At 34.9% G+C, this 125,621-nt stretch overlaps 8 protein-coding genes and 3 pseudogenes across 8 annotated transcripts; 7 read left to right on the top strand and 4 right to left on the bottom strand.

Moving 5' to 3' along the window:
• The first annotated feature begins 3,039 nt into the window (after positions 1-3,039).
• Positions 3,040-4,392, top strand: LOC120140410 (leucine-rich repeat receptor-like serine/threonine-protein kinase BAM3). Its single transcript, XM_039155395.1, has one exon. It carries the CDS (start codon positions 3,098-3,100, stop codon positions 4,364-4,366), a length of 1,269 nt encoding a protein of 422 aa, XP_039011326.1. The 5' UTR covers positions 3,040-3,097; the 3' UTR covers positions 4,367-4,392.
• A 6,714-nt stretch (positions 4,393-11,106) lies between these two features.
• Positions 11,107-12,831, top strand: LOC120140409 (annotated as a pseudogene).
• Positions 12,832-15,521: 2,690 nt separating this feature from the next.
• LOC120140512 lies at positions 15,522-21,192 on the bottom strand (annotated as a pseudogene).
• Positions 21,193-21,885: 693 nt separating this feature from the next.
• On the top strand, positions 21,886-26,383 carry LOC120140408 (ERAD-associated E3 ubiquitin-protein ligase component HRD3A-like). Its single transcript, XM_039155394.1, has 6 exons — positions 21,886-22,565; positions 22,661-23,149; positions 23,809-24,024; positions 24,802-25,125; positions 25,244-25,486; positions 25,952-26,383. The coding sequence occupies exons 1-6, from the start codon at positions 22,008-22,010 to the stop codon at positions 26,162-26,164; spliced, it is 2,043 nt and encodes a 680-aa protein (XP_039011325.1). The 5' UTR covers positions 21,886-22,007; the 3' UTR covers positions 26,165-26,383.
• A 2,459-nt stretch (positions 26,384-28,842) lies between these two features.
• On the top strand, positions 28,843-29,551 carry LOC120140433 (probable calcium-binding protein CML27). Its single transcript, XM_039155421.1, has one exon. It carries the CDS (start codon positions 28,957-28,959, stop codon positions 29,398-29,400), a length of 444 nt encoding a protein of 147 aa, XP_039011352.1. The 5' UTR covers positions 28,843-28,956; the 3' UTR covers positions 29,401-29,551.
• Positions 29,552-31,544: 1,993 nt separating this feature from the next.
• On the bottom strand, positions 31,545-35,937 carry LOC120140538. Its single transcript, XM_039155506.1, has 10 exons — positions 35,826-35,937; positions 35,670-35,739; positions 35,370-35,437; positions 34,083-34,144; positions 33,468-33,549; positions 33,141-33,374; positions 32,638-32,769; positions 32,490-32,551; positions 32,297-32,404; positions 31,545-31,854 (listed from the first exon to the last, which is right to left on the bottom strand). Exons 1-10 carry the CDS (start codon positions 35,874-35,876, stop codon positions 31,806-31,808), a joined length of 918 nt encoding a protein of 305 aa, XP_039011437.1. The 5' UTR covers positions 35,877-35,937; the 3' UTR covers positions 31,545-31,805.
• Positions 35,938-42,950: 7,013 nt separating this feature from the next.
• LOC120140539 (mitogen-activated protein kinase 9-like) lies at positions 42,951-47,692 on the top strand. Its single transcript, XM_039155507.1, has 11 exons — positions 42,951-43,005; positions 43,156-43,564; positions 43,638-43,765; positions 43,928-43,987; positions 45,101-45,250; positions 45,392-45,547; positions 45,894-46,031; positions 46,107-46,180; positions 46,704-46,805; positions 46,978-47,152; positions 47,318-47,692. Exons 1-11 carry the CDS (start codon positions 42,988-42,990, stop codon positions 47,387-47,389), a joined length of 1,482 nt encoding a protein of 493 aa, XP_039011438.1. The 5' UTR covers positions 42,951-42,987; the 3' UTR covers positions 47,390-47,692.
• A 426-nt stretch (positions 47,693-48,118) lies between these two features.
• LOC120140537 (actin-interacting protein 1-2-like) lies at positions 48,119-53,284 on the top strand. Its single transcript, XM_039155505.1, has 6 exons — positions 48,119-48,612; positions 49,256-49,417; positions 49,752-49,938; positions 50,350-50,772; positions 51,500-51,907; positions 52,604-53,284. The coding sequence occupies exons 1-6, from the start codon at positions 48,221-48,223 to the stop codon at positions 52,859-52,861; spliced, it is 1,830 nt and encodes a 609-aa protein (XP_039011436.1). The 5' UTR covers positions 48,119-48,220; the 3' UTR covers positions 52,862-53,284.
• An 813-nt stretch (positions 53,285-54,097) lies between these two features.
• On the bottom strand, positions 54,098-56,853 carry LOC120140481 (protein DETOXIFICATION 16-like). The gene is made up of 8 exons (XM_039155468.1): positions 56,496-56,853; positions 55,432-55,976; positions 55,205-55,291; positions 55,035-55,091; positions 54,722-54,960; positions 54,515-54,633; positions 54,361-54,447; positions 54,098-54,280 (listed from the first exon to the last, which is right to left on the bottom strand). The coding sequence occupies exons 1-8, from the start codon at positions 56,787-56,789 to the stop codon at positions 54,221-54,223; spliced, it is 1,488 nt and encodes a 495-aa protein (XP_039011399.1). The 5' UTR covers positions 56,790-56,853; the 3' UTR covers positions 54,098-54,220.
• Positions 56,854-62,704: 5,851 nt separating this feature from the next.
• Positions 62,705-75,684, top strand: LOC120140482 (zinc finger protein BRUTUS-like). Its single transcript, XM_039155469.1, is given in 19 exon segments — positions 62,705-63,222; positions 64,120-64,329; positions 69,024-69,218; positions 69,299-69,639; positions 70,416-70,644; positions 70,942-71,110; positions 71,219-71,721; positions 71,723-71,821; positions 71,823-72,316; positions 72,318-72,343; positions 72,346-72,444; positions 72,525-72,584; positions 72,587-72,698; positions 72,860-73,081; positions 73,158-73,295; positions 74,207-74,441; positions 74,571-74,630; positions 74,836-74,907; positions 75,188-75,684. Coding segments are annotated over 19 exon segments (3,708 nt in total). The 5' UTR covers positions 62,705-62,934; the 3' UTR covers positions 75,344-75,684.
• A 1,235-nt stretch (positions 75,685-76,919) lies between these two features.
• Positions 76,920-119,775, bottom strand: LOC120140483 (annotated as a pseudogene).
• Positions 119,776-125,621: the final 5,846 nt, after the last annotated feature.

Below are 125,621 nucleotides of genomic sequence, written 5' to 3' on the forward strand. Positions count from 1 at the left end.
TCATCTGCCAATGTTTTCGACTTACATATGGAAATGCCATCGAGACGACAGTCTATTCACATCCCACATGATACAATGGCCTCAAGTTCAAGGGGAGGACACGCAAGCGGGAACTTATTTGACCTCAATATTGGATTATCGGAGGAACCCTCATCTCCACCAGAAGAACCTCTTCGGGAGCCAGGTGCAGATGGTGCTGAAACGGGATTATTCGTTGAACCTGACTCACCACAGTTTAACGTACATTCTGATGATGACGAGGATGACGTTCCGATAAATACAACACCAGCCGAACTTCCTGCACATATGTATGAGGCTGATTACGATGCAATGTATGAGCCTGAATTTCCAGATCTTCCTGATGTTGGCAACTATGGACTTCAATCATCAGTCAATGACGGTAATTTACATATTGGAATGGAGTTCGCATCGAAGGAGGAAGCAATGATGGCAATAAAGAGTTACAATATTCGTAACTCAGTTCAGTCCCGAGTTGATCGATCTAACACGGAGAAATATGTCTGCTACTGCGTCCAACGTCACAACGGATGTCAATGGATGGTCCGTGTATCAAAGAGGAAGAGGAAGAACAACTTATGGGAACTAACCAGATACAACGGTCCTCATACATGTTGTGCAACAGGTATAAACCAGGATCATCCCAACTTGGACTCCAATATTATTTGTCAAGCAATCATGCCCATTGTGAAGCAAAGCTCTCATATAGCTGTTGCAGTGTTGATTTCTGCTATACAGTCACAATATGGGTACACTGTCTCATATAAAAAAGCGTGGTTGGCAAAACAGAATGCCATTTGCAAACTTCATGGCGAATGGGATTCCTCTTACAACGAGCTGCCCAGTTGGTTTCATGTTGTGCAAAGACTAAATCCCGGGACAATTGTTGAGTTCGAAACTCAACATCATTACGTGAATGATCGAATGGTTCGCGATCGCTGCCAATTTTACCGAGTCTTTTGGACTTACCCTCAGTGTATTAATGCAGTCAAGTACTGTAAACCAATTGTCCAAATTGATGGTACTTTCTTGTATGGGAAATACAAGCAAGTTTTATTATTGGCTGTGGTCCAAGATGGAAACCGCAATATTCTTCCTGTTGCGTTTGCCCTCGTTCAAGGAGAAGACACTGAGTCTTGGGCTTTTTTCCTTAAAAATTTACGTTACATGTTGTCACCAGGGAACGACTATGCATTATTTCAGACCGAGGAGCCGGGATAAAAGCAGCAATGGACTCTTTGGGTACAATGTATAGACCTCCACATGTTCAACATCGTTATTGTGTCCGTCATATTGCTGCAAACTATTACGGAAAATACAAGAAGAACGATGAACGTCAGTTAGTCGTGCGGATGGGTATGTACTTTTTCCCAATTTTTCTATCAATTTCTTATTACTTATTTATACTTCATATTAACTATTACATATTCCTAATGGCTTAGGTTACGAACTCTTACCTCAAAGGTTTGAGTCGATGCTACAAGAGCTGTTTGGCAAAAATAAGAAGGGGTGCGAGTACATTATGGACATCGGCAAAGAAATGTGGACAAATGCATATGACGGGGGGTATCGCTATGGTCATATGACAACAAACTTGGCTGAAGCAATAAATTCAACCTTAAAGGGGGCGCGTCATTTACCAGTCACGGCGTTGGTCAAAACGACTTATTTTCGTTTGGGTCAACTCTTTGCAAAACTCGGTGGACAAGCTCTTACTTGGATGCAAAACGGACATATTTACCATCCAAGACTAGTAGCCGATTTACAGAAAAAAGTGGCTACATCAAATGGGATGTTAGTTACAAATTTTTCTCGCACCCGTGAATTGTTTCGTGTAACCGAAATGCCACGTCCGCTGCAAGGGATTGAAGCTAACTCTTTCAGAGTTAATCTGCAAGAGAGGTGGTGCGATTGTGGTTTCTTTCAAGCACTCAAATATCCATGCTCTCGTGTCATTGCTGCTTGCTCACATTCGCATTTGGACTACAAAAATTATGTTGATCCCGTATACCAACTTTCACAAGTTTTCAAGGTATATGAATTTGAGTTTCCGCCTATAGGAAACGAAAGAGACCCAAATGAGATTCAAACTTGGCTTACAATTGTACCAGATCCATTGCTATTGAGGGACTCAGGTCGTCCAAAATCTACTAGAATACATTGTGATATGGATATTCGGGAGAAGTCAACAGAACAAAAACGATGTGGGCATTGTAGAAACATCGGGCACAATAGAAAAAAATGCCCAGCTCTGTTATCATCATATAACCGTTAACTCTTATGTAATTAAAGTTTTTAAATGAATGTTTTTATTTCTAATAATTTAATGTTATTGCATTTATATAATTTGTCAATGTATGTACACCTAAATAAATTTTTTTAACTTTTAAATACATAAATATATTAATATAATTATTTAATATAATATTTAATATTATTAGTTATAATTTTTTCGTTATAACTTTTAAATTTATTAAATTAAATTTTCAATAAGACTAATTTTATAAAAAATGTAAGTCTTGAAGATTAAATATGTAATCATACTAATTTATTAACTTATGCATCAATATTTTCGTTAAATATTGACTAGATTGATAACATTTAAATAATTAACTGATAAAATTAATAGATCGATAATCAAAATCAAAAATACTCGAAACTTGATAATTCTTACATTATAATCGAAACATTTTACATAATATATTATTAATTTATAATAATAATAAAAATAAACTATTTATTATAAAACAAAATACGTGTCTGCTGAGTTGGCAAAGGCGCGTCCGGGGACGCGCCTTTCACACGTGGCATCCAACTCAGCGAAAAACACGGGTAAACCGCGCCCCCGGGGACGCGCCTTTGCCAACTCAGTAGAAAGGGTGTTAGTTCTGGAAATATTGATCAAACGGTGTCAGAAAAGTAAAATTAAAATCAAACGGTGTCAGTTATGTAAAAACCCCCAATTTCCCATTCACCGTAAACTTCTCTGTTCCTCTCACCCCCAAAGCTTGGATTTTTAATCTCTCTCTCTCTCTTGTCAACTATCTCATCTTCCTTCACTTGCCCTCTAAATTCTAAAATGGCTGCTTTGAAATTCTTCATATCTTCAGTTTTTGTGTTGGCTTTTGTTGTTGGCACTTGGGTTTTACCAGGAGCTGAATCCAAGACTTACTGGGGTGATATAGAGGTGTTGAAGCAGCTCAAGAATGGAGTCGATCCTAGCTCGGTGAGTCCGGGTTCTTGCTTGAGTTCTTGGGATTTCACCGTTGACCCATGTGACAGCCTCTTCAGTGAACGATTCACATGTGGTTTCAGGTGCGACCTTACGGTTTCTGGGTTAAGCCGAGTCACGGAAGTTACCCTTGACTCAGCTGGTTACGCTGGTTCTCTCTCATCCACTTCCTGGAATATCCCTTACTTGCAAATTCTCGACCTCTCCAACAATTTCTTCTCTGGGTCAATTCCGGGGTCACTCGCCAACCTGACTCGGTTAACTCGGCTGGGTCTTTCAAGGAATACATTCTCCGGTGAGATACCGTTAGCGATTGGGTCTTTCTCTAGCCTTGAAGAGCTTTACCTCGACAACAACAACCTGCAAGGGCCTATTCCTTCAAGTTTCAATAATCTCGTGAGCTTGAAAAGACTCGAAATACAATCGAACCACCTCTCTGGTGAGTTACCCGAGTTAGGCTCACTGAAAAACCTGTATTTTCTCGATGCAAGTAACAACGCCATCTCTGGGTATCTACCTACAACTCTGCCATCTTCCTTGATCCAAATCTCCATGAGGAACAACACGATTGAAGGCACAATCCCTCAGAGTCTCCAATATTTGAGCTTTCTGCAAGTACTAGACTTGAGTCACAATAAACTTACCGACTCAGTCCCTTATTTCCTGTTTACCCACCCATCACTGCAACAACTCACTCTGGCATTCAATTCCTTCACATCAGTGCAATCTCCTTCCAATTTAGGCACCCAAAGTGAGCTAATTGCCTTTGATTTGAGCAATAACGAGCTTCAAGGCTGGTTACCTCCGTTTTTGCCATTAATGCCAAAGCTGTCAGCTTTATCCTTGGAGAACAATAAGTTGTCGGGTATTATCCCTGTCCAGTACGCGTTGAAGACGGTTGTGCCCGGACCCGGGATCGCCCCGTTTGCGAGGCTTCTGCTCGGCGGAAACTACTTGTTCGGACCGATTCCGAGAGCTTTACTAGTACTCAAACCGGGCACTGCAAATGTGAGCCTTGCCGATAACTGCTTGATTAGGTGTCCTTTACGTTTCTTTTTTTGCCAAGGTGCTGATCAGAAATCTTTAACCGCATGTAAGAGCCCTGTAATTCCTTGATTTGTGTAATCAATTACTGCAATATCTGGATGTTGAAGCACTTGTGTGTTTACTGTTCAGGCTTTTACTTTCTTCTTCCTCTCTATTTTTTAATTTTTGTGTAATTATGTTTTAGTCCTTTAATCTATTCTTAATTTGATATTCTGGTTATCTTAATTAGTTAGATCTTGGTAAATAGAATATGATAATTCAATTTTCTGATTTTCATTGTATAATTGAGTGATAATAGAAAAGAATTTTATGTTGTTGATTTAACATTAATAATTAACGTATTATCAGTTTATATATATTAACAATATTACAGAAGTATAAATTCTGTGTGTGTATAGTGTACTAGATATTTTTGAACTTAATGGAGCAGTTATCATGGGAAAAAGGTTCCAAAAGCAGTACATGGTAAAATAAAACAGTGTATTTTTGGTAAATTATTTATTTGGTTAATTTTATTTTGATGACTTAATTATTATTTTAAAAAATCATATATTACATTATATTTTGATATTTGTTTAGTTATTTTTCAATGCTTACAAGTCATTAAAATGATATATTCATATTACTATTTTTTTTATGATAGATGATCACAATAGAATCAAAATGAACCAAAATGTAATATTAATTATAATTATAATAAACTAATAATTAAGTGGTTAGAATAAAAGTTAAACAATAGGTGGATGACCAAATAGTGAATTTACCCTGATTTTTGTGTGTGGTCTATTTGTGACGCGTCACGCATGCATGTTTTTCCCACGTGATCTATGTGGGCGTTGGGGCAGAGAAATTAGAATCATTGGCCCCACATGTCCTTTGAAGCTCCATCAGATAATAAACCATATTGTCCCTTCTGGCCCGGTGAATCGGTCCATTAAACAGAGAAGTACAAGTGGAGAAGGAAAAATTAAGGTAAAGTTAATTTTGTTATATTTGATAACAAACAATGAAGGAAGGTTTGAAGTTTCAAGTGAAGTTAAGACCAATCAATGTGGTTGCAAATCCAACCCTTTTAGCAATATTAATTATGACTTAGAGTATGAACCAAACGATACCAATGATTAAGGAATTATAGTTATCTTTTAAGATTATAAGTTCAAGCCGATGTCTGTATAAATATTCATAGTCAAATTGTTGAAGATCTTTCTAACTAATATTACTTTATATTCATCTCATATTAATAAAAAAAATATTATTATTTGTTTTTCTTCCTTCTTTTACTTTGCTCCTCACGTGGCATTTCCCCTTTATCATCGTACGCCAACATTTGTCACCCCTTTAAAGCTACCGTTTGATCATCAATGGAGGAAAAGGGGTTTTTACATTTGCTTTGTACGTAAAGAAAGTTGTGATGCACATGCAACAAACAATTAAAAAGAAGAATATTGAACCAAAATGCTCGGTGGAGATTAAGGTGGTGGAGATTAAAGTGGTGTTTGTTTTCACTGTGTAAGTTCTTCAAACCACTTATGTCTGCGTCGCGCAGACCACGCGCAGACATTAGGCTTCGCAGAATGTTTGTTTTTTAGAAGACAGAAGCTCTTCAAACATCTGCGCGAACTCTTCTTGGTGCAGATTTGGTTTTATGTCTTCAAAGGTCTTCAAACCTCTTCAAGAACAATTATAAAATATAATTATTTATTAAAATAATTTTAAATAATTTAATAAGGTTATTTATTTTAAAATAATTTATTTTAAAATAATTTATTATAAAATAATTTATTTTAAAATAATTTATTATAAAATAAATTATTATAAAATAATTTATTTTAAAATAAATTATTATAAAATATGGATTGATTTATTTTAAAATAATTTATTTTAAATAATTTATTAGTATGGATTGATTTATTTTAAAATATGGATTAATTTATTATAAATAATTTATTAGTATGGATTGATTTATTTTAAAATATGGATTGATTTATTTTAAGTAATTTATTAGTATGGATTGATTTATTTTAAAATATAGATTGATTTATTTTAAATAATTTATTTGTATGGATTGATTGATTTATTTTAAAATATGGATTGATTTATTATTGTAGTTTTATGGATTGATTTATTTTAAATAATTTATTTGTATGGATTGATTTATTTTAAAATATAAATTGATTTATTATTGTAGTTGTATGGATTGATTTATTTTAAATAATTTATTAGTATAGATTGATTTATTTTAAAATATGGATTGATTTATTCTAAATAATTTATTAGTATGGATTGATTTATTTTAAATAATTTATTTGTATGGATTGATTTATTTTAAAATATGGATTGATTTATTATTGTAGTTGTATGGATTGATTTATTTTAAAATATGGATTGATTTATTTTAAATAATTTATTAGTATGGATTGATTTATTTTAAATAATTTATTTGTATGGATTGATTTATTTTAAAATATGGATTGATTTATTATTGTAGTTGTATGGATTGATTTATTTTAAATAATTTATTAGTATGGATTGATTTATTTTAAATAATTTATTAGTATGGATTGATTTATTTTAAAATATGGATTGATTTATTTTAAATAATTTATTAGTATGGATTGATTTATTTTAAAATATGGATTGATTTATTATTGTAGTTGTATAAATTGATTTATTTTAAATAATTTATTAGTATAGATTGATTTATTTTAAAATATAGATTGATTTATTTTAAATAATTTATTATTGTAGTTGTATGAATTATTTAAATTTCAGTATTGTAAAATAAAATTATTTAAATCTCAGTATTGCAAAACTCTTTTAAGTTTAAAAAGTCAGTTTATTTATATTTCAGTTCATTTTAGCAGTCTGCAGACGTTAAAAAACAAACAGTCTTCTTCTTGTAGACTGCAGACTTTTGGTCCACCTCTTCTGCTGCAGATACCTGCAGATATGGTCCGTAGACTGCAGACCTTTTACCTCTGCAAAAACAAACACCACCTAATTCTTGCTTTCCCTTATCCCTTTGGCGCCACGCTGATTCACTCACTGCATATTGGCAATTTTTGTGGTTCATGTATATTTGGCTAGCTTCCACTTAATCAAGGGTGGGCGACTTTATTATGACAAATAAATTTATTCATTTCAACTATAACTAAAAACCCAATCCCAACGGCCTGTCAAGATAAAATTTGACGTGTTCCTATTGCAAATATCAATGATCGATCTTTAAAAATATATGATTGTTAAAACATTATGCAATAATTGTTTATAATCATTACACGTTTTAAAAATATATATGTACTTATATTAAGTCCTACAATTAACAAAAACAATTACAATATTGCTTTTATTTTCTAAAAAAAGAAAGAAGTAAAAACAGTCCTTACAATTTTCACCATACACAATGTTTTTTCAATATTCAGTCTTTGCAACTGATGGAATGTTTACAATTGTAGTTATAGTGATTGTCATATAGTGGTGGAACTCTCCTTGATTATGCAATTTATGCATTGGAGGGAGAGAATATAACACTTCATATCGATGATGTAACCTCCCTTCAATATGAAACAAGTGTATGCCTAATGCAAAAGTTGCTTCAATTACACACATCCTACAGATTTAGTTTAATATGTCACATTCGATATCAACATTGACATAGTACTTGAAAAAACACTCTAACATACCTTTTTTGTATAGCACTTGAAGATTTTTTTTAAAATGAAAGATTTTCGTAAAAACAAGAATTGAAAATTACCCAAATGTTCCAATGGATACAAATACAAGTGAGCGTTTGAAAAATAGACATTAACTTTGAAGGTAAACAAAATTTCAAACACGTTAAGCAAAGATGTAAGAAATCCTCGAGAGTATTCTAGCAGTGTGTCGTAAAATCTCAGACAATATATTATCGGGATAAGGAAATTTTAAATACCATTGTGATACTAGGTAATTTAAACAAGAATGAAAGAGATTGATAATAAATGTGGAGGTGAGGATCACAAACAGAGAATTTTATATAGAATTCAATTGAAGCACTACAATCAATACTAAGTACTCATGCGTTGAAGGGTCACATTACTGCCACAAAGTGAGGTGAATAGTTAAGATTATCTGGCCATTATAATTATTTCACATAATTGTACACTTTAATGGGTAAAATACAAGTTGATTGATCACTGCACCTATAGTTCAAGCCATACATTCAATACAAGTTACTCATGCGTTGGAGGGTCACCTCATTACCACAAAGTGAGGTGAACAGTTAATATTTTATAGCCACTGAAATTATTATACCAAATTTAATGTGTCAACAGTACGTGCGTTAATGTATCATTGCACTTATATCCTAAATCCTAAACTCTAAATTCTCAAACCTAAACCCTTAAATACTAAACCTTAAACCTTAAATCTTAAACTAAAAACCATAAACTCTAAACTTTATACCCTAAACTATAATTCCTAAAGGATAAACCCTACACCATAAATCTTAAACCATGATTCCTTTACCCTAAACTTTAAATATTATATATTAAGCCCTAAACATGAAACTTGAAACCCTAAACCCTATAATTTAATGTCACAACTTGACTAGAACAATAAAAATACTCTAACCATTAAAATTTTTGTACCAAAATAACTATTCCACAACAGTTGATGTATTACTACATCGATGGGTCGCCTCATTTATACAAACTAACGTGAATAATGTAGATTCTCTATAAATTATAATGATTGTATCCAAATTTATATTCACTTAAAACAATTCGAATTCTTTTTTAGTGACAATTCTATATACCAGATCAAACCCTAAACATCAATCCCTTTAAGTCTATTTCCTTTTACTTATCCTTTCACTACACCTACAGCATAATTTTTGCATACACATCTCTTTAATTTTTACAATTCTCTTTACAAGTTTTTTGCTACGTCAGAGTGATAGGTTTTCAAACTTCTCACTATTTTTTTGTTAAAGAGCTTTTAACTTCTCCTATATTTGATGATCTTCTACAACTTCATTAGATAATTAAAAATATTTTTTCACTTCCTCCAATTTTTAAAAATCTTCGTCAAGTTTCTTTGATTCTTGAAGATCTTCATCAACTTCCTCCAACTTTCTTTCCAATTGAAGCTTTATGATAATTGAGCCGTAGATCGACTCATCATTTAAAGATGAGCTTTAATCGTCCGAGTTATTGAAGTCTTCAAATCCATATAAACCATTACTAAGATTAATCACAATTTTTTTTCATAAATTCATTTCTTAAATCTCAAGATTATATCTAATAATTACTTCTATTCTCATATAAACCTAAACTAACAACGCATATTTATACACACAAAAATTAAAAAAATAATTTAATAGGACTGTTAGAACTCGTCAATTCAAAATGATGAGTTTTAATTTTTAAATACACATTTTTAGAAAAATAACCCAATGATCAAGTTAATAAATGGTCTTTAATTTCAAATTCAAAAGAAATAATCATTCTGATATGATGAGTTTCTTAATTTAAAAAAATGGAAAAATATAAAAAATAATATAATACTATCAATGATAAAAATACATTTTAAATATAATTATGAATTTGTCAAGTGAAAATGACAAGTTTCATTTTTTTTAAAAAAAAAACTTTTTATTATGCGCCATGAAACTTATCTAAGTCCACATAATGAGGTCTACTAAAGAATTATTTTTGATAAAACTCGTTAAGAGAAATTAACGAATTTTAATAACATAATAACACTAATCGTAAATCCCAAATTAATTTTTAAGATATTTTATTTTCAAAAATAATTATCATACCTGAACTATTTGTCTAATTTTACCAGAGAAAATTGAAAGAAAAACTATTTATTTAATCTCCATTCCCAATAAAAGTGTGAAAGTAATGAACGGGTAGGAGAAATTAATTTATTTTATCAGAGAAATTAAATTTTAAGATATTTTATTTTCTTAATCATTATCTTTACGGATGATATACTCAAACTCGAAACTTTAAAGATAATAATAATTCTTTCACCACTAAAATCATTTGGTTCATACAATAATCTCATTCTTAAGTAAGTTAACGTGAATTATAAAATAACACTTAACTTTACTTGTGTGCTTTTTTTAACTTGTAGGATTTTATAAGAGTGTAATTTTTTGTTATTACTGTTTTTTTATATGGAGATAATGACATTACAAAAATGAAATTTATTTTACCATAAATTTTGATAAGGTCTCCATTTAAATATGAAATCAGAATCTAACAGGGGAAACATCATATTATTGAAGGATAAAAATTTATTAAATGATTTTAGTGATTAAAGAGAGTATTATTTTTTTTTTCTAAAAGTTTTGAATTCAAAGAGTTGTGTATGTAGGGTGTGTGTGCGCGTTATCAATGACTAAATTTTTTTGAACAAATAATACCTTATAATCCACTCCAAACTACTTAAATTTGTCCTTAGTGATTAAAAGACAATGAATATGGGATGAATACACGGTAGTATCTGTTTAAAAACTTTCAATCATTTGTCAGTAAATGCTCATACCCCTGAATGTGATCCTCAAACCCGATGTCTTGAAGAATAACAATAAATCCCTTAACACTGAGGTCGTTTGATTTGCGTAATATATTTTTATTAAAAATAATTTATTGGAAGCAAAAATAAATATTTAATAGTGCTAGCCAAGAAACAAGATGTGTAGGCGCTCTCACATATATAAAATATTCCAATAGGAAGTAGCCCAAAAACCTGTATAAAAAGCCCCATAAAAACTGGCAGCATTAGAAGAGTTCCAAGTTCTGTGAACCACTCTGGTGTCTCTAAAACAAGCCATGGATTTTTCTTTCCTACAAACCATGGCTCTTCTTTCCCTTACACCTTTCCTTCTCTTCGGTCTTATATCTCGTCTCTGTAGAAAACCATTTCCTCCGGGACCCAAATGGTTGCCGATCATCGGCAACATGATGATGATGGACGAGTTAACTCACCGTGGACTCGCCAAACTAGCTCACTGATACGGCGGCATATTTCACCTCAAGATGGGGTTCTTACACATGGTCGCTATTTCCCATCCCAAAATGGCTCGCCAAGTCCTTCAGGTTCAAGACAACATTTTCTCCAACAGGCCAGCCATCATCGTCATCAGTTATCTAACCTACGATAGAGCCGATATGGCTTTCGCTTATTACGGTCCTTTCTGGAGACATATGCGAAAGCTTAACGTGATGAAGCTTTTCAGTAGGAAAAGAACCGAGTCATGGGAGTCGATTCGAGATGAAGTGGACTCACTTGTGAAAGCTGTTGCATCCAATACAGGGAAAGCTATAAATATGGGTGAGCTGATCTTTAATCTTACCAAGAACATTATTTATAGGGCTTCATTAGGATCTTGCAAGAGTTCTCCAAGCTTTTCGGTGCTTTCAATATCGCGGATTTTATTCCTTGGCTCGGATGGGTTGATCCTCAAGGACTCAACACCAGGCTTGAAAAAGCTCGCAGTGCTTTAGACAAGTTCATTGACACCATCATCGAAGACCACATCGAGAAGAAGAAATGGAATAACGGCGGCTTCGATGACGGTGACACTGACATGGTTGATGATTTACACATTTTTTACACCGAAGAAGCCAAAACAAACGAATTAGAGGATCTACAAAATTCAATCAAATTAACCAGAGACAACATCAAAGCCATTATTATGGTACGATTCCCTTCTCCCCACGTAAAAAATAGCGCACACGTAAATTTGAGAATATGCATGAAATTATATTGACTGTTTTACATAATATGGAAGAATTGTTGAACTTCGACATAAATATTTTTTTCTTTAATTTTCAGGAGGTGATATTCGGTGGGACCGAGACGGTGGCTTCGGCGATTGAGTGGGCCTTGGCGGAGCTACTGAGAAACCCAAAAGAAATGAAGAGAGTCCAGCAGGTGACGGAAGTGGTGGGGCTTGAACGCAATGTCGAAGAATCTGATTTCGATAAACTAACGTCCCTAAAGTGAATCCTCAAGGAAACCCTCAGGCTCCACCCGCCAACCCCCCTCTTGCTCCACGAGACCGCGGAGGATGCCGTGGCGCGTGATGATCAATGCTTGGGCCATTGGCAGAGATAAGAATTCATGGGAAGACCCTGATAGTTTCAGGCCATCCAGGTTCTTGAGGGAAGGCGTCCCAGACTTCAAAGGTAACAACTTCGAGTTCATCCCATTCGGGTCCGGTCGGAGGTCATGTCCAGGTATGCAACTCGGGTTGTATGCTCTTGATATGGCGGTGGCTCATTTGCTTCACTGTTTTACGTGGGAATTGCCTGATGGGATGAAGCCGAGTGAACTCGACATGAGCGATATTTTTGGACTCACAGCACCTCGGGCGACTCGACTCTATGCGGTGCCAAAGAAACGCCAGGTTTGCCCACTCTTTTAATGGAAAACTTGAAATAAAAACAACTCATTTGAGTCTTAAAAATTGCAATTTATACAAAGAAAATCCGGGGAATCACGAAGAAGAAGAAGAAGGTGACAAAAGTGGCTTTTACAAGTGGAATTTTTGTATTTTCTTTTATTATCATCATAATTAAATGATCAAATAGTATAGTTATTTCTGTTACTATTATATGGGTAAAATGCTAGATTTCAATCAAATAAAAAAATGGAGAATTTGGATACTCTCTTTGGCTGTGGGTATACTTCAATAAAACATTGTGAGACTCCTTTCATTTGAATTGTGTCTAAAATTGTATATATGTTTCCTTTTTGCAAGATTTAATAAAACATTGTGAGAGTCAGATATCAATTGATATCAGCTCTTGAATTCATAAATCGGACATCTCCTATTTTCCTTAGGTCATGGGCTCAATATCCATTAAGTGAAAATTTTCCCTTCCCCCTCCCCTTTCTTAGGTTGAAATTATTGAAAAAAATCATTTTATTTTATTCAAATTAACATTTATTCAAATTAACAGTAAAAGAATGCAAATAATAATAATAATAATAATAATAATGTTTCCGTGCCCTATGCAAATGCAATGGACCAGCGTTAATTAATATTGTTTTCTATTTGTTTGTGCTGTTTTATCTTCCCATGGCAAAAATTTTCTGCCTTTTTCTTATTTTTAACTGTTATATATGTTTAACCCTTTTAAGTAAGGTGAAGAATAAAGGATTTAAGTGTTATGCAGACAAATATTTTCACCACCTTTTTACTTTAGACATTTTCATAATCTATTCAATTTCATCTTTTTCTTAACCTTTTTTCAATATTTTTCAACAATTATTGATTTCTTTCATTTTTCTTCATCAAGCATGGTAAGAAAACAATTTTTTATTAATATTTTAATTATTTCCCCCCTTTAAAAAAGATTTCATCCTTTATATCAAGGAATTTGAATTTTTTTTGAGTTTTTCAAAGTTTTAATGGTAGATTTTGTAAATTCGTGTTACATTAGGATATTTAATTCACTTTTGACTAATTTTGAAGTGGTTAAGAGGTTTCTTAACTTATTTTAACAAATCTAAAATCAGAGTAATTGTTATGAAATAAGAAAGAACGAAACAATAAGAATAGATATAAGAATAAGGAGAGAGAACTATATTATTATTATTATCTCAATATGAATTGTATACAATGCTTTCTCTAACCTCTATATTTATAGCCATAAGTAGTTGATGTGATAAACAACTCTAATGCTAATGGATATTAGAGATCTAATAATAATGTATATCAAAATCATGTCTTATAGATAAAAATAGACATCCACATGAATAAATATTCATAACATAAATGAAATTAATGATTTTTTTATCGTAACTTTAAATTTGATTTTCCAAAAAAATTGTGATTAGTTGTTTTATATGATGTTGAAGGTTTAGGTCACCCAAATATTATTATTAGAGATGGCTTAAATCAAATTTAGGCAATAGATTTAAGATTTGATAGTTAGATAAAGTTTTCTCCAAAATTTTGAGAAAATTTCAATTTTAAAGGATGAAGAATGGGATTGGAGGTTGTGGTTGATATTCTAATTATATTAAATGTGTTAGTAACCCTTGTCATGTGTAAATCTAAAAATATTATGCAATACAACAACAACAACAAAACCCTATTCCCATATGTAATGGGATAAGGGGAGGTAGGGTAGTAGGCTGCCCCCAACGCCAGTTTGAGAGCAGCTTCCGTGGAAGACCTCCGACAGTCAGAAAATTAAAAATAGAGATAAAATGCAATGCATGTATAAATAAATAAATAAATAAATAATTGAACAGTCTTCATATGCATTTTTCATATGCGTATATATAATGGGAAGTAATCCATGCAAATAAATTCATGCGTTAAAAATCTCTAAGTTTTGATGAAACTATTAGATATAGATGATATGTCATGAGATTTGAATACTCACATTTACGATATATTTGATAGTATATGTAATTTGGAACAAAAAAGGCCTAGGGTCGAAGGGGTGAAAGGGATCGTAGAGCCTCAAGCTCTACTCATAGGTAGCTAATAGGCAACATTGGGTGATAAGGGAATGTAGAGCCTTGAAGTCCATTTAAAGAGACTATTATAATCTGATAATTGATGAAATAAGATATATTTACCCGATGAAATATGATCACATGTTTGTATAATTGGTTAACAAGTTGTCAATATGACTAAAATAATTTTAGTATCAAATTTGAAAAAGATGCATGTATGATATTTTTGAACAATATGAGATGATCTGTTGCAAATATATAAAATATGTATGTTTTAAATGAAGGTTAAGAATAATATAAACAATAAAATAAGTAAATAAATAATATACATAGATTATTTTGTACAATATTTGAGATCTCAAGTAAAAGAAAAGTGTTTTTAGACTAAATATTAAACAAAATAATAATGCAATAAAAAATTGAGATAAAAGTTACAAATTGTTAAGGAGATAAAGAGGTTACTAGATAGAAAAGATTTGATAATAAGTTCCCAAATATTATATACAAAAATGCTCAAAGCATTGCAACACGTCTCATAAGGTTCTCTCTGTTACAGAACATGAAAGTGCAAATTAAGACTACTTCAAAGCAACTAGGAATAAAGCATTATTAAACATTTTAAATTTTCTCTCAAAAGTTTAAACAAACAACTTCAATGTGTGTATATATATATATACATACATTTGTACAAGATGAGAGGTTTAACACCTGGACTCAAACCCTAACCATCCAAATCAATTGAGCTAATTATAAGCCAAAGTGGCAGAAGCAATAGCTTCAGAAGAAAAAAATGAGTTGTTTTATGGTTAAAAATAATAAAAACAGCTATTCCTTTCCTCTTTTGAGGTCATGTTGACATTGGATGTTTAAATAACAACACGAACTACAGCAAGACCAACAGCAGACAAGGAAACAAGTGTACCTATGCAGTACTTTATCAAGTCATATTTTGCAGCTTCCAAATGAGCCTTCAACTCGTGAATTTCCTGAAAATTGTATGATATGATATGAAAAATAACAAAGGTCAGGCATTTTAATCAACCAAAGCAAGCCATTTATCGTTCACTTGTAATACTAACCCGATCGAGTTTGTTAGTGAGGCTAGCTGTTCCAGCATGCTGATTTGAGAGTTCATCTCTAATTCTCCTGCAAATTATCATAAATCATATATATTACACTGTTTTAGGGGGATTTGCCAGGAACATAAACATACAGTGCAAAACAAGAAATAAGAAATGGCATATTTCAGTTTCTTACCCTCTTTCAAGATTCAAATCCAGCCGTTGCCCTGCATTGACTTTGTCGATTTCATGTCTGCATCATAACGAACATCCTTAAGAGTGGGAGATCATAATAGAAAATATAGATATAAAGATGAATGATAACTCAGAAGACAGACCATAATTCGCTGCGCATCTTCTCTATATCCTTTTGAAGTTTCTCATTCTCATGTTGCAGCAAAGAATAATGTAGCTCCTGCATTACTAATTGTTCAGAAAGATAACCCATTTGACTAGTACTGATGATACTTTTTTTATTAGCATGGATGATTTACGAGGCAGTATCTATTTAAAAATTTCTTAATTAATTGACAATGAACATACACACTGCAGAGAGATCTACTTAAACCCAGAATCTTTAAGGAAAATAACTCTCTTTTACCACTGGGGTGATACTTGAATCAATAAATTCACAAACTCCATTTACATTAGTGCGGAAAGGTAAATACCTGAGAGCTATGAACTTCTGATTTGAGCTTTGACAGATTGGATTCTTGAGTCATTTCACCCTACCAAGTCAAAAGGTTAAGAACGCATTTTCAAGAGTTAATACGGATGAATAAAATTTCGCAATAGAAACTAAACAGACTATCTTTAATTCAAATAAACAAAATTACATTGCAAACGAAGAATGAAAATTCCATTTTAATAAAAAATATGAAAGCATTAAAGAAAAAAGAGCTTACTTTCTGCATCTCAGGCTTGGAAACAACTGAAACAGACACATTTTCTAAACTGTCATTCAAAACTTCGGTCACGGCTGCTGTTATTGCCTCGGCTTGTTTCGATGGCAGACCTTCCGCTTCTAAGCTCCTAACCTATATATAATACACCCTTTCATTTTCTCAAAAAACAGGAAACATTCCAATCTCATTTTATTCAAAAATCTTAAAAAGATAAAAAAAAACACAGAGCAAAAAGAAGAAATCTTTGTAATTACCAAATCTAACGTGTCGATGAGAAACAGTCGCTTTCCATTAGAATTAACGAGCTGATTAGAACTCTGTCTCCACTGTGAAAACAGTACAGGAGAAGCTAAGGGAGGAATCGTGGGATTACCAATATGGGACACAAGTCCTTCAAATCTGGAAACTCCAAATTTCCAGGAATATGATCTGGGTCTGATTTGACCCACACGTTTAAAAGCTGCCATCAGGGCCATTGAATACAAAAATTTGATTGAAAAACATTATTCAAATCGAAATCCCAAAAGAACCAACCAATCTTCTACAAATCTGAAGAGAAAGCAACGAGAGGAAATGGAAAATATTGACTAGTCTGAAGAACATTGGATTGTGAATGACGCAGTGCTATGTTTCACATATAAATGAGAGAAAAAAAGAGAGAAGGTTAAATTGATGCAATGGATGAATGGGGAAGGCATTGGCAGCCGCCCTTCTCTCGGGAAATGGAGGAGAATTTTCTCGCTTGCTCCCCCGCTGTTAATTTTAAGGAAAGGAAATCTTTGACTTTCCACGACAAATTTAGTAACAACTAAACCGAACATAATATTTGTTTGGGTAAACTACCCGAAAATTACATTTATTTTCGGTTTTTTCCCCAAAATTAATGAATTATTGATGTTAAAAATTGAGATCTCACACTCGTTTTCGCTCCGTTATCCTAATGTAACATCACCAACCCAATATACCCAATACACACGTCTGAGTTGGGTAAGGGGTTACATTCATTGCCTCGTTAATGAGACTGATAGGTCTTGGATTCCTAGAGTTTTTGAAACGTTTGGACACATGCTCATATTGAATGAAAACATTGTACATAAAACTTACAATTTCTGATTGGGACCCTGTTTAATTATTTTTTTTCGAATTTTCAATATATATCAAGGAAAATAAAGTGTAGGAGCTAATATAGTTATAGACGTGGTTTTATTCCTGAATATGCATGTTCAGTGTTGGTGGAGACCTAGATCATGAGATGGGATGCAGTGATTATGTATCGAAGTTCAAAAAAAGGTTGTTCACAGTGCATTATGAACTTCATAAACGTAACATTCCTCGGTGTAATATTGCACTTCAACTCGAAAATGAATATCAGTTGACAGTAAAATGTTTAAGGAATGAACGAAATCAAACAATTGTACCCGTACTGAAATCGTTATGTTTCTGGAGAATATCCAGAAAATCATCTCACGGAACTTTGCTCATATTCTCTAATCATTCTTTGTTCGTATTCGATGAGGCTTCATATTCAAATCTATCATTTTAGTATCCATTTCAAGGTGGCCATCAGCTCCAGCATCTATTGTGCAAGAGAGGCCTTGTCATTTTGTTGGTTCTCTCCCGCTGTCAGTTTAGCAGCCTGATTTTGGATTCGTTGATTTTAAGAAGAAGAATAGTCAAACGATCGGTCAAAGGGTGCCATGTATGTCAGCATTCCATTATTGCAGTAACTGATGTGAAATTGTGAATTGCGAGTGACCGATTTGTTATAAACTGATTAAGTTAGTGACCAAGTTGTTGATTTTGAAACTTCAGTGAGAAAAACAAAAACTTACTCAAACATTAGTAGCACCTCCAACAGGGAGTTGAACGAAAATGAATCTTGCATACCTTGAACCTGCAAATGCATTTCAATGGGCAATGGCAACAACAACAATATTGTTTTAGGCCAATATCAGTCCTTCTGGGTATAAAAAGACTTTACCAGAGGAGATGGTGTAAGGTACATAAGGTAAGTGATATCACAAGGATATGGGCAATCAATCTCTTTGGTTACTCTTATGTCAAAGTACCAATCACCAACTGCTTCTGCTATGGTATGTGGTTATTAAAAAAAATTCTCAAGTTTTCCCATGTATGATGTATGTAAAGGGAACATATTTATAGATTAGGTGAGTTACCTTATTGTGTATTCTTGGAGAATCAACAGCAAACCATGTGTCCTGTGACTCACTTTGGCAATTAGAAAAGCATGAATTTATAAACATACCCCCTCTTGTCGGATTTTTGTAGAATGATATAAGAGCTGTAAGCATATCCTGAAAAGAAAGAGGTAGATTTCGATATCAGTTCATATAATTTCAGAGTAATTAGGATATAATGATTTGTTTATCTTGGATTTTGATACCAATTCATACATGAAAGACGAACCTTGCAATACGTTGATCTGATTTGCATTGCATACTGCTGGGTTAAGCTTGCAACTATTCCAATGGCCATGCAAATCAGCAGAAGGTGGAACCAAACTATGCTTGGTAACATCTTTTTCAAGTTACCTTGATTGCACTTGCCAACCTTTCTACTGAAACTTACCTTACCTGGATTGCACTTGCCAACCTTTTGGGTAGAAGATCATGGATAATTGCTTCCCAAATTTTCTGCCGTCTGAAATAAAGCAATGATGTGTGTGCATTTCAGAGGCATACACACATAAAGGAATCAATTAGACCAATTCCAGTGCATCTCTAAAGTAGAGAAAATCTCCACTTTGAAGATTAATTTCAATTCTAGTCCATTTATAGAGTAGAGTTTGAAATGTGGAGATGCTACAGTGATACTCTACATCTGGCGCAACACTATAGTTGTGCTACATAATATATATATTTTTCTGATTTTTGGTTTTTGTTATTTTTTTACTTTCTTTTGTTATTTTATTTTTCTTTTCCTTTTCTTTGTTACATTATTTTCTCTTATTCTATCTTTTATGTTTTTTTATTGTAATTTCTACACAATAAAATAAAAATTAAATATAATATAATAAATTAAAGTAGATTAAATTGCAAGATAAAAAAATACATTGAAATTAGATAAATATACATACTAATAGTTAAATATTATGAATAAAGTAGAGTTGGTGGTAATGTAGAGATAATGTTGGAGATGAATTACTATTTCAACTTTAGAGTAAGGATAGAGATACTGTAGAGTATAGATGAGGGTTAGAGATGACCAAAGAAACCAGTTCAAATGACACTTTTGAGTTACGGAGCTTAAAGTATAATTGTTTTTATATTAAAAAACGGCACACTTCATGGAACAAAACTAAGGTGGTGTTTGTTTTTACTGTGCAACCTCTTCAAACCTCTTATGCCTGCGCCGCACAAACTACGCGCAGACATTAGGCTTCACATACCGTTTGTTTTTTAGAAAACAGAAGCTCTTCAAACGTCTGCGCGAGCTCTTCTTGGTACAGACATAGTTTTATATCTTCAAAGTCTGCGGGAAAAATTAAAATCATTTAAATCTATTTTAAAATTTATTTTAAAATATATAAAAAATTATTTTAAAATATGAATTGATTTATTTTAAAATATGGAAAAATTTGTTTTAAAATATGGATTGATTTATTTTAAAATATAAAAAATTTATTTTAAAATATGAATTGATTTATTTTAAAATATGGAAAATTTTATTTTAAAATATGAATTGATTTATTTTAAAATATGGAAAATTTTATTTTAAAATATGGATTGATTTATTTTAAAATATGGATTGATTTATTTTAAAATATGAATTTATTTATTTTAAAATATGAATTTATTTATTTTAAAATATGGAAAAATTTATTTTAAAATATGGATTGATTTATTTTAAAATATGGATTGATTTATTTTAAAATATTGATTGATTTATTTTAAAAAATGAAAAAAAATTATTTTAAAATATAGATTGATTTGTTTTAAAATATGGAAAATTTTATTTTAAAATATGGATTGATTTATTTTAAAATATGGATTGATTTATTTTAAAATATGAATTGATTTATTTTAAAATATGGATTGAGTTATTTTAAAATATAGATTGATTTATTTTAAAATATGAAAAAAGTTATTTTAAAATATGGATTGATTTATTTTAAAATATGGATTGATTTATTTTAAAATATGGATTGATTTATTTTAAAATATGAATTGATTTATTTGTAGTTGTATGAATTATTTAAATTTCATTATTATAAAAATAAAATTATTTAAATTTTAGTATTGCAAAACTCTTTTAAGTTTAAAAAATCAATTTATTTTAGCAGTCTGCAGACTTTAAAAAACAAACAATCTTCTTCTTACAAACTGCAGACTTTTGGTCCACCTCTTCTACTACAGATGTCTGCAAATGTGGTCTGCAGACTGCAGAACTTTTATCTCTTTAAAAACAAACATCACCTAAGATGAGATAGTTACCCCATTGTCGAACTTGCTATCTCCTGAAAATGAGGCTCCGTTACAATATCGAAGCTTCACACGTCCCAGTTGAAGAAATCTGATTGTAAAGGGAAATTAATTATACTACCAACTACACCCATAAACATATCAAACGAACATGAATAGGAGTATGTTTATTTTCATTCGTTTAATTTTGAACGAAAGAACGAACTCGAATAATTAAATAAATAAATTTTTTTATTCATGTTTGTTCTTTAAGGAATATAATTTGTTTATATTCGTTTGTTAAAATGATAAACGAACGAACGTAAACAAACAGAAACGAACGAATGTAAACAAACCTAAACGAAAGTTTACATTTGAGATTTTTTTTTCTTTTCAAATAATTTTAAGATTTATATTTTAAATTTTTCGAGAATTCGTTATCTATAAAAAATGATTTCTTGATAATGTATATAGTATGTATATAAAAGTTTACATTAAATAAACAGCTTGACCATGTAAATGTTTATACGGTCAATTCTTATGATATTATAGGACTATTTTAGTGAATAAAAACCATCTTTTAATTAATTAATTAAATTAAGAAATAGAAAAAAATAATTGATTAAACTTGATACAGGCTGAGATGTCAAAAAGTGATTGGATGAAGGGACCAAAGTAAACGTGGTGAAATGAATGAAACATCGTTCTACTTCTCTCTCTCTGTGTCTCACGCTCGCTCTGGATTTCCCGTCTTCTGATCTCCAAATCTATTTCCTTTCCTCCCAACAAATCCCGACAGAGACTGGAATTCACTCCGACAAATTCTCACTGTTTCCGATAAAAACAGATACTGATGTATTCTCCTCCTTCTAGGTCAAGCTGCCATCTCTTCATCTTTCTCCTACTTCTCTCTTTTTTCCCCTTTTCCCTCCTCGCCCGCCCTTTCGTTCTCGTCCTCTCCCAGGACGACCTCAAGGATGTCCAAAACGACGATGCTTCCTCCCTCGAATCCGACCCTTCTTGGGACGACGACGACTTCGGCGGCACTCACGTTAAGCCTGACAACGAGCTCGATCCCGGTTCATGGCGCCGCCTCTTCGAGCCCTCTACCATCACCGTCTCCTCCTCCCAAGACACCTCACTCGAATCCTACTACACTGCCGTTGATAAAATGATCTCCGCCTCCACCTTCGGTGACACCAGGTTGATGTCGGAAGCCGCGGCGGAGATTGAGACGGCTGCTAATACGGAGGGTGATCCGCACGCACGTTCGGTGCTAGGTTTTTTGTACGGGATGGGGATGATGCGTGAGAGAAACAAAGCCAAAGCTTTTCTGAATCATTATTTCGCTGCCGAAGCTGGCAATGCCCAGTCCAAGATGGCTTTGGCTTACACATACTCTCGACAAGATGTAAACTTTTCCTTTATTTTTTTATTTGTTTTTGGAAATCTGATATCCCCGTTTGTGTTTATTTTAAACTTTCCTTAACATTTGATTTTTTTCAGATGCATGAAAAGGCTGTTAGACTATATGCTGAATTGGCAGAAATAGCGGTTAACAGTTTCTTGATATCCAAAGATTCACCGGTAATCGAACCTATTAGGATACACAATGGGTTAGAGGAGAACAAGGAAGCTTTGAAGAAGTCAAGAGGAGAAGACGATGAAGATTTTCAGATATTGGAATATCAAGCACAGAAAGGGAATGCTGGTGCTATGTACAAAATGGGTCTTTTTTACTATTTTGGGTTGAGAGGGTTGCGCCGTGATCATGCCAAGGCTTTGATGTGGTTTTTGAAAGCTGTGGAAAAAGGGGAGCCCAGGTCTCTTGAACTTCTTGGTGAGATGTATGCTAGAGGAGCTGGAGTGGAAAGGAATTACACCAAGGCTCTTGAGTGGCTTTCACTTGCATCTGATCATGGCCTTCATTCAGCTTACAATGGGATGGGTTATTTATATGTTAAAGGCTACGGTGTGGAGAAGAACTACACCAAAGTATGTTTATTTTCTCTCGAATTCCACTAATTTTCCATTTGTCTTGTTATCTTGTATGTGCGATATCACCTTGCTTTGTCTTTTTACTTGTTCTGGTGCTTTGATATAGGCATTGCTTTCAGATTACAGGTTCTTGACCTATGTTTCAACAGCATTCTTCACATTGCTTGAAAATTTTAGTTCAATAGAATATCTTTCTACTCAAAGCTGTTTAGCTCTATGGTGGCTCTGTTTTTTAGTTTTTCACTTTATTAAATGTTTTGAAGTTTTTCATTTTATCTTTCTACTCAATGCTTTCTATTTTATGTTGCACTTTCGTCTATTAGTAATCTGGAGGTATCATGATGTGTTGGTTAAAAGTTGCATGCTTCAGGTTTTTTAGTTGTAACTAAGAATCTAAGATTGGAGATAGTTATTCATGGATTGGATATACATGATTTTGAATGTAAGACCAATTTGTCATTTCCATGGCTGCTGCTAGGTGTTGTCTATTCTTTTAGTAAGATTAAGGTTACTGGCAATTTAATGGATTTAGTTTTTTTCCTTCTTAAAAGAAAAAAAAAAACCTTTAAGACACCAAAAAAACTCTATCTGGATGGCGTATGGTTTGTATGTTAAGTGCAGAGTTGTTTCAGAAACTGATTCTTTCCTTTGTGCAGGCGAAAGAGTACTTTGAGAAGGCTGCTGATAATGATGATGCTGGTGGGCACTATAACTTGGGAGTAATGTACCTTAAAGGGATTGGAGTGAAGAAGGATGTGAAGATTGCTTGTAAATGTTTTATTGTGGCAGCTAATGCAGGTCAACCAAAGGCATTTTATCAGTTGGCTAAGATGTTTCATACTGGTGTTGGGCTTAAAAAAAATCTTCCCATGGTAAATATTATGGTTTATACTTATAGTTCCTTATTTTTAGTTTTTCACCTTCCTATGAGCTATATATCTGTATGAATGACATACATAAACTCCATTTTACTTGCGCTTTAAGTTCCATTTTCTATTCAAAATTTTCACCCTGCCAATACAGTGTGCATGATTTTTCACAAATTTTCCTAATTTCCATTGGATGCAAGAGTTTATCATTCTATTAAGAAAAAAAATTGTTTCGACTTTTCAAGGTCCTTTTAGAACTTAGCTACCTGAAAGAGTTTGTTCATTCTCTTAGAAGAACTTTGTTTTTGCTGCCTATCATGTAGTTACCTGTCATGCCAAGAAATGTCATACATAGCAGACAAAATTATTAATCGCTTAAGCTGGAAACTGCTACCTTTGTCCTGTAATAGGTGACATTAATTTTTGCGTTCCATCAGCTAGATTGACTGCTGTTGACTTGTATTCTGCTTGAATCCATACACACAGAATTGGATCTTGATAACTTCTAAACCACTTAATGAAAAAATCGGACTTCTTTTATTTCTACCCATGCTCTTCTTTTCTCAGTCCTAAAGGGGAAAAAGAAAACAGATCTCTGACCACTGTAGAAAATTTCTGAAATTATAATTTTGTTTAGAAAATAAGTTGCAATAATTATAACTCGCCTTTGCTTATGTTTATTCTGTGAATTGTTATGTCAATCACTCTGTAATCATGAATGATACTGATGTCTAGAGAGGTAAATCAGTGTGCATAATTAAAAATTTTCCCCTTCTCTAGGCTACTGCATTATACAAACTAGTTGCCGAACGTGGACCGTGGAGTTCCCTCTCTAGGTGGGCACTTGAATCATACCTAAAAGGCAACATGGGCAAAGCATTCCTCTTGTACTCTAGAATGGCTGAGTTAGGCTACGAGATAGCACAGAGTAATGCTGCATGGATCCTTGACAAATTTGGTGAGCGCATCATGTGCATGGGTGAATCTGGGCTTTGCACTGATGCAGAAAGGCATCACTGTGCTCATTCTTTGTGGTGGCAAGCTTCCGAGCAGGGTAACGAACATGCTGCATTACTTATTGGGGATGCATATTATTATGGCCGAGTATGTATCTTTAGTCTCAATAGAGAAGGCTGTGTCTAGTTTTGGCATAATCTTTCTTGATTATATTGCTTTCATATTACATGCTGAGGTTTTCTGTAATTATTACTTTTTCTCTCAGGGAACTGTGAGGGATTATGAGCGTGCAGCTGAAGCGTACATACATGCAAAATCCCAATCAAATGCTCAAGCCATGTTCAACCTGGGATACATGCATGAGCATGGCCAAGGACTTCCATTTGACCTCCATCTTGCCAAGCGGTACTATGATCAGGCACTAGAGCTAGAACCAGCAGCAAAGTTGCCTGTCACCCTGGCACTCGCTAGTTTGTGGATACGAAAGAATTATGCTGAAAGTTTCCTGGTGAGTTTCTCTTTGTGGTATATTTCCCTCTTCTTGCCCCTCCTTGCTCGAGCATATCTTTAAGATCAAACTCTGTTCAATCTTTAATGCAATTGTGTCTCATTCCTTTGCCCAATGCTTACACTTAAACACAAATCAGAAGTTTTGGTTCACTGTTCCCCATCAATTGTTGTCTGCACCATCTTGCATTCCAGTTTTACAAATGCAATAAGCAGTCCTCGTTCCTTTTACCACATGAATCTTTAGTTGTATAAACAGAGTTTAGCTTAACATCTTCAAACCCTATGAAAGCAGCTTGGCAGTGTATAGATACGCATAATTAATGTAACGTCATTGGCTCTTGATTTGCTCCTTGAGACAGTGATCAGAAATGTCTGCCAAGTGCATAGATCTCCAAGTTACTTTTGCACCAGTCACTTTAGTCATGCCATCTGACTTTTTACTTTTTGTTGTTGTTTTGGTTAGGTCCGTGTAATCGATTCCCTGCCCGAAGTTTATCCTAGAGTGGAAGCATGGGTTGAGAATGTGATCATGGAGGAAGGAAATGCAACAATATTGACTCTATTTGTTTGTTTACTCACTGTTCTTTATCTTCGTGAGCGTCAACGCAGGCATGCTGTTGCTGCTGCAGGGGCTCATGAGCCTAATGAGCATGCTGTACCTGCTGCTGCACTCTAATTGCCAGTTCTGGTAATTCAGATTAGATGTATTAAGTCATCTTAAATGCAGGTTAAAATCTCCATAGAAAAATGTATAGATAGGCTTCTTCGGCTTTGTTCTAGAGAGCACTTACATTGTACCATAGAGAATATTTCAGTTAAAAATTAAAACAAATTGGAAAATGGTATTTGCCTCGCATATCAAAAACATGTATTTTATGCTAATTTCAGTTGAGTTCGTTTTGAATTAATTAATGTCTACGTGCATCATTCAGAGTTTTTTTTTACCTCTTATCCATCCTCCTATCAATCCTGTTTTTGTAAACGAATGCTCATTCGCCTATTATATCATATAATTGTTTTCTTTGTATTATTGTATCATATGATCAAATTCTCAGTCAGCTGAAAGTATATATGCATGCCTTAGGCTTTGCTTAATATTCTTCATAATAACCTTAATGGAAGGCCCGACAAATTACATCACATACAAGCTTCATAATCTTCTCTATATATAAACATCCAAAACTGGGGTTTTCTTAAATAGGATGAAAAGAAAATAGTAAATTAGAAATTAAGAGCGTAGAAAAATAAAATGACGGAAAATATACTTTTATTGTTGTGGGACGCAACACCAAGAGGCTCAAGCTTTAATCACACTGATTTCTAGGACTGGGGGACGCAACTCAAATTTCAGTGCTGCAGACGTTTACGGTTTGTTTGCCTCTCGTGGACCAACTCCCTGGCATTCCAACTATGATGCCAAGGTTCCATTACCAGGTACCGGGTGGTGGCTGGCGCTGCTGCTCATTACCCGGTTCCTAACCCTGGTATGTTTTCGCCGACTGGGCATAAAACTCTCGGTGCTAATGCAAATAAGACTAACGATCATCCCCAGCAAAAGTCTGAAGATGGTGGTAGGAATCTTCCAGTGTTTTTTGGAGTCGGAGTGCTTCTATATCCGATGTCTTTGGTGGCCATCATGATTATGGCGCTATTGACCATAAAGAAGTTAGATTGGCCGTTTCCCAAGGGAAAGGTATATCTTTTGCTTCAGTTTTATATTATGTATACGATATATAAAAGAATAATAGTTTTGTGGTGCTACTTTGGGTTTTGTTGAGCTGAAGGGCACATGGAGAATCTCGAGGAGTGCATGGAGAGAGAGAAGACTTGAGCTTTGCAAAGGGAGGATCAAACAATGACGATGGTGAAAAAGTAATGGGCGATGGCAAGCCCAAAACAATGCCTCCAACAAGGCTGATACTGATCATGGTTTGGAGAAAGCTTATAAGAAACCCCAACACCTATTCAAGCTTGATAGGACTCACTTGGTCTAATCCCATTCATCTACACGCTTCTCTTTCTGCTCAAACCAAACCCACGTTGCATAGAATGTGGAAATGCCTGCGATTATAAAGTCCATCAATTCTGTCATATGCATGGCCATGTTTGGTCTTGGTCAGGAAGTTACACAAGCATTTTTTTTCCTCTACTTTCAAACGACTGAAACTCTGGTCTTTCCGACACTCCCCCATATCTTTACTGTGTTGTAACAAAGCAATGGAAGTAAGAAAAACTGTGGTGATGATAACGTCTTCTACTATTTTGCTTAGTTTGTGTCTTGGATTTGATATGTCAATAGAACTGATGGCGGAAGCCCTTCATCTTTCAGATTTTTCTTTTATTTCATAGTAGAAAGAGAAATGTTTGGTTTTTAATGTTCTTGGCGTTGCAACCAAAGATCATAGCATGTGGGAATTCCGTTGCAGCTTTTGCAATGGCCGTGACAGGACCAATTGTCATGGCAGCCGCTTCCATTGCCGTTGGCCTTCTCTTACGCCTTGCCGTTGTCCAGATCACTCACTTGGCTTCATCCCGACACCCACAATATAAACACTGCATGCACCATTTTATCAAGTTTGTGTTATGTTATTAAAATAACATTACATTAAGTAGTTGTAAAAATGTGACCAATTAATGGGGCTTTTCAGTAATGAAATAGATTTATCTTTTTGGTTTGCAACATTAACAAGCACATATCAGGAGGCACATAGACATGTTTATACAAGGAAAGAGGACAATGCTTTACTTTTAAGAGGACGAAGGAGGTGGTGCTACAAGTAATTATGAAATTGGAGTTCTACAATATCTTATATAATAAGTATTATTAAAAATAGGTCAAGTCCATGACTTGATTTAGTGATTAAATAATATATATATATATATATATATATATATTAACTTTGTGTCTTGGTGTTTAAATTATCTAAAGTTTATTTTTTATTTTAAACAAATTAAATAATTTTATGTGATTATTATAATTAATTTAAAAATATTTTTCTATTGACGAGTCATTATAACACGTCAATACCTTTATATATTATGTAGATTTGTCACATTATCTCTTGAAATTAAATGTTGATTAATTAATAATTTTTATTTTTTAAAAAATTAATATAAAATTAGATGTTAAAAATTAAAATACATAAAATATAAAATTATAAATAATTCACTCTAAATTTATAAAAAAAAATTAAATGAATCATGCGTGTATGGTCTAAATTTGGAAGCGTATTTCCAATGACGTCCGTAAATAATAGAAACAAAACAACAGCACGTGGGGAGGTTTGAATGAAAGAGGAGGATTGCAAGGACAGAAATGTAATAGTACTTGATCTGTTTGTTTTCCTGCCAAGCCTCCTTTTTCGCTCCCGTCAAATTGGGCACTAAAATTAGTCACTCAATCCCCCGGTTCGTTCCTTTAACCATTCCCAAAATCAAAACAACCATGTCCATAACTCAAACACCGCCATGGATGAGCAGCTCCAAAGAGTGTTCAACCAATTCGACAAGAACAAGGACGGCAAGATCTCCGTAACGGAGCTCAACGATGTCTTGATAGCGCTAGGGTGCTCCTCCCCCGAGCAGGAACTCAAACGCGTCATGGAGGAAATCGACATCGACAAAGATGGCTTCATCAACCTTTCCGAATTCCTCATCCTCTGCCGATCGAATTTTGACAATTCCAACGCCGAGGCGGAGCTGCGTGAGGCCTTTGATTTGTACGATCAGGATAAGAACGGCCTCATCTCGGCGGAGGAGTTGCATCTGGTTTTGAATAAGTTGGGGATGGAGTGCTCGGTTGAGAAATGCGTCAAGATGATCACTTCAGTTGATGCAGATGAGGATGGGAATGTTAATTTCAAGGAGTTCCGGAAGCTGATGAATAATCCGGCCAAGAGTAAAGACGAGTAATCTAAATCGGAGGATTTTGATTGGATTCAGACGATGTGAATCAAAAGGTATCGTATATAAGTTATTTCCATGTACTGAATGCGAGTCTTTCCTACTTTTATTCTTACTTGAGTAAAATATATGGAATTTGCAACACTTGTTGGATTCTCAAGTCTCATGGAATGAAATTTAAAATTGGATAGCTTACGCTTACTGTATTGGCATCACTAAATAACCTTATTATCTCTCAGAAAATTCTCTAATATAGACTTGTGTACGTTAAAAATAGTTTTAAATCTTAATTTATTGATTATAATTTGTATCATTTAATTCAAATTCCGACCTATATGTTTAAAATCGAATTAATCAATTTGATAATTATTATAACTTTTAATAGAGAATAGTCGAGTGACCATTTTGTAATTTTTAATAGTCGGGAGACTCAATAAAGTAATGTCCTATAGTCGATAGATTATTTTGTAACTTTTAATAGTTGAGAACTCAACAAAACAATCATCTATAGTTAAGGGATCATTCATGTACTTTACCTTTAAAATAAATATAGTTTCCATTTGTCTTTTTTTATTAGGGGTGTTATGATAATTTTCCATCCGAGGCAAATCTAAGAGGGTCCAACAGAGGTAGGGATAGGTATAGATCGAGTTTCCGACCATACTCGAATATTTTATATCCTCCACTCAAAATCTAACCCAACTTGAATTTAGAGTAATTTCATCGTACTCCAAATTCATCCTACTCGAATATAGAAATAATATAAAATTATTAATTTTATTCAATAAAATAAGACTTAATTGAAAATAAATAATATAAAAAGGGGTATTATAGCAATTATTCCTAAATATATAAAATATAATTATATTATTTTTTTGGATCGAGTCGGGTCAAGTATTTTTCACCATAACCCGAACCCGACTTGACCTATTCTCTAAAAAATCTGATTTGATCTGATCCGAAGCCGACTTGACCTTATCCTCTAAAAAATTGACCTGGCCTAATTCAAACCCCTTTTTTTAAAAAAATATCAATCCAATCGGGTTGGATTGAGGCAAACCCTCTCGGGCTCGAATCCCGTGCCCATCACTAAAGAGGCCCGAGTCATGATCCCCTAAATTTGGTAAAACTTCATTTGAATCCCTCAAAAGTTTTTTTACATTTCATTAGAACCCTTATAATTAATACTTAGATAATATGGTGATTTATACTTGTCCCCAAAATGTTCTAAAGCTATTTAATTTGATATCTTATAAAATTCACAACTTAATATGATATTTTTTGTTACATTTCTAGTTTGATATGGTAAACTAGTATCTGAATGTTAAATTTTATTAAATTTTAAAAATAATTATAGTATTGAGCATTTAAAATTTTCAGAATATCCATTTAAGTGATAAAAGGCGATCTCAAATTTAAAAATATCTTATCTAAAAATATAGATTATATTTACAAGCTCATCTATGTATAAGTATGACATATGACACATCATATAACTTCAAAATTTGTGAATCCCACACATGAATATCACCCAAATCCATTTATACATAATTTTTGTGCCTTAATGTCAATCCCACACATGAATATCATCCAAATTTGTTTATATATAAATTTTGTGCCTTGATGACAATTTTATTCAAAAGAAAAACAAATTTTCCATTTGATTATCAAAAAAGTGATAAATAAAATTATAAACAAAAATTTTGACAAATCTTCAATCGTTCTCCACGATAAATTTTGATAATCCTAAATCTCCCATAATTTCAGATTTAACAAATTATTTCTTATTCTAAAATATTTTAATTACTTCATTTTAGAAAGTAATACAAATGGTCTATCTTTTGAAACAGACCTGCATACCTAATTTAGACATATTTACATAATATCTCGGTCCTATCAACTATTATAGCTACCAGCTCAATCAATGGAAATATTATTATATAACCTTTTATCCAAAAGAAAGAAAAAAAAAGTTATTATCATATAAACTCATAAGCTACTTTTCTATTTTAATATTTGAAATAGTATGTAGTTGAAAGATTAAAAGCAATGAATTTGCCTAGAATGTAATGTCTAACATTGTAAAATATAAACATGATGAAAACAAAATATAATTGCCATGGAAATCACATCCAAGGGATAATAACACCATATGTTCCATATGCAGAACAAATTTCATACGGCATGAAGAAATCCCACGGAAGATGTTGGTAACAGTTTATTCAACACACGAAACACTCAAAAGTCCTAAAATACATCCATGAAATAGAGCTGTCATAAAGATAAGGTCACAACACACAAAGTTAAAAGGCAATACCACAGCTGCATCACCTTAAGATCCTATTACCCTTCATCCGAAACATGCCACTAAAGTTTTTGGGACGACCTGGTAAAAACCCGAAGATCCGGAAGCACTAACCCAGCTTCTGTTCATCCCTGCTTCCTTCTTGGCTGTTGCTGCGCCTGGAAAAAATGAAAAACTAGATGAAAACCCACTTCAACCAGTAACATTTGAAACAGGGTAGCACTAAAACATTACCGGTATCTTTCGATTGAACAATCCAGGAAACTGAAATGAAGTTTCGAGATGTGAAACAAGCTAAGATGGCACTCGTAATCTTTGAATTCCGTTTTTATTCTTAGAGCTAAAACTTTTACTCACATTCAGAGCAAAGCACATAAAAGTTCTTTCGAGTCATAAGGTCTATATGTGCACTGCATCGGTTAAGTACACTATGCTCTTCCATTTCTGTCCCTAAGAGGTTCAAATTTTGAATTTTTAAATTCCATCCCACAAATGACATGATGGAGATGGACAACAATCAAACTTACTACTGGAAATGATTTAAGATCGTATAACATCCCAAAAGTGACAATTAACAGAAAAGAATAGATGCAGACTCACCGGTTTTTATGTAAATAACGGCTGTAGATAGGAAATTCAAAGAGAAAAACAGCTTTGAACCAATGAGGCAGGTTCCCATATACTGCATGCGGCAGTGGAATAAGAGGGCTGAAATCAGATGTTAACTCTCAGCAACTTTGGCCTCCACTTACATATTTCAAGAGATTAAACAATGGAAGAAGTGATGACTAACCTAGTTCTTTTTTTGTAAATCCTATATGCATCCACATTACCGAACTTCTTGTCTGCCGATGCCTGTGTCCATAGATGTAAGATAACATCAGTATACTGCACTATTTAAAAATAAAATAAATAAATAAACTGAAGCAAGGAATACAAACCTCAAGAGCTGGCAGGCCGCTAACAAAGAGGAGCAACAATGTCACAAAGATTGGCCCAATGAGTACGACATACCATTCAGAACCTTCAAGTATGGGAATAGAGGCCACAAAGTATCCACTAGCGAGTAAAATCTGGCCAAATTATTTAGAAAATTATTAAAGAAAGGCAAAGTGTCAAAGCCTCAACCCTATTTTCGCTTTGACCAAAATGAATACTATGCCATGTCAATCAAATGAAGCAAAGAGATACATTCCTTATTATTATATCAATCTAACCTCAAACCCCACATTTCTCAGTTACTTCAATCCTAAGTTACCTATTGAACGAGGTTCTACTAACCATGTATATTATAAGCACCAGGAAAAATAGTGGAGAGTACTTAAATAAAACAAGTACTATTAGCTAGATTCATCAAAGCAATCATGCAACCAATGCATAAGAAAAGAACTTTTTCAAATTTTCTTTGTTGTTTACTGATGCACTGCAAAATTCTGATACTCACGTCACCAAAATAGTTTGGATGGCGAGAGTATTTCCATGGTCCAAGGTCGCACCACTTTCCTTTGCTTTCTGGAGAATTCTTGAAGGAAAATTTATATATATCAGCTAAAAGTTCAACAGAGGCACCCACAAACCACATGATCCACCCTATAATGTCTGCAGCCTGAATGTTTGGATCTTTGTCACTCGCATTAACCACTGTTATAGGTAAAGTCACAGCCCAGGCCCAAAAACCCTGAAATTCACGCAAAGATTGGGATACATTAAAGTTTTTAAAATTTAATCCCCATAAACAACAAAGAAATAGCTTTAATCGGGTGAAGAGAACCTGAACTATAAAGTAAACTGCTATGTTTGCCACACTGTTGCGCATCTTATCATGACGCCTATCCTCCCCCCATCTCAGAATTCTGATCACCATTGTGTCACACACACACACACACCAAAAATTATGCATTCATTAGACAATATATGGACAAATTCCACAAGAGCCACAAACAGTGAGATATGAAGATGATATGGAACATTTGGTAGTTAAAAAGTAGCATGCCAACTAACAGCCCAATATTCGCCTTATGTTTCTGAAAACCAAAGGGACCCTTCCAAAGCTTGAAGCATCATGTTAACCCTATCACAAACCTAAGTAATGCTGGTCACCAGATTGTATGGCCCATCAAAATGGAAATAATTACAACAGTAATATAATTACCTACAAAGAGAAATTTTTTTACATGAATCATACAAAATGATACATCATGCATAGATAAAGAAAATTTAATAGAACCAATTATCAACAAACTATCATCGTTAAGGATTAAATATGGGGTGCTAAAATCTTGGCCAGAATGACAAGGAAGGCCGGAAACTTTTGATATAGTCAAAAGCCTGATATTACATGACAATATGTCCCGAAATAAGCCCATAGATCTTCATGGTATCATACCTAATAAGGAGATATATTGCCAATCGTGAGCTCCATATTACCATCATCGAAGTGAGGACAACCTGAAAAAGTAGAGCTGCAAAATCAGTACGAGAAGATATATCCACAGAACATTATTCAGGGCTGATATTCACACAGAAGCGTCACGTCATCCACAAAAAAAAAAAGGCAAATGTGACAAAATCTCTACAACATCATAAGAATTATGATTTGCTTAGTTTCAGTTTCTTATGATATTGAGATTTCATGGCATTTTCCTTTCCACCTGTGTTTGCAGATACACACGAGCCAACCAAATCAATCTATAAAAGACAGCCCGTAGCTTATCAGTGAAACTGGTAGGGTGAAAAAAGAAAAACTATCTTAAAATAAGATGTACAGCCCCCAGAACAAAATCTTATCAGTTTAAGCCTTATAAAAGAGGAGTTGTTAATTATGATCATTACTAACACTTTTAGAAGAGCTAGAGAGAGCCAAGTATTAACAAAAATCAAAAGAACTTAGAACTGAACTAAATTAACAGATCAAGAGCATTTAATAGTGCTTCTACCAGACCAACTAAACTAATAACGTTTGAGTTAAATTCATATCAAAGCATCTAAGTATTGACAAAAAATCAACTGAACTAAATTAATAAATCAAGAGCGTTTCAAAAAGCTAGTAAATGGATCAACTAAGGCCCCGTTCGGTGGAGGTTTTAAAAGAGCTTTTGGCTCCAAAATCACTTATTGGCAATAGAAGCAATGCCAAACAATGTATCTTTTCTTGTTATCAAAATGCGTTTAGAACTAGGTTTTTAACCTAACTGGAAAAGCTGAATATTCCAACAGTAGCGGTGAGAAAGCTCGTTTAGAATAAAAGGACAAATTTAACCTCATGCTTGTTATTGTAATATTAATTTTGCTTTAGTATGTTTGTGCCTTCTCCTTTTTTTTTGCTGTCCTTAAGACAAATTTTAATTTAATTATTTTTAAAAAAAATTGTTAATTTATTAATTTAAAATTATTTTATCGGTTTTATTAAAAAATTTAAAAAAAGTTAAGTTACTGAAATGAACATTTTATCATTTTAAAAGTATTTTCTGACAGCAATACCATACACTAAAATTTTAAACTCAAATTCTCAAAATCATTTTTAAAATAACTTTTTCACAATAGTTCTCAGCAATTTTCAAAAACAATGTCAAATTGACCCTAAACCAACAATATTTGAGTTGAATTCATATCAGAATCATAACCCTAGCAGAGATTAAGTACATATATCCCATGTAGATTTTTCCTCAATTACCTGGCGCAGATGCCATGTCCCTTTCTGTATCAGAGTCAACAGAGCAATGACGGTGAAATTCGAGCTTCCTGGTGAAAATCCAAAAGTGATCTATTTAAATAACTTAAAATTGTACAAAAAACATTAACTCTCGCTTATTGTCACCAATCAATGAATCATAAAAACCAAGCTTTCATTTTGCAGAATCCTATGAATAGCTTACTGCACGGTTTTTACCAAAAGATTTAAAATTTCCCAATCTCAGATCTAAAATAATAGTCGAGTAAACACCAAAATTAGATAAACATGTGGTTTATGTACCTGCAAAATCAATCACTTTATCGAACTTCAAAACCACAGCGATTATAAAGAAAAAAAACTGATACCCCACCTGCAGAAAACATCAAAACAACCCAGATAATCAATTCTATGAAAATTAAAAAGAAGAAGAAAAATAAGAGGAAAATAAAATCATACAGTGACAACAGCAGTTAGATATAAGAACTCCTTGTCTGCATCCGTCAACATCTTGCTCGATGAATCTAAAGCTAGATGGATTTTGCTTAAATGTCTCAAAGGCAAGTTCGTGTAAGGATTGATATTTATGTTTATATGTAATAATTGAGATCAGTACAGCCAACGACCTAGAAAGTATCGAAAGTTGTGCGAAAGACAAAACCATATGGGTTGGGTTTGGATCTATTGGGTCTTTGATTAAAGTACTATTAGATGGGATCCATATGCCGAATTTTGTGCACGTTGCTTTATTTTCCCCTCTTGATTTATTTTTTTAATGCATTCTTTAATAATAACAATTTTTAGAATAAATGATTAAAAAATCTTAGTTGATATTTTTTTATTTTTTAGATTGTGGATTCATTCTTATATATATAGAAACTATTTAAAAATTAGAAATGTTTAACTTATTTAATGTAAAATTATTGTTAAGGATACGATGTTTAAAATATATTATTGTTTAGTATATTATTATTCATATTATTTTATTTTTATGTAAATAAAAGTCGTTAATTTTATGAAAAAAGAAATATCCAAAATTATAACGAATGTTTAAATATATAATTAACATATTTCCTATAAGCACTGATAAAAGAAACTACTCACTTATAATCATACATGGATCATACAAGAAATAAATTAAAAATCTATAATAAAAAACTCAAAAAAATATATAGATATGAACATATCTGATTGTATCAATAAGTGAATTACAACTGGGTATCAAACTACTGAAAGATCACTGACAATCGTAAATCAAAATTGAGCTTCATAAGAAAATTATCTCTAAATGCAAACCGTGTTTCCAAATTGAATATAAGGGTTCAAAGCAAGAAAGATCAGTATCATAACAAATAAGTGTAATCTTGATCAGTCGAGTCGATGTTAAGTTCAATCCTTAAAGATTAAACAAATATAACGACTAAAATGATTAATAACAATTATTGAAATTATGCCAAAAGATAAATAAAAAAATGTCATAAACACATAATTATTAAAAATTAAAAAAATTAAGACGTAATATAAAAAAAAATAATGAATATTAACTGTCGGTGACTAACATTAAAATTAGTATCGTCGCTGATCAATAAAGATGAAAAAAAAAGACTAACTGTAAGAAAAAAAAAAGAAAAAATATGACTATTTATTTTATTTTATTTATTTTAAAAGAATGTAAAATTATTTTATATCATTATATAATATAAATTTGTTTGAGTATATATTTTATTAAATTATTTACATGATGTATATTCTTTAATAATTTAAATTTGTAATAATAAATTAAAAATGTGTGTATGAAATTTATAAAGCTATTTTATTATACAAATTTAAAGTTGATAAAACATTTATATTTAATATGTTATTAATAAATTAATACATTAAATATTGTTTAAAAATAATACCAATTTTTATATTTTATGTTCCTTTTAAAATAAAGGTGATATTATATATAAATTATTGATTTAAATCTTTTATCTTATTTTTCAAAAATAATTTTTAATAATATATGTTATTTTTTGTTATTTATATTTTTATAAAACAATCTCTTATAAAATTACTATTAAAATAATTTAATATATCTTGCTCTCCTAGAATAGCGTGAGTGCATTTCTTTATTATTATCCTTTTTGTTTTCTTTTTAAAGTTGTCTTCCCGATAAACGTTCACCTATGTGCTTCATTATTATTATTTGATTTGATTTGATTCTTGTCGTATTTTGAAAATTCACAAGTGGGGATTCTCCATGGAAATTGGGTTCCAGCTGTCAGTTAATTTTATATCGTCAATAATGAGCAGTCATATGATAAATAATCTTGTTAAATAGTAGTATTAATTTTATATAAAACATTAAGAATAAACTACACTAATAACTACTTTTATTTTTAGGACAGCTTATTTTAATTACCAATTTTAAAATAATTACAATCGTTTATATTATTGATTTATTATATCATTAATTTTATTAATTTCATGATGTGATATGTTAGTAAAAATATAAATATGAATTTGTGCATGTGCCTCACTGTCGATAAATACAGACCATCGGAATTTATATCAAAGTGATAAAAAAATATTAAGAATTTTTATTCTTAAAGTATTTTTATAGTACATAAAATACTAAACAATAAAGATAAAATTGTATGTATATAATTTATTAAAATTTATATAAATTAAATTTTTATTATTATTATAATAGGAATGTATTACGATATAAATTTTATTTTTTTAGTTTTTTTAAATATAATAATAAATTTATTTTTGAAGAAATTTGAAATGTTTTAGACCAGGTTTATGGAGTGCATGGTATTTTTGGTGAAACGAATATTAGACTCAAGTTCAAGAGGTCAAAAAAGAGTAAACTAAAAATTTTAGAATCTAACATCCATCGACAAACAACAATTGATGAAAATATCACGTGTGATAGCTTTAATATACGGTTAAAAAAATATACTATTGGTTTTGTTATTATTTAAATAATAATATCGTAAAAAATTACTAAAAACATTATTATTTCTACCAGTTTTGTTATTTTTTCTACCGATTTTGTTATTGTTTGTCACTTTACCGAAAATATTAAAAAAACATTGATGTTTTAGGTATAAATAATAATATTAATTTTATTATTTAAATAATAACAAAACCGATAATATCTTTTTTTAATTGTATATTAAAGATACAACAACAACAATAAAACCCAATTCCCATATGCAATGGGGTAAGGGGGAGGTAGGGTAGTAGGCTGCCCCCAACGCCAGGTTGAGAGTAGCTTTCGTGGAAGACCTCCGGCAGTCAGAAAAATTAAAATATAGATAAAATGCAACATGTATAACTAAATACATAAATACATAATTGAACAGTATTCATATGCAATCATTAATAACGTATGCGCGTCTGTAATTGGAAGTAATCCCTGCAAATAAATCCCTGCGAAAAGATCTATGCATATAGATAGAAAAGTAAGACCCGACTAAATTTAAAAGTGAAGAGAATGATACACAGAAGTCAACGGTAGCAAGCCCAGTTCTAAGCCTTCATAAATATCAATAACAGAAACGTATAAAAAGTAGAAGTCATGGAAATTACTACAAAGGTAATATAAGAAGACAGAGATGTTACACCCTAAAGATGTGACCCACACTACTCGACTACTCTAGTCTTAAGTCTCCATACTTTCCTATCAGAGGTCATGTCCTCGGAAAGGGCTAAATCCATCATATCAGATCTCAAGCAGTCTTCCCACTTCCGCCTTGGTCGTCCTCTCCTTCTAACACCGTCGACTGTAATCGACTCTACCCTCCTGACCGCATCCGACGGTAGTCGCCTAAGGACATGCCCAAACCACCGTAGTCTTCCCTCCCTCAATTTTTCGAAAACAGGCACCACCCCCAAGGACATCCTAATTGCAGAGTTTGTTGTCATATCCCACAAAGTCCTACCGCATGTCCATCGAAGCATTCTCATTTCTGTGGCCTCTATCCTCCTTACGTGATCATTCTTAGTTGCCCAACATTCTGATCCATACAACAGCGCTGGTCTTATTGTCATTCTATAAAATTTTCCCTTAAGTTTTAGAGGCACCTTCTTGTCACACAAAACTCCAGTTGCGGACCAACAATGATATTGAGTGGTGGCCATCAATAGGAACTTTGATTGAATTCAATAGTTAAATTGATATTTTATATAAAATTTATAGGTTAAATTAGTATTTTATTTAAAATTTAAAGTCAAATTACTATTACATCCAAAAACCAGGAATCAAGTAAAAATTTGATTATTTTTACTAACGTACCACATTAACAAAATAACGAAAGTTAATGAACTAGTTGTCAAAATAAGAGATTGAAAATAAAAGTGACCATAATGTATTTCTTTCAAAATTGATGACTAAAATAAGACAAACCAAAAGGAAAAGGGGTTAATAGTGTAGTTTATCCGAAGATTAAAATAAATTTCACATCATTTTATAAAGCATGCCATATATATGAAAAGTAATCCACACGCTAATCTATAAAGCCATACCGTAATTGCATCTTTACTCCCTCAACTTCTCTTAGTATTATTTGCTTTATCTTTTTTTAAAAAAAAAAATTGGATTGAATATAATACAATACTTGATCAAATACTCTTGTTTATATTCTTGTATATGTGTGTTAGAAATCGAAATTTTAAGGGGATAATAACAAATCATTTAATCATTAAAACCACTTAATTTGTGCATATTTGATTTATCTTTGATTGTTACATATGAAGATTTCTGTCGTATATCATATATTATTTAATTTTAAATTTCTAGAATTTTAAATTACTAAAATTGTGATTCATATTTTAATTTGGATTTCTAATCGAATATATGGATATCCAAATTCAAACATAAAATTTAATTTGACAAATTTCATATTTAAATTTTATATTTTGTAACTTTATAAAACATCCTTTATACATCTACTCTTATAAATATATATATATATATATATACACAATGAATAATTAAACATACTAATTTTTATTGGTCAGAGTCTTAGTGGTTAGCGGGTTACTCACTTATTAGGCTAAAAGTTGTCTAAATTCTAAAGACCCATTTTTTATTGGGTTTTTGGATGATTTAGAACTAGAATTTAGACTATTCGTATATGATCTAATTATCTATTTTTTTTTCAAATATCCAATCTAAATTATCTGAAAAATTAGTAAATGAATTAAATCAAAATATCAAATTGATCTAAACACAGAATCAGATCATTTTTATTATGAAATAGTATAAAAAGTTCATACATTTAAAAATATTGTCACATGTCTCGTTAAAAATTCCTCTAAATCTAGACGGAAGAAAATAGTAGATATAAAAATCCACACAACAACCAAAGGAATAATAAAACAACAAACTCAAACCAGCAAGCAGAAACAAAGTCAAACCAAAAGGAACCAACAGACAACATCAGCTCCTTGCGAAATCAGCATGCAAAATAGAGGCAAAACTATCACTATTTATTATTTGAAGTGAAAACTTCGGAAAATGACTTACGAAAAATCAGAACGTAAGACATTTTTCATAAAACACAAATGAAATTTTATTGATCAGTAAAATGTTTTACGTTGACCAACCAGTTTTCCTCTAACCAAACATTGAATTTTTTTTCTCGAAAAACGAATTACGTAAAACAAACACGGGAAAACATTTTTCAAAAAACGAATTATGTAAAATAAACACGAGATTTCGGAGAAAACCAATTCCATAATTGGTTTTCCCCAAACAAACAAACTCTTAGTTAGTTTGTTAGCATATTATTAAGAGCCTATTAAAGTGTTAGGCTAAGACTAAGCTTTTGTAATCATTTTTCTCTAATTTAGTAAAAAAACTATTTGCCTTTTTGTTGTTCTCTCCACTAACTATAATTATTGGTTCCTCTATCACCTCCAACTTCCGCCGTTCAACCGTCTCCGGCCACCATGCCGGAGTTATAATATTTTCACATGAAGTCTTATAAAAGTTGAGAATTATATGGTCAGGTTCTGCAATTTGTAATATTTGGAAACATGGTATACTGCAATATTACCGAGACATTTTTATACAAAATTATAGACAACACATTATATATTTACATTGTTATTTTTTTTAACATATTAATATGTTTAAAGATAATATTTATATTTATTTTCAAAATTAATAAACTTATACATACTTACCAATAAAATTATTTAAATTTGGATTATCTAAAAGAATATATTCTTTTATCTGAATTAATCTTGTGATTTAAACACTTAAGTTACAGAATAAAGTTCTACTCATCATGAAATCAAATAAGATATTCTACTAATATATTTTGATTAACAAATAAGAAAAAATGAAATAAAATTTGGAGAACTTTCAACTTCTAAAACTTCATATTCGTTCATTTTTAATACATATACAAGTTAACAAATTAGAGGATAGATGTTCCTAAAACTTAAAGCCTTTAATTACATTTAGATTGTAATGTCAAGAGTAAGGACAAAACTATGTAGACTTTAGAAATAGGTCTTTAACTTTTTTGGCGTTTAATTAAATTTTATCTATTTTAATATTAAATTAGATAATGTTTTCATTTTAAAATTTAAATTTAAATTTAATGTTTAAAGTTGAATTTATTATAACCTCTTTTATTTAGTCATCTTATTAATGTACATCTACAATTTGTCGGTAGAGGGCAAAAAATAACTGTCTTTTTTAAAGTGAGGATAATTTCTGGAGGTAAAGTTTTTGTATTAAGATTTATTATTGGCATGTTACATCCTTGATAGTTTGAAGTGAAGGTGGTTTATGCATGGCATATAGATTCTTTTGTGCCAGGTTCATTGAAATCCGAGATTTCCACACCTGCTTTCAAAGTGCATACTGTTTTCTTCTTCATATAGAATGGTTGTCGATAAATAAATTATTTGACTTTCCGAATTGGACACATCCAGGGCTGTCTCGTCTGAGGATAGCACTCACTTGTTCAAGCTCCTATGCTGGAGTATAATGTATCACCAGTCGGGATGTACAAATCGTGACTCGTATTATTGAGTGTAATGGTTGGCACAGCGCTATTTGTGATCAACTGATCATGCTCATGTGTTTTGGAGATGAAGCACTTTCTTCAGTGGACTTAATCTTAAAATATGGCAGGAAAAAGGTGTGTTTTGGGAGATATGTACGTAAAAGAAATCCCCAGTATGTCTCTCTCTGCGCTTCACTTACTAAATATAGAGGAGTTTGTATTTTTACTTTGTTTCTCCGGGTGGATCGGGCAAAACATGGGAGAAAGAAGGTAAAATCTATTTATAAAAAATATAAACAAGAGAGAGATAATACAAGGGGAGGAGAAGGAAATGCGGAATGGGAAGCGGGAGTTGATTGGCTGAGGACCCAAGGAAAGAGTTGATAGGGGCAAGTGGCACTCTCCTCGACGTTCTTCTGTGCCTGGTTTCAATGTCGCCATTTCACCATCTCTTCTTCTGCCTCTAATAATAATACTCAAAACATCAACAATAATAATATTGTCTTGGATCATTCAACTTGTACGCTAACTCCATCGCTAGCAACAGCCAGTACTAGATTTCGATTATTCTTCCCTCAATCTCATCAAACCTCCTTTTTCCTCCCATGGCTTCTCAGAAAAAGGTATTTTCTTGATTTCTGATTTCATTTAAGAAACAAAATATTGGACTTGCATTGCCTTTTGTTGTTGTGATGAATCATTAATTGACTATTCAACACATGCATGCGGCGCTCCATTTTTGTTCCTTGTTTGTAAACAATGGTGCTATGCAGGGTGAGCCTGAAGCAGATTTTTTCACTGAATATGGAGAGGGAAGCCGATATCAAATTCAGGAGATCATCGGGAAAGGAAGTTATGGGATTGTTGCTTCTGCAATTGACAACCACACGGGTGAAAAGGTTGCAATAAAAAAGATTAATGATGTCTTTGAGCATGTTTCTGACGCGACACGGATTTTGAGAGAAATCAAGTTGCTGCGGTTGCTGCGGCATCCTGATATCGTAGAAATAAAACATATAATGCTCCCTCCATCCCGGCGGGAATTCAGAGATATTTATGTTGTTTTTGAGTTGATGGAATCTGATCTTCACCAAGTAATTAAGGCCAATGATGACTTAACTCCCGAGCATCATCAGTTTTTCTTATACCAGCTTCTTCGCAGTCTCAAGTATATACACTCAGGTCAGTGCATTTCAGAATGCTTCCCTGACCCTGTCTCTTCCTTGTATAATTTTTTCGCTTCCATTTGCTGCAGCAAATGTATTCCATCGAGATTTAAAACCAAAGAACATCCTTGCTAATGCTGACTGTAAGTTGAAGATATGCGATTTTGGCCTTGCTCGAGTGTCATTTAACGATGCCCCATCTGCCATTTTTTGGACTGTATGTTGTTCTTGCATGAAATCTTCAAGCTTCCGCATTCATCTTTCCTTAGTATTTCTCAAAGGCTTAATTTACTTTTAAATTCCCCCCACCCTGCCAATTACACTAGGCAAACCTCCAAAAAGGTGGTGCTAACTAATCTAACTTATTTAATCCATCTAGGACTATGTAGCGACCCGCTGGTATCGTGCTCCTGAACTCTGTGGATCATTTTTCTCCAAAGTAAGTTCTTTTAGTCTTCTATATATTAGGCTCTTCATCTTTACATTCTTATTTCCAGTTGCTGAGATTGCTAAAGGAGACGGAGATAAATTTTTTGTTTCGGTAAGGTAGTCATATATATATATATATATATTGATTTGATTTCTCAAAATATTTTCATTCCCCTGTTCTTCCCCTTCTACTTTATATGGAACAGTTATTGTTGGTATTTATCCAGAGAAATTTGTTTGGACTGTTGCTCCCGAGTTATTCTATTTGAACTTTGATTTCAATTTTACTTGGCAGTAAAACCACAGTAGGCATTTTTGTTTACTTTTTGATAGATATGAATTTCATTTGACATCCTTTTTGCATATACATCATTCTTCACTTTAATTTGATGTTGTCGGTAGCATGTTTGAGTAAAGTTCTTGGAATGGTTTAATTCTAAGTATTGATCTTTGAAGTAGTCAATATCGGATTGCTTTGCACTTGTAAGTTAATAGTTTTTCTTATGTGGAATTTAAGTTTGCTGCGTTATCTTTAACTTAGCTGTCAGCCATTTCTGTAATCATCATTTATTGTTTTTTTTCCTACATCATCTTCTAGGGGAAATTTTTTAAGCTAATCTTGCAGCTTTAAGAATTTGTATTGTTGTTACTGCAATCTGGAATAATAAAGTTAATACCTGTAAGTTGTTAAAGGTACTGTTTAATGTGATGTTAGAGAGGCCATGTAATCAATAGGTTTATTCTCTGTGTGCTCAAATCAAATCTCTTCTAAATTAAGCTAACGACATTGATCATATTAGCAAAGGCTAGGAGCTAAAGAAAAATACTGTGCTCTTTTCTTTAGTTCATCTGTATTCAGATGGCATGCTCCGTTATCTTGAATATTTTAGCCACTTTTAGTGTTATTGGTGCTCACCTATCATTGTCTCCATCGACCTTTTTGTTAATCAATTGTTTTTATATATCTTCTGAAAACTAGAAGTGCAGCATCTGAAATTTCATTTGATTTTTGATGTATAATAATTGTATTAAATATTCAATAGATCGGATACAGGTGGTTAAAACCAAAAATATGTTTTCTTAGGCTATAATTGTAATTTCCGAGTTTTTAATTCTATTGTAGTACACTCCTGCAATTGATATATGGAGCATAGGATGCATATTTGCTGATATACTTAAAGGAAAACCAATATTTCCTGGAAAAAATGTGGTGCACCAATTGGATCTCATGACTGATATGCTTGGCACTCCCCCTCCTGAATCCATATCAAGGGTTAGTTATCTTGTGTTCCTATATTCAACTTGAAATGCATTCACTTCAACCTGACACTGATTTCAAGCTTTGTTACTGAGTTTCAATTCGAGAGATTAAATACTGACCACTCATTTTGCTTAATTTATCATGAACTGGCAGATTAGAAATGAAAAGGCAAGGAGGTACCTTAGTAGCATGCGTAAAAAACCACCCGTTCCTTTCTCACAGAAGTTCCCTAATGTGGATCCTATGGCTCTTCGCCTACTTGAGCGCTTACTTGCATTTGATCCAAAAGATCGTCCCACGGCTGAAGAAGTAAGATTGAGCAATCTTAGGATTTTAATTTTTTTAAAAGCACTAAAAGAGAAACGAAGTATGCATACAAGAGATGACCCTGAAATTTACAGAAAAAGGGGTTTCTCAATAACATTTTTTATATTCAGAAAACATAAAGGCTATAATTACTATAGAATTGAAATCCATGAAGGTATGGACTTGAATTCAACTTCTTTTGATCTGATGTTTTGTCAGCGTCACTTCATCCTTATATGATAATTCTTCTCACCCTTGACATTAAATCAACTATAAATGATAAATCTGCCAGTTAGATCATGACTCACAAGCTTCTGATGTCCCTAACGTTGATGTTCTATGTTGGCAGGCTTTAGCTGATCGATATTTTTATGGTTTGGCAAGTGTGGATCGTGAACCATCCACTCAGCCCATTTCGAAACTAGAATTCGAGTTCGAAAGAAGGAAATTGGCAAAAGACGATGTCAGAGAACTGATTTATCGAGAGGTACTCCACATTCGGTGCTTTGGTAGCATATGGTTTCTATTTATCGTATTGCTTAACCAATTTGTGGCTTAACAGATATTAGAGTATCATCCCCAGATGCAGCAGGAGTATCTCCGCGGCGGGGATCAGACCAACTTTATGTACCCAAGGTTAGAAAACATTTAATTTTTCAAGTTACATTAACTTCACTCATATGGTCATCCTCTTTTGATATGTGCATAACGATATTGAATTCTGGTTTAATGATTTTTTTCATGAGTTTCTTGAACATGTAAATGGTCTTTCTTTTCCCCCATCGTCTTTGAAATGGTTACCTATTTAAAACCGCGTGATTTATTTTTCTTAGGATCTGTAAGCATGATAACATATTTTGTAAATCCGAACATACATGAGTACCCTTGTTTGGTCTGCAAAAATTATTGACGTCCGTCAATGTCTCCCTCAGTATCATGAGCCTTCTACTTTATCAGCATTGTATACCTCACAAATCTTTCGAGCCCTTAACTTTTGTTGCTTAATATGATGTCCAAGATTGTCCTCGTACAATTTATATCCAGTTTACCGAAGTGGAATATAAGGGGATAAAAAAGGTCCAAAATTCAAAATTCTAGTTGAAAACATTTGCTTCTAGCATTGCAATTAACGTTTTTCTTTTTGTTTTCAATCACATAGTGGTGTTGATCGATTCAAACGACAATTTGCACATTTGGAGGAACATTATGGTAAAGGTGAAAGAAGTACTCCACTTCTAAGACATCATGCTTCTTTGCCTAGGTATGCTTCGTAAGTTTTAGGGATCATGTCGCTGATGTAATTCCCCCCCCCCCCAAACTGTAAAACCAGGGTAGATCCTGTCATACTTTAGATGGTGGAACATACATATAGTTTGTCTAGTTCATGTGTCATATTTCAATTTGCTTGAATAACTTTGATATCTTCTTTTCAGAGAGCGAGTTCCTGAACCCAAGGACAAGAATGATCATCAAGATGGCAGTGAGAATAATGCAGCTTCAATATCACAAGATGGTTCAGAAAACTCTAGTGCTCGTAGCCTCCTATTGAAAAGTGCTAGCATCAGTGCCTCCAAGTGCGTTGTTGTGAAAGAAAAAGATGACGCCGAGGTTGACATCTCTTCACTAAAACCTGTCTGACAAACTAAAACCAACTTGGCATAAAAACAAAACCATTAACGTTAACTCTCCAACAGCCAACTGACAAGCCATTATTCAAGCTAGAACAAAATGGATGTTATGTAGTAGCTCTCTTATTTATTTTCCGTGCTGCAGGTTAATGCTGATGAAATCACTGATGAGACAGTTACTGGCTTGTCTGAGAAGGTTGCAACTCTTAATGTTTGATCAAACCGCTTTTGAGGGATGTAGTTGGCTTGGTGTGTTACCTGTTTTTGCCCCAAGGCTAATTCACAGTGATTTGCTCCAAACCATTTTCTTTTCCCCCCTCTTCGGAAAGAAGCTAACAGTAGGATTATGACAACGTTCACAGTTCAGATAAGGCTTCACCTGTGATGTTGCTCTATTTACATTTGAAGAAAGCAAGAGATGTATTTGTTCTTTTGTGAGCTTCAGAAATGTCTAGTAAGGTAGTAAGAATTTTGATTTTAAAGAAAAAGAAAACTCTGTATACTATTTTTATTTGAATCACTGTTGCGCTTTTGGCGTAATTTCCAGTAAAAAATGTGCTATAACTCGTATTCGGATTGATTTATGAAGAAATTGAGCCCAGTTGTGTTGTCCAGTGTTCATACATAAGTCTCGAAGCAGGAGAATTCATCCCTGCTGTAATGGTTAAGGCTAGCACTGTGATAATGTTGCGATTTCGATGACTTAATCGGAACATCCTTCCGAGGTTCACGAGGATAGAATTCGAGATTGAAATCGGAAGTTTTCAGTTTACTAATTTAAATTTCTAAGTCTAGAGTTGGTCTTTTCTGCAGGTTTGAGAGAGCCCAGCACAAGTCTAATTATGATACCTGAAATTTAACTCTTTTGAGCTGTACAGCTTATCTGATACTGTTATTTTATAACTACGTGCAAATATAATTACTATATAAAATTATTAATAATAAAGAATCCTCATTATTCTTCCCTTCCTTTGATCCTCAATTAAATTCCACACCCTTAGCTTTCCCTTTCAGTTATCCTTTTTTCCCCCAATCAAATCAAAACCCAATGCCTGAGCTCGCGGAAACTTACGCTTGCGTGCCCTCAACAGAGCGGGGCCGTGGAATCCTGATCTCGGGTGACCCGAAATCCAACAAGGTTCTTTACACGAATGGGCGATCCGTCATCATTCTCGACCTTAACAATCCACTCAACGTCTCCGTTTACGGGGAGCATGCGTACCCGGCCACGGTGGCACGGTTCTCGCCGAACGGGGAGTGGATCGCCTCGGCTGACGTGTACGGCACCGTTAGGATCTGGGGGGCCCACAACGATCACGTCTTGAAGAAAGAGTTCAAGGTTCTGTCGGGTCGGATTGATGATCTCCAATGGTCTCCTGATGGGTTGCGGATCGTCGCCTCCGGTGATGGCAAAGGGAAGTCTCTCGTTCGCGCTTTTATGTGAGTTTTCCTTTCCCTTCCTTTATTAGTTGTTTTTTAGTTCAATTTTGGTATACTGTAAGTGGAGGTCTTATGTAGCTGACAAAGAAGCTGGCATTTTTATTTGAATTTATGTTATATAGATTCATTTCAAGGTGAAGAGGGTTTGTTTTATGAATTTTCAATGAACAATATGATGCTGTCCTAGGATTTCTTTGTATCAAATACTTGCAGTAATCAAGGTTGCATTTATTTTTTAATACTAAAAAGGTTCAAGCTTAGTTTTGGTGAAATAAGAATTGTATCAAATCTAATGCTCAAATGACGCATCACACATAAATCCCAAATTGCTAAAGTATATGTCAGACATGGTGCTTACCATAATTTCCACAGCCATTTGCTTCTTCAACTCAAATTGATTGCATTTACCTACTCAAACATGTTTGAAAATAGGAGTGCTTAACACATGGTATGGAAACAAAAGTAGCAAAGGATCCTGACTTTTAATGTTAGAGTTGCATGGATGCTCGGATGCGTTATTCATGATTGACCTTTGATTTTGGATATATTATGAAAGAAAAGAAAGAAACTTAATGGTGTTCTTTATCCAGTACAAGTTCTCATGTTGTTATTATTAATATTTGATGAGCATTATCTTGCATAGGTGGGATTCAGGTACTAATGTGGGTGAGTTTGATGGTCATTCAAGACGAGTTATGAGTTGTGCTTTTAAGCCAACAAGACCATTCCGCATTGTGACTTGTGGAGAGGACTTTTTGGTGAATTTCTACGAAGGCCCACCCTTTAAATTCAAGCAATCTCACAGGTTTGGTATAACAAATCTGTTTCCTTTAACACGTTTGGCTGATAAGATCTCTTTTACTTCTAGTTACAGATATAATAAAAAACGGACTTTTTTTTGGACTTACTAAGAAACTTAGTTTGGAGACGTGCACACATACACAAGCATGTGTGCATGCTCAGAGACATGCACACTCGACTCATATTTTGCTCCATGTTTGGAGACATCAAATAACCTGACTTTCAAGAAAAAAATCTAGTCTCTTCGATATTTGGAGGTTATGACAATGCAATCTTTAGTATGTTTTTCATTTCTGGTATTAATTCATAGGCTGAAACGCTTCAATTTTTATTTGCAGAGATCATTCCAATTTTGTAAATTGTGTAAGATTTTCTCCAGATGGAAACAAATTCATCACTGTAAGCTCTGATAAAAAAGGTATTATATTTGAAGGAAAAAGTGGTGAGAAGACTGGAGAGTTGTCGTCTGAAGATCCCCACAAAGGTAGCATTTATGCTGTCAGCTGGAGTCCTGATGGTAAACAGGTGAGCATCTGACAACTTTTATTGCTTGGAAATTGAAATTCCAGTGTATATGTTATATACACCTATTCCATTATTCCAAAATGCAATCTGATATTTGTGATTATTGTTGTCGTGGAACATAAAGAATAAGCAGGCACCAAAACTGTATTATCAAGTTGAAATCCCTAAAATAGGTTTACCTTTTCTTTTCGTCTATGTTTTGTTCATCTGATGTGTAGTTATTATTTTTCCTAGATGCACGATGTATTTGCTTAGAAAAGGCATGGTTTTAACTTTGAAGTATGAAACAATCTTTACAAGATAGTTAAATAGATCAGTGTTTTCTTTCATTATGTCCCCTCCTTTAGTGCAATTTAACTACTTACCATACTATGTGTATATGCTTTTTAAGATTTATTAATATTTTTTCAGGTGCTGACAGTATCTGCTGATAAGACAGCAAAAGTATGGGATATCTCTGAGGATGGTAACGGGAAGTTGAAGAAAACGTTGACATGTTCTGGCTCAGGTGGAGTTGATGACATGCTTGTTGGATGTCTTTGGCAGAATGATCATCTTGTAACTGTCTCTCTAGGTGGCACAATTACTTTGTTTTCCGCTAGTAATCTTGAAAAGTCCCCACTTCAATTATCCGGACACATGAAGAATATCATTTCATTAGCTTCCCTAAAAAGTGACCCAAAATATATACTGTCTAGTAGTTATGATGGGCTAATAGTTAAATGGGTTCAAGGTTTAGGATATAGTGGTAAATTACAGAGGAAAGAGAATTCTCAGATTAAATGTTTTGCTGCTTCTGAAGAAGAGATTGTTACTTCTGGATTTGACAATAAGGTACTCATTTTTTTATTTCTAGTCTGATGAAACGTTCATTTAAGATGTTCTTCTTTTTTTCTTATTGGAGGTGGATGAAAACATGCTTCTTATGTGGCATTGACTTATAGTTTCACATTAGGTTTTGAAGCAGTAGGTTTGTCATGCATCATCTTACTTATTAACAGAATGTACCACTCAGATATAGGTACATGTTCAACACGAATGTAAGCTTTACTATAGACTATATGGAAAAGGTCACATCCTCACATAAGTATCTTCTTTTAAACGTCGTATTTATATTTGACATTAGTATGTTACAAAAAAAAGAGTAGAATATCCATTTACGAATTACGATGTGAAGATCATGGTTTAAAATTGACCCGAAACTTTTAGGTGATAATTATTTGGGTATAATATCTCAAGTTATGCCAGAAGGAAAATCATAATTGAACCTATGAGGTGCAGAAGGATAAAGTTAAGCGCTAAACTTGTAATAGAGGAAATATCTTTTTATGTTACAGAATTTTAGTGTAAAATAAGCAGCAGGTATAGCTTCTAGTAATTGTATAACGTTAACAGTCATTTTCTTTTTTCTCTTTTCCTCGTGTCCATGAATATGGGATCTGATTTCTGTTTAGTAAAATATTTATGTATCATACTCCACACCTCATCATTATCTTTTTCTCTTGGATGTGTAGGTTCTATTGTTTCTTATATTTTCCTTTTAATGGTACTTCTATTCCAGATATGGAGAATTTCTTTTCATGGGGATCAGTTTGGGGATGGAGATTCAATTGATATTGGCAGTCAACCAAAGGACTTGAGCCTTGCCTTTCTCTCTCCTGAACTTGCTTTGGTTACAACTGACTCAGGAGTTGTTATGTTGCGTGGTACAAAAGTGGCATCAACCATTAACCTTGGTTTTGCTGTGACAGCATCAGTGGTTGCACCAGATGGAAGTGAAGCTATTGTTGGCGGGCAGGATGGAAAATTGCATATATTTTGTATCACGGGTGATACCCTTAAGCAAGAGGCAGTGCTTGAGAAACACCGAGGTGCAATTACTGTCATTCGTTACTCACCAGATTTCTCAATGTTTGCATCTGGAGATGCAAATCGAGAAGCTATAGTCTGGGACCGTGTCTGTCGAGAGGTATTTTCATTAGCATTTCAATATTTGTATGTTCTTTTAGCGTTTGAATGCCATATGATTTTTACAGTAAATGTGGCAAATGTGCAACATGCTATTAGCTGCCTGTCTCTTTCTGTTTCTTTATCATTGTATATTTATTCTTATACACTCCAAAAAGTGGAGAGAGAGACATGAACACGGTTACTGCAGTGCCTACATGATGTAAGTTTGTCTTTTATTTTGCACTAATGAATATCGTTTAACATTATGTCATGGGCTTTCTAGCATGTATGTTCCCTTGTTCCAGATAACTTAAGCAGACTGAACCTTACAATGACCTTCCTATGTATTTTATGAGGGAATGTTAGTGACTGGCCGTTGATTTAGAATTAAACATTGATCTGGACATAAATTAGCTCAGTTCGGGATATTGATAAGAGTTTTTTAGTTTCATGGGAAATTTTGGGCAATTTGGTTTCTTTATCAAACTTAACAGTGGTGGAACAGACATATATGACAAAGGGAAATGGGTGGTTCATGATATGTGATTTCAGTCCATTTTCTCTTCTTCTTTTCTTCTCTTGAGTACTGTATGTTTTGTCGTCTATAATGCTTGACGTTGTTAACTACCACTCTTTTGAATTGCTCTCTTTAGCATTTGAGCTGTAGAACACGTAAAAAACATCTGACTTATTTTTCACAAATACTCTTGAGCAGGTAAAGCTCAAAAACATGTTGTACCACACTGCTCGGATAAACTGTCTTGCTTGGTCTCTCAATAGCAGTATGGTTGCTACTGGATCACTCGACACATGTGTAATAATTTACGAGGTTGACAAGCCTGCATCCAGTCGTATGACCATAAAGGGAGCTCATTTAGGCGGAGTTTATGGATTAGTCTTTACTGACGAATACAGTGTAGTGAGCTCTGGTGAGGATGCATGTGTTCGAGTGTGGAAATTGACCCCCCAATGATGAAGGGGGAATGGAGAGATGCCTTGATTGGACGTTGACTGTTGGTTAATGTGATGTATTCTGAGATTTCTTTTGGTGAGTTTGATCAGCATCAGGTATGCAAACTGTGATCTAGAAGTAGGAGTTGGGTGATTTTGTGATATGAACAGCCTTTCTAGTGTGTTGCATCTGCAAGCAAGTTTTCGATCTCCAGACCCTTTTGCTGCTTAGACTGTGGGCATTGGTCCACCATGCAAACAAGATGTTGTCGCATCACGGGGTTTTGCATTTAAATGATATCGTGACAGGGTCGCATACTTGATTCCTTTGTTATCCAGTTTGCGCATGTTAAATTATAGTGAGTGCTTGTTGTACTGAATTCTCGTGCTTTCTGTATCTCCTGCATTGCATTTTAAAGTTAAATGGACTGCTCAAAGTTTTCTACTTTTTGATATTCTATTCTTTGACATGCTTCATACATTAAATAATACTATTAAATACAATATTTTTATATGATAAAATTAGATAATCTTTGACTTATTTTATAGAATTATCGTAAAAAAATTAATAATGTTAATGAAATCAATTGTATAGATTCAAACGAGATTATGCAAAATGGAAATATATATACACATTTTCATCTATGCATTTGATACGAGATGGCCGTATAGTATTGTTGACCGGTGAATTAGACAACCGTAGATGGTGGTTGAAGGGTTTTCCTGATTGTGTGGTGGTTGAAGGGTTTTCCTGATTGTGTGGGTCTGGTCTTTCTGAGTCGAAGTATTTAAGTGTCTTTGCTTTATGTTGCATGATTATTTATAGTATCCTGGACAAGCGTCGACTAGAAGATGTCGTGGCGTTGGTGTTGATGGGACGTCTTAGGATGTGATGGTTTAGACTTGGTCATCAAAAAAGACCATATGTATCAATATGTGGTCGTTGGAGATCATACGTGGGAGATGTTCACGGGCAATAGGTGACATGTGGTCGTCGTTGAGAGTTCGTATGACTTATATTCACGTCCTTGGAGGTTCGCACGAGTCGTATGTTCACAAGTATGGAGGTTCGCGGGATTGAAGGCTCACAGATGGCAAAAGTACAGTGCGGTACGGTATAAAAATGTCTATGAGCCGATTGTCTATTCGAGTGGCTGGTGGTGTTTATATTAGTAATATCAAAGTTTATTCGTAGACTGTCCTCTCCTTGTTGCTTTGGATTCAATTGGCCTTGCTACTTATTTCGAGGACGTGCTTCTGAAAATTTGTTTGATTTAGAACGGTTCATACATTATTAATGAAGGCTTATATTATACATCATGTTTTCAATAATAAAACACCACTATGTATCAAGTCAAATGGCATGTGTAGAATTGGAACTTCATGACTCTACTTGGGCCGGAATTGCATAATCGTGTACTCTCTCCGTAGCTTTTTTGGCCTAAGAAAACAATGTGCAAGAATTATGAGAAAATCACTAGGGATGGCTATATTATATTTACAGAGATGGAACATCTTTACCTCTTGCTCCCAGTTTGTTCGAATGGTAACGATGCCAAGACAAGTTACTTGAACAGCAAGTGCACATATGATTCCCAGCCATAGCCCCTGATTATATAAATTGCCAATTAAATGTAGCATTGGGTCACAATCAAAGAAAAGATCTGGGTCTTACCTTTCCACCAACATGGAGTACAAAAGCGAACAGAATTGCACATGGAATCCCAACTATATAATAAGATCCCAGATTGATAAATGCTCCAATCTTCTGCCATCCACATCCTCTAGCATTGCCTGAAATTTGCAATCCAAATCTATGGACGTCATATCTTTTAAGTGCAGCCATCTGACATGATGGGGGGGGGGTGGATGTATATAAAACCTGAGAGAACACACTGAAGCGAATCTAGAAAGTTGGAAGTGGCTACTATTGGCAACATGGCTGCTACATATTCAACCACTTGTGCTTCATTGCTATAAGCATGGCCCCAAACGTTTCGAATCAATATCAAGACAGATCCCACCAAAATCCCCTCAAATATGGCCATGAATACAACCACATTTACAGCTAAACGAGCTGCTTCCGGATTCCCTGCTCCTAGTTCATTTGAGACCCGAGTGCTGTACAAAAATTGTTGGAACTCGCTAAGTACAGTGTTTGAAAAACAAGGAAATCTCTTCTTAGCATCACTCACCTTACTGCACCACTCAGTCCAAAGGGTATCATCCAAACCGTGGAAGCAGTGTTAAGGCTAGAAAAGGAAATGTTCATCAAGTTTGGCAATTTGCATTGTTAAGAATCATTTTAAATGCTCCAACAAAACTGTTGGTTGAAAATAGCTATTTTGATGTTAAAAAACATAACCAAATAGAGAGCACCGAAGTTTCTAACTGTGGGTTAGGAAGAAGACCTGATAGCAGAACCATCATCTCAAATGACCACATCTCTAAGCTGTTCACAGTCATGCCAAACAAAACTTAAAAATTATGAGCAAAGGTCTTGCTTAAGGTCAATTGAACTCCGACTCAATATACATTAATACTTAGTACGGGCTTTAAAAGAGATAATGAAGAATGGAGAGAGGTATTTACCAGACCATAGTAGCAGAAGGAATAGCAAGGCGAAGAAAAGTGAAAATATTGAGAAAGGCCTCCCTTGAAAACCCTGACCAAGTCTTGGCACAAGAAGGAGACAGCTTAACATAAAAAAACAACAACAATACATTGATCCAGTTGGAGACTGAGGCTGCCAATGCAGCTCCTCTAAACCCAAGGTCAGATTTGAAAACCATGACCCAACAGATAAGGATGTGAAACAAAGTTGTGATCCCAGAGCATATCATCATCGGGAACACGATGTTTTGAGTCTGCAAGAACTTGACCAGACACTGAAGGAGACCGTATGCAAATACACTGGGGACCATGAAACCAGCATACTCTCCGGCCGCCATGGATATGTCGTGATCTTGGCCTAGAAAAAGTAGGATGGGTCCAGTGTTTATCCATATAATGGAAAGGGGTATGCTGACCATTACCATAATAACCATTGCTCTTTGCATGTGGATTCCCATCATCCAATATTGTTTTGCCCCGTATGACTGTCCACAAAGGGTATCCAGAGCAGTTGACATACCCAGCTATGCAAAACAACATCTTAATCCGGGATTGGACAATATAAACAAATACATTGGGGAAAGAAGAATTTGTTTAGGTATCCTTTGAGTCATATGTTCTAATTATATTTTTATATACACGTAGTAGTAGTATTAATATAAAATTCGACAAAAGCCCAATCATAAAAGGGAAGATATGGGTAAAAAAAATTAAAGAGCATGAACTAAGCTTTCGGCCGAAACAAGACAAAATGAACAATGCATATTCATGAATGTACACAAGTTTTACTGATTGGAGCTACTAGATATTAAAAGATTTTTAATGAAAAAAAATATTTTTATAAACGTGGCCAAATTTGAAAACTTATCGTCAAAACACGACCATAGACAGAATGTACGCATAAAGACATACATTGACGTAGACGTTCACAGTTCAGACCATGCACACAACACAATGTTCTTTCATCATCTCAAAGAAAACAGCAGCAGCAACAACCAGAAGTGAAGAAAGGGTTATCTAAAACTTTAAAAAACAACAGTTACCAGCAAGCTGAAACCAGTAACAGATGCAAAGGAAGTAGCCATAGAGGCAGCAGAGAGAGGTAGCTCGCCGAGATGTCCAACCAGCATCACTGATATCATCTGTATACAGTACTGGAACAGGCTGACCCCTATTAAAGGACCTGCTAGCCATACTTGTTTCTTCACTTCATCCAATATTACTCCATTACCGTTGTCTCTGCAGCTGCTGCTCACTGCCACCGTAAAATCATCGTTTTCTGGGGGTGTCTGAATCAAAGCCCAAGTTATAGACGAGCTCTTCCCTTCTCTCTCCATCGTGTGTGAATATGTGAAAGTATAAGATGTTGGGTTGTCGGCACAGAGCACTTGATGTCTGCCTTTAATAGCCCCAGGTATTCCTTGCCCATCTTGTGTGGACTTTGAATGTCCTTTTTAAACAGTTAAAAGTCAGCCTAAAGGGAATGACTATTGAGGGTGTCACAAGTAATTTCATCTGGATTTGTATGGTGGAAATTAAGCTCCTTCTGAACAAAGTTACGTGAGCATTAACAACAGGGAGGGGACCGATATCAATTTTTATTTTTTGTGGTTGTCTCAATCTATCTTCAAATTTATAAATTTTCATTTGATTTTGACTTGATTTAAATTTTAATGTAGAACACTGAAGGGAACCAAAGAAGTAGGAAGTAGGATAGGTCTAGTCTCTATTAGTGCAAGAACATGACCATACAATGAATGCCACACACCAATTTATTTTGCCCTGCTCTCTTAATGCCAACCCTCCTTTCATCCACTACTCTTTTCATGGTGAATTTTAATTTAAGTACATTTGAAGATGAATACGTCGAAATGTAAATCTAATAAAATACCAAAAGATTAATGATAGTGGAAGCAAGGATGAAGTCAATATTGAATTACGAGGGATAAGTTATTTAACTTTGAAATAAATAGGGTCTAAAAAGTAATTAAATCATAAAAATTAAGAGATTAGGATTTTAATTTCATAAATTTTAAAATTTAATGCTCTTAAAAGGTAATTAAACAAGATAAATTTAAGATCAAAGTTTAATTTCTTTAATTTTAAAACTCAGTGTCTTAAAAAAGAATTATACCATAAAATGATGAGAGGGACAAAGGTTTAATTGTAATAGTTTCAAAGGTAACTATACCATCATCAAAGTTGGTGGTCATTGCCTCTCCCACCTATAACATCTTATCGTCCTTGAGTGGAAGGGATTTTTATAGGGATACATACGGGACCTGAATCTGTCAGGTTCCGACGGATCGATCCTATTGGGCCAGCTTTTTAAAAGAAAATAGGTTTAGATTGAAATTTTTATAGGATAAATTCGGGTTATGGTCGGATTTAGGATAGAAAACACCCGACCTAATCTGACCGGAGTAATAATATAAATTATACCTTATATACAAGGATGTGCATGGGTCGGGTCAGATTGATTAAAATCCGATTCAATCCGACCCGAATTTAGAGTAACTTCACCCAAATCAAAACCCAACCTGACTTTTGAGATAAAATATGACTTCTCTCCGACCCGACCCGACCCGACCCAAAACAATATAAAATTATTAATTTCATTTAATAAAATAGAGACTTAATTGAAAAAATAATATAAAGAGGGGTATTATTGTAATTATATCTCAATATATAAGGTATAATTATATTATTTTTGAGTCAGGTATTTTTATCCTAAACTCAAACTCGAATTAAAAAAATGACCCAATAAGGTCGGGTTGGAACTTGTCAAGTTCAGGTCATGTGTTCATCCCTACTTATATATTTAGAGATAATTACAATAATACCCCCTCTTTATATTTTTTCAATTAAGTCCCTATTTTTATTGAATAAAATCAATTATTTTATATTATTTTATGTCGAAGTCGGGTTTTATCTCAAAAGTTTAGTCAGATTTCGAGTCAGATAAAATTACCCTAAACCCAAATCAAATCAAATTTCAAGTGAATGATATAAAATTTTCAGTTCAAAACGGATCGACTAAAAGCCGACTCAACCCAATCCATATCCATCGCAATTTTTTTTCTCCTCCTCCTAATGAATGCTAGTATTATCTAATTAATTATTATATGTACAAAAGGTGGACACATTATCTTTCTCCAAGAGTTTTGGTCCTCCCAAACAAATCATTTAAAAAAACTTTACACTTTTCTTCTTTATTCAAATATTCAGCTATACAACATGCCAGCACTTGCCTACTTTTGTTCTAGCAATGGATTTGCTGAACACATATAGATCAAATGTAATATAAAATAGGATAAAATACACAAATGGTTCCTCAACTATAGAACATTGTTTTGTTGAGTCTATTAACTATTAAAAATTATAAAATGATCCTTTAATTATATGGTGTTACTTTGTTGAGTCCCTTAACTATTAAAAGTTATAAAATGATCATCTGACTATTCATATATTCCAAACTCGTCATTTTCTATTAAAAATTTGACGAAATTCTGAGTTGGATATTAACCTATTGATTGGATATGATAAAATATGATCTCAAAATCTCAAATGACTATACAGTTGAAACGGTTTTGAGATTGGATTTTATCATATCCCATGTAGTAGATTAACGTCTAGCTTAGACGACTACCAAACAGAAAATGACGAGTTTATAACATAGATTAGTCGAGTGATCATTTTATAACTTTTAATAGTCAGGGGACTCAACAAAGTAATATCATATAGTCGGGGGACCATTTTTGTAATTTACCCTATAATATAATGGTATTAAACTATCCTCTTATATAATATAATTAATATCATATTAATATAAAATACATATGGGTTATCATGTCCAGTCTGTTTATCATATTAAACAATAATAATTTTATTGTTTTCAATTATTGTAGGTGTTTATATAATATATGCAATTTTATATTTCTTACTCAAATTTGGATTACAAAATATAAATATGCATTTGCCGCATACTTACGAATAGTATTAAAAAAAGAGAAAATAATTTCAGTTATCGAAAATTATTTATAATATATGATTTTAATTAATTTTTTTTGGATTTGTAAAAATAATCAACAAATTCGTAACGCGAACTCCTATTTTGTAACACAGTTTCTAAATTCGCAACTCGAACATAAAAAATTCCGCAACGTTAATTACCAATATAAGTAAACACAACTATTCGCAACTCAGTTTTCAAATTGGCGAACTCGGATTTTTGACCGGATTTTTTTTAACGTGTTTATCTATATCGATAAATGATTTGCGAAATTGACGAATTCGATTTGCGAAATTCGCGTTGCGAATAATTATGTTTACCTATATCGGTAATTCGCGTTACGAAAACAAAATTCGCGTTGTGAATCACTCAACTAAACCTATACCTGTAAATGAATTGAACAAACACGAACGAATATATGTTCATGTTCGTTCGTTCGTTTAACTTTAACCAAACAAACGAACTGTCGAAATGAGTTTTTCTTTAAGAGGTGAGATTTTACATTTCGCAACACGAATTTACCAAATTCGCAACTCAGTTTTCAAATTAGCGAATTCGGATTTTTGACCAGATTTTTTCTACATTGTTTACCTATATCGATAATTGAGTTACGAAATTAGCGAATTCGATTTGCGAAATTTGCGTTGCAAATAATTGTGTTTACCTATATCAGTAATTAGCGTTGTAAAAATTTTCATGTTCGAGTTGCGAATTTAAAAACTGTGTTGTGAAATAAGAGTTCGCGTTACGAATTTATTGATTATTTTTACAAATTCAAAAAAAAATGATTAAAATCATATATTATAAGATATTTTCAGTCATTGAAGTTATTTTCTCTAAAAAAAAATATAGGTTTCAGTTCAAAATTTTCGGTGGAAGCTTGAATTAGAATTAGTTGATATTTGGAGAAATAAAATCCAACATATGGTCAAAGCAAGCCATATTTAGATTTTAAAAGTCTCGTACACATGGGTGTGTACCTGTTATTGACTGGGTCATGGTGGCTAGTGCCAATATAAACGTAACAAGACGACTACGTATATAAAAAATATGATAAATTACACAAAATGGTTCATCGATTATATGGTATTGTTTTGTTGAGTCTCATAATTATTAAAAATTATAAAATCACCCTTGATTATAAGATACTATTTTGTTAAGTCCCTCATCTATTAAAAGTTACAACATTATCACTAGAATATTCATATGTTTCAAACTCGTCATTTTCCGTTAAAATTTTATGGTTGTTTGAGTTTGACGTTAATATGTTGATTGTATATGATAAAATCATATTTTAATAATATATATACTGACACTACCATTGCTTTCAAGTACTAGCTCAATAACAAAATATTTGAAGCACTAGCTCAACGTCATAATGTAAACACAGTTTCTATTCACAAAATACAACTCAAATAGTTTTGGGATATAATTTTATCATATCTTGGTAAGGAGGTTAATATCTAGTTAAGACGGTCACAAATTTTTTAACGAAAAATGACGAGTTTGAAACATATGAATAGTCGAATAATCATTTTGTAACTTTTAATAGTTAGGGACTCAACAAATGAACATCCTATAGTTGAGGGACCATCTTATAATTTTTAATAGTCGAAGGACTCAATAAAACAAAATTTCTATAATCATTAGATCATTTGTGTTTTTACCTTAAAAATATTAAACACAAATATAAAATAAATTTTATATTTTGTTTATTTTTCATTTTACTGTACCAAAATATATAAAACGATGAGAACATTACATCAACAAAGTTTGATCTTTAAAATATTAATAGTAAATTTCATTCATAGTTTTTTATCATCAATATATCACCTTTAAAAATTTAAAAATGTTTTAATAGAAAACAATAAAATAAGGCTTAATACAAAAACAAGTATCCAAACCTTATCTTAAGTTAACTTTAGGTGTTGTATAAAGAATTTTTCGTTAAAATAGGTATCTAATATTTTTTTCATTACATTTTTAGGCGTCTAACATTTTCTCTGTTATATTTTTAGGTACCTACACAGTAACAGTCATTAAAAAAACTTGTTAAGTGACATATGTTATATTTATATTTTGGTTTAATTCAAAAATAAGTATTTAAACTATACCCTAAGTTAACTTTAGGTGCCTAAATAATTTTTCATTAAAAAATGAGTGGATAATGTTTCCAACGTTATACTTTTATGTTTCTACGTAGTAACGATCGTTAAAAATTTGTTAAGTGATGTGTGTCATGTTTATATTTTTTTATTTTTTTTGAAAATAACTTAATAATATTATTAATTTTAAAAACAAAATTTTCTAAAATTATTTTTTTTTAAAAACTTGCAACCTAAAAATATCTCATTTTAATCTCATTATTAGTTATTGTCGGCAATCACCTATCATCTTCGGTATTTTCAAACGACCACTCACCTGTCGTCGGACCTCCACTATTGAACATCTCTCTTATTATCATCCCAATCCTCCATAAATCCAAACTTAAATCCCTAAATATACTACCCAAATCTCTAACTCTAATCTTAAATTTATCATTCTCACTTTAAGTTAACTTCAGGGATTTATGGGGACGCTGGAGATTTCGAGGGAAATTTTTGTGCGTGCGGGAGGGAGAAATTTTTTTCTTAAACGTGACATGTTTCAGATATTGTTATAGCCTAGACATATATTCTTTAGATACCAAAAATTAACTTAAGGTGTAGTTTAGGTACTTATTTTTGCATTAAGTCAAAATATAAACATTTCATGTATTAATTAACGAATTTTTTTAATGATCGTTTTATATAGACGCTTAAAAATGTTACAGATAAAACGTTATACACTTAAAAGTGTAATGGAGAAAATATTTAAACAAATAATTTTAATAAAAAAAATATAATCACCTAAAATTACTTTATAGTTTAATTTTTTCCCATTAAGCCTAGAAATAAAATGGTAAGGATTTAAAGAGAGAACGACCCTCGTGTAACCAAAAACACACATTTATATATTGGAATTACTTTTTCTTTTATCATTTTCAATCACCTTATCCTTAGGTGGTGTCATAACAAGAAGATAAAACCTTTCTTATATTTTCTAAAAATAAAAATAAAGAATCCTCTAGGCTTAAACATTGGCCTCTCATATCATTCCACGTGGAAAACTCACGTGACCCAGGAAAGACTTATACAAGCGTCCAGCGTGGATATTAACGCCACGCGGCAACAACGAGGGTATAAAGTCCCCCACATTCCCTCCACATTCTTATCACACCCCGGTCTCAAACATGTAACAGCCTGCCTCGAGCCTTCCTTCCCTCCATCTGCCGTTGAAAATCTCAACCAAAGTACCAAACAAAACAAAACCGATACTATATATTATACAAACAGGACAAATATAAATACAAAGAAGGGAATTGAAAGCGACGAGAATTTTAGTTTAACGGAGAAGAAACGGGAAAAGTCAAAGGAGCCGGCTGTTTTGAAATGGCGATTCCTTTACCGGAATTGCAGCGTAGGGAGGAGGCGGTGGTGGTTTCTACGAGCACGATGAAACCGAGTACGCCGTTCGGGGGCTTTTCTGAGGAGAGTGAAGAGAAGTCTCCGATTATGATATTCTTGTTGTTCCATAAGGCGGTGCGGAATGAGCTGGATGCGCTTCACCAATTGGCTTTGGCGTTTGCTACTGGAAACAGTGTCGATATTCAATCGCTGTTTAAGCGGTACGGTTTCTTCAGATCGATTTATAAGCAACACTCTGTTGCCGAAGATGAGGTACCTTTTTTTCGCTTTATTTTTTTTACAATTTTCGAATGCTATGTTTTTTTCGCTGAGAGTTTTAAAAATTTTGAACAATTAAATTTTCTTTTATTATGAATAGTGGTTCCAATTCTTCGAATTTAAGTCTCTATACGCCTAAGTATGCATGTGGTTGACTGCCTGTTTATATACAGTTTTATTTTAAGCTCTTAATTTCAGTATCTCTTGAGTTAATTTTTTTTTCTTTGCTTGGTTAGTGGAAATTACGAAGGAATTGATCATTTTAATTATAAATATTTTTTTTCCTTTGCTTAGAATTGGAGTGCATTGATGGCATGGCATTTCAGTCTTTTTTTGAAATGAAAAAGGAAAAGATTATATTTCGATTTATATCAGCTAGGTTTTTTTTATGCATTTTGACTGTCTGTTGGAGGTTGTTTATGCAAAGTCAGTTTTCTTATGGAATTTTCATGTTTTTTAAGTTCTAATTTTAATGTATGTTTCCGTTACTTCATAACAAGTGCTTCTGCTTCTATTCAGAAGAGCGTACTTGTAGACAAATTAATGGGGGAAAAACCTTAGTAGAATACTTTTTAACTCGTCTATGAAATGATGCAACATATATATATATATATGTTGTTTTGGTTTAGATTTTAATAACGTGGGTAAAAAATGTTGAAACTGAAAGTTCTGGCTACCCCTGCTTGCTTTTTTTGTTTTTGAGAGAAGTAGCAAGATGCTCTCCAGATGTTATCAGGCAATATGCGTGAACACAATTGCTTGATACAATCGATCGTCCGCTGATTTTCTAAGATTTCAATTTTGATTCCTGGCAGTTGCATATCTTTGTTACCAAACCTTATTCTTTCTACTGTACCTGAATTTTTGACAACATCATGACTTGAAATGCAGGTTATTTTTCCAGCCCTAGATATGCGTGTGAAAAATGTGGCAAAAACCTACTCCCTTGAACACAAGGGAGAGAGTAATCTTTTCGATCATCTGTTTGAGCTTTTAAATTCTTATATGGAAGATGATGAGAGTTTTCCAAAGGAGTTAGCTTCTCGTACAGGGGCCATTCGAACCTCAATTAGTCAGCATATGGCCAAAGAAGAGGAGCAGGTATGAGCTTATTTAGTGTTGCTTTCCTATTTCAGAATTTATTCAATGTATCGATCAAATTCTTTGTTAAGTGTATCCTATATATAACTAAGATAAAAGATCCAGACCTAGGTTAAGCATAGTTGTTTTTAACCCATAAAGTCAGCATCATTTAATGTCAGCGAGAACAGAGTGCCCAATAAAAGATTTTCCGTTTGTTCTAACATTCCATCTGTTTCCAATGAACTGACACAGTTTACGTTCGAGATTTCTTTTCATTGTGTCTGAATTCTCTTTTATTATAAACAATACTGGACTTTCTCTCAATTTTTTTTTACTTGGTAGCTTATTTTATTTAATTATTTCTGATTCTTGTTTTCCATGTTTTACTGATGGATTTTAAATTATTAGCAATTTGAGGCATGACTTGGCAAGCTTATTCAAAAATTCATTTCTTTTATATGTAAAGAATCCACTTAGTAGAATAAATTGTTTTATTTCTCTCTCGCGAGTGCTGGATCTATTACATATATATCAACAGATATCCAATAATGTTGTGCCATTTGGTTTTGCTGTATTGATTTTTTGTGTTGTGAGTTGCTAGTCCTTTTAGGATCATAGATGGCCACATGTGTTGAGAAATTAAACGAGTAATTTTCCAATAACCAGATTAGTGAGAATGCAAAAATAAAACGGAAAAATAATACCAGAAATTGATAACGGAGTTTGGCCAATTATGTCACGTCTCCAGACTACAACAAATCTTTTACTAAGAGAGAAAATTTACAGGTATTTACAAAACACTCGCAACTCACAAGAAAACTCTCTAAACTCTTTAGTATTGGGAGAAAGAAATGATTTGGGATAATTTTGAAGCTAAATGTGTTAGGCTATTTATAGTTGAAGCTTAAGGACTAATCTTGTAAATACCCTAAAGTACATGGACTTAATTTGGTAATTTTCCCTTACCAATTTTCCACCATTTCAGCTGTCAACTTTTAACCACCAAATTCACGGTGGCTACAGCAAAATATGATCATTGAAAGCTGCAAATTATTGGCTTTTCAATAATCTCCTACTTGAAGATTAATTTTAATCTGTCTTCACACCTCAATCAATGCAGCAACATTTCTAGTATTGTTACTCTAACATGCCAACTGAAGCAGAACATAACTTCGGTTTGTCCGTAGTCACTGCCTTTGTTGACATAAGCGAGTCCATCTCATCTTTCATGGAAGACTCCCACTTGACTAAATCCTCCACCTGCATTGTTTCATTATAGCACTCTGGTTCACCATTGTCAGTCAGCAACAAGTAGTGCAAAGAAGACGAATAACGCTGGGTTGGTTTAGGAATTCTAGAGGAGAGTCTCAACTCTGGTGTGTCTGGTTCTTCTTGAACTGCTTCAGGGCTGATTTGAACATCATTTCCAGAAATCTCTTCAAACTCAACAAATTCCTTTGTTTCAGCTTTGGTATTGGAGCTACTTAATTCTATGACTGACCTGACTTTGTGCATCACATTCTCATTGAAAATGACATCTCTGCTTCTGATGATCTTTCGATTTTCATAATCCCAAAAACGGTAACCAAACTCATCACCACCATAACCAACAAAGACACATTTGTTGGACTTAACATCAAGTTTACTTCTTTCAGCAGAATTTATGTGTACATAAGAAATACAACCAAACACTTTTAAGTGTGAAAGGTTTATTTCTTTTCTGCTCCAAACTTCCTCTGGTATTCAAGGGAAGTGAGGGCCCACGATTGATCAGGTAAGTTACAGTGTTGATAGCTTCAGCCCATAGCATTTTGGGCAAACCGTCATGTATCCTCATGCTTCTGGCACGTTCATTCAAAGTTATGTTCATGCGCTCTGCTATGCCATTCTACTGCGGTGTCATGAGAACTGCTGTCTACATATTCCTTTGGTGTCATAGGTTTGATTTTCCATCAGCATCTGCTACTGCAATGATATTCTCCAAGTTTGATGTTACATAGAGAGTACCAGTCTTCTTACCATGAGCAATGACGAGTGTTCCTTTGGTAATCTTCCATTCACAGTCTGAAAAAGTTGTACAATATCCTTTTCCATCAAGTTTGTCCTACAGAAATCATATTTATTTTGAGGCTAGGAATATGTCTCACTCTCTTAGCTTCCAGGTGGTCTGGTTTGATAACTTTAATCGGATGTCTCCTTTTCCGACGATCTTCAAGGTTTCATCATCAGCTAGATGAACCTTCCCAAAATCACCATTGACATAGTTCTCCATGATTTCTTGACATGGGGTGGAGTGGAAAAATGCCCTTGAATCCAAGATCCATGATTCAATCGGACTATTGACGTTTAGAATCATGGCATCACATGTTTCCTCTGTTACGTTGGCAGATTCCTATGCGTTGGTATCTTTCTTCGGTACTCGACAATCTCTTTTAAAGTGATTCTTCTTGCCGTAATTATAACGGTTAAAAGCTTTCTTTCCCGTTCTTGATTTTCCCGTTCTAGATTTCGATCTGTCACGATTTGGATTTCTTTCTGAAGTTCTCCCTCTAGACTCTGTGTGCAAGGCTGAGGAGCTTGATGCTTCACCCGATTCTCTCCGTCAAATTTCTTCACTCAATACCAAATCCCGAACATCGTCAAATTTCAATTTACTGTTTCCCGACGAGCTGCTGACTGTTGTAACAGTAGCATTCCAACTATCTAAGTAGAGATGATAAGAGAATTAAAGCTTGAATTTCATCATCGAATTCAATTTTCACGGAACTCAACTGGGTTGTGATTGTTTTGAGTTCATTTAGGTGTTGAGCCACTGATTCCCCTTCCGCCATCTGCAAATTGAATAATCGCCTCATCAAGTGAATTTTGTTTGAGGCCAATGACTTCTCATACATACTGGAGAGAACCGCTATAAGACCCGCCGTGGTCTTTTCCTTTGCTATGTTGAAAGCAACATTGCGGGATAACGTCAGTCGGATAACTACGAGAGCTTGTCTGTCGAGAAGAGCCTAGTCTTCATCCTTCATACCCTCTGGTTGCTTTCCTGAAAGAGGTTGATATAGATTTATCTGGTACAGAAAATCTTCAATCTGCATATTCCAAAAGCCAAAGTCTGTATCATCGAACTTCTCAATTTTCACATTCCCTTCGTCTGCAGCCATCGCTCCCACTCGAATCTGGCTTCTTTTTTGGATCGTTTCTGACAATTTTGCGAACGACTGTGTATTAGAACACCTCCGTCGACAAACTCGAATCGCCGACCAAATTTTACTATTCACAAAATTCACTATTCACGTGAATAGTAACATCGCAGAAAACCCGAAAAAATTCACCACCAAAAGCTCTTGATATCAATTGTTGGGAAATTGAACGAGTAATTTCCCTATAACCAGATTAGTGAGAATGCGAAAAATAAAGTGGAAAAATAATACCCAAAATTGATAACGGAGTTCGGCCAATTATGCCTACGTCTCTAGACTGCTGCAGATATTTTACTAAGAGAGAAAATTTACAGGTGTTTACAAAACACTTACAACTCACAAGAAAACTCTCTAAACTCTTTAGTATTTAGTATTAGGAGAAAGAAATGATTTGGGATAATTTTGAACCTAAATGGGTCAGGGTATTTATAGTTGAAGTTTAAGGACTAATCTTATAAATACCCTAAAGTACATGGACTTAATTTAGTAATTTTCCCTTACCAATTTTCCACCATTTCAGCTGCCAACTTTCAACCAACTTGCTGCCAACTTTTAACCACCAAATTCACGGTGGTTGCAGCAAAATATGACCATTGAAAGCTGCAAATTATTGACTTTTCAACAACATGTGCATGGTAAACTATATTGAAAAAGGAAAAAAAAAAAATGAGACCTATGTTGTTTAAACTTGGGTACAAATTTTGGTTACGGATGTTTCTACTACACATATGTTTGATCTTTCATAAGTTTTTCCTTGTAATCGGAAAGTTGCAGCCTAATACATGCCAGGCTATTTGTGATGCCTCTATGTCTGACAAGGTTGCACCATGGAAAAGTAAATAGCTGGAGCAGGGACATTTTATCTCTTTGAAGATTAGGAAAACTTTGCCTTTGTCACCATTCTTTTGATGTGTTGGGAGAAAAATGTAAAATATCCAAGGAGTTTACTGATAATGGATTTGTGAAAGATGGTTTTCACTGAAGATACTGCTCCAAATACCTACAAAATTCCAATGTGAGACACAGATAATATGATCTTCAAGGAATGAGAGAAACATGGTTTCTTTAATTGATCAAAAACATGCTTGAATTCACTAAAGGAATCAGGGGATTTGATTGGAGAAAGAGGGAAGTAGAAGAAAGGAAAAACCATATAAGATCTATATTTTACTCTTGAGGATTATTCAGCATCATGCTTTTAATGTATCCATCTTCAATTTTCCAGGACCTTACTACATTTACAGCTGCACTATTGTTTTTAACATATTAAATTTCCCAAGCTATGTGAAGAAGATGCCAATTTGATAGTATAAATATTTTTTCTTTGAAAAATATCTATTTTAAACAAATTCAAGACAATACCAATAGCTATTTTCTTTATCATCTAAAACTACTGTTAACATGATTTAGCGGTCTTCTCTTGTTGTTGCTTTAATCATCAATTCACAAGATGACATGTGCTAGACCAAGGCTGTATTTTCAGATTACATGGTATTCTCTTTGAATTGACAGGTTTTTCCCTTGGTTATTGAAAAGTTCTCTCTTGAAGAGCAAGCATCTCTAGTTTGGCAGTTTTTATGCAGCATTCCTGTGAATATGGTGGCAGAGTTCCTTCCATGGCTTTCATCTTTTCTTTCACCTGATGAATATCAGGACATGCAGAAATGCTTAAGCAAAATAGTTCCAGAAGAAAAGCTTCTGCAGCAGGCAAGATTTCTATTTTCAATAGCCCTCTATTTATTTTGGACAATTTTTTTGTGAGCTTATTAATTCTTTTACTTCTAAAGGTTATATTCACTTGGATGGAAGGGAGAAATGGTGCTGACTTATTAGGAAAGTGTCAGCTAGATTCTGCTGATGGCATAACCCAGTCATTGGACAGTAGAACCTGTCCTTGTGAGTTGTTCAAGACAGGGAAAAGAAAATGTTTGGAGCCCGACAGTAATTATTCAGAGATGGATGGCACACATCCAATTAATGAAATATTGCTTTGGCATAATGCTATTAAAAGAGAGTTGAATGAGATAGCTGAGGGGGCTAGGAAGATTCAACTCTTTGGGGATTTCAATAATCTTTCAGTCTTTAATGAACGATTGCAATTTATTGCTGAGGTTTGCATCTTTCACAGGTATTTGTCTCTTTTTGTTTTATACTTTTCCCTTTACCATAATAACAAATTCTACCTTAATAATCCACTGAGTCTGACTTTCTACCACAGAGAAGTTATCACAAGCATCCAGCCCATCATGCCTTTAAAATTAGGTTTCCTTTAATTTATCATTTATTTCTTTGTAAACTCATTTATCATTTTATTAAAAATGACATTAAATACAAATCCTATTATCAAAATGATTTCTCACTTTAACATAAAAATATTCTATAGTATAAGTTTAAATACCAATTGTATATGTTCCCAGGTCAGGATAATCTTAGGCTGTTCCCTCTGCTGTTTCTTTCTTGTTGTTGTAAAAACCCTCCCCTCCTTTCTTCAGCTCCCATCTCAAAAGGATAAGTTAAAAGGAGAAAAAATACTTCCAGGGCAGGTGGAACTGGTTACGGTTCTTTTTCTTTGTGTGGAAACAATCTTGAAAGAGAAACCTAAAAGCAATGGTACCATTCATACCAGCTCTGATCTCTAGTTTGTCAATTTTTTTCTCTTTTTCTCAGTCTTCTTCAAGTTATATGAATAAGAATGGACCAAAGAAACAAAAATTGATATCCATCCCTAGTGCTTTTACTGAATTATGGCTATTAATTACAGAAGAAGCTTATGAATTTTAAAATATTCCGACGTATATGTTTTGATATCATGACCTGATTCTGTAAAGACCCTAGTTTTGCTGTATATTTGTTTGCATATATTTTAAGCAGGAAATTGATGATTGGGTTGCTACTATTATGAAGTATTGCAGAGGACAAGGTAATATTCCCTGCAGTTGATGAAGAGTTGTCTTTCACCCAGGAGCATGCTGAAGAAGAAAGCCAATTCAATGACTTTAGGTGTTTGATTGAAAGTATTCAAAATGCGGGAGCAACTTCTAGTTCTTCTGCTGAATTTTATTCCAAGTTATGTGAGCATGCTGATCAAATAATGGAAACTATACTGACCCATTTCCAAAATGAGGAAGTTCAGGTGATTTTCTTTTTTGGGTTGTTTGGTGGGTGCTCTGATTAAACCGTTGCCTTTTCCTTTCTCCTTTTTCTATAATGACCCACATCAGCAGGGAAGGAGAAAGTGTTGTTTAGTTATGATATTAATAAATGCTTAATATTTTATAGTCCATTTATGCTCTAAGTTTGGAACTAAAGCTCTATGTTTTCGTGAGCTGTGATTTATTATATTAAATAATGTTGTGCATGTGTAGAATCCTATGCTACTGAAACAAGCCTTCAATGTAAATGTTTCTAATATATTCGTGTTGATTTCTAGGTTCTTCCAATTGCACGAAAGAACTTTAGTTTCAAAAGGCAGCGTGAACTTTTGTATCAAAGCTTGTGTGTAATGCCTTTGAGAATGATTGAGCGTGTCTTGCCATGGCTGGTTGGGTCATTAACAGACAATGAAGCTCGGAATTTCCTGAAGAACATTCAGTTTGCAGGTCTCATACCCATTCCCTATACAGTCATTTAGTCAATTTATGTAATAGAGGTAAATCTTTCACCACTCCATGACTCCTGTCTAACACACTGATATTTTCTTGCTTCAGCTCCAGCAACAGATACTGCTCTGATGACACTTTTTTCTGGTTGGGCTTGCAAGGGCCGTAACCAAGGCATGTGTTTGTCTCCAAGTGGCAACAGTTGCTGTGTGAAAAGGTTCACTGACATTGAAGAAGACTTTGTTCAGTCATGTTGTGCATGCACTTCTTCCTTGTGCATGAATGAGACCTGTTCATCAATTCATGGAGATGAAGTCAAGAGACCAGTCAAAAGAAACGTTTCTGATTCATGCAGAACTGATGGTGCCTCTGACCGGTCAGTTAGTCTCAATGCCCATGAGCAATCTTGCAATGAAAGGGCATGCTGTGTTCCTGGTTTAGGAGTAAATTCTAATAACCTGGGGATAAGTTCTCTTTTAACAGCCAAGTCTCTGAGATCTTTGTCTTTTAGCTCCTCCGCTCCATCTCTTAATTCCAGTCTTTTTGTCTGGGAAACAGATAATAACTTGTCCAGCATTGGCTCAGAAGAACGACCAATTGATACTATTTTCAAAATTTCATAAAGCCATCAGCAAAGACTTGGAATATCTGGATGTTGAATCTGGAAAGCTCGGTGATCGTGATGAGACATTCCTTAGGCAATTTATTGGAAAGATTTCATCTATTGTGGGGTTTATACAGAGCTCATAGTAATGCTGAGGATGATATTGTTTTCCCAGCATTGGAGTCTAAAGAGACGCTTCATAATGTTAGTCACTCCTATACACTAGATCATAAGCAGGAGGAAACATTGTTTGAAGACATTAACAATGTTCTTTCTGAACTTTCACACCTTCTTGAAAGCTCTACCAGAGGTCATGTGGCCACTGATACCAACATTGAACTTTCTGATGCCTGCGATGGAGATTGTCTGAGAAAATATAATGAGCTGGCTACTAAGCTTCAGGGGATGTGCAAATCCATCAGAGTTACCTTGGATCATCATATTTTCCGGGAGGAACTTGAACTTTGGCCATTATTTGGTAAACATTTTTCTGTGGAGGAGCAAGACAAACTAGTTGGGCGCATAATTGGAACCACAGGCGCTGAAGTGCTTCAGTCAATGCTGCCATGGGTAACTTCAGCCCTTACTCAGGAGGAGCAAATAAATGATGGACACATGGAAGCAAGCAACCAAAATACCATGTTCAATGAGTGGCTTAACGAATGTTGGAAAAAACCTTCTGAATCGTTCTTGCAGAATGAAATGTCAGAAACTGGCATTTCTCTAAAAGGTATTTGGTAATTATATGCATTTGGTTTGAACATTGTTGGGTGAAACATGTTAATTTATTTCTCTAATATTCTGCTCCAGATAATGATTTTCAAGACAGCTTGGAACAATGTGATCAAATGTTTAAGCCTGGGTGGAAAGATTTTTCCGGATGAATCAAAATGAGCTCGAGTCCGAGATCAGAAAGGTTTATCGGGACTCAACTCTTGATCCTAGGAGAAAAGCATATCTTGTTCAGAATCTTTAACTAGGTTTGTTCCATGACAGTAATCTGCGTTGTCAGTATTTGATTCCTAATGATATTGGCATTATAATGTCTTCTAGCTTTCTGTTTCTTTTTTTGTGTTTCAACAACGGTTCATTTTCAATTTTTCACATGATTGCTTAATAATCATTAACTTAATTGTTTGTTTTAGTCGTTGGATAGCTGCTCAGCAAAAGTTGCCCCAAGAAGCATCTACTGAAGCATTTAAAGGTGAAGATGTGTTGGGATGTTCTCCATCATTTCGTGATCCAGATAAGCAAATATTTGGTTGTGAGCACTATAAAAGAAACTGCAAACTCCGTGCTGCTTGCTGTGGGAAGTTGTTTACTTGCAGATTTTGCCATGATAATGTGAGCGATCACTCTATGGATAGGTAAGCTTGAATAAATCCTCTAATCTGAGGTTGGATTTCTGTGCATATTGATTTTTTGTTTTTGCTCACATTTCAGGAAAGCAACCTTGGAGATGATGTGCATGAGTTGCCTCAAGATTCAACCTGTTGGGCCAATATGTGTTGCACCTTCTTGCAATGGACTTTCAATGGCAAAGTATTATTGTAGTATTTGCAAGTTTTTTGATGATGAAAGGTAATGCTCTTCTTGGCAACTTACTACTTGCAGCAACATCTTTGCTCATCTGAATTTCATTTTTACTGTGCTCGTCATCTCAGATATTTAACCTCTAGAGCCTTCGATTACCATTTTAAGTTGTTGTAAACCACAATTATCCTTGTGAATAAGCAGACTATTTTCTAACCCCTTCTTGTTGAAGCTCTTAGAAATTCCCTTTTTTGTGTTTATGACATCTTTATTACCCCTTTTGATGACCAATAACCAGCTTGTACTAATGTCAGTTCCTTTTTATATGAAATCATGGGCTTTGACACCTGTTTGTCCAATGACTGATAACTTTATGATAACCTAGAATTGTAGGTAATGTTATAGTGGCATACAACCTTAAACACTGTTATAGCGCCTGAGGCAATTTAAGGATTTATTTCTTTAGTCTGGAAAGATGTAAGATTCTTCTTGTTTTCCTCTTCATTTTCTTTTCAGCAAATTCGTAAATTGTTTTGTATTACTTATTTTTCTGTCCAGCTGTGTTCCTCTGTCTCTTTATTTTGGCTTGAAGTATGTGTATCCAGAAGTCGCATCTGGCAAATCTTTAGATATGAGTGTATGTATGATCCTCTAAGGATCCTCCAAATACCTAGAAAAACTTTTTAAAAAAATTGAACATGCCAGTGGCTGTTTCTGATACCTGTACCTCAGTAGTAATATAGTTGTCCACCATTTTCTCCTTTCCTTTCCCTTTGTACACCTGCATTCTGATAGTGGAAGAATATAGGAGAGAAGTAAAACTGGTTCTTTTGTTTCTCGAGTGTAATCAGAATGATGATTGGAAATAATAAAGAATGACCGGTTGGTTTAGGTTTTCAATGGAAGAGATGGTGCTTATCCTGATCTTGATTTATATCCTAATCATTTTTCTGCTGCAGGAATGTGTATCATTGTCCATTTTGCAATCTGTGTCGTGTTGGGAAAGGACTTGGCATTGATTTTTTTCATTGCATGACATGCAATTGTTGCCTCGGGACAAAGTTAGTGAATCACAAGTGCCTGGAGAAAAGTTTAGAAACCAACTGCCCTATCTGTTGTGATTTTTTGTTCACGTCAAGTGCAACAGTCAGAGCTCTACCTTGTGGCCACTACATGCATTCAGCTTGTTTTCAGGTTCTTGGCTTTCCTTTCCTCATATTCCCAATACGCATCTTCATTTGTTTCTTCATGTATAATTATTCTGTGAATGAATACTGGAGAATTGGTTTATAAGCTAACCTCACATCTTTTTTTTCCTGTTAGGCATACACTTGCAGTCATTACACTTGTCCACTTTGCAGTAAATCCTTGGGAGATATGGCGGTAAAAGAACTTTCTTGCACTCTAGACTTTTTACGACTTTATAAAAAGCTATCTTTTCATACCCATGTGCTCATTTTTTTTCCTATGCTCCTTTATCTACTTGAAGATTCAAAATGCATCCCTAATACCGCTTTTCCCTTTTTCCTCATTATATTGATTCCAGGACATAATTATGCGATCATTTTTTGTTTCGGTCATCTTTCAGGTTTACTTTGGCATGCTTGATGCATTGTTGGCTGCTGAAGAGCTTCCTGAAGAATATAGGGATCGATATCAGGTACATTTGTTTCTTACCTTAGAAAACCAACATTTTCGGATTTGGTGGGACAGAGCAGGGGTTCATTACATAATTTCATGTTTAATAGATCAATTGCTGGTTAAGAATATGAAAAAAAGTTATAGATATTTAAGATTCAAATTTTAGACTTGATGGAGGTTACTTTTTAAAAATTAAAACTATAGAATGACTTAAATGGACTTAAGTTACAGATTTTATCTCAAGCAATATCTTTGTACAACATTAATTTGCTCACATCAAGGGCATATGCAATCCACAGGATATACTGTGCAACGATTGCGACCGAAAGGGCATGGCTCGGTTCCATTGGTTGTATCACAAGTGTGAATATTGTGGATCATACAACACCCGGGTGATCAAGACTCAGGCTCAGACCCAGACGCTAGCATCAGACTGCGCTTCCGCTCAACAATGAGAGGCTTCTCTTTTCCCGAAGACTTACAGACGTTAGTTTGTAAATAACTTTGTATAGGCAGTTATTCCCAATTATGACTAGTTTCCTTCCTCCTTTGCTAAGGATAATACACACGGAATGAGCCCTTTTACCCCCCCCCCCCTTCTCCCTTGTTTTTTCGGCTTTTGGGTTCAGCAAAAATCATCCAGACATTAAAAAGTTTAGATATGTTTAAAACTTTTCCTACAAGGGAAAGGATTAATTCCTACCTAAACTTTAAACTAATTGACTGTTCGGTACCGTATCAGTACAGGTAGTACTGATCAGTACATAGTTATAAAGTAAAAAGGAAACGACATTGACATCGTATAGTTTCATCTTAAAAATTAGTTGGGATTGACGAGTGCCATGAGTTGCTGAGAAGGGCCGGGAATGGGTTGGATGTTGAGTTGAGAAGATAGGGGTTTTAATTTTCCTTCTCATGTAAAGGATATTCTTTTATATATGTATTTACATGGAAGGATGGTTTGTAAGAGCAACTGGGAGCGAACGGATGCGTATATACATTATCAAATACAATGTTAGATAGACTTTTTTTCATTTCTATAAAGGAGGGTTGAAATGGTGACAAATGTTCCGTTTATCTACTCTTTTTTCATTAATCAAATTGATCGACGTTAGATTTTTATTTTATTTCTATTTTTTCACAATGTAAAAATAAGTTTTCCGGACTTAAATTGAATGAAAATAATATCAAAAGATATTGTATAAAAATCGATTTTTATTTCATTTATTAGAAATTAGTTACCCATACATATTTGATTTCTACTTCTTCTTTTTGAATAGTTGATACCTACTTTATTTTATAACTAAAGCACAATTAAACTTAATTGCAGTACTAGATCACCATTAAATAAAATATATAAAATTAATTTTAAAAGAAAATATTTTAGACATCAAAAAATTATTATTTTTTTGTTAACGTATCATTTTATCACATCAATATCTTAATATATTATATATATAACCTTGTTTTATTAACATGCAATGTCATGTAAATCTGTCACATCATCTCAAGATGTTTACTATAAATTAACTAATGATTTTTATCTAAAGAAAACGTACTATACTTTAAAATGACACATTAGTTAAAGTACTTCAAATAAAAAAAAAAAGAATATGGCTTAGAGTAACTATTTTTGCCAATTGTGAAGGTATCAGTCAATATATTAAAAAAATTAACATATTTCCTTTGAAACATGTTTTATCTACTAAAAAATTAACAATTACCGATAATCTTAATATCTTTATTTAAAATTTGAGTATTTTATTAAATATATTTTATAACTACTTAAATATATATACCGCATATTTGTAATTAGAATAAAATTGCATGCCTATATGATGTATATTTTATTAATTGCAAGTAGAAAAACACTGACTTTAGAATTTCATGCTCAAAATCATACTTTGAGATTTCTGTTTTACTTTCTTAAGACTTAAATCCGATCTCTGTCCAATTAACTCACCGGAGCTAGTACAAGTGAAATTTGCAGTTTTCTTAAATCCAAATATTGGTATACAGTGTCTCTCAATTGTCTCGTTTCCTTTTAGACGCGCATTCTTTTTTTACACTTACTGCAACCCTAATTGCAAATTTGGTAATGACAGAAATCAGCCATTGCACGTATGCTATGACTGATCATCGAAGGTCGATGACCTCAAAGTTCAAATTGGGATTCATATACACATTTGTACAAGTATTGTAAAGGGGGCCACCATCAGGAGGTTGGACATGAGGGTGAAAGCCGCGTTTCTGGCACTGTCTGATGACAAACATACCGCCCGGAGTTGTCAAACGAAAAATTCCATGTTTTCTGCATTCGGATTCATGAAAAGATAACAATGACTCAACATATAGTACAAAAGAAAAAAAATGGATTAATCATATAGTAGTATGCTTCTCACCTCAAAGAATCTCTTGGAGCCATTACTATTGCTACAAATTCCGGCAACATAATCTGGATAATCATCATTTCAGAACGTATAAAAGACAATAAGAAAACACATATATTGGCTTCTCACTCAGCTATTAAGGAGTAAAAGAGTTTAGGGATGAGGAGGCAAAATACAAGAGAAAGAAAATTCTATCACGGAAAGAAGAGATGTAAAGGAGAAAAAACTTGAACATGCCTCACCAACATCATATATTCATGCTCCGACATGATTTCATTAGAGATTAACGGTTGAGTGGCCATAAAAACTTGAATGTTACCAACTAAAATGCTGAATTTCCTAATCGGTTGACCAAATTAAAATGTCATCCAAAGTTGGGTAACAAGTGTATTTTAGCCTTCAAATTAAAGCCAAAATGACATTAGCAGTGACCTGTATGAAATAACTGACAAAACATTTACAAATGACTTGAATTGTAACAGGCACTAATTTTATACTGATACGAAAAGGCACATACCTGGTATGAGTAGTGAGTGTGGAGATCAATTGACGACATGAAACATGATTGTGTAGGATGTGTCTGTGGATTCAAACATAATTATTAGCTACTCATGATAAAGATTGTAAACCCACCCCCTCAAACATAAAAATATTTCATTGAAAAATATGACATGCAAAACGATCAATTAAGAAAATGGAACAGATTTGACAACTGTCTTGTAATATATATGATGTTCTATACTCATATCTAGGACATAAGATCTTGATCAAACGAGCATGGAAACAAAGACAGATTTCATCTGTTTACCATAGACATGGTAATGACAAACAGAGTTCCATTTATATTTAGAAACCTTGTTTCAGTTGGGCTTGGTTGACTAGGAATCATCATGAGTGTCGACACCGTTTTTCGCCCGGGCGGGGAAAGACCGATACCGACTCGGGGTTTTCTTTTTGAAAATCGTTTCAAAATGTGAGGAGTCGCCACCAATCATTTAAGGTGAGATTGGAACACCGTAAAAACTGGGTGATTTTAATAAAATATTTTATTTTAATAAAATATCGAGTTTTGGGGTCTGCAAAAATCCAGAAATCAGGTTCGGGAGTCAGTTACGCGTGGGGAAGGATTAGCACCCCCACAAGCGCCCAAAAATTGGTACCTAGTTGATTACCCTATATTTAAAATCGGAAACTTTGAGTTCGATCTTTATTTAATTTAAAAATCATTAAGGATGCAAAGTTTGAAAAGGGTATTCGTTTATTGAGACCGATAGCATTCTCCCCCGAGCGTAAATGCGGGAGATCAGCTATTGTGCCTAATAACCGAATATTGCCTTATTTTTAGAAAACATGATGTAGTTTTGAAAAGGATGTTGACTTATTCAGGGAATTACCAGTAGTCACCCCCTGAGCACGATCGCGGAGGATATACTATTAACTCCTTAATAAGTGAACAGTGCCTTAAAGTTTAAAATAAAATGCACTCGGACAAAATCTTATTCAATCCTAATTAATCTAAGATAAAATTAAGGCCTTTTCTAACTTAAGGTATCAAATTATGATAATTAAGGAACCTAGGGGCTTAAACCTAAAAATATAGGTTCTAATATTAATCATATTTGATTTTAAAAAAATATTAAATCAAATAACCGAGATGGTCCCTCGAGCGTTTACGCGAGGGCCAACTCGAATTATCCCCTAAATTAAAGACTAGTTTGAAATCTAACCTAAAATGGAGGCTCTATTTAACATATTTAATTATGTCAAATATTAAATGTGTAAACATAGTTTGGGGAATAAACATGTCAAAGAATTAAAATAACGGACCTAAAAGATTTAAAAGTCTAAGGTTATTTTCAAACAGAATAAAATATGATACATTGATATATTTAAAAAATAAATACACACATTAAGGTTAATTTTAACTTTGTTTTACTTTATAAATATACATATTTTCTAAATATGATATTAAACGTATGACATAATATTTATTCTAAAATATATGAAAATATAAAATAATATTTATCGTGCTCTACATATAATATTATGTATATAATAAAGTAATATATAATAATATAAGTAAAATAAATACTTAAAACATAAAACATACTTTAATGGTACAAATAAACAATATACATATATATTCATTAATATCTTAGTGACAAAAATGAGTGAAAAATAATTTTAAAATTATAAACATTAATAAAAATAAATATCATGGCATGAAACAAGAAAATCACATAACATGAGCACTAGAATCGTAATAAAATAATAAATATAGGACTAAAATAGAATAGCATAAACATCAGTAACCCATTTCGAACACAAATAATACATACAATAGTGGACTAAATTAAAATAATACAAAACAAAGTAGCCAATTCGCAAATCATGTAAAGTAAAAGAAAATGGTGACCAAAACACAAAAAACGCTAAACTTGAAGGGACCTAAGGCACAATTAACCCTAAAAATGACTAAAGACGCATATCACATTAAACTTAAAGGACCAATAAAGTGATTTAACCTAAAACTAGTGATCTAAATGCAAAACACGCTAAAACTATGATGACCTAGTATGCTATTTACCCTAACACTTAAACTAAACATGAAACATATTAAAAATGGATGACTTGACATGTGATTAGCCCAAAACCCAAATAACTTTACTTTTTTCTCTCCCCAGAATCATTTCTGCGCATGGTTTTTCATTTCCTCTCCTCTTCTCTTTATTATTTCTCTCAACTTTCTTCCTCTTTTTCTATTTCATTTTTATTTCGTGGAATAAACGATCGTTGGCCATGAACCACCATGGCCACCACTGCGAACCGTCCCGATCTAAGGTAATAATCTACTCACTCTTTTTCCTTCTTATTTTACATACAAAGTTTCAAAAAAAATATTAGATTCAAAACTAAAAAAAATATTCAAAATACCTTGGAATAATCTGATTTTTATTTCTTTTCTCTCTGATTCTAAATTATTTTAGTATTTTCTCGTAATAGCATAGAGTAAAAAAAATTAGTATTTGAATACGAAAATAAAAAATTTACCCTTAAATGCTTGTATTTCTCTAGAAAAATCGGAGAGAAAATCCTCCCTTTTTTGATTACATGCATTTGGCTTTTATAGCCAATTTTACAATGATTTTTCAGTTGATTATGCCTTGATTTTCGCAGGGAACAAGGAGTGATGGGGTTGGTGTTGAAAAAAATGGGATGATTGGTGTTGGTGTTGAAAAAATGGGGTGGTAGGTGTTGGTGTTGAAAAAATGGTGTTTACAGCTGCCCCTCTTTGCTCATTGATGTGGAACGGGAATGGAGCAAAGATATAAAGCACCATTTTTCGGCTTAAGCAATGTTCTTCGAGTGAAAAGTTCTTTTCATTAGGAACTTTTTTGTTGGGGATGTCAATCCACTGCCTTTTGTAATGAATTAAATTGTCGATCCAACTCTTCCTGTGATAGAATCGAGCAAAAAGGTGACGCTGATCCAACTCCTTCTCTTTCTGTGATAGAATCGAGCAAAAAGTTGACTCTGATCCAATTCCTTCTCCTTCTGTGATAGAATCGAGCAAAAAGTTGACGCTGATCCAACTCCCTCTGTGATGGATTTGAGCGAAGATAAAAATGTCGATCCACCTCCTTTTGTGATGGAATCGAACGAGATGTCGATGCCGATCTACCTCATTCTGTGATAGAATCAAGCAAAAAGTTGACGCTGATCCAACTCTTTCTGCGATGGATTTGAGCGAAGATAAAAATGTCGATCCACCTCCTTTTGTGATGGAATCGAACGAGATGTCGATGCTGATCTACCTCCTTCTGTGATAGAATCGAGCAAAAAGTTGACGCTGATCCAACTCCTTCTGCGATGGATTTGAGCGAAGATAAAATGTCGATCCACCTCCTTCTGTGATGGAATCGAACGAGATGTCGATGCCGGTCTACCTCCTTCTGTGATAGAATCAAGCAAAAAGTTGACGCTGATCCAACTCCTTCTGCGATGGATTTGAGCGAAGATAAAAATGTCGATCCACCTCCTTTTGTGATGGAATCGAACGAGATGTCGATGCTGATCTACCTCATTCTGTGATAGAATCGAGCAAAAAGTTGACGCTGATCCAACTCTTTCTACGATGGATTTGAGCGAAATAAAAATGTCAATCCACCTCCTTTTGTGATGGAATCGAACGAGATGTCGATGCCGGTCTACCTCCTTCTGTGATAGAATCAAGCAAAAAGTTGACGCTGATCCAACTCCTTCTGCGATGGATTTGAGCGAAGATAAAAATGTCGATCTACCTCATTTTCTGATGGAATCGAACGAGATGTCGATGCCGGTCTACCTCCTTCTGTGATAGAATCAAGGAAAATTGACGCTGATCCAACTCTTTCTGCGATGGATTTGAGCAAAGATAAAAATATCGATCTACCTCTTTTTGTGATGGAATCGAACGAGATGTCGATGCCGGTCTACTTCCTTCTCCTTTTGTGATGGAATCGAACGAGATATCGATGCTGATCTACCTCCTTTTGTGATAGAATCGAACGAGATGTCGATGCTGATCTACCTCCTTCTGTGATAGAATCGAGCTAAAAGTTGAACAATCTCTTCATTACGAATTCTTTACTGAAAATATTTATCTTCTCTTCAAGGTTTTTGAATTGACAGCGGTCCATGAAAGATATGGACTGATTCTCTACGTAAGTTGTGAAATGAATCTTTCGTTGATTCTCTTAATTCCTGTCATGTTTTCAAAACTTTATGTAAATGTTTGCATATGCTCTTATTCAATGAATGCATGAGTATACATTATGTGTTCTTTGGGTTTTTAGGGTTTCGTAAGCCTTTGTTTTCCCATTTTATCCCTGTCGAATCCATGTCTTTGTCGACTCTGTGTTTTTCGGGTTGTTGTCATTTCTTGTTTCGCCCTTTCATCAATCCTTTGCTTTAATTAGTGCAAATATCGACCCAAATAGACGACCTTGGATTCCCATTATTTTACAGGTCAATTAAAAGTAATACCGAGAAATTTCTGGAATTTGTATTATGCTCAGTTACTTGTGGCATACATAAATAATGAGTTGAAGATTGAAATAACACTCATGAAATTTATTGACAAAAGAGAAGTTTTATACAGAGTCATGGAAATCGGAAAAAAAAAAAACTCTGGAAACAAATTAGCATATATCCTAATGAATTCTAGCACCATTGTTCCTGTACCATTTGATTTGACACCCCGAGGTGGTCCTCTGTGAAGTCCTTCATGAACTACTACTATCTCAAGGGATTTACTTGTCAGATGCCTTCATATCAAAATGTATTTGAGCCGCCCTTTTCGGGTTTTCGACTCAAATCCTCCTTTGGTTTCAAAGTGCCCTTTACGGGTTTTCACCTCGAACCTCTCATTTTCTTTTTTCTTTTTTCTCTGTAGATGCTTAATTTGTCTGGGCCTATATCATGGGCAAATGAAAGTAGTTTTTGGGAGTTAAAAACCAGAAAAAAACGTGGGGGAGGACACGATCAGATAACAGAAAAAGGAGACAAAGAAGGGACAGGAGGTTTTTTTACATAGTTAGAAAAAAACAGAGGGGGGGAACCGGAGACCATTTACTACTATTTTTTTTTACACAACAAGGGGGGAATTAGAAAATAGGGTGTAGAATATTTCTTCATCCCAGATTCAAAGATCAAACAGTGTGTAAAAGGAATTCATGTAATTTATCCTTTTGATAGCAATACAAACAGATGAGATTTCAGAGCAGTTTTTTTTATTAGCAACACAAAGCTTTTCTTCTTCAGAAATACAAAGCAGTAGAAACAAAACATCATAACGATTCTGTTTTTTTTTTAAACAACGTTTTTCTATTCAAAGGAGGTGCTCGAACCAAAAAAAAAAGGGGAAAAGAGAGAGATCCGTTTACCTGGTTCTGTTTCGGGTCTTCGCCGGAAATTGGGAAGTTCTGAGCATCACTGGAAGCAAGAAGAGGAGGAGCTTCGCCGGAGTCATTATCGGGGTGAGTATTCGAAATATCTTATAGCCCTTAGGTCTTTGCATGTCCATTTTTAGGGTTAGATAGTGTCGTTAGGTTTACTCAACTCTAAGTGCTCACTGGTGAATGGTAATAGAATGGTGGCTAGGGTCTTACGCTCGAGGAGAGTTGAAGAAGTTGGATGGGAAATGGGTAGAGAGATCGGCGCAGAGAGAGGAGAAGAAGAGAGCATTGCGGCTGTGTGTGTTTAGTTTAGAGTTAGGTTAGGTTTGTTATTTAGGTTATATGTTAAAATTTTAAGGTTAATTAGCTTTTAGCCACCGAGTCCTTAGAATTTCGTTTAATCCCTATAGTTCTTGTGTTTGTTTTCATTTTGGTCCCCAAACCGAATGTTTTCCTGTTTCCAATTTTGCATCTTTATTTTATGCGTTTTAATTTTCAGTCCCAAATGTTATGTTATTTAGTTTTTGTTATTTTAGACATTTAACTTCTGAATGGTTGCATGTTCGTTTTAGTCCATAAATCAACATTTGCATGTTTATAGTTTTGTCTCTTTATTTTACCCGCATCTAATTTTAGCCCTAAGTATTCTTGTATTTAATCTTTGCTGTTTTAAACATTAAATTGTTAATTTTTGCATGTTACATTTTAGTCCCTAGGTAGAAATTTGCATGTATCTAATTATGTCTATTTATTTTATGTTCATTTAATTTTCGTCCTAAATATTGATTTGTTTAATTTACGTTGTTTAAATATTAGACTTTAAGGTTTTTGCATGTCACATTTTAGTCATGTGGGTATTTTATTTTAAGTTTATGTGATGTTGCATATTTGGCACAACATTTTCTCGGTTTTCATTTTATTTTTACAAGTGGTCTCTGTTTTATGTTGATCTTGGTATATGTAATGCATTGATAGTTTTTTTTGTGGTCTTTGTTTAATAGTAATTTTAGCTTTAGATTTATTTACTCATTTATTTTAATCGCATGTTTAATTAATTTTTACATGACATCATTTTTGCATAATTTGCATGATAGCTTCACTTGCATAACTCGACATATTCATAATTGGATTAAGGGTAATATACTTTTAATTTAAAATTGTTTCAAGGGGACTGTCATAACTGATTTGAAGTCCGCTTCTAATGATTTTAAATTAAAAGTGTATCCCGAAAGTGAAACCAAAAAATTGATTCGTCACCTAAAATTTGGAAACGAGAGAAAAAGAAATGTTCGTTTATTTAAATATATCGAGAAAAGGTTGTTATATCTTTAAGATCTGGTCTCGATATTTGTAAATAATCGAACATTCTTTATCTTTCTAAAACGACTCGGTAATTTTAATTTAATTTATTTGAGTGCTTTTGAATGTTTTTAAATTTACATCATTGTTTTATGAGATCAAAAATTAAATTAAATTTGAATTTGTAAAATTCATTGCAAAGACGTTAATTAATCGGCTAGGTACCGATTTAGGGCGTTGTGGGGGTGCTAATCCTTCCCCGCACGTAACCGACTCCCGAACTTGGATTTTGGTAACGCAGACCTCAATTTGTTGTTTTAATTAAAGTTAATTTTTATTTAAAATGACAAAGCATTTTTGGGTGCCCAATCACACCCTAATCAAAGATTGGTGGCGACTCTTCGAACCGTATTTATCGATCGTAAAGGAAATTCAAATTTTTTCGAAACAAGAGGTCTTTTAAATCGCATATGTTTTTAAAATGAAAAGAGACAATTAAGAATTAATGCGGTTTTCAAAATCTCACGTTTTTTCACCTTTTAAGAAAAAATCGTTTCTACAGCTTGGCGACTCTGCTGGGGACTTTTTTTTAGAGAGTCAAGCCGATAGTCGATTAATTAATTGTCTTTGCAATTGAAAATTACAAATTCGTTTTAATTTGATTTGTGATCCTTTGTTTGGTTTGTAATAAGTTTTGTTTGTATTTCGATTTTTTTTCGATTAACAATTAAATAATTGTATTAATTTGTTTGCTAATGATTTCAGATTAATTGTGTGAATTTAGGAGATGAGTGTTTTTATTGTGTTTTTTCGCTTTTCCTCACACACTGCACAACTGCATTATCATAACATGAGCTAAAATCCCGCTCCGTCCTATTTAAGTAGGAGTGAGAGACTATGCCCTCGTGTGGTTTTCACCTCCGCATGGGATAGTGGATCGCTCCTGGAGCTCACGCCTTATGGTCCTCGTGATGGTAATCACCTCCGCATGGACATAAGGAGGTGTGTTCCCTCGAAATTGAACTCGATCCCCTAAAGCCTGTGATGGGCCAGGATTGAGGGTTCGGCAGCCCAAGGGGGCACTGGCAAGGACAATTCGAGAACCTATTGCTTTAGAACCTAACCCGGCATATAGTGAACGTAGAGCCTGAACTTAGGTTGAGCCAAACCCGAACCTTAAGAATCCAGTGAGGAGGGTACACAAGGAAAAGTTTTTTTGAGTCATTTATTTTCATTTTTTCGAATAAATGCATGCGAACTAGATATCATGCGGTTAGGTTTATTTTATTGAATAAGCATGCGAATTAGATATCATGCGGTTAGGATTTCTTTTTGTGGATAACAAAGCATGGGGGTAGATATCATGTTGGGTAGGATCTGATAAAGCATGATGGGGTAGTCAGCATATGTGGGTAGGATTTTTGAACAAACTATTATCCTGAATTAATTGCTTCATGTTTACTAACCGATCTTTTGTTGTTTTTGCCTTGTTTATTTTCTGTTTTGCATTGCATTGTCCATTACATGGTGTTGATTTGGGGTCGATGTCCATATAGAAGGCCAGTAATATGGAACGAACGATTCGGAAAGAGGTTGAGGACAATGCAGATGTTCTGAGGTGGTCGGAACAGTCCCAATTGACCAATGGAGACAGCGTGATGCCTGGATATGTGTCAGAGTTATTTGGTTACGCTCACATCAACGTGCGTCAGAATGATCTAAGTGAGCTAAAGGAGATATGGGGAAGATGGACAGTAGCCGATAAGAAGATGTTTTATCAGTTGTACGACGATATTCCTTATCTTCTGGATGTTTCTATTGACCGAAATCTGTTTAGAGCATTGGCACAGTTCTGGAACCCGGCTTATAGCTGTTTCACATTTGGTAGAGTGGATCTAACACCAACAATAGAGGAGTACAAAGCTTTGGTCCGTTGTTCGAGGTCACAGATGGATAGAGTATATACCAAGCTGCCAGTCACTCATTCGTTTAAGAAGAAATTACTATTGATGACCGGAATGAGTGAAGATTGGGTAATCAGAAACATTAAGAAGGGAGACAGTGAGTGCATCTCTTGGGCTGCTCTGAAAGAAGTAATTGCTCATCATCCTGATAATAGAAAGAAGCTTGACTTGTTTGCTTTAGGGATTTATGGGCTCGTTATTTTTCCAAAAGTGCTAGGATAAGTAGACGTATCAGTTGTTGACCTGTTTGAAAGATTAGACAAGCGCATGGATCCTGTTCCAGCTATTCTAGCTGAGACGTTACGGTCTTTGAGTTCTTGTAGGCGCGAGGGAGAAGGACGCTTTATAGGATGTGCGCCTTTGCTGCTAGTGTGGATTCTGAGTCATTTCAAACATGTTGAAAGGGCACCAGGACGAGTATATTTAGACGGTTTCCCACCTTTGAAGGATTTTCTTTCTAAAGAGTGGCATGGGGGCTTTACTGAAGAAAAATAGATGGTCATCTTCAAGGATATTAAAGATGGTGATATCTTGTGGCGAGCTTTGTGGAATACCTCTTCGGATATACTTTACCGATGTGGAGAGCGAGATTGGGTTCCTTTGCCAGGTATATGGGGTTCTGTTGGGTATGCACCGCTACTAGTTTCCAGACAGTATGGATCGAGGCAGTTCATCCCAGCCACGTGGGACTTGGTAGGATCGGATTTTGCATTCAAAGGAGATCAGTATAAGGTTAAAGTTAAAGGGGTTGCTGAGGCTTGGAAGCAAACTCGTCGTGTGAATCTGTTCACTTATGATATCGAGTTATCTCAAGAGTACGAGCAGTGGAGAAGCGGTCGAGTAAACGACAACATCCCGATAGTGAATCTTGAAAATATTCAGCCGGTGGAGGAACAGTTAAGAGTGGTGCCATCTTCATTAGAGTTAGCCAAGCGTGATTTCGAAGCAGAACGGAGACAATGGAGAATGACTTTACAGAAGCTAGAAGATGAAATGTATCAAAAGGGATTGGAGATTGACATTCAGAAGAGTAGAGCAGATCGAATTGAAAAAGTAGAGAAACAACTTCGGCTAGACTTTGATGATCTTCGGTCAACTTATCAGCGAATGGTAAAAGCTCAGGCAGGTTATAGCTCGAGTAAGTCTGTCGAATTGAGGCAAGAGGTGACGAGCCTCAAAAGAGTAGCCGGAGAGAGTCAAGAAGAGCTTAAGCAAAGCAGGCACCAAGTGAAGATTTTATCGAAAGAAAATGATTCTTTAGAGCAGCGGTTACAAAAGAGTCAAGCCCAGAATGAAAAGTTGAAGGAGGAAATTTCAAGTTTAAAGACTGCATTACGACGATACCGAAGCGGGGAAGGTAGCTCGAGCCGTGGGGAGGTAGAAAGTTTGAAGAGACAAGTGAGCGAGCTTGAAGCCATGGTTCAAGAGTTTCAGAGGCAAGCAAGTGAGCTATCGATAGTTCCCTATGAGGGGGATATACAGTGGCGTTTTCGATAGGAGCGAGCTCAGGCGAGAGTCAAGCAAAGAGATGACTTTATTGCTTGTTACCTAGAACACTCGCGGGGAATAGCTCAATATTTGGTCATTTTATCCGAGGAAGCTGCTGATGTGACTGAAGAACTGGATTCTGAGGCTGAAGAAAACCAGAAGATTGTAGAGTTACTAGCACACGTACAAGAAATAAGAGAGATGGTGCAGATTTATTTGTAATATGTTTCAACTTTGTAATTGAACGTCGTTCTAATATAAAGAGTTGTTCTAAGGAGTCGTTCCAGGATCAACACCTTGCATTTTGCATATGCATTTTTAATACATTTAAATTTTTGCATCGCATTTTATTCATTCATAATCATATATTTCATATTCATTAATAAATATCAGTGATAACAAAATGACTCTATGACAGAGTAATACTGGAAAATCCCAAGCATATCTACAGAACCAGGAAGAAAGTTATGGAAGACAAACTTGCCCAAATTGAGAAGGCTCAGTTGGAGTTACAAGATAATATCAAGAAAATGCAAGAAGATATGATTAATGCCCAAAAGGAGATGTTTGCTAAGTTTGAAGGTATGTTGGAAGGAAGAAATCCAGAACATGGGAAAAGCCCTATGCCAGAAGGTGTAACTGAGGACCTACTTCATCATCCAGGGTTAACCCTAGAACAATCTCAAAATGTTCAAGTGACCCCTGTTCATGTCGGGAAGGTGCACATTAATCCAGTCGGTACTTCTGTTAACGTACAGCCTGGATCTAGTTCATATCAGGAAGAACATCAATATCATCAAGTTCCGGACCTTGATGAAGAAGCCAAGAAGGACCAAAACAATCTGCTGGAAGAGAAATGGAAGCAGTTAGAAAGAGAGGTCAGAGCCATGAAGGAAGATACCAGTGTCTATGGATTTGACACAAAGGAGTTAAGTCTAGTTCCTGATCTGGTCTTGCCTCCAAAGTTTAAAGTTCATGACTTTGAAAAGTTTGATGGTACTAGGTGTCCCTCTGCGCATATCACGATGTTTTGTAGGAAGATGACCGGATACATAGGGGACGATCAATTGTTGATACACTGCTTTCAGGAAAGCTTAACTGGTTCGACAATCCGATGGTATAACCAGTTGAGTAGAGCTAATATTAAATCGTGGAAAGACTTGGCTAAGTCTTTTCTTGAGCAATACAAACATGTGAAGGATGTTAGGCCCAACAGGATGATGTTGCAAGGAATGGAAAATAAGTCTAACGAGAGTTTTAGACAATATGCTCAAAGATGGAGAGATGTAGCAGTGCAAGTCCACCCGCCATTGGAAGAGGAGGAAACAAATATGCTTTTTGTCAACACCTTAAAGGCTCTTTTTTTCTCACATCTTATCGGTAATCCTTATCGAAGTTTTGCTGATGTGGTTACGGCGGGAGAAATGATTGAAATGGCTGTTAAAAGTGGGAAGCTCGAAGGAGGAGAGTCTAGTAAGAGGCCACCAACGAGGAAAAAGGAAAACGATGTCAGTAATGTGAGGCAGTACGATTCTAATAACATCACTGTTTCCCGTCCTCAAGGAGCAGGGTCGTCAACACAAAATGATAATAGACAAGGGGCAAGGGACCAGAGGAGAGGGAGGCCTCAATTTGACCCCATCCCGATGACTTATAAGGAATTGTTTCAGATTTTGTATGATCGACAAGTGGTTTCGCCGTATCACGTGACACCAATGCAACCTCCTTTTCCCAAATGGTATGATGCTAGTGCACAGTGTGAGTACCATGCAGGGAAACCTGGGCATTCCATTGAGAATTGTACTGCTTTTAAGAAGGTTGTCCAAGCTTTGAGAACGAGGAATGTCATCAACTTTGGTGACAGTGAGCAGCCAAATATAGCTCAGAATCCGTTGCCAAGCCATGCAGGGGCAGGAGTTAATGCGATTACTGAAGAGAAAGGAAAGAGAATTGTAAGGAATGTTGGTGAGGTGGTATCACCCATGAGTTGGGTGTGGTGCCAGATGGTTAAGGTAGGATTGTTGAAGCCCAGTTTGATGGGTGAACAGTTTAACAGTGGAGAGGTATGTCTGTATCATAACAGTGAAGGACACAATATTCAGCAATGTCCTGATTTCCTATCTTTGGTACAAGACATGATGAACAGTAAAGAAATTGAGTTCTTTAGAGAGATTGCTGAAGAAGAGGAAGCGGAAGTTTGCGCTTCAGAAGGATCGTCTAAAGGGGTATACAATGCCAGTTGTCCCCTAATTATTATACCAAAAAATCGAGTTGCTGAGAAGGTAGCCCCGAAAGTGGTTATTACACCTCCATCTCCATTCCCATATCGGGATAATAAACAAGTGCCTTGGAGATATGATTGCCAGATGGGAGATGTAACAAAAGAGAATGAAGAAGTAGATGAGGTGGGACGCTTTACTAGAAGCGGTAGGTGTTATTCTCTTAATCCACCTAAAGAGTATGAGAAGAAGGTTGCAGTTGATAAGGGGAAAAAGGTTGATGTGCAGATAGAAGAAGATAAGTCTGTTATCAATGAACCAGTAATCGAGAATGAAGCGGTAGAATTTTTGAAATTTCTGAAACACAGTGAGTATAGTGTTGTGGAACAGTTACACAAATTGCCTGCCCGTATTTCTGTTTTATCATTACTTTTGAGTTCAGAGGCCCATAGGAATGCTCTATTAAAGGTTTTGAACCAGACTTTTGTTCCGAAAGAATTGCCCGTTGAAAAGTTGGATCGGTTAGTTTCCAATGTACAAGCTGATAATTTTTTATCTTTTTCTGAGGATGAAATCCCTTCTGGGATGATGGGTAGTCAGAAGGCGTTGCACATTACAGTTAAATGTAAAGGGCATGTGTTGTCCCGGGTCTTGGTTGATAATGGTTCAGCTTTGAATGTGATGCCCTTAGTGACTCTAAAGAAGCTTCCATTAGATAGTACACTTATGAGAACCTGTCAAAGTGTGGTTCGAGCTTTCGATGGGACTAAAAGAGAAGTGTTGGGCAAGATTGATGTTCCTCTGAATATTGGTCCAACAACTTATGAAGTGGAATTTCTCGTAATGGACATTATGCCTACGTACAATTGTTTGTTGGGAAGGCCTTGGATTCATCAGGCCGGTGCAGTTCCGTCCACATTGCACCAGAGACTGAAATTTGTGATTGATGGAAGGTTGGTATGTATTCATGCTGAAGAGGATATTATTGCTTCTGTTTCTACTACTGCTCTGTATATTGAAGTTGATGAGCAAGCCGTCGAGTGTTCTTTCAGATCGTTGGAGTTTGTCAATGCTACGTTTGTGGCCGAAGGTAGGAAGATACCAAAGCCTCGATTGTCAGACTGTACCAAGATGGGGCTCAAGCTGACTCTTGGAAGAGGAGCAAAAGTTGGGAAAGGGTTAGGAAGTCAGTTACAAGGACCAGTGAATCCAATATGCCCTGTTACTAAAAGAGATCGATTTGGTTTGGGATATCAGCCAACTCCGAGGGATAAGCTGAGGGGAATTAAAAAGGGTCAGGAAATGAGAAAGGCTAGATTGGCTGGTGAAGACCTTGGCTGGGAACCCATGATCTTCCCGCCGTTGAGTAGCATTTTCATATCTGGGGGACATATGTTTCAAGGGAATTCAAGGAACACTGAGGTGATGGTTGAGGATGCCTTGGGAGATTTAGGCATTAACGTTATAACTGATGATGAATTTGAGGAAATGAGAGTTATGGGCATTTATCCTGCACCGTCGGGCTTCGTGTTGAATAATTGGACCGCGGAAGAACTGCCTGTAGTTTTCAAATCTTTTACAGAGTAATGCACTGGAACTTTCTCCATGTTGTTCATACCCTGGGGCAATAGGTGATTTTATGTAAAGGGTTAAGCTGTTTGTTTTTCTTGCTTTCAATAAAAGATGCATTCTGTTAGCTCCAAATGGCAAACATTCTCCCATGCATTTCATTCATTCATTCTTTGTTGTATATATGTATGTATTTATTTATTTCTATTTATTTATATGGGAAAAGATCCTCCCATATGTATATATGTATATATATCTTCTCTTTCATTATTTTTTCAGGAGCTCAGATATCAATAATATGAATGCTAATGACTCTGACCCGGAGATTGATTTCGAGAAGCCTATATGTCAAGGGGAGATCGAGGATTGTGATGATGATGAAGGATGTGAACTATCTTCTGAATTGCTGAAAATGGTGGAGAATGAAGATAAGCAGATTCTGCCTCATAAAGAGTCTACTAAGATTTTGAATTTGGGGACAGATGAGGATAAGAGAGAAGTAAAGATTGGTACCACTCTATCAGTTGGAGGTCGACAAGATTTGATAGAATTGCGTCAAGAATACAAGGATGTGTTTGCTTGGTCATACGAAGATATGCCGGGTTTGGATACAGAATTGGTTGTTCACAAACTACCAATAAAGCCTGAATGTAAACCGGTACAACAAAAACTGAGAAGAATGAGACCTGAGACGCTGCTCAAGATTAAAGAGGAAGTGAAAAAACAATTTGATGCCGGGTTTCTTAAAGTGGCCAAATATCCTGAATGGGTAGCTAATATTGTCCCAGTACCAAAGAAGGATGGGAAAGTTCGAATGTGTGTTGACTACAGGGATCTCAACCGAGCTAGTCCAAAAAATAATTTTCCTTTGCCACATATAGACACTCTAGTGGATAATACTGCTGGAAATTCTTTGTTCTCTTTTATGGATGGTTTCTCTGGCTATAATCAAATTAAGATGAACCCTGAAGATATAGAAAAAACGACATTTGTTACCATGTGGGGAACGTTTTGCTATAAAGTAATGCCGTTTGGACTGAAGAATGCAGGGGCAACATATCAAATGGCCATGGTGACGTTATTTCACGACATGATGCATAAAGAGATAGAAGTTTATGTCGATGATATGATAGTCAAAGCCAAGGCAGAGGAAGAACATATCGGGAATTTGAGAAAGCTCTTTAAAAGACAAAAGATGCCAGCTAAAATTCAACCCAAATAAATGTACTTTTGGGGTTACATCTGGGAAGCTGTTGGGATTTGTAGTGAGCCGAAAAGGAATTGAAATAGACCCAGATAAAGTAAAGGCTATTCAAAACTTGCCACCCCCACGAACACAAAAAGAAGTCAGAGGATTTTTGGGGAGATTAAATTATATAGCTCGGTTTATTTCACAGCTGACAGAAAAGTGTGATCCCATATTTCGCCTTCTTCGCAAGAATAACTCAGGAGAATGGAGTGAGGACTGTCAAAGAGCTTTTGAAGCAGTGAAGAGATATTTGTCGAGCACTCCAATCTTAGCACCACCCATCTCAGGCAAACCCTTGATTCTTTATTTGTCAGTTTATGAAAATTCAATGGGGTGTGTGTTGGGGCAACGTGACCAAACTGAGAAGAAAGAAATGGCTATTTATTATCTCAGCAAGAAGTTCACTGAATGTGAGACAAGATACTCACCCATTGAAAAGTTGTGTTGCGCTTTAGTATGGCCTACCCGAAGGCTTAGGCAATATATGTTGTATCATACTACTTGGCTTATATCCAAGCTTGATCCCTTGAAATATCTAATGGGTGTGCCTGCATTATCTGGAAGATTAGCTCGTTGGCAGATCTTATTGTCCGAGTTTGACATCCAGTATGTAAACCAGACGGCAATTAAAGGAAGTGCTATAGCAGAATTCATTGCAAGCAGGGCTTCGCAAGAATATGAGTCGTTGAGCTTTGATTTCCCAGATGAAGATTTAATGGTTATTTCGGTAGAAGAAGCAGTGGCATCCACTAGTAAATATTGGAAGTTGAACTTCGATGGTGCTTCAAATGCCTTGGGACATGGAATCGGGGCGATTTTGGTCTCACCAGAGGGAGAACATTATCCTTTCACCAGTCGGCTTAATTTTGATTGTACTAACAATATGGCCGAGTATGAAGCTTGTGTTCTGGGTCTTAGAACTGCTGTTGAACGCAAAGTAAAAATGCTTAAAGTGTATGGGGATTCAGCTTTGGTGATATACCAACTCAGGGGAGAATGGGAAACAAAAGATCCTAAGCTTGTAGAATACCGTAAGTTGGTTATGGAACTTGTTGAAGAATTTGAAGAAGTAACTTTCAATTACCTCCCCAGAGAAGAGAATCAAATGGTAGATGCCTTAGCCACACTGGCAGCAGCATTTAAGATGAGCGAACATTCGAATATGATGCCCATTGAAATGAAAGCTTATGAGTATCCAGCCCATTGTTTTAATATTGAAGAGGAAGAAGATGGAAACCCCTGGTATTATGATATCTTGCAATATATAAGGTATCAGAGTTATCCAGAACAGGCTACTGAGAATGATAAGAGAACCATTAGAAGAATGGCATCAGGGTATGTGCTTGATGGTGAGACCCTATACAAGAAAAGTCTGGATTAGGTCTTGTTAAGATGTGTGGACGCGAAAGAAGCCAAATTGATTCTTGAAGAAGTGCATGAGGGAATATGTGGTACCCATGCTAATGGGCATACTATGGCTAGGCAGATTATGAGATTTGGGTATTATTGGTCAACTATGGAAACAGACTGTATCAATTATGCCCGAAAATGTCACAAATGTCAGATTTATGGAGATAGGATACATACTCCTCCTCATCCATTGCATGTAATGACAGCGCCGTGGCCATTCTCAATGTGGGGCATGGATGTTATTGGACAAATTTCGCCCAAAGCTTCAAATGGTCATCGCTTCATTCTGGTAGCCATAGATTATTTCACCAAGTGGGTAGAAGCAGCTTCTTACGCAAATGTTACCCAATCTACAATATGCAAATTTTTGAAGAAGGAGATCATTTGTAGATATGGTTTGCCCGAGAGGATTATCTCTGATAATGTGTTGAATTTAAATAATAAGATGATGGACTCGGTCTGTAAACAGTTCAAAATAAAGCATCATAATTCCACTACTTATCGCCCAAAGATGAATGGGGCAGTAGAGGCGGCCAATAAGAACATCAAAAGGCTCATAGAGAAAATGACTGAGACCTATAAGGATTGGCATGAGAAGTTGCCCTTTGCTATGTTTGCTTATCGAACTTCAGTACGGACTTCAACTGGGGCAACTCCGTTTTCTTTGGTTTATGGGATGGAAGCTGTCTTACCTATTGAGGTGGAAATTCCCTCACTTCGGATTTTGTCAGAGGTAAAGCTTGATGAGGCAGAATGGGTCCAAGCTAGGTATGACCAATTGAATTTGATTGAAGAAAAGAGATTGAAAGCTATTTGTCATGGTCAGATGTACCAAAAACGTATGATACGGTCACATGGTAAGAAAGTTCACCTTCGAGAATTCCATGAGGGAGATTTGGTGCTTAAAAGGATTTTGCCTATTCAGAAAGATTTCAGAAGAAAATGGATGCCCAATTGGGAAGGACCTTATGTTGTCAAGAAGGCCTTTTCTGGGGGAGCTCTAGTCCTAACTGAAATGGACGGATTAGAATTACCATATCTAGTGAATGCCGACGCTGTTAAGAGATATTTTGCTTGAAGAAGAAATAAAAGAGAAAAATGAGAAAATGAGAAAAAAGAAAAATGATGGAAAAAAACGAAAAGGAGAAAAAATGGACAAGGGAAGAAAAAATGAAAAATGAAAAAAAGAGAAAAATGAAAAAAAAGAGAAATAAAAGGAGGGTTCAAGACGAAAACCCGAAAAGGGCGTCTTGGAACCAAAGGAGGTCTCAAGTTGAAAACCCGCAAAGGGCGACTTGAGTTGAGTTTGAAATTCAGAATTCGTGCATGGTGGAGGTTCTGAATCAATTTTGGAAATGGAAAGGGCTCCTGATATGGATAGTAACAATGACAGTTGGTGATCAGGGATGAGACTAAAGATTAGTGAGTCTCTATTGAAATAACCAAGAGGAATTGAATGCATATGAGATTCAATACTGGTTTAGGGCATCCAATGATAGAGATTTGGGAGTTTAGAAGTAGCTTCATACTCTTAAGCATCACAATTTTGAAGATCTTTTTTACAGAAGCTACGCTCGAGACATTCTAACGGCGTGCCAGTTCAAAAGCATTTGCATTATTGATATTTGAAGACGCCTACTCTTTTGTTCTTTTACTGTTTCCAGTTAAAAGTTTGCCATTTAGTTGCCTAAAATTCTCTGTATTTATATAAATAAAGAGATGTCTTTTCTTGATAATTTCCCTTTTGCAAACATCTTATTTTGAAAGGTTAAAACATATGGCTTAACTTGAAGTACATGAGATCATTTTGTATTATTGTGCAAAAGGTTTTGGAGAATGCAGGTATTCTGAAGTTGACAATGGTTTAAACATGTAAGCTTGTATGGCCATGGGAAACTAAAATCCTCAAATTCAAAGAAAATCTCAGCCATTAAAAGATGACCCAAGGAGGTTATCATTGATCAAGAAGTTGGTCATGGGTACTGATGGGTTTCAAGAAAGAAATAAGTCAAGGTACTGTTAAGCCGAGAGATATGGAATTGAGATTGTTAACTGGGGTGAACTGGTCAAACGTTATGTGCCCAAGATGAAGCCGAGTTCCATCGAGATCAAAAGGAGATAGAGTTCCTTCAAAGAAGAAAACGCATTGAATTGCATAATTGCATACATTTTAGGCATGAGTAGGATCATGGCATTTATAATCGCATGATGGCTTAAATATCTACAGGTTTCCCAGGGATAATTGAAGATTGAAGATATGAAAGCATCGAGATGAAGATAACTGGTCTTGAGATTTTGACAAGAATGATGTTTATACGAAAATTGAGTCAAAGCAGATTCAAATATCCAATGGCTCCAGACAAGTTTTCACGATGGATATGGATTTTCAAAAAATTTCTCAACTTCTAAATTTTTTAGTATAATATTTTTCAAATATACATTCATGATGAATAATGTTTGATTTTCAGGTTTGACCTTTGAAGCAAATCATCTATAAGCCTTCACGAAAGAGTAGTGAAGCAAATTCGTTTGTTGAAGATTGAGTCATATACTCTCTGAAGGAATAGGGAGCGGACAAGTTCGTTGAAAATTGAGTCCTATACTCTCTGAATGAATAAGGAGCGGACAAGTTCGTTGAAGATTGAGTCATATACTCTCTGAATGAATAGGGAGCGGACAAGTTCGTTGAAGATTGAGTTCTATACTCTCTGAAGGAATAGAGAGCGGACTCGTTTTGTTGAAGATTGTTCGAGTTCTATACTCCCTGAACGGATAGGGAGCGGACCCGTTTTATGAAGATTTTCCGAGTCCTATACTTTCTGAAAGAATAGGGAGCGGACCTGTTTCATGAAGATTTTTCGAGTTCTATACTCTCTGAAGGAATAGAGAGTGGACCCGTTTTATTGAAGATTGTTCAAGTCTTATACTCTCTGAATGAATAGAGAGCAGACACATTTTATGAAGATTGTTCGAGTCTTATACTTCCTGAAGGAATAGGGAGCAGGCTCGTCATTTGAAGATTTTTCAAGTTTTATTTATCCTGACGTAACATTCTCAGGATCAGACAAATTCGATCATCTTTTGATCTTTGCTCTATTCTCGTTGCACAACAATGAGCAAAGAGGGGCAGCTGTAGATGCTTAATTTGTCTGGGCCTATATCATGGGCAAATGAAAGCAGTTTTTGGGAGTTAAAAACCAGAAAAAAAAAACGTGGGGGAGGACACGATCAGATAACAGAAAAAGGAGACAAAGAAGGGACAGGAGGTTTTTTTACATAGTTAGAAAAAAACAGAGGGGGGAACCGGAGACCATTTACTACTGTTTTTTTTACACAACAAGGGGGAATTAGAAAATAGGGTGTAGAATATTTCTTCATCCCAGATTCAAAGATCAAACAGTGTGTAAAAGGAATTCATGTAATTTATCCTTTTGATAGCAATACAAACAGATGAGATTTCAGAGCAGTTTTTTTTATTAGCAACACAAAGCTTTTCTTCTTCAGAAATACAAAGCAGTAGAAACAAAACATCATAACGATTCTGTTTTTTTAAACAACGTTTTTCTATTCAAAGGAGGTGCTCGAACCAAAAAAAAAAGGGAAAAAGAGAGAGATCCGTTTACCTGGTTCTGTTTCGGGTCTTCGCCGGAAATTGGGAAGTTCTGAGCATCACTGGAAGCAAGAAGAGGAGGAGCTTCGCCGGAGTCATTATCGGGGTGAGTATTCGAAATATCTTATAGCCCTTAGGTCTTTGCATGTCCATTTTTAGGGTTAGATAGTGTCGTTAGGTTTACTCAACTTTAAGTGCTCACTGGTGAATGGTGATAGAATGGTGGCTAGGGTCTTACGCTCGAGGAGAGTTGAAGAAGTTGGATGGGAAATGGGTAGAGAGATCGGCGCAGAGAGAGGAGAAGAAGAGAGCATTGCGGCTGTGTGTGTTTAGTTTAGAGTTAGGTTAGGTTTGTTATTTAGGTTATATGTTAAAATTTTAAGGTTAATTAGCTTTTAGCCACCGAGTCCTTAGAATTTCGTTTAATCCCTATAGTTCTTGTGTTTGTTTTCATTTTGTTCCCCAAACCGAATGTTTTCCTGTTTCCAATTTTGCATCTTTATTTTATGCGTTTTAATTTTCAGTCCCAAATGTTATGTTATTTAGTTTTTGTTATTTTAGACATTTAACTTCTGAATGGTTGCATGTTCGTTTTAGTCCATAAATCAACATTTGCATGTTTATAGTTTTGTCTCTTTATTTTACCCGCATCTAATTTTAGCCCTAAGTATTCTTGTATTTAATCTTTGCTGTTTTAAACATTAAATTGTTAATTTTTGCATGTTACATTTTAGTCCCTAGGTAGAAATTCGCATGTATCTAATTATGTCTATTTATTTTATGTTCATTTAATTTTCGTCCTAAATATTGATTTGTTTAATTTACGTTGTTTAAATATTAGACTTTAAGGTTTTTGCATGTCACATTTTAGTCATGTGGGTATGTTATTTTAAGTTTATGTGATGTTGCATATTTGGCATAACATTTTCTCGGTTTTCATTTTATTTTTACAAGTGGTCTCAGTTTTATGTTGATCTTGGTATATGTAATGCATTGATAGTTTTTTTGTGGTCTTTGTTTAATAGTAATTTTAGCTTTAGATTTATTTACTCATTTAATTTAATCGCATGTTTAATTAATGTTTACATGATATCATTTTTGCATAATTTGCATGATAGCTTCACTTGCATAACTCGACATATTCATAATTGGATTAAGGGTAATATACTTTTAATTTAAAATTGTTTCAAGGGGGCTGTCATAACTGATTTGAAGTCCGCTTCTAATGATTTTAAATTAAAAGTGTATCCCGAAAGTGAAACCAAAAAATTGATTCGTCACCTAAAATTTGGGAACGAGAGAAAAAGAAATGTTCGTTTATTTAAATATATCGAGAAAAGGTTGTTATATCTTTAAGATCTGGTCTCGATATTTGTAAATAATCGAACATTCTTTATCTTTCTAAAACGACTCGGTAATTTTAATTTAATTTATTTGAGTGCTTTTGAATGTTTTTAAATTTACATCATTGTTTTATAAGATCAAAAATTAAATTAAATTTGAATTTGTAAAGTTCATTGCAAAGATGTTAATTAATCGGCTAGGTACCGATTTAGGGCGTTGTGGGGGTGCTAATCCTTCCCCGCACGTAACCGACTCCCGAACTTAGATTTTGGTAACGCAGACCTCAATTTGTTGTTTTAATTAAAGTTAATTTTTATTTAAAATGACAAAGCATTTTTGGGTGCCCAATCACACCCTAATCAAATATTGGTGGCGACTCTTCGAACCGTATTTATCGATCGTAAAGGAAATTCAAATTTTTTCGAAACAAGAGGTCTTTTAAATCGCATATGTTTTTAAAATGAAAAGAGACAATTAAGAATTAATGCGGTTTTCAAAATCTCACATTTTTTCACCTTTTAAGAAAAAAATCGTTTCGACATTCTCTTCTTTTTCTTTTCAGGCGTAATATATCTTGATAGAGTCTGAATTTATAGGGTTTTTCAGTACCCTTCCATCCATCTCCGCCAAAATTATCGCTCCCCCGGAGAAGGTCCTTTTGACAACATAGGGCCCCTCCCAATTAGGCATCCATTTTCCGCGGAAATCCTTCTGGATAGGCAAAATCTTTTTCAATACTAGATCTCCCTCTTTGAACTCTCTTGGGCGTACCTTCTTGTTGTGGGCTCTCATCATCCTCTTTTGATACATTTGTCCATGACATATAGCATTCAACCTTTTCTCTTCAATAAGATTCAGTTGATCAAGGCGAGACTGGATCCATTCTGCTTCATCCAACTCCAATTCTTTCAAGACTCGAAGTGATGGAATTTCAACCTCAATAGGTACGACTGCCTCTGTTCCATATACCAAAGAGAAAGGCGTTGCCCCTGTCGATGTTCGCACGGTCGTTCTATACCCATAAAGGGCAAAAGGTAATTTTTCGTGCCAATCTCTGTAAGTTTCTGTAGTCTTCGTAATGATCCTTTTGATATTCTTGTTTGCTGCCTCTACCGCCCCGTTCATTTTCGGCCGATAAGTAACAGAGTTGGCATGCTTTATCTTGAATTGCGAACAAAGTTCATCCATCATCTTGTTTTTCAAATTAGTAGCATTGTATGTGATGATTCTTTCTGGCAATCCATATCGACATATTATTTCCCTCTTTATGAATCTACAAACTGTAGATCTCGTGACACTGGAATAGGAAGCAGCCTCTACCCATTTTGTGAAGTAATCAATTGCTACTAAAATGAATCGATGCCCATTTGAAGCTTTTGGTGTGATTGCCCCAATGACGTCCATACCCCATATAGAGAACGGCCAGGGTGAGCTCATAACGTGCAAAGGTGAAGGCGGTGCTTGGATTTTATCCGCATATATCTGGCATTTATGGCATCTTCTCACGTAATTGACACAATCCGTATGCATTGCGGCCCAATAGTATCCATATCTCATAATTTTTCTGGCCATGGACAATCCATTCGTATGCGTTCCACACGTTCCTCCATGTACTTCTTCCATCACATTCTTTGCTTCTTTGGCATTTACACATCTCAGTAAAACTTGGTCACTGCCCCTTCTATACAAGATTTCCCCATCAAGGAAGTACCTGGTTGCCATTCTTCTGATGGTTTTCTTGTCAATTTCAGATGCACCGGGGGGATAAGTCTGGTATCTCATATATTGTAGGATATCGTGGTACCATGGATGACCATCTATTTCTTCTTCTAAGTGATAGCAGTAGGTTGGGGTCTCGTATACTTGCATTGTTATGTGCATCATGTCTGTTCTTTTATTAGCTTTAAACATTGCTGCTAAGGTAGCTAAAGCATCTGCCATTTGATTGTCCTCTCGGGGGGAGATATCTGAACGTGACATCCTCAAATTCTTTTAGTAATTCGAGGATTAAATTTCTGTATTTGACTAGCTTTGAGTCTTTCGTCTCTCATTCTCCCCTTAGTTGGTACACCACTAGCGAGGAATCTCCGTATACTTTGAGTGTTTTGATCTTTCTTTCAATGGCTGCTTTTAACCCCATAATGCAAGCTTCGTATTCGGCCATGTTATTGGTGCAAACAAAATCAAATCTGCTTGTGAGAGGATAATAAATCTCCTCTGGGGAAATCAACACTGCCCCAATTCCATTTCCTAAAGCGTTAGAAGCACCATCAAAGTACAAAGTCCAAGATTTGTTGCCTTCAGAGCTCTCCTCCTCGGTATAAACGCACATTAAATCTTCATCTGGGAAATTAAAGTTCAAAGACTCATAATCCTTCGAGGCACGACTTGCAAGAAAATCGGCTATAACGCTCCCTTTTATTGCCTTTTGACTCACATAGACAATATCAAACTCAAATAACAATATCTGCCATCTAGCCAATCTGCCAGTCAAAGCAGGGGACTCCATCAAAAATTTCAACGGATCCATTTTCGATATTAACCATGTAGTATGGTATAACATGTACTGTCTGAGTCTTCGAGTAGCCCAAACTAAGGCACCACACAACTTTCGAATCGGTGAGTACCGAGTCTCACAATCGGTAAACTTCTTACTCAAGTAATAAATGGCTTTTTCTTTTTCTTCCTGATTCATCATGTTGCCTTAGTACACAACCCATTGAATTCTCGAAAACTGCTAAGTAGAGAATTAATGGTCTGCCGGGTACTGGCGATACCAATATGGGGGCATTGGACAGGTACCTTTTGATGACTTCCAAAGCCTCCTGGCATTCATCATTCCATACCTCAGGATTATTCTTTTTGAGCAATTTAAATACCGGATCACATTTATCAGTAAGCTGAGAAATGAATCGCGATATATAATTTAACCTTCCTAGAAACCCTCGAACTTCTTTCTGTGTGCGTGGTGCGGGAAGGTCATGAATTGCCTTAACCTTATCCGGATCAATCTCGATTCCTTTCTGGCTTACCATAAAACCCAATAATTTTCCAAATTTTACTCCGAATGTGCATTTTGTTGGATTGAGCTTTAATTGGTACTTCCTTAATCGTTGGAATAACTTTCTCAAATTTTGTACATGCTCTTCTTCTGTTATGGACTTGGCAATCATGTCATCCACGTATACTTCTATCTCCTTGTGCATCATGTCGTGGAAGAGAGTCACCATGGTTCTTTGATAGGTTTCCCCAGCATTCTTCAACCCGAATGGCATTACTTTATAGCAGAAAGTTCCCCACATGGTTATAAACGTCGTCTTCTCCATGTCTTCAAGGTTCATTTTAATCTGATTGTACCCTGAGAAGCCATCCATGAAGGAAAACCATGAATGCCCCGCAGTGTTATCCACCAGGGTGTCTATATGAGGTAAGGGAAAATTGTCCTTTGGGCTAGCCTTGTTAAGGTCTCGATAATCTATACACATGCGGACCTTCCCATCCTTCTTAGGTACCGGTACTATATTGGCTACCCACTCAGGATATTTTGCCTCTTGAAGAAAACCTGCATCAATCTGTTTTGATACTTCTTCTTTAATCTTTAATAGCATCTCTGGTTTCATCCTTCTGAGTTTTTGTTGGACGGGTTTGCATTCTGGCTTGATGGGCAACGTGTGGACTACTATATCAGTACTTAGCCCTGGCATATCTTGATATGACCAAGCAAAGACGTCTTTGTACTCCTGGAGCAAACTTATCAACTCTAGCTTTATTTCTGCGGATAGAGTAGCGCCAATCTTTATTTCTCTCTGTACCTCCACGGTCCCCAAGCTTACAAGTTCTACTTCTTCCTTGTGGGGTAGAATCTGTTTCTCATCTCTTTCCACCAATCTTAATAGCTCACTAGGGACTTCACAGTCTTCTTCATCTTCACATTCGTTGACTTCTTCCAAACATGGTGGTCGCTCGAAATTTGTCTTGCAACTGGCCTCAGGAACAATTATGCTAGTATTATTGTGACATCTGCATGAAATTTGACTCGGATATATTGGAGAGTAAAGAAATAAAGAATATGATGTAATGAAAAATGAAGAATTTGGAGATTTGAAGAATAAATAATATGATATGAAGAACATTATGAAATAATGTGAAGAATGAAAATGATTGTTATTTGAGGAAAATATCTTTTATTGATTGATGGGATAAGCGTGAAGTTTTACAAAAAGTCCAACATATATTTTTTAGATGCTAATACAAATTATTCTGGTGCATTACTTTGGATTGACCCTAAAAACTTTGGGGAGGTCCTCGGCTGTCCAATTGTCGAGCTTTTCACCAGGTAAGCACGGACGGATTCCAGCTAGAAACTTCCCGGGTTGGTTGCCCCTAGAAATCATATTGATTGATAGTCCTTTCAGAGCTTCGCCCATCATCTCGGTTTCGATGGCGCTAGTCAGCTGTTGTTCTGCGTTGTACACTCCTCCAAATTTGAAAGAGCTCTTCAGGGGAGGAAAGGACATGCATTCTCCCGAGACATCCTCTCCTCTCAGTCTGGCCTTTCTCGCCTCATTCTTTTTCTTTATTTCTTGACCCCGCTGCTGGAAGGTGGGCTTAAATCCGAGCCCGAAACGGTCCTTCTTCAACTAAACAATTATGGGTCGTACCTGCCCCTGCAGCTCTTTTCCCAGTCCTTTACCGATCCTTGCTCCTCTTCCTAGGGTTTGTCTCACTGTCATCTTAGTACAATTCGACAGTGCGGGTCGTGGAATTCTACTACCTTCAGCCACATAGGTTGCATTGATGAATTCCAAAGCCCTGAATGAGCACTCCAAGGCATCCTCATTTATGTCGATATACGGGGTCTCAGACGTTACAGAAGCTATGATTTCTTGTTCAGCCCCAATGCTGACCAATCTTCCATCAATTACGAACTTCAGCTTTTGATGCAGGGATGAAGGAACTGCCCCTGCCGCATGGATCCAAGGTCTCCCTAACAAACAATTGTATGTCGGGTGGATATCCATTATCACAAAATCAACATTGTAAATAGCAGGCCCAATCATTAAGGGTATTTCCAGCTTTCCCATCACGTGCTTCTGGGTTCCATCGAATGCCCTGACGATGTTATGATACGCTCTCATATGTGAGCTATCAATGGGCATCCTTTGCAGTGTAGCTAAGGGCATTACATTCAGTGCCGACCCATTATCTATAAGAACCCCTGGCAGGACATGACTGTGGCGGTGCACAGTGATGTTTAAAGCCTTGATGGATCCCATCCCTCCTTCCGGGATCTCATCATCAGTGAAAGTAATATAGTTGTCAGCAGCTATGTGACCCACAATTCAATCCAATTTATTCGTCGAGATATCCTCAGGAACAAACGTTTGGTTGAGCACTTTTATCAAGGCGTTCCGATGTACTTCGAAATTGATCAAAAGATCCAAGATTGAGATTTTTGCCTGCTGTTTGTGAAGCTGCTCCACTATACTGTATTCATTGTGCTTAAGAAACCTCAAAAACTCATGACCTTGAGCTTCAGTCATAGGCTCGTTAATGATCGGTGGAGGTTCTTCATTGAAAATTTTTGGCATTACGACGGCTTTGGCTTTAGCTTTTCCTTTGTCTATTTCGAGGGACATTTCTGGTGAGTAGCATCTTCCGCTTCGTGTGAAATGTCTCACCACACCTACTTCTGAGCTTGATTTATTTTTCTTGTTTGTTCTTTCAGATATCTTGGACCCCTCTGGTATTGATACATTGGCTGTATAACTCCAAGGAACCTGTCGGGTATCCTTGAAAGGGAAGGGGGACGGAGTAGTAATCACCACCCTTGGAGTTGTTGACGATGATCTCTCTTGTCCCGGATTAACTGTGATGACTATCGATTTTCTCGTCCCCGTCATTCTGCCCGAGCCATCCATCATACAGATATCTATTTCTTGTGGTTTCTCTTCCTTAGTGAAAAATTCCACTTCTCCACTATCCATAATTTTCTGAAGCAATTCTCGAAATTCAGGACAATTCTGGATATCATGGTCCTTAGTTTGGTGATGTTCACAGTATGTTTCTTGTTCCAATGACCTTGATTCGGGACTTCCCTTAATCATTCCCGATGTACACAGCTGCCTGAACACCCAACAGAGGGGAGATTTGACTTCTGACACCTTTCTCTTGGTCGTCCTGATCTCTCCTTCTTCGACCATGTTGATTCCTTGCCCCCCATGATTGGGCATAGGGTGAGTATTTACAGCTGGTGTTTTGAATTCCAAATCTCCAGCGTTGATAAGGTTTTGTACAACCTTCTTAAATTGTGGGCAGTTCTCGATATCATGCCCAGCAATCCCTGCGTGGTATTCACAGTGAGCATTGGCATTATACTAGTGAGGGTAAGGTGGCTGCATCGGAGTCAATTTGTAAGGGCGTATTAAATCTGCCTTCAAGAGCGAGGCGTAGATTTCTGAATATGGTACTAGCACTGGTGAGAAAGTCGGTCTTGTATTCTCCCTTCTCTGCCCTCTATTTTCATGGGTGTTAATATTCTCCGTCTTAGGCTGCAAAATCGTGACGCTGGCTACGTAGTTCTTTTTATAAGTACTCGTCTGGCTCACTTCATTGTCTTTTTTCTTGAAATAGGGCTTCTTCGACCCATCACCTCCTTCAATCTTGCCACTTTTAATGGCATTTTCGATTAATTCTCCAGAAAGAACCAAGTCAGCAAAATTCTTCGTAACATTTCCCAACATATGCCCCAAATATGGAGCCTTCAGAGTATGTACAAAGATAACCGTAGCCTCCTTTTCCAGCAACGGTGGCTGTACTTGTGAGGCAACATCACGCCACCTTTGGGCGTACTGCCTGAAAGTTTCATTATGTCGCTTTTCCATGTTCTGCAATGTCCATCTGTCAGGCACTAGTTCGGTGACGTGACGATACTGTTCATAAAATGCTCGAGCCAAGTCTCTCCATGACTTGATCTGGGATCTAGTCAATTGATTGTACCATTTAATTGATGATCCTGTTAGGCTGTCCTGGAAACAATGTATCAGTAGTTTCTCATTTTCAGTATACCCTGCCATTCTTCTGTAGAACATGACGAGGTGAGCTGATGGGCAAGTAGTTCCATCATACTTTTCAAAGTCTGGTGCTTTGAACTTCGGGGGTAGAATCAGGTCAGGCACCAAACTTAGCTCTCTAGCATCCATTCCATAGAATGGCTCAACTTCTACTGATCTCATTCTTTCCTCCAGGCTTTTCAACTGTTGGGTTATATCACTGTTAACTCTTCCTTTTTCCGAGTCTTCCTGAAAATCAGGTGGTAACTCTTCTACGCCTGATTCAATGGGTCTTGCCCTAGTAGCCGATGGGTAATCGGTTTGAAATGCGAGTTCATTATGATTTTGCTGATTCACTATATAGACTCCTGGGTGAGCCTCTTGCACAGCTGGCGATCTAACTGAAATGTGCACTAGGGTGAAACCGGGAGGATGCGAAGGGTCGGGTGTAAACCCTGGTGGGTGCTGGGGGCCAGATGTAAACCCGACAGGATGCGATGCCATAGGTTCAAACCCTGGAGGATGCAAGAGATCCTGATCAGATGATTTTGGTTGGTCAACAATAGCTTTTCCACTTGTAGCGTGCTTCTTAAACATTTCTTCGATCTTTTGTAGAAAACCGTCTTGTGAGCTTTCTATCTCTGCTTCCATTTTGCTTAATCTTTCTCTCATCTCTGCTTGAGCTTGTTTGTGTTCTTGTTCAATTTGAGCTAATTTCGCCTCCATTTTCTTAGTTTTACGGGTACCGTATGGGTGTGAGGTGAATGCCAGGATAACTACAAATAATTGGAAATTATATTTTATTATTCGATGAATTTAATGAATGAATTGTTATAATGCGATTATCAAGATTTCAAACATTTAGAAAAACGTAAGAAAATGCAAATGCAAATGCAACCCGATATTGATTCTGAAATAACTTAGTTCATACAAAAAGTACTCAACAACACACAAAGTCTAAGCACTTTAGGCAAAGAGAATACATCCTCATTGAAATTAAACGTAGAATCTTGCCCTATCGCCTAATCTCTCGAGCTCTATTATCAATCCCAGGATGCGTCGCTCTTCCTCTGAATTTGGGATAACAAAAACTCTGAGGGCTGCTGCTTCTTCAGATATCTCGTAGACTTGACGAGCAACACTGCAGGCCTGATTCACTGCTCTCCCCATTGCTTCATGTTGATTCTGAATGGTGTCGTGAGCCTGCCGTAGCGCGATTCCAAGCTTTGAATTAGTCAATGGCCGGCTTTCTTCTAATTGTTGGATTCGCTGATGGCCTTTTTGTACTGCAACTTCTAGCTCAACGATCTTAGCTTTTAAGGCCTCATTCTCCTGTCTGGCTATATCCTGTGCGGATGAGTGGATCAACCTTGCTTCTTCTAACTCTGTCATCCTTTTCTTTAACATCACATTTTCTTTTTGAAGACGGAATACATCGATGTTGTATGGGTTCTGAAAAGTCTTATCCATACTAAGTAATTGTGCTTCGAGCTGTTCAATCTGTGCCTGCCTCTGTGTCAATTCTTGGTTAGCCTCATCTCTTTGCTCTCTTAGTCTTTGAGCGTGCTGCAGGGCTCGCTTCTTTTCTTCTTGACCTCTTCTTGCGCTTCTTTCTACCCTATCAAGTTTTATTTTTAGGGTCTTAACAGTATGATGTAGACCCTGGGCTCTCATATTCTTCTCTAAGGCCCGAAAATCTTGATTTAGCGCATCAAGACTCTCCTGAACCTTCTCTTTATCTTTTGCAAATTGTTTTATCACTCCATCCTTCTTAATCAGCTCGAGCTCCCACATTGTCTTCTCATCTGAGAAGTTTCTCTGTTCTTTTTCTCTCTCCAGATTCATTAGTCGCATATCCTCTTTCAACAATTCAGCCTCTGTCGGGAGCCTCCTCAATCGCTCCTCCATAGTCAACTCGTCTTCTAAATTTGGCTTCGGTGTATTGTTATTAATTCTCTGCGACCTCCAAACCTCATAGGCTGGTGTGAATCCAGGCTCTATCATTTTGAAGTTCATGTAGTGGGGTTTCTGCCACGCTGTATAGATTTTTAAAATCCGCTCTCGATAACCTGGAGTAGAGAAAGAAAATTCTGCCTCCTTCAAGTCGTGGGTAGCTGGTACGAATTGTCGGGTACTGAACTGTCTGAGTACAATCAGCGGAGTATACCCGATTGCTCCCCATAATCCGTGCAGCATCACAAAGCTATCGTTACCACATCTGAAAAGTACATCCTCTTTGGGTAACCAGTAAGCCTTCCACACAATCTCAGTATCCTTCACGTTACGGAGAGCTTCAACCCAATCTTTTCTCTTGCGATGCTCCGGGATTTGACATTTGTCGAGGAAATCCACCAGAGGCGAAAATTTTGATTGATGTCTCCGAGCCCAGCCCTTCTCAACTATCCAGGAGTGGCTCCACCACCAAACTAGTAATAGTGAAGTACATCCAATGAACTGACCTCCCAATCGTCTACATTGATTCAGTGACAGGAATGTTTCCGCAATGATGGCTGGTGCGGGATTCTTTCTGGAAATAGCTTCGACGAAATCGATTAAGGCAATGTCGAAGTGATCCTCAATCTTGGGGAAAATTACCAGGCCATATACTGCAAGCGCGAAGTGATCTCTTCTTCTTTTTGATGGAGTCTGCTCATAAATCAAACTCTTCAGCTGAGCCTAGGAGATCCTTTCATCAAGAATGTACTCTTCGACCCATTCCTTGGTCTTTCCCGTCAGCGTGACCATCTTGGTAATGAACCCCTTAGGTCGGATTGCCTTGGTGTAAATGGAATACTTTCTAACATTCGGGATGTTCAGCAAAGCTGTATATTCCTCCAAGGTAGTGGTCATGTCCACTTTACCGAAAGTGAAACACCTATAAGCTGGATTCCAACATTCGACCAGGGCCCGAACCAACACTGAATCTATTGGTACTCTCGGCAGCTCTGCGATGTCTCCGTATATTTCCCTGAACATTGTCTTCTCATTATCATCCCAGGTGGCTCAAATTCTTGATAATTCATCCCAATGTGCTTGCCTGTCTCTAATAATTGCCTTCTCTGGCAAAACTGACTCTTCAGTAGTGACAAGGCTATCCCCGAACCGTGATTGCCCATACTCGGATCAGGTCTGAACACTGATTGCATTCTCAGTCCCATCGGAAGACATTGCTGCCTTAAGCTCTTTTATAATAACTAGGTGATATGGGAATCAATACCATTTATGAGATGATGTGATATGATAATGATACATGCAAAAATGCAATAAGAGTATACAAAAGAAAATCAATGTTAGTAGAAACAAGACAACAAGAATCAAGTTAGTTGAAATGATTAGTAAAAAAATAATAATATTAAATATGACTTAAAGTTGAGAATAAAATAAAGCATACAAAGAAAATTAATAATCCTAACCGCATGCGTTCTAGTTCTCCTAGGCTATCCACATGGCTCTAGCGGGGTAGACTTACTAAATTCTCTATATGAGGCTGGGTTCTAGCGAAGGTTCCCAAGCTATTTTTACAACCTACTAAGGTTGACCCCGATTCTAGCCCATTACAGACTTGTAAATCGGGTTCAGCTCAGGGGATTACACCAATAAAAGCGTACCTCGGAACTGATATCCGGATAGGCAACTTAGGGTGCTTTCCAAAGATACTTTGTCAGACCCACACAAGGAAGCCCAATGCTCCTCATGAGGTGTGTCGTTTCTCTCTACTTAGGTAAATTTGGTTTGAGCTCGGGTTTAGAGCTATGATATGCAACAATCTTAAATATTTCATAGAAGTGTAAGCATTAACCGGAGAGAAATCTGTTTTTTCTTTTTGAAATAATATAATGAACTATAAATTAAATAAGATCGAACTAGTAATTTCCAAAATCATAAATATAGGATAACCAACTCGTGGCTCGACTCTCAACTTGTTTAAAAAACAAAAATCCCCAACGGAGTCGCCAAGCTGTCGACACCGTTTTTCGCCCGGGCGGGGAAAGACCGATACCGACTCGGGGTTTTCTTTTTGAAAATCGTTTCAAAATGTGAGTCGCTACCAATCATTTAAGGTGAGATTGGAACACCGTAAAAACTGGGTGATTTTAATAAAATATTTTATTTTAATAAAATATCGAGTTTTGGGGTCTGCAAAAATCCAGAAATCAGGTTCGGGAGTCCGTTACGTGTGGGGAAGGATTAGCACCCCCACAAGCGCCCAAAAATTGGTACCTAGTTGATTACCCTATATTTAAAATCGGAAACTTTGAGTTCGATCTTTATTTAATTTAAAAATCATTAAGGATGCAAAGTTTGAAAAGGGTATTCGTTTATTGAGACCGATAGCATTCTCCCCCGAGCGTAAATGCGGGAGATCAGCTATTGTGCCTAATAACCGAATATTGCCTTATTTTTAGAAAACATGATGTAGTTTTGAAAAGGATGTTGACTTATTCAGGGAATTACCAGTAGTCACCCCCTGAGCACGATCGCGGAGGATATACTATTAACTCCTTAATAAGTGAAAAGTGCCTTAAAGTTTAAAATAAAATGCACTCGGACAAAATCTTATTCAATCCTAATTAATCTAAGATAAATTAAGGCCTTTTCTAACTTAAGGTATCAAATTATGATAATTAAGTAACCTAGGGGCTTAAACCTAAAAATGTAGGTTCTAATATTAATCCTATTTGATTTTAAAAAAAATATTAAATCAAATAACCGAGATGGTCCCTCGAGCGTTTACGCGAGGGCCAACTCGAATTATCCCCTAAATTAAAGACTAGTTTGAAATCTAACCTAAAATGGAGGCTCTATTTAACATATTTAATTATGTCAATATTAAATGTGTAAACATAGTTTGGGGAATAAACATGTCAAAGAATTAAAATAACGGACCTAAAAGATTTAAAAGTCTAAGGTTATTTTCAAACAAAATAAAATATGATACATTGATATATTTAAAAAATAAATACACACATTAAGGTTAATTTTAACTTTGTTTTACTTTATAAATATATACATATTTTCTAAATATGATATTAAACGTATGACATAATATTTATTCTAAAATATAATGAAAATATAAAATATAATATTTATCGTGCTCTACATATAATATTATGTATATAATAAAGTAATATATAATAATATAAGTAAAATAAATACCTAAAACATAAAACATACTTTAATGGTACAAATAAACAATATACATATATATTCATTAATATCTTAGTGACAAAAATGAGTGAAAAATAATTTTAAAATTATAAACATTAATAAAAATAAATATCATGGCATGAAACAAGAAAATCACATAACATGAGCACTAGAATCGTAATAAAATAATAAATATAGGACTAAAATAGAATAGCATAAACATTAGTAACCCATTTCGAACACAAATAATACATACAATAGTGGACTAAATTAAAATAATACAAAACAAAGTAGCCAATTCGCAAATCATGTAAAGTAAAAGAAAATGGTGACCAAAACACAAAAAACGCTTAACTTAAAGGGACCTAAGGCACGATTAACCCTAAAAATGACTAAAGACGCATATCACATTAAACTTAAAGGACCAATAAAGTGATTTAACCTAAAACTAGTGATCTAAATGCAAAACACGCTGAAACTATGATGACCTAGTATGCTATTTACCCTAACACTTAAACTAAAACATGAAACATATTAAAAATGGATGACTTGACATGTGATTAGCCCAAAACCCAAAATAACTTTACTTTTTTCTCTCCCCAGAATCATTTCTGCGCATGGTTTTTCATTTCCTCTCCTCTTCTCTTTATTATTTCTCTCAACTTTCTTCCTCTTTTTCTATTTCATTTTTATTTCGTGGAATAAACGATCGTTGGCCATGAACCACCATGGCCACCACTGCGAACCGTCCCGATCTAAGGTAATAATCTACTCACTCTTTTTCCTTCTTATTTTACATACAAAGCTTCAAAAAAAATATTAGATTCAAAACTAAAAAAAATATTCAAAATACCTTGGAATAATCTGATTTTTATTTCTTTTCTCTCTGATTCTAAATTATTTTAGTATTTTCTCGTAATAGCATAGAGTAAAAAAAAATTAGTATTTGAATACGAAAATAAAAAATTTACCCTTAAATGCTTGTATTTCTCTGGAAAAATCGGAGAGAAAATCCTCCCTTTTTTTGATTACATGCATTTGGCTTTTATAGCCAATTTTACAATGATTTTTCAGTTGATTATGCCTTGATTTTCACAGGGAACAAGGGGTGATGGGGTTGGTGTTGAAAAAAATGGGATGATGGGTGTTGGTGTTGAAAAAATGGGGTGGTAGGTGTTGGTGTTGAAAAAATGGGGTGGTAGGTGTTGGTGTTGAAAAAATGGTGTTTACAATGAGTTTGACCATGGTGGAATTTCACCTTAGTCTTAAGCAATCCTACATGTGCAAGGTTGCTTCAATTCAGTGAAGAAAACACTTATCAAGAGCTCACTCATGCACTCATGAAAAACCCTTTTTTAAAAGACTAAAATGCCAAATTGAACTCAAAAATAAAGTGAACCCTCAGTTCCAATCTTGGATCAATTGAGCTCTTATTTCAATAATCACGAATGGAATGTGTCCTTATTTGAAAAATAATGGATCAAATAAGCCCTTATTTGAAAAAATCAAGATCAAATTTCAAGAGATGGTAAGGACCCATTTGATCTCAATTTTTCAAACAAGGGCTCACTTGACTTTTGGGTACAATTAGAGGGGCCTATTTTATTTATAAGCCTTTTTTAAATTAAGTATGAACTGTAATCCATGCAGCCTTCTTTTTCAAATATAAATATCTTATAAAAGTAGAGAACTTAGGAACAACAAACAAGGATCTATCAAGCCCTTCCAAAAAGTAGGTTATCAAGTTCACTCATTAACAAAAATGTGCATGGCTCACCTATATTCCAACTCAAATCATTTATCAAATGAGTTTGATACTGTTGTTCAAGTTACCATTAAGGGAGGTAAATTCATTTGTAACTGAGCAGATGTTTATATATGAGGTTAAGGAAGAAGAATATTAAACACTTACATGAATCCATCCCAGGGGGAATAGAGATTTCTTATCCTGTACATCAAATATTTCCTCCTCGTTTGTTGTTTGGCACTAATAAAAAGAAAGTGTTCCTATCAAAAATAAAAAATAAAAAGAAAGTGCAATAAAAGGAATTATATAACCAGCTAAAATAAGAGGAAAAAGAAAGAAATTTTGACTGATGACGGAAAAATAAAGTTAGATAATCCAAAATGAGACAGCCATACCGAGTCAGATGTTGATTCCTGCTTTGGAATAATAAGTGCTGTAACAAAAAACTTCCTATTTTTCTGCAGACGAGTATCACAATAAAACTTCAGTATCAAATTATATCCAGACTAATAAAAGGTGAATCAGTACTTACAAGCGAACCTGCAAGGACACCACAGGTTTCTAAATTCCTATCAGTATTTGATTTAGCCAGCTTCATGAAGCTTTCCATTATTGTCGTTGCCTGAACAACAAATGACAAGTCAATACTATTGGGGTTCCTTGAGGCTATAAACATTAAAATATCCTCCATAAGGATAACTGAATTAAACCATTATCATGCCAGAAAGTTTGGAGATGAAGATAACTTGCAATAAACAAAACATAAGTCGTCGAAAAACTTACAATTTGCAACTGTAGAGGAGATTCAGAAGGAACAAGACCATCAGTTGAGGGGTTATCTATTCTACAATCTCCCCCAGTCACCTGGGGAGATATCGCAGGAACCAAATCCGAGGAGGAGAAGGTTGTCCGGTAATATTTGGAATGGTTTCTGATTCTTCAAAAGAAATCATCGGACGAGGTTCATCCACATGATACTTCTGACTATTCTCACAATTTGCAATAGTAACAGTTGATTCCGTGCTTGATGCTTCAGTTTCTGAGTTGCTATGATCACTCTTCCCTGGAAGTTTATTTTCTATAGGCTGCTGCAAACTGTTTACACATAAACACCATCAGATATAAAAGTATTCGAACCATGAATTTATCCAAAACAATCAAAATAGATAAATAACTAAATATTAAAAAAAAAAGATTTAGCATCATGCTTGGAGTTATCCAAATTTACTTAATATCCCCAATATTTTTTTTTATAGGAATGGAAGGCCTCGTTAAAAACCCCCTTCTTGATTAAAGGAGCTTAGGGGTAAACTCCTTAATCAGCGGAAGGAGGAAAAGAGTACCTTAAAAACTTTATTGATAATACAATCTTACATAATATTTAAACACTACACCACAATACATCCCATAAAACTTAACAACAATTTTCTAATAGACCGTCTCGCTGGACCAGAAAATCCAATGACAGGGCTTTACAGTCAACCTATCCCTTTCTTAGCTAAGCTATCAGCCTCCCCATTGCTCGCTCTTGGAATCCACCTCACTGAATGAACCTTGCCATTTGAAAGTGTCAAAATCTGATTAACCAAAGACGAGTAGAAAACAGGAGCCAAATCCGGTGATTTAATCCATTCCACTACCGACTTGCAATCACTCTCAACAATCAATCTCCCAACAGAAACCCAAACTGAAGCCAGAAAAATTTCAATACCCCTTTTAATAGCCTTTAATTCAGCTAGAGGAGGAGTACCTTGGTCAACTTTCTCTGAAAAAGTCAAAAGTGTGCGACACTCCCAATCTCTCAATATACCTCCTATACCTCCACCCGAGCCTCCAATCCTAACTGCTCCATCAACGTTCATCTTAAGAAAATCAACAGGGGGAATCCAACGCAGGTTATGACCAACTTTTGCTAAAGTAGGAGAAAACCCATCTGCTAGAGATGGGTTACCAATCAGCAAATCCTCCTGAATATTAACCGTAGGAAACTTGGCTAAAACCCATTTTGATAGCCTGAATCTAACTGTAAAGAACAGAGACATGCTGTCCAGGTTAGAACCTTCGAACACTATAGCATTCCTGGCTTTCCAGATTGACCAGAAGATAACACCCGGAATAAACTTCCATATCGTCGAGTTTCCCCTCAACTCACCCCAGGAACTAAACAAAGCAGGAGGGTCTTGAGGAAGAACAAGCGAAATATCCCAAAAGCTAGCTAATTTATTCCACAAATTCCAAGCAACAATACAGGAAATAAATAAGTGTTGAACTGTTTCCTCCTGAATCTTGCAAAAAGGACACTGTATATCTTCCCCTAAAGAAACTCCTCTCTTAACCAACTCAGCCTTAACTGCCAATTTCTGATGTGCAAGCTGCCATAGAAAAGCTTCCACTCTCGGTGGAGCAAAACCCTTCCAAACTCCTTGTAGCCACAAATCATTACTCCCGATCTCCGAGCCTAAGGTTTTCCTGCATGATTTAACCGAAAACAATCCATCTCCACTAGCAGACCAAGAAAGGGAGTCCTCCACCATCTCTGACAGTTTGACATCCTTAAGTTTTGTCATCAAAGCCAACCACTGGTCCAATTCCCAATCACTCAGATTCCTTCTAGTTTGGACATTCCACTCCCAACCACTCGGTCCATAGCTGCCAAACTCAACAATCTCCCCCCCTTAATTAATGGAAAGCACATAGATTCTAGGAAAAATTATTTTAAGAGGGACCTCATCAGCCCAAACATCATTCCAAAAAGAAATTGATTTCTCATTACCTACTTGCAGCTTCGAATTCGATCTAAGAAAGTTCCCTACCGAATCATTCTTAGAAAAATTATTAGCAATGCCTCTCAAGTTCCATGAAGATTTCGGAGAAGTAACCTTTCCAATAGACATAGTGTTCCAGCTGACCTTTTGCTTACTACACAACACAGATTTCCAGAGAGAGTTTTTGTCATTGGCAAATTTCCACACCCACTTGCCTAGTAAAGCCCGGTTAGTAAGATTCAAATCAAGGACACCTAGTCCACCACAGTTCATAGGCCTGCAGACCGTGTTCCAATTTATCCAGTGAATCCTCCGCTTATCCCCCTTCTCACCCCAAAAAAAGTTAGCCATTAAGGAATTAAGCTTCTTTCCGATATTGCACGGCATTTTGAAAAGAGATAGAAAGAAAATCGGCAAAGAGGTTAGCACCGACTTCAACAGAACTGTCCTCCCAGCCAAAGACAGACATGACGCTTTCCACCCCGCAAGTTTGGAACTAAAATTCTTAAAGACCGGATTCCATAGAACCCCAATATGATTCAATAAAATAATCCTTCAATGCATCTAGAAACTATCTTACTTTCCTTTAAATCAATCGCTGTAACTTGCGATCAACAATAAGTAATTACACGCTCCGAAAACCAAAAAAGGGAATACCTTGGGAATTCAATTGGAGTTAGGTCAACATTGCTTGGATATTGCACCTGTAGTAAGAACGGCATGTAAGCTGAGTTCTTAGTAAGGACCCAAGAATTAGGAAGATATCATCATACCTGTATATTAGTTTTTGGAGGTTGTCACTGCCCATAAAGCCCATTTGGACCTAAAATAGAATGTTTGGAGAGGGTTTCCTCCTTTGGGCGCAGCAGGTTTAATGACCTAAAATAAGCAACAAAACCAGGGTCATCAAACACCTTTTCCACTGTGACATGCACCAAACTTTGGAGCTTGGTTTCTAAATTTGATTCCCAAGACAAAAAAAATAGACTAGGTAAAGCTTGAAAAAATTAACAGTACACCATGAAACTCTAGGTTCAATTCCATTGCAACTTCCCCATTTCAAATATCCATTTTGATAAATTCAGCATTAAAATAAAAGGCGTACTAATATTGGTATATATAAAAATAGAAGAACTACTACAATAGGAGAACCAAATACTGACCTAGATAGCAAACGCAAACGTAAACTTTCTATCTGAAAGCTATATTCAGATAGAATTAACACTTGTAAATGCTAGATGCTTCAGCAACCAATGAAACTCAAAACAGGTAAATGCTTGTTTGAAATTTGAGAATATGCTCATAAATCTTATCTTCTAAGTCCACATTTTGTTAACCCGCATGGTAAAAAAATTGTAAACAATTGCATCAAATTAAAATAGTCAGTAATACTCCTATAAGGAAATTAAAAGTACAGAAGCATTAAGCAGAACGTTTATAAAATTAAACAGAAGAAAAGAGTTCGGACGTGCAACAGTAGTTAATCATTTGGTCTTGTCAATTGTAGCAATCAGATGATAAACAGGTGAAGAAGGAGAAAGGAAAAAAACGACAATGCTGAAACCAACTAAACTCTATGGAACTACACTAGAAACCCCTAGAACTAAGAAAGCAACTAACATCCTCCTGAATTGTTCTTCCATTGGTTTGGAACATGAAAATTGCTGAGCTCTTGAACCATTATAATTAAATTCTCGTGCAGCTGGTCTAACTGCCTGCAGTTGAACAACAAAATTCATTTTAAAGCTGGATCTACAAACAAATTATAAATTCTGCAGATGCAATCATAAAAGAAAACTAAACAAACTACATGATGAAAAGACAGTCCAAAAAGATTAAAGAATCAGCTCATTAGCAGAATCGAGCACCGACAGTACCTTTTTCATTGAATTACTTTGATGAGCATATCTTCTGTTTAATTCATTGATCTTTTGTTGCACTGCTGGCTTCAATTCCTCTAGCTCATTCAAGGCATTGAGTAGTCTCTACAAAAAAAATTGAAATCAAATTGCATATCAAACCTTTCGAACGATTATCGGATATGTGTAGAGAGAAGTGACTACCTTTTTCAAGTAGACCTTCTGGCTTTGTAGAGATGCTCTATAATCTCGATGGGATGGTATTGTTTCAGAAACCAAACTGAGGAAAACAGCCAGGTGAGGAGAGGTAAAAGTAGCTTTATATGTATTTTAAAGGAATACTAAGAATCTCAAATAATTCATGATGAACTATCTATGTCTCACCCTGAAAACCTTAGAAGCATGACGTATAGATCTATGATATTCTTCTCAGCTCGAAAGATGTCAGCCTAGATAGCATTGAGTATATCATAAAAGCCAGATCATTTAGAGCAAGAAGGTAACAATTCGATGTATTAAGAAATAACATGCAAACATAATGCTGTTAAAGAAACAAGAAAAAAATTAATAAGGAAAGTATTTAAGCATGATCAGCCAAGTATTTAACAAAAGATGAGCAAGAATCTAATGCAGCACCATTACTTGTAAGTCCAATCAATAATGTATATGAATCAAACCTAAAGAACAAACCTCAATAGAAGCTTCAACATTCCAAATCCAAAGTAATCCTTTAAGCAAGTTCTAAATAACTAACTTTCAAGTCCCAAAAAATTTAACAATTTGCATCACAAACATTAGACATACAGACAAAAGCTTTGTCACTTTTTCAAACCCATTTCACCCCAAACATTTCCTTAACTGTTATTTTATGGTTCAATGTCACTAAAAATAACCTACAATATATATAACCAGACTTTTCTTAGCATTGAAAAGACATGCCTGACTTCTCATATTACACTCCACAATTTTGTGAATGCTATACAAAATCAAACAAACTTTGGTATAAACACATAAACAACCTTTCAAGATTAAACACCACCACTTTAATAAATAGCAACAAAAACTTATATGTGCATCATTTATGCATCAAAGTCATAACTAAAAGAGAAAGAATTCATATTTGGAAGGCTAATAGAATTCCACCAGACAAACTTATATCAGCGTCAATTTTATACCCCAAACTTCTGTATTCTACCATTATCTTTCATGCATGATGACATTATAGCACTTGAAATCTCACATCCAATAGAATTAGGTTAAATTGGTTTTGCACTATAATTATTTGTTCATTTGAAATCATTTAAGATTCTACTTTCCACTATTTGCTTCTTCTCCTCCACCCCCCACCACCTAACTTGTTAGGAATCAAAGGCAATAGCCATTGGCAAGGAAAAACAGATACAATAAATCGAGGTATAAGTCACTTAATTAACTAAAAAATACCAAAATTTGAAACGTAAACTGCACAAACGATAGATTATAGATACAAAACTAATTTAACATGAAAAGTATATAACTTGAATTAAAAAAACCTGTTTGATAATATTGTCGGCAATCCGGTAGTAATAGCGGAGAGGGATCCGATTGTCAACGTCAAGTCTTTGTGCACTCGCCGCTATGCTTATTCTTCCCGTCGAGGGCATCATCCCTTTCTCCTTCAAAATTTCCCTATTCTTTTCTGGTTAGCAAATACAATGTTCTCCGGATTAGCCGACCCCAATTTGCTTATGAATTCGGCGACGCTGAAGCTTCGAGCGTCAACCGCATATCGGACGAGAAGAGATAGGCTCAGGGTTCAGAAGAGAAAAGTCATTGTGCAATAAGTAGGGGCAATTATGGAAATGCAGGACGTTTATTTTTCAGGGTTTGTTATAAATGATTAATATAAAAATAAGTGTGAAAATGTATTTTTTTTATTTAGGTGTTTAAATTATTTTTTGATTAATTTAAATATTTAATGTCATAAATATTATTATTTTGAATATTTTAAACGTAATGTTATTAAAAAAATATATCGTTAAGTGATATGTCTAATTTTTTGATAATTTAGAAATTTTTTTTGAAATAAAAAAATTAAAAATATATTTAAGAAAAAAATTAAAATCTTTAAAAATCTTTTAAAAAATTTAAAACTTTGAAAACTTTTATTTCAATTTGTATGCTCATATAGGTTACACTATTACTCTCGATCAAATCTCCACCGATGACATGACAACTCATTAACTTTTGAAATCATTTCAGCTGTTGTCTACAAATGTTAATAATTGGTAAAGTATCACTTATTTTCCACGATTCTAGGACCTTACTTATTCCACTACTCGACTTTTAAAGTTTTTATCTTGAGGTTCCGTCATCTTGAAACAATACAAAAATTCACAGCAGAAAGAGTGTGGGATTAAATCGTTTGGAGTTTGTTGGAAGTTCCCTTATTAGATTGGCTTGAAAATCTAATTGAAGAATACCATAATTTTGGATCTAGTGTTTGAAGTTATTAGAATGTGTTTCAAGTTTTGATTTTAGAATTATACAATTTAGATGGAGGGGAAGGGAGGGGGAGGAGAGTGGGGGATTTTTTATTTTTTAAATATAATAATTTATTTTTATTCATTTAAATAAAAATTTTAAAATTATCTGCAACCCCTTCAGACCGATGTGGGTAACCCGATCCGATCTGGGGTGTCACATTAGGGCCACCAGAGCGACCCATCGTAAAAATCTCAGAAAATTTAAAACTTTTATTAAAACATGTAACTCATAAAATGATTTATCAGTGTTCAGAAATAAAACAGATTTTCAGACTCGTATATAAAACAAAATACAAGTTATATGCCCCTAATCACATGTATCATACTCTGCAAGCAACGCCGGAAGAACTCCCTTACTGATGTTGATAAATACATTGATACGATTCTTTTAACCTGAAAAGGTGAGTAACAGAATGAGCTTTGGGAAACTCAGTAATACAATACTACCAGTTGATGCTACATGACATGCAGATAAATAGAAAGCCATATAATTTCCTTATTGAATCATACGTATACTGTTTTTGGAATAATATGGGGTTCCACTAGTAGTTCATCGAATAGAAGCCATGAATATCACATTTCATAGGAAGCATTCATAGTATCACGTTTTCAGGAGGTCAAATAGGATGTCTAGTGTGTTCCAATCAAAACCAGTGAAAAGATATAAATCTTTTAAAACCATAGTTGAACCCCCAACCAAACTCCATTATGCAGTTCCCCATAACTGCGTCCGTAGGGCTTACCTTAAGCACATAGCAAAAAGGGAGCCAACCTAAGGATATTCCTTGGGCCTATGGGTCTACCCAAGGGTATTCTTAGGTCCATAGGGTTACCCTAAGCACACAACAAAGGGAACCAACCAAAGGATATGCCTTAGGGCCTATGGGCCTACCCAATGGTATCCTTTGGTCCGTAGGGTTACCTTAAGCACACAGCAAAGGGAACCAACCTAAGGATATGCCTTGGGGCCTATGGGCCTACCCAAGGGTATCCTTAGGTCCGTAGGGTTACCCTAAGCACACGGCAAAGGGAACCAACCTAAGGATATGCCTTGGGGCCTACCCAAGGGTATCCTTAGGTCTGTAAGGTCTTACCAGCTGGATCAGAGCAGTGCCTTCATATTTCATAATCATATCCATATAGAAATCCAGTAGAAATCAGTTTAGCCGTAAATCGTAATACCTGGACCGTGATCCAGTAATATGTCATAACCGTGATAATGAAATAAATCATATAACCAATTTTTACCTGTACACCATAAGTATTCAAATGATTAACCTAAAGGAGTACCTTGGGGCCTGAGAGCCTACCAAAGGATTCCCTTAGGTCCATAAGAAATTTCTAGCTTGATCAGAGTTGTACCTCCAGTCTACCCATATAATATCTGTCGTAACCGTTTTTCGCCCGGAGGGAAAAGATCGATACCGACTCGGGGGTTTTCTTTTAAAAATTATTTTGAAAAGGTGAGGAGTCGCCACCAATCATTTAAGGTGCGATTGGAACACCATAAAAACCGGATGAGTTTAAAAAGTATTTTTGTTTTTATCAAAATACCAAGTTTTTGAGGTCTGCAAAAATCCAGAAATCAGGTTCGGGAGTCGGTTACGCGTGGGGAAGGATTAGCACCCCCACAAGCGCCCAAAATTTGGTACCTAGTTGATTACCCTATATTTAAAATCAGAAAATTAGATTTCGATCTTTATTTAATTTAAAAATCATTAAGGATGCAAAGTTGAAAAGGATATTTGTTTATCGAGACCGATAACATTCGCCCCCCGAGCGTAAACGCGGAAGATCAGCTATTGTGCCTTATAACCGAATATTGCCTCATTTTTAAAAAACATGATGTGGTTTTGAAAAGGATGTTGACTTATTCAAGGAATTACCAGTAGTCACCCCCTGAGCACGATCGCGGGAGATATACTATTAATTTCTTAATAAGTGAACAGTGCCTTATATTTGTAAAAATAATGCAATCAAACAAAATTTTATTTGTCCTAATTAAACTAAAAGTAAATTAAGGCTTTTTCTAACTTAAAGTGTTAAATTATGAAAATTAAAGAACTTAGGGGCTCAAATCTAAAATGTAAGTTCTAATATTAATACTTAATGCTATATATTAAAATGGATTAAATATTCACATTTTAAAATATTTCTTTCGATGAATTTAAAATGATCGAATATCACCCTTAGTCAATTTATTTCGATTAGAGTCAAGTGATGCTTATGAGGTTATTATGTAAAATTAATTAAGATGTCATGCAAAACATATATACACACAAATGCATTTAAATGAAAATGAAAATATATCAGAATATTTAATTAAAGATAAAAGTAAGACACATACATCAAACATAATAGGGAACCATAATGTGAACATAAAAAATTAAATGAAAAACGTAACCCATAAATTAAAACAAAATGTAAACAAATTATGGACAATAAATTATAATAAAAAATGCATATTAAATTAAACAAGTCAAAGCTTAAATTAGGAAACAAGTAGGGAAACAAATAGTATAATGACTCCATAAAAACTAAACACCATTCTTTAGGGAAATAAGTAGCTTAAATTAGGGAAAGTAGAAAAAATATTATAATGATTCTATGTATATTATAATTAAAAAAACAAACTACTATATCTTCAACAAACAAAAGTGGTGATTTTATACCAATACTAAATTATCAACTAACTAATATATATATATATTCATAGATTGATGTTTAATAAAAATAATATATATAAATTATATATATATATATATATATATACGTAAATCAATAAAAATAATTATAATATATACATAAAAGTATTACTTGCGTAATATGCATATATGCTATAATATATATATTATATAATATGGATAATAAAATAGATATATATTCTACATACTAAGTACAACCTATATATATACATACACTTAAATAATATAATATATATATTCTTACAAAATATATTATGTACCGTATATGTTAACAAATTACAAAGTAAGTGGCATAAAATATATTATGAGAATTACCATACTTTTAATATATAATATAAAGGTAAAGTAATCATACATAAAATATATATAAGACACCACAACCAACACACTTTTAATATATAACATAAAGGTAAAGTAAACATACATAAAATATATATAAGACACCACAACCAACGTGGGTCACTAAAAAAACAAAAAGCTATCACATAATTAATAAAACCTTACTTTAAACATAGGGAACAAAGATCACTACTACCTAAAAAACAATTCTATCACCAAAGTTAAAGGATCTGACACTAAATATTAAAGATACAATTTTATCAATTATTTATCTCAACCAATATTAATTAAATAAGAATAAAAATTCCACAATCAGAACAACAAATTCGAAACTGAAATATAAAAACTGTAAAATCGATGACTAAAGTGCAAATACGAGGTGAATCTAGGGGATTAAACTATGATTAAATCAAAAGTTATAAAACATAAAGAAAAATGGAAAAATAATGAAATTGGACCCTATTAGTGACTATGTTGTAAAATACGCTAAAATTAGAGGTATTTAAGACGCGATTACACCATTAAATTAGCTTATATATACCATCATTTAACTCTTTTTTTTGTTTCATTTTCACTTGTTTCATAAAAAAAATGAGAGAAGCTCTCTCAATCCTCGGCCGGTCACTTACCGAAAAACTCAACTTGCCATTCCGACCACCACACACGGTGGTCGAAACTCCAAAATTCACCCAAAAAAGACCCCAAAACATAGATCTACTACCCTAGGCACCAAACTAAACCTAAAAATTCCCTAAACAAACCTAAACAACCATAAATCTAACCCCGACTGTTCAGTTTCCTCAAACTCCGACCACTGTGAAGGCTCTCTCCAACTCAAGTAAGCTATTTTCTAACCCTCTTTTAGACTCGCAGATATATATATATTTTGCATGCAAAGAGTTTATTTCTATATTTTCGAAACTAAAAAATATACCTTGAAAGCAACTCTGCTATTTTTATTACTTTTCGAATCTGAGAGTCTCCTCCTTTACATTTCTTCCGTTTGGGTTATATAGACCCTGATTTATATTATTTTTCACTTTCTTTTTTCTTTTTTCTTTTTTTTTGAAACATCATGAGTGAAGTAAAAAATAGATTGAAATCACGGGTTTGTCTTGGTCTTGATGTTTGACTTGTGAATCCAGTTGTCAGTTGGTGGAGAAGACTGTGATGGTGCCAGATTCAGTGGCCTGGGCTCGATCTGGACCGTTGGATGGGTCCAGATCAGACGGCTCTAGCAAGGTACCGACAGCATCCAAGGGGGAAATCTTAACTGAGAGTTGATCTAGACCGTCCATTTCCAACTTGATCGTACGACTGAGATTAGGTGGCTGCCTTAGAATATGATGAAACCCTAGTTGGTATTGGGTTTTCATCCTTAGGTTTGCTGGACTGTAATTTGGGTTTGAGGTATTTGGGTCGAATCTGTAAATAAAAATATTATTTTAGTAATCTTAAATAATAATAATAACTTAATAAAAACAGGACGAAAAAAATTTGAGGGTCGACAATATCCCAATAAAACAGTTCGATTATAACCAGTGAAACATAAAACCATAGTTCATAAACCAGTAGTTTTCATGATTCCATAAATCAGGAAAAAATCATATTTTTGGTGAAAACCATAATCGGATATCACATACCATGTTATCATGGTTCATAAATCAGTAAATCAATACTTTCGTTAAAATTCATTTCAAAACATATAAAACCGTCATGTAGTACATGTGGAACACACTAGAGAATCTGAGTATTTTTCAGAGGCACTTGGTAGTTATCAGTATGGATAATATGAAACTTATACAATTTGATCGGATTCCAGGAATGAGGTCATATTGAAAAGAATCGATTACTAACCGATCTAATCAGACATTTAAGGTTGATACTTTAGAATCACACTAAGATTCATTTGCATCAGGAAAGTGTTCAGAAACCTTTATACAAAATAATTCTATATTCAAATTTACTGAGAGTGATTCCATTACCCAAACAATCATGGGTATTCAGGAGTATACTTTGAATTCATAGGATTTCAACCCAATTGAACCAGATGGGGGTATTCAGGATCCTTTGCATCTGAGATACTTGTGTATTTAGATATGATCGGAGTGATTT

The sequence above is a fragment of the Hibiscus syriacus genome, unplaced genomic scaffold (genome assembly GCF_006381635.1).
Source record: "Hibiscus syriacus cultivar Baekdansim isolate YM2019G1 unplaced genomic scaffold, ASM638163v2 tig00110785_pilon, whole genome shotgun sequence".
Lineage (NCBI taxonomy): Eukaryota > Viridiplantae > Streptophyta > Magnoliopsida > Malvales > Malvaceae > Hibiscus > Hibiscus syriacus.

Excerpts from the sequence above, each read along its gene's own strand:
- LOC120140481 (XM_039155468.1), bottom strand. The coding sequence starts at position 56,789 with ATGGAGAGAGAAGGGAAGAGCTCGTCTATAACTTGGGCTTTGATTCAG. Across the intron at positions 55,292-55,431 it reads CCTTCTGCTACTATGGTCTG|CTTAGAGATGTGGTCATTTG; the intron begins GTAAATACCTCT and ends GACTGTGAACAG. Across the intron at positions 54,448-54,514 it reads TACTCCATGTTGGTGGAAAG|GGGCTATGGCTGGGAATCAT; the intron begins GTAAGACCCAGA and ends TTATATAATCAG.
- LOC120140433 (XM_039155421.1), top strand. The coding sequence starts at position 28,957 with ATGGATGAGCAGCTCCAAAGAGTGTTCAACCAATTCGACAAGAACAAG.
- LOC120140410 (XM_039155395.1), top strand. The coding sequence starts at position 3,098 with ATGGCTGCTTTGAAATTCTTCATATCTTCAGTTTTTGTGTTGGCTTTT.
- LOC120140539 (XM_039155507.1), top strand. Across the intron at positions 43,565-43,637 it reads TCTCAAGTATATACACTCAG|CAAATGTATTCCATCGAGAT; the intron begins GTCAGTGCATTT and ends CATTTGCTGCAG. Across the intron at positions 43,988-45,100 it reads GTGGATCATTTTTCTCCAAA|TACACTCCTGCAATTGATAT; the intron begins GTAAGTTCTTTT and ends ATTCTATTGTAG.
- LOC120140538 (XM_039155506.1), bottom strand. The coding sequence starts at position 35,876 with ATGTTGACGGATGCAGACAAGGAGTTCTTATATCTAACTGCTGTTGTC. Across the intron at positions 33,375-33,467 it reads CAGTTTACTTTATAGTTCAG|GGTTTTTGGGCCTGGGCTGT; the intron begins GTTCTCTTCACC and ends CGTGAATTTCAG. Across the intron at positions 32,552-32,637 it reads GCGGCCTGCCAGCTCTTGAG|GCATCGGCAGACAAGAAGTT; the intron begins GTTTGTATTCCT and ends CTATGGACACAG.
- LOC120140537 (XM_039155505.1), top strand. The coding sequence starts at position 48,221 with ATGCCTGAGCTCGCGGAAACTTACGCTTGCGTGCCCTCAACAGAGCGG. Across the intron at positions 50,773-51,499 it reads CTTCTGGATTTGACAATAAG|ATATGGAGAATTTCTTTTCA; the intron begins GTACTCATTTTT and ends CTTCTATTCCAG. Across the intron at positions 51,908-52,603 it reads GGGACCGTGTCTGTCGAGAG|GTAAAGCTCAAAAACATGTT; the intron begins GTATTTTCATTA and ends ACTCTTGAGCAG.
- LOC120140408 (XM_039155394.1), top strand. The coding sequence starts at position 22,008 with ATGTATTCTCCTCCTTCTAGGTCAAGCTGCCATCTCTTCATCTTTCTC. Across the intron at positions 22,566-22,660 it reads ACACATACTCTCGACAAGAT|ATGCATGAAAAGGCTGTTAG; the intron begins GTAAACTTTTCC and ends GATTTTTTTCAG. Across the intron at positions 25,126-25,243 it reads ATGCATATTATTATGGCCGA|GGAACTGTGAGGGATTATGA; the intron begins GTATGTATCTTT and ends TTTTTCTCTCAG.